This window comes from Dryobates pubescens, chromosome 18, assembly GCF_014839835.1.
Source record: "Dryobates pubescens isolate bDryPub1 chromosome 18, bDryPub1.pri, whole genome shotgun sequence".
NCBI classification, from domain to species: Eukaryota; Metazoa; Chordata; class Aves; order Piciformes; family Picidae; genus Dryobates; species Dryobates pubescens.
The window spans coordinates 7,859,425-8,003,603 of NC_071629.1; the positions used below are offsets into that span (position 1 = coordinate 7,859,425).

At 38.6% G+C, this 144,179-nt stretch overlaps 2 protein-coding genes across 5 annotated transcripts; both read left to right on the forward strand.

Moving 5' to 3' along the window:
* Positions 1–51,181: 51,181 nt before the first annotated feature.
* FMR1 (fragile X messenger ribonucleoprotein 1) lies at positions 51,182–80,480 on the forward strand. Of its 4 annotated transcripts, none has more exons than XM_054169359.1 (15): positions 51,182–51,615; positions 59,516–59,568; positions 60,549–60,642; positions 61,666–61,737; positions 61,999–62,147; positions 63,152–63,245; positions 63,333–63,449; positions 67,967–68,137; positions 68,317–68,395; positions 69,702–69,811; positions 73,018–73,104; positions 74,334–74,529; positions 76,120–76,299; positions 77,639–77,721; positions 79,502–80,480. In XM_054169359.1, the coding sequence occupies exons 1-15, from the start codon at positions 51,565–51,567 to the stop codon at positions 79,610–79,612; spliced, it is 1,647 nt and encodes a 548-aa protein (XP_054025334.1). In that variant the 5' UTR covers positions 51,182–51,564; the 3' UTR covers positions 79,613–80,480. The 4 variants fall into 4 exon arrangements, with proteins under 4 accessions (XP_054025334.1, XP_054025335.1, XP_054025333.1 ...); XM_054169360.1 differs by having other exon boundaries at positions 79,456–79,568; XM_054169358.1 differs by having other exon boundaries at positions 51,184–51,615; positions 79,451–80,480.
* A 4,467-nt stretch (positions 80,481–84,947) lies between these two features.
* On the forward strand, positions 84,948–95,351 carry FMR1NB (FMR1 neighbor). Its single transcript, XM_054169797.1, has 6 exons — positions 84,948–84,969; positions 85,836–85,907; positions 87,892–88,005; positions 90,557–90,694; positions 91,464–91,557; positions 95,249–95,351. The coding sequence occupies exons 1-6, from the start codon at positions 84,948–84,950 to the stop codon at positions 95,349–95,351; spliced, it is 543 nt and encodes a 180-aa protein (XP_054025772.1).
* Positions 95,352–144,179: the final 48,828 nt, after the last annotated feature.

A 144,179-nucleotide genomic window follows, 5' to 3' on the forward strand; every position in this document is an offset into this window, starting at 1 on the left:
TTTTTAATGTGATTAAAGGAAAGCCTTGCTTTTTCCAGGTGCTGTCAATCTTGGCCCTTTCTCTTACTCTAAAATAAAATTTTAAGACAAAACAAACACACACACACACAACAGCAAACCCCACATTTCTGTTTATGCCTTCAGGTGTTGAAACCCACACATTTATCTTTTCATGGACTGTCGCAGTAGTTAAATAATGACAATGTGAAAGAACACTGCCATATCAACTATGATTTAACTCTCTTTTCCCTCTTTTCCTCCTACCCAAAACAGCTTTTCAGGTCTAAAATCAATTCTCCTACAATGTGAAGGGAAAAAAAAAAAAAAAACCAAACCCAAAACCTGAACTGACAAGGAACTATTATTTAGTAGACAGCCACACTGAAAATCAATATATATATTTTGGGTAAATATTGCTCCATTGGAAGGACATTACCCATCTTCAAACTCAGGAAAATCTTTCTTGTAGTAGATAGTCTAATGAAAAGGAACTAGTTTAACCAAGGAAAGAGGAAAAGAGAACACAACAGTGCAGTTCCATAGTTAGCCCAAGATTTTGTGTGCTCCTTCCCTCTCTATGCATCAGTTTCCTCATCTACAGCTGGCAAACATTAATCCACATAAGCTATCACCAAATCCCCAGATCCAATGCCTTATCTTTTCAGTTTCCAAGCATCTCTTTCTTATCATTTAGTTAATTATATTTCATCATGCCTCAAATTAGTACATTTTTGGAGCAAGGAGATTACCTTTTAATCTTCAAAACATTTGCTCCATTTTCAGAAGTGTATATATAGTTTCATTAAGAATTCTACAGCAGAGAAACATCAAGAAATCAGTCACTCAACATTACAAAGTGTCAACCTAAAGGATTCACATTCCCTTAGCATACCCATATTTTTTTAATCAAGCCCAGCTTTTCTGGATCCTGTATCTGCATTTTTAACAAAGACTAGAAAGTGTGGTGTCTTCCTGAAATCCTTCATTGCTCATCCTGAAAGTCTATATAGTAGGTGTGCCACAAAAAAAGGAAAAGAAAAGAAAACAACAATCAAAACCAAACATAATAAGAGTAACTGAAGACTTCAGCACTATGCATAAAATAAGGGTGCAGCTTCAACAGTTTCTGAAACAATTTTCACATGAAAATTTGCCCTGTATTTCTGACCAACACAATTTCCAGTGAGGCACAATCAGAGGAAAATATGCTGCATAACCAGCGTACCAGCCCTTAGAATTGGAGCTACAGAATAGTTCAATGCATTTAAAATAAAAGATTGTGTTTGTTGTACTTTTGAGATTAATATATCTTACTGAATGTCCAGCAGAAATAATGCAATGAAAAGCAATGCACATGGATGCATTCTTGTGCAGACTACCCTAGGTGATCCTGCTTTTAAGCAGGGGGAATTGGACTCTATGATCTCTGGACACCGCTTCCAACTTCTAACATTCTGTGATTCTGTGAAACTGTCTCTTATCTACCATTTCAGCATGGTAATACAAAATAATCTGCAAATTTTAAATCTGACAGAAGACCCTGGGCTAATGTTATTAAAGGCACTCAAAGACTTCTGCTTTCTGGGAGGTGGGGAACAGAAAGCAGAAGATTCAGATGAACTTTAGCACAATGGGGTGCAGAGATGGATTTAATAGGTTTAAAAGGTCCATAGTTTTGTAGTGAATATTGACCTTGACTCTGGTGATACACTAACTGTGCACACATTCAAGTACAATGTGAAACAGCACTCAAGGAGGTGACAGATGAACAAACTTATGTCCCATCACAGTGCTCACAGCTCATGAAGTAGCCCTCCTTCATCTGAAAAGTAAAACAAAAGCATCAACTGGTTATGCTTTTTAATCTCAATAGTACTTGTCTCCAAAGGAAAGCTTTAGCCCATAAAGCTCAAGCAAGCTTCCACTCTGAGTAATCACATTCTGCCTACAGTAATTATGTTCCTATTGCAGTTTCACATGAAACTAATGTCCACCCACTTGCTACACTGAACTATTTTATTGCTGTACAATTGCTTTGAGTAGCTGAAGAGTTGCTGGAGTGGGAGAGGTAATCTGGGGCCAGAGGCAGCTGCTGAGCAGTGTCTGCATGGTGGCAAACCATTCCCTACCAACTGAGCCAGAATCTGTACCGTAGCTGAGAACACTGCTGAAGGAAAGGTTATAGTACCTAGGCCCACATTAAGTCTTCCTTGAAGTTAATTCAGCTTATTGATCTCAATAAGTGTTGTGGGATCTTACAGGAAGAAAGGCAGTAAGTACAAAGTATTATGAGATCAGCAGTTACTCATTAAATGTAGCAGCAGACTCCTTTGCTGTACTGAGCACTAAGACACACAACACTAAATACTCAGAAAGCTTGTAAATACACCAAAATGGCATTGCCTTCTCTTTCCTTAATGTGGGCTTCCACTGTCATTAGAGGCTTAGACCAGCAGCAATTCAAGTTAATAGAAGTTTTTCCATGCAGTTATCAGAGCAATCTTAACCACTGTCATTCTGCCTCATGAATTTAGTGTAGCCTGAAGAAGGCTCAGCTGAAGCATTACATCAACATAAAATCCAGAAAATGCATTAAACATAAGCCATAAAAGGATGTTACCATTCCCCTTAAGTTGTGGAAACTGAATGAATGGAGAGTGTAAGTATGGGTTAACAGATTCGTGTGCACAACAAGTAATGCTTCCGTATTCCACCAAGGAAAAATAACACCTGTTCTTCAGACATTTCCAGAGTGAGGAGGCTTTTAAATTTCATAAAGAAAGAGAATAAATCTTTCACTCAGAAAATCATCAGGTACCTGTGATAAGGACTCCCTAAATAACACTCTGTGAAATGCAGCAATGACTGGCCCGTTGCAAAACAATCTATAAGCTTTTTCCAGCGCTTTTCTGAACAGCATTTGGACACAAATAGAATAGAATAGAATTAACCAGGTTGGAAGAGACCTTCGAGATCATCATGTCCAACCTATCATCCGACACCACCTAATCAACTAAACCATACAACCAAGCATCCTGTCAAGCCTCACATGTAGAGGATCCATGTTTTAAGGACACACTGAATGCATTGGCTCACTCACTGTTACATCTCATGCAATAACTCTGTCCACCTCCTTCTCACGTTCCTCAATAGACTACGCCGATTCTGTCACAGATTTTTGTCTTGCTTTTACAACACTGATTGTTGCTGAGAGTCATGTCCACCCAGTAGCTACTCATAAAAAATGCTCTGTACACTTTCACTAAGCACCAGATTTTTTTGATTTGTCTTTGAAAAACACTATAGGACTTTGCCTACCATATGTAAATAAATGTATTTAGCCACCTTGAATTTAATCATCAAATGTCTGTCACTGATTTTCTGCAATTAAAATATTTTCCTTTCTCTGCTTTTCATGTCCAGTTAGCTATGTCTGAGCAATTGCAATATTCTGGTTTGGGCCTGTGGGTTTTTTTCAGTGCTTGCTGCAAGATGAGGATGTTTTGAGTATTCAGTAGGTGAATAGTCTGCTTAAATTCACTGGGGCCCAAGAGTTCAGACATAATACCATGGTTTAGCACCTTCTTGATCTGAGTGCTTTTCCTGTATGTTTCCAATACATCAACAAAGGTGTTTGTTAGCTTTTGTTCCAATATATATAATGAAAACAGGTCTATATCTGTTTATTGTGTAGATGTGATCCAAGAATAAAATCTAATTTTAGTAGTATAAGATAATAAGAAACAGAAATCAGCCAAAGCTGAATAAGCTGAGCAGTAGATGTGAGTTAAAAAAAGAGAGATACAGAGAGAAAAGAGAGAATAGGATGAATCAGATCTATTTGTTAATTCAGCAGCTGTTTCAAATTTACCATATGAATATTAAATCAATTGCCAAAACTAAAGAGTCATGAATTTTTATTACATACTATCTTTCACAAGTTACTGGATATTATTTTATTACAATTAATAGCCATTATAAGACATCATGAAGTCCCCCTGTAGACATTACCTATTGCCCAAATGTTGCCTATTTTGGCTATATAGAAGCAGAGAAATTGAAAGATAGCCTTTAAATAATGATATTACATTACCTCAATACAGAGGTGAATATAGCTAAATAAACCATGCCAAATCTTCTAGCAGAAGGAAATGTCTCCTCTTTTGGTGCACAGTAGGGTCCATCCTAGCAAGCTTCATATATGAAGCAATTCTATATTACCTCTAATCCTCAATGCAGGTTAACAACCTTCACTACCTCTTTCTCACCAGCTGCTCCTCAGCAGCTGGGACTGTCCACTCACTGGTCCTTAGTGCCCTCCATGCATGGCTGAACACATGCTGAGAATTTCATAAGTGAAATGATCTGATTGAAAACGGACAAGATAGTTGGGGAAACCATTGAAAAAACATTGCACAGATCCTCTTTAGCAAAGACACAGAGCCAGGTGAATCAGTTTGTTTGAGCAGATGGTAGGAATTAAGCAATAATTTCTTTAACCAGCTCTGCCCTAACTGATTCACAACATGGAAGTGCAGTCAGGACCTTTTCTAAATCTTCACAGATCCCCCCTTGCCCACTGTCAGCTCTGCTGCCTGTCCTGCACTTATCATGGGGCCACAACCTGATGATTATCAGTTGAAACTGGGAACTGAGAGCCAAACCATGTTAAAGGAGAGTGGCTATGATTTGACAAATTGTTTTCTTCCTGCAAAAAAGAAATGGTATTCTTTGAGAAATATGGTTCATAATAAATTAATACAAGCCCTCATTTGGTCTGCTTTTCAAATTGAGGGCTTTGACATGTAAACAAGTCTTTGCACAAGAACACCACAGCAAAAGCAAGCTGCAAAGGAGCAGCTCTCCATTTATTGTGAGGCAACGGACAGTCATTTATTCTTCCCTTATTTTTCTCCTTTTAAACTTTTTTTTATCTAATTCAGCATTTGGCTTCTTCCTCTTTTCCAGTTTCTGGTCCTCCTTCCTTTTCAAGTCTGTTAATATTCAGACTAGATGATCTGCTCTTCTGTTTTGCAGTGGGACTTAGCTGCTGGGACATGTTACTCCTGGCCTTTTAAACTACTCACTGCACTGGGACTGTGCTGCAAAACTTCACATCTCCCACAGTTAACTTCTACAGTAGTAAAGAGTCTGATTTTAACTGGCCCATTTGCTACTTCTAAGTTTTGCATATGCCTTTCGCTAGCACTGCTCACAGATTCTTGTGATGTGACAGCAGCAGGCAGGGAGGTGATCTGTTTTTCTGCTTCTTTAAATGGTTTTAAACAAAACATTTTGTCCACAGACACCAATGGTATGGGGTATATAGAAGCCACTTCATTTCCAACTCTGTTTCTCTCCAGGCTCCATGGCCTAAGCCATGAAGATGAGTCTCGGTGCCCATAAACTGATGGACACTCATCAGCTAATAGAATTTGAAGAGAGAATATACAAGTAGTCCTGAAATACATTGTGAACATAATCTCCATATAAGCCTCTTACAGCTTTCAACATCTGTTCTGTTGACTGACATTTTCCCCCATGCTGTATGTTTCACAAATAAATCCCTGAGTAGGTTATTAATGTTAGAAGTGTAAGTGAGGTCTTTTAATGCTGATTGTGTACTTTAAAAGGATACTTATGCAAATGTTACTCTGTATTTTAAGGCCATTTGTTGGCCAAGCTATTTTGCGGGTTTCTCTTACCTGAAAACACTAGCTCATCCATTTATAGTTCATTTCCTGGTAACAATCTTTTTTTACTACAGTAAAGTGCCTCTAAGAAAAGTGCTAAACTCACTGAGCACACAGAAAAATTATATTGACCCCAGCATGGCCAGGGTTTCAGCCTTGATTTCCAGATTATTTGTGACATAACTGCTTTGCACTCAGTAATTGGATAAAAATCCACAGTGGATAAGCTTTAGCCAAATTAGTTACACTCATAACCCATATTACCTCTAAGAAAAGAGACACAACATCAAAAAAGTAACCTTTTCACAAAAGAGAGATACCTACACAACTCAGAAAAACCTCTTCCCATTCCAAAATTTTTCTTTGCTGAACACTTAGCTTTAGGGAAAACCACCAATGCATACAGGCTTTCTTATAGGATATTTTTCTGCCTCACCATTTTTGACCAGTCCTTTAAATTCCATAACTTCCAGAGAAGAGAATTTTTTTTTCAAAGCAGCTATTTTGTAACTGGTTTCTTCTTCTCCATTTCTGCCAGCAGGTAGAATATTTCTTCCAGTGACTTTTCTTCCCCTTCCTACTTCTCAAAGGGATGGCATATTACCAAAATTGTCTTTCCATGTAGCTGCATATTAAGTACTTAGCACAAATTTCATGTTTAAAGTTATGAGATAAAAAGAAAGGAAAGAGTGTTTACTTCGTGTTTTCAACTTATAAATATTTCCACTGAAGGTTTGATTATAAGAAAGGTTTCCCAGCTGAAGTCCATCAGCTTTGGTAACAGAACAAGCAAGATGAAATAAGCACATTCAATAACAGATTTTGGTCTGTGCTGTTTCCCAAAGCCCTCTGGTTCAGTCACTGGACCTCTGTGTTTCACACTGTTTCAGCCATTTCCCAGCTCTGTGAAAGCTATGGCACATGTGCCTACAGTGCTTAACAAAATCTGTGTCTGCCATTTTTGAGCAGGAGCTGTTTGAAGAGATGTAAGATGATTTTATCCAAAGACATGGATCTAGGGTTTAATCGTCCACAAGTTTACAGCAAGAAACAACTGCAGCTCACATCACAGGGGACTGAATAACCATGGTCTAAGATAAATTTTGGCCTTTCCTGGGACTGAGGAGAGTCAGAGAGCGGTTGGTTTGAGCAGAGTATTCCTACCAGCAGGCTGGGACAGGCCAGCTGGCTGCCTCAGCTGTGCTCTCTCCTTCCCATGGAAACTGAATAATGGGCACAGAAGGGAACAGAGATTTGCCTCTCTCCCATAACAGTTCAAGCATTTTGATACACTGTCTCAGACTTTTACAACAAACATTACATTTTTTCCAGATATGTTTGGCCAAAGTACTGCTATTTTTATTTCCATCTCTATCATTGTCCCTTTATGACAGTAGGGGTTTAGGGTTGTGCCCAATTTCTTTTGAGCAACTTTATGAAGGATTGTGATACTTCAGAATTTTTCTACCAGCCCTTATGCATGACTCAGCATAGCACAAAACAACTCACACCCAGAGCTGCCATTGCTGTCCTTAGAGATATAACCAATCACTACCAAATCCCTCACAGCATCAGAAATGTATTTATGCAAGAAGTATATATAGGCTGCATCAAGTATTCACAAAACTGGAAATTATAACAGACTCTTTAGGTTCACAAACATGAGTGTTTGGGTTGGTTTTGTTTTTGCATCTGGCAAGCCACAAAATAACCTTTAAAAATAAGTACATAAATGTTAACAGTTTGACCATAATGCCATATTTTTGGATGCTGAAGCTTGGACTAGAACATCAAATATTATGAGCTTCATGACAAAAAAACACAAGACTTGGCAACCCTGGAATTGTGGCAGCCTGTTAAATTGCAGCATTTTATAACCAGGCATCTGGCATTCTTAAATATCCCACCCCAAGGCCCTGAACACTAAAACCCCGGGTGGCATTCTGCAGAAATGACAGGGACTATACCCAGGCAGGGTAGCCTGCCTGCATGGATCACCTTACATGAGCAGGGCAACGCTGAGGAAGGAGGGTAAATTAACAAGCTTGGACAGAGGCTGTGCCAGCACTGCCACTGTATGGACTAGCCAGCATATGTCAAATCAAGACAATATTGGTCACTGAGCCACAAGGCCAGCTGCTCTGCATTCAGCACTATTTTACAAGGATTAACAGCCCAGGATTACTCGAATGGCTATTTATAGGTACATACTCACTAAATTGCAGCTCAAATAAAATTGCTGTTAACATTTGGCTTCCTAGCGTGTATGTTTGTCAGAAAGCATTTTCATTAGATAACCTAAAAGCAAAAGCAGAATCTGCAGAAACAAAGAATTTGATGGGAAACCCAGACAAATCTTAAGAGATAAGGAGATGGACATTTAACAGGTTTTAATAATGGCAAGTTTCTTGATGTGTGCTTAAAAAGCTGTAAGTACTTATCTCAAGAAGCCTTTTCTTCTTTTTTTTTTTTTATTCTTCAAGTCATTTTCACAACAGAGAAATGCAAGATTTGAAACCATGGGTGCATGTGCATGTAGCAGATCGGATGCTCAGTTGGTGCAAATCCGTGACGTCAGTGGGGCTCTGCTGATACACTCCAGCTAAATGTCTGCTCTAATATGTCTCCAGACCATTCATGTGAGAAGGCTGCTTTTCACTAGTCAACCACAAATGCCTACAGTTGCCTAGCGATGGCCTCTCAGTGCAGGAGACTGTGCCACCAAGGTACCCTCTGTTCATCTGCTCAAGCCCCTTCTGTTAACCCTTTCTTTTGTATGATGGTGGTCACACTATTACAGTGTTCAAGGCAAGAATTCAGTGGGATTTAAAATGGTTTAAGCACCTAAACATACAAAAGAGGGATCAAATAATGTTGGATGCAGGATGTTGGCAACCACTTGGGGTTTAAGAAGAATCTTTTTCTCCAAAACCATAAAACATTTTATCCTGAGGCTTCCTGACAATACACAGTGGTGGCCACCTCTGAAGGAAGGATGACAAACTCACCAGTCCTTCAGTTATGATCTAATATGACAATTCTGATGTTCCTGTCAAGTACCGGGCAGTGCAGAGCATGAAATGTGTACAGTCACCTCTCGTCTGGTCATTTATTCTAATACATCCTTGGGCTAATGAATACTTTATCTCCTGTTTATAATAGATAAATGTTCTACAGTAATGCCTCTCACTAAGAAAACATAATTTTAACCATGTAAGAGGTTAAAAATAACTAGAGAAATATTGTGACAGATGGTGCCGCTCATGCTGCCGTAATATTTGGGCATGCTCTGTTTAACGTTTCTTTCATTCTCTTGATTCAGAACAGAAAATCCAATTAAATTAAGCATGTTGTAACATTTCTGACTTGTTTTCTTCTCCTTTCATTTCTTCTTTTTTTTCCTTTTCCCTTTTTCACTGATGGAACCAGTGTGAATTTAATGTCCTGTTTAGATGAGGAATAGGAAGCCAGGGAAGAAATGTTCTATGAGCAGACATAATGAAGGTTTTTCTGCCACACTGTGAATTACTGCAGAGGGGGAGCCTGTACTTCAAACTGTTTTTTCAGTCCTCTACCTCTTGAGGAAATGCAGTGAGTTGTGTTCAAATTGTACTGATTTTTCTTCAGAAATATGGTTAAGATTTCCTGGAGGGAAAAGAGCTACACAAGACAGAATTTATGTAATATTTTCTTGTGGTTTTCCCCATTTTGGAGGTCTTATGTCTGCTTCTTTGTAAAGTGCAGTGGAGATGATAGCCCAGTCCCAAATTCCTTTTCAATCCAATTTAATCACAAAGAGAGAGCCAGGTGTACCAGCTGTAGATATGTTTTGACCATATTTGTTCCAGGCTTCTAGTAGATGTGAAATTTAATTGCTTCCATCAGCCTTACAATACCACTTTTTCCTCTTTCCTCCTTTCAACCCAATTTTAAGGTTCTTGTGGAATAAGAACACAGCACAAAACTTTTTTCCTGCATGCTGTAGCTCTTGTTATTAATGGGTCTAGATGTAGCCTTAGCCTCTTGCAACTGTGTCTCTTGCAGGATTTAGGCTACATCAAAGAAGCATCAAAGGTCAGGAGGACACAGTGGCCACCGCCAGTCCAGCTTTTGTGGCTACTGCTCAGGTGTGATACAGGGGTCAGCAAACCAAAGTAGTTCTCATGACCCTTTGGAGAAACTCATCCTCTCAGACTTTTTACCAAATTAATTCCTATTTCAGGCTGTTAACTATTCTAGGAATGTACCAGAGTCATCCTCTGGCCCTATCAACACTTTAGATTACATTTGAGATCTACATACATGCTCAAGAAGGGCCAACCTGGCAGAATATTTAAGAAAACTGTGGTCCTGCTCTCTCATTATGCAGAATATTCTTTCCTAAACATTTCATGCAGGTTCTTTCCTATAAGTTTTGGAAAGGAGATGAATAGAAGGAATCCGAGTTCTTCCCACTCAAACTCAAAAGAGAGCACCAGACAAGTCTCACATTTGATTTCCCTAAGTCAGCTCTACCAATCTGACTGTTCCATGGACATCATCATGTAATTCTCTCATGCCACTGAACTCTCACTCCTTTGAACTAGTCCCACATGTGTCTAGAGAGCTACTAAAGGAAGTGAAGTTAATGCTTTCCCTATCTGGTGCTTTAATGCTTCTAAAGCTTTCTGCTGAAAAGAGCATTTCTCACTCTGATACAGTCTAGTTGTATCAAACAGTCCCTTGCTGCCTGCACCTTTTTCATAGGGAGAAATGAAGAAAAATCTATACATACAACACAGCAAGTGTCTACAATTACTGCCATTCCTGAGAGGCCCATCAACTGGCAACGCACCACTTCTCTCTCATATTCCAGGCCTCTAAGACCAGCCTTAGGAAACAGGCAATTAAAGATGCTATGACCCTGCTGTAGTTTTCCTTGTGTGACAATCAGAAGCTCACCCTGAGGCACAAGCTGCAATTTCCAGCAAAGTTTTCTACTGTAAAGTCACATCTGAAGACACTTTTGTCATTTCAGTAACTTTTAAATGTTTTGTCTTTACCATTCACAGAGGAGAGTGAAACTTCATTCTGTTGATTGAAGAGAAAACATACACAAAAGTCATTTCCACAGGGAAGAAATAATCCTACATGCATAACTTCAGCTTTGGTCCCTAAATGTGTCAAGCTTTCAAAAAATACATAGTATTCAGCTACTCAGCATAAGTGAGTCTTTTCTGATAGGTATTAAAACAAATGCAACAGAAGGCTTGGAAACCACAGGCAAACTAAATTCAAATTATGTTATACCTGAGCCATCTTCACTTCCTATGCTTTTGCTAGGTGCACTTGTATATTTATTCCTTCCCAGAATGAGAGCAGAAGACCTCAGAAAACTCCTTTCTTAAAACTTGCAACATCAACAGAAGAGGAGAGAAGGTAGGCTTTAAAACAATTCAGTTAAATGTCTTCTTTTGCTATTGCAGAAATTCTTTATTCTCCAGACATCCAAGATGTTTGTGTGACGTGTCCATGCAGCTGACTCTGTTTTATTCCATCAAATCAAATGAAAAGGAAATCTGCAGGAATCTAAAAATATATGGTCTCCCTCATACAAGTATCACATTTTCTGAAGTGGCTATGAGCTACTTTCATCCCTCAGTATCCTTATGCATTTTTAACGTTTGTATTTTGCTTCCCTGGATTGCTTTTGGAGGAAGAGGTAACTAAGATATATAGCAGATTTGCCTGTGGGTTTGTCTGCTTGTTGCCCGGGTGCCTTTTGTGGCAGTTTGGCAGGACTGGGTTTCTACAGCATGAGAGGCTAATGATTTGGTTTATATCATTTACAAGGAAGACTGGTACCTGAACAGAGAGTCATAAAAGACGAGACAGACACAAAAGATCATGGGCCTATTGGGTATCTCGTGGAAGTGTAGTGAAGTAAAAAATCCCATCTTCCTGATAGGAAACTGCATCAAATCATAGAATCACAAATTCTTTTGGCTCCCGGAACACAACGTTGACTCATATTCAAGTCTCCATTAACCCAAACCCTAGGAGTTTGCATGAGGAAGGCAGGAAATAATCTCTGCCCTGAAACAGGGAGACTGTCTCGCCACCCCACCTGCCAATATCCTACATTCTCTCCCACAGAGGCAGAGCCTCTGTAAGTAGAAGAGCTTCTACCACATCAGAAAGAATCCTTGGCTGGACTGCAAATCTGAAGCCCCAGCTTATCAAAGCTGTTTCTCTGAGCCCTGACTGTCCATCGGCTGCCACTATCTCCTTCCCACCCAGGGAGTAATCTCTGGGGCAAGGGCAGGCATTTTGTCCTGTGCTTCAGACAGCACCTGAGGCACAGACGATGGCAGCTGGCAAGTTCATCATCATAGCCTCTATTCTCCCAAAGGCTTCTCAGTTTGCTTTACTATTGATAATAGCTGAAAAAATTTTCTCACTACATGTGTGTGTTCTTTCCTTATCCTCTTCCATGGGTCTTGCTTCAGAAGCAACAATAGTGTGACTGGTATCTTAACAGCTCTTCTTTGGAGAATAACCTTTTCTTGGAAGTATGGGTTTAGTGGAACAACCATGTTTCACTCAACCATTCACATATTGTCCTGAATCAGGGCTTCAGCCTAGGAGAGCATTTTGCATAAGCAGAAGTAATCAGCCTGGGCCTGCACTTGCAGACATGGGGAGCTAAGCTCTTCACAGATTTCATGCAGTATGCAAAGTCTTCATTATGAAAAAACAGTAAGAGAGAGCAGATGGCTAAAACTTCTTTAAAGGGGCAAATGTCAGATAGCAAATCAGCAGCCATACTTTGCACTGACTCTTAATTCTGTCAATCATTATTTTCTCCAGGCAAAAAAAAAATTTAAAAAAAAAAATTAAAAATCTGACTGTTTCTTGTCTGAGTCTGTTTTGCTTTTAGGAAATCATTATATTTTTCAACCTGTTTCCCAGTTTTTATATGTGCCAAAGAGGGCAGCCTCAATGATGTCAATCCCTCCACTCACCCCACGCCCCTCAAGAATTCTGAAAATTCCAAAGATTTTCTGTCAACCAAAAGTAATCAGGTATCAGGGCTGGGAGGAAGTGGTATCTTCACTGAGGATCCAGTCAGGAGCATATTCTTCCTTCCTCGTAATACCTTTTATAGTTTGAGATGTTTTGAACAATAAAGCTTAATTACTACAGACACTTATGCATTGCACACCTTCATGACAAACAAGTGCCAAAACTGTCAGCTTCTGCTGCCAATTTATTTGAAATAAAATCTTCAGTTGAAATAGCCTTTCACATATCTGAATAATTGTCTCTTTGAAAAGGGTTCTTAAAAAATAGATGTCAGATTCTTAGTCAATTTCATTGTTTACTCCAGGCCACAACATCTGAAGTTAGATATATTTTTTTTCAGTCTGTCTGCTGTCACAGTGATTGAAGTCAAAACATTGTGTTCTACCTTTTGTTTATGTACTGCAATCAGCTCCACAAGCCTCTACAACTAGAAACACAGCTGAAAACTGCTTTATGTGCTCCCTGGCATATTTTTCTTTCTATAGGATGGACTATGCCAATAATCTTAACGGACCGAAACAAAACTAGCATTAGGGTTGCAAACAAATGCTCAAAAAAAAATACTTATTTAGAAAATAAAAACCTTAGAAAATTTAACACCTAGGTTTTAACCATTGTGATGGTGGTTCTGCAAGAAGGTATCTCTGATCACACTCATATGTTATGTTTGGAAAACAATCAGCATGCAGTTAGGGAGGAAAACTTCATTTCATTAGCAGCTCTGCTCTGAACGCCTTGTCATGCACAGTGAGAGCTTTTTGAGAGGGGAGTGAGGAAGCTCAGTCTCCACAGGTAACTGGAATAAGGCTTAGAGCTGAAGTGTGCTGCAGCATTCTGCACAGTGGTCCCTAAATGCACCCTAACACTTCTCATACATTCCCTGTGGGGGTGCTCAGGCATTTCCAAGTGGAACATTTCCCTGCAGACCTCATGCTTTCCTGTGACTGGTGCTGGCCTTTCCCTCTCCTTACTGGCAAGCTTGGAGCTACTCCTCAGTAGCTCTGTCTTACCATTGATTTGGTTTGGAAACCAAAGAGACATCTGGTATTCCAAAGTGACTACCCTTTAAATAAGTAGCCAATTGTAATTTCAGCTACTTCTGATGAATGAGAATACTGGGAGAGCAGTTTGCAGTTACAAAGCAGGAGGAAAACTATAAGTTGGAGCAGAGGCTTCTGTGCTGAAAACACATTTCTGCAAGCTGCACCTAGAGTACTCCCACTTGGAAGAGGCACTGAGAGGATTTGATCCTGCTAAGGGATGGATCAGCAGGGGAATGAGGAATACAGCTGGCCAGATTCCATCCTTGGACCCAAAAAAAAGTGCTGCTCATTCATCTGACTTTTCTCTCTCACTTTCTGTCTCACCTGCAGGTGACTGGTCTTCTCATTCTCACTTCAAGTAAGAGTGTTAGTAACATGATATCATCCTGCAGATAGGTTTCCAAGTGTATGGAATGTAAATGAAGGATTCATTTCAAAGGGACAGAAAACTACACATATTATTTTCCATCTGATTGCGCACTAGAACACTGTTTTCACAGTGGAGTTTACAGTGCCTCAGTAGCTATCAGCACACATAGCTGCCACATCTGCAGCTATGTACTAGATTGCTTACCCTTCTTTTTAAGTATCCAGGGTCTCAGACGTTATAGAGACTGGAATTCATGGCTGTTTATTTGACAACAGTTTATGGATGGGTGTCCAAACACGTGGCAGCCCTTTAGTAGTTACCTCTCTACCTTATTGTGACAGCAATAGACTCTGCACCATTTTATTAACCCCAGTTCCTGCATGTTACAAAGTCTTATTTATCTAATGCAAATTGAGTGGATAGGTGAGGGACAGGCAAGAGTTACATAGAGGCAGCTGAAATAAATGATGCCTTGAGAAAGTTATAAACCCATGCTAGTATGTAAAAAGAGTATTTGTCCTACTTTAAAGTGGCATGCAAACTGCTGACAATAATACTTGCCTGTAAAGTGTCCTTTGCAATGATATTAGAGGTCATGGTACCTAAGCAAGGACTACTTGCTGTTTTCCTTGAAAAGAACAAGATTACAACCAGGATTCTGTGATACGATTTCATCCTTGTTGGTGGCACAAGTTCCAGTGGGAAATGCTGTCTTTCATTACATTTGTAATTGAGGGATGGTGTAGGTCTTGACTATGCTGCAACATGCAAAACTTCAGAGAGCAGGGTGAAATTTGTATTTTACATTGGTTATCTAGATACTCCTCATCTTAGTCTTTGCTCCTGATTTAACATTCATACCAAAGCCCGCTGTTAACTCATTTAGCATTTTGACCTCATAAAGAATCCATGTAACTTATTAAAATGCTACCACATTTTCCTTCAAGGCTGATCATTCTCTGGTTTATTGTGCTCATCCTTTTGTGATGAGTCTGTCCTCCTTAGCACAATGTGCAAGCAGCAATTTTAATGTATAAAGCTCACTTCAGTTGACTTACCCTTTGAATGACTAAAAGCTTTGCTCTTGTGCCTGGGAACTTTTTTTAAAAGCATATGTCCATGTCTTAATGTTCCCACTATCATAGCATTTTGGGTTTATGTTCCATGCAACAATTTTAATTGGAGCAGATTTTATACTCAGCTTTAAAATTACAGTGTTGGAGAAAAATAACATTATCATTTCATTATCCAGCTGAACTTTGTAAAAATTATGAGTTCAAGTATTTGTAACAGGTGAGGTCTGAGGTCTCACACTGATCCTTACACTGAGTAGATGTTAGTCAGATTTAACAAAAGGGAAACTATTAAAAAAAAAACCTGAGGGGACACTGTGCTAAGCTAAAGCTACATCTAGATAGTACGTCTGATATTTTAAAAGCCACTTGCAGCACATTACTCAATTCCTGTTTCACAGAGTAGATAACTGATGATATTAACCAAAAAAAACAACACTATAAAGATGGCCCCTGGCTTGCCGAGCTGTTCATCCATTAGATGCTACTCATGGAAGAAGCAAAGAACAAGTCAAAATTTTCATCTGCTTCAAAGGAATCTGTGCTGCAAGTCTCCAGGAGTTCACAAAATGCCTCTGCAGCAAGATTGGTTTTATAATATAGGAAAGGGAGAAATCCATAATATAACTATGCCAGTATCATTTTCACAAACAAGCTTTGTTGTATTCTAGGCTTTAAAAATAAAATGTCTTCTCATCTCCACATGGCTCTTTGGTTCCTATTAACAAATAAAAATGTTCATTGCCTAGAGTGTCTAGGTATTGTGCTGCAAATCTAACACTATGAGACCAGCATATGTCAGATAAAATTGCTTTAGGTTTCACAGAAGGCTGTTGAGAGCTAGAAGATCCTCAGACACAGATGGTTGCAAAGAGGAAAGACCTCAATTTTATTCTTGCCCAATGTGGGTAGGACAAAAAATAATCAACTATTATAGAGAATATTTAAGTTGAACATAAGGAAAATGTTGTAATGGTAAGAATATTAAGAATGGGATTAGATTGTAAGGGTGTAGCCTTACCATCATTTCAGTTTTTTACAAACAGCTTGGAATGACAAATTATTCTTGACAATTCTTAAGGTATAGTTTACTCTGCCTGAGGGAGGAGAGATGTACTCAGTGACTTCTCAAGGTCCCTTCTAGAGTCATTTTGTGTGATCTTACAATATCATAGCTGCAGGTCTCCAGAGCTTTTTTTTTTTTCCAAATTTAAAAAAATACATTGGAAGTGTTCATCAGAAACAAGACCAGTGTGTAAGACTTATGGGGAAAAACCTTTACCAGCACTATAAAGTAACTAGAACCAGTACAAATTTTGATTCTATTATATTGAAAGCATAAATAATGACTTGAAATACAAAGAAACAAATGAGAGAACACCATTACATAAACTCCATTCCACTACAAACCTCACATGATTTTGGACTGGGTAGCAAATGCTCTGAAAATTATCTGGTCCTCAAGGAATAGCTGGCATGAGCCCAAGATGTCTGATAATGAGACATTCTTGCAAATATCTGACTAGACTCCAGCACCAAATCATTCAAGCTGATATTTGATTCTAGCTGAATGAATTTATTTCAGTTTAAGATTAATGTATTTAACCTTTCAGTTGTTAAACCACTATGGAAAATTTAAGAGACCCTATATATACACTTTCTTTTTCTCGTAACTGCCTGGCAATTTTTGCTTAGTTCCTGGCCTACAGTTTACAGGGTATAGTCAGCTATAAAAGTTCCTAAGTAAACACAATTTCAAGAAATGCCGTGGTTAAATCAAAAGCTTTTAAACAGGGAGTTTAAGAGTTTTCAGAGTATATCATTCAATTCTTCTTATTTCAGACACTGTGTTATCAATAGACTTAGCAATTTTTCAGAACCTGTGATATATCTAATTTCAACATTTCTAGTTCAGACCTATTTCAAATTTCCAATTTCCAAAGCATTTCCAAATGGATGTTTCTGAAGACAGGCCTCTACACTACCTTGGACAGCCAAACACTGTCTGGAGTAATGCCCAGATACTCCGATTTCTGTCACTGGAAAATACCCAAATACCATTCAGAACACTAAATTTTTAAAGCTTGTATGAAAACTCAAAAGTCATCACAAACAGCAACACACCTCATTCACAAATGTTGAGCTATTACCATTTGCCATGTGTAAATCTCTGCTGGACATTTCATAAAGGAAAAGAATGGGCACTCTCTCAGCTTCTACTGGGAACTTTACGGTGAGGGAACATGTTCTTATTTCCACTGAGTATAGAACTGTCACCCCACACTAGCTATCACTGCAGACAGGGCACTAGAATTTGGCAGAGCTCAGATCAGGCACAGAAAGTGCATTTCTGTGGAAGGCTTATTGCTGACAACTCAAGAACAATAAATTAAGAGTCAGGAATAAAAGAAGACATTAAGGCCCCCATGGCACCATCTTAAAAGAATTTAATGTGCTAAGATATTTCACTTTCTACTCTATGTGCCATTTATAATCTAGACAAGGCAATATCCAGAAAACAAATGAGGTGTAATATTCATGCTAATTATGCTAGATGCATTTATCCTTTTCTCATACTTATGTTTATATTGTGCCGTTAAAATGTAAAAAGACAGTAATATTAAAACACACAAATTAAATTTTAACATTCTTTTGCTATCTGCATTCCTTCTGTTTTCATAATAATTCCCAGCTGACATTTCATCCTGTCTTCTCACTTACAGTCTCAGATGACAGAGTGAGTCTCTTGGCCAAACCCTAGAGGTTTCTTTTCAATCCCTGCCCAGCGAAACCTTGAATGAAATGTGCAGGTGCTCTGAGCAAGGGCAAGAGAAATTGTAAGGGCTAATATCGTTTAGCTTGTGACTGTGTAAATCGGGGTCAATATAAATGAAGGTAAGGAACTCACCAGTTTTACAGTGATGTATGTGATGGTAAAGAATTCAATTGATGGATAACATTCATACAATGTCATGTGACATTAACCAATCCTTTTTCATCGCTGCTATGTTTTCCTTAAGCAAATCAAATTATAAATTAAATTAACCCACCAGTTCTTCAGTCAGAATACAGTTACAGCCACTTGAGTAACGTTTCTTAAGGAGAAACAAGTTGAAAATCTTGTAACATATTTATCAGTGTTATTTAATATAGCAGGCAGTTCAGACAATCAGTTTTATTTACTTATGTATTTGTGGATTTAAATGCGCCCATCCTCTTTTCTGGGTGAGTTCACAAAACTGACATCATGAGAAACTTAAGCTGACCTGATGCATCTCACTACCAAATCATCTTCCCAGGCTGGCCCCGTAATACACCCACCATTGAGTGCTCCTTTGCAGTCACGACACTCAGTTCCTCTCTGGCAGCTTGGAAAGCAAATTTCATACTGCAAAAAACTGCAAACTCTTGAATTTCATTTCCCAAAGGATCCACCTGGCAGTGGGCAACAGCAGGTTGGGGAAATTCTTATTTTAACTGGAATTTGCTATCATCTTGGGCCTAATAGACTAAAAAAAACACAGGAAATTGATCCATATCCACAATGATGCTACAAAATGCTGAGCCCCAGCCAGAGACTTCTCCTATATCCTGCCTACATCTAAGAATAATCCTTGGCTTCATCTCCTAAAGGACAAAGAATGAAAGAGTTTATGTCAGTATATTTGTTGTTTAGCCCATAATGTTTTTTCTCAAAAAGTGGTATCAAATCCTGAATCCATCAATTTTCCTGTTTAGATGGACTGGTGCTGCATCTGCCATCACAACTGCAAGTTTTGCTACCATTTTCCCAAATACGGTTCTTTAGAGTACATGCTGAAAAATCAGTAGTCATGGAAATTGGGCTAATTAGACTGGATTAAAATTACACTCCCAGAATTATTGCTGAGTCAAAGTTTGATGCAAATTTCTATTTCTGCTTTTTATATGCCCCATCTCAGCATCATGCCAATTTTCACATCTGCTCACGTTAAGACAGCGAGGCTATTCACACATTCTTTCATTGTTCTGAAAACAACCTACTTGAGACAGAGCAGAACCAGAGCAAGCCATGATGAGGAACCCCACACAATGTCAAAAGTTCAGAGGAGCAAAGCCAAATGAACATAGACCTTGACATGTCCCATATTATAGTTATCCTTACATTTCATAGCAGTTTGAAATCGTACATAAAGCAGCTGGCAGGGATGATATTGGGACTTACTCAGCTAACCAGTGAGATACAAACAGATGTTGTGCACAAAATAAGAGCCACTGCCATTGACACATCTCACATGCCAGACAGTGGGGCAAAGTGACTCAATCTGACATGAAGAGGAAATTGTGTGTGACACGTCCTTCATTTCAATGAGTAATGTGTCACTTCTGGCCAAACTTTTCATCTGAAACATCAAATGCTATTTGACAGGACACACATGTGATTTCTGGGGTGGTGAAAGTCTACTGATGTATATATACACACACACACCAAATATAATGAGGGACAGAGTGACTATGCAGCAGGAAAACGGGATTTCAGCACTTAATTATTGGACTGAAGATTCTAGGGGTTTTAATACACTATGTTGGACTAACATTTCTTGTAAATACTGTCCACAAGCATCAACAATCATTCTAGAGGGGTAATTGTCAATGTTTAATTCTTTCCTACAAATAATGGGTTTGCTTCCAACAGTGCTTTCTGACTGGACTGAAAACAACATTCCACATTGATGAGCACATAAGAGATGAGAAACTCAGAAGTGAGGAAAGACAGTGACTTGTGCAGATATGTGGCTGTGATAACACAGGATTTAGAAGTTTTCTCTGATCTTTGGTTAGATGCTTTTGAACAATGGTGCTTGCTCATGTATCTGCTTGCACAGCGACAACTTTCTTTTCCAAACTCAGGATTCCAAATCTGAGAGAAATTAACATTTTACAGTAATGACAAAATCACAGAATTCGTGGTCAGATCAAAATATTCCATAGGTTCCTTTCTCAACACAATTTCTCCAGGTAGACAAGTGCTCAGGTTGCCAAGGGCAAAGTTATAATGATGTGAATGAGAATAGATTCCTTGTGTAATCATGTAGAGTTACAGATGGGCCCATCCTTTCACTCCTGACTTATAAGCCTAGAAGATCCTTCAATATGTACAGCACTGTGAAACAGGCTGACAAACAGTGAGCAAAATAAGAGCTCAGTGCACCAGAATGTAGAAGCACCATTTCTTGTAGGCAGCACCTAGCTTAGGGTTAAATTTTTGGAGGAGATTCACCTGTGAACATTTCCAAGTGAAAATTAAGATTATTTTTCTTTAAATTGTAGGTAATGTTCTAACCTCACATGGAGAACTTAGTCCTGGCTTCTCAAATTCTAAGCTGTGAGCAAACAGGATGATTTCCGTGGGTAAGGATGAACATCTTGGCCAAGAGTAAGTTGTGAGATACCCACTCACTTCCTTGTTGCTCATTTATGGATACAAAAGGCCTGTAATAAACAGAAATCTGGGAAAGGAGGTCTCATGGCAGTATAGCACATCAAATGGTTGATACTCAGTAATTAACATGTTTCCTTCATGCTTTCAATTATCAGATATTCCCAAAGCATATGCAGTAGAGAGCAAAGCAGATTTATAATACTAACAGGAATTTTATTAATGGCAACTTTGGCAGTGCATGTAGGCAGAAAGCCAAAGGGTACAAAAAATTGGGTACGGGTTTTTTGTTGAATTAGACACGCTGCAATGTTCAGCAAGGTTTTATTTGTGATATTAAAGTTTCCAAGTACTGGTCCAGTTGCCAGGTTCAGGGCTTTAGCTCAGGTATCAAAGTGTTGATATTGACTGCAGTAAACCAGAGAACTGACTCTGAGAAAACCTCATAGCTCTACCAGCATGTACAGAGACTGCACTAACTCCTGAGGCTCAATGTTCTGCCTTCAGTAGTTTTTATATTCAGCCTCAGCTGTTGCATCTCTGCACAGCCAACTGCTCCCCAAGCTCCACAGTCACTCCACCCATGTTTTGTTGTAAGCTCCATCTGAGAGGTGTTGTGTGGGCCAACACTAGTGTTGGCTGCTATGATCTCTGCTACTGATGATTCCCAAATCAGACAGCTTTTGTGGTCACTAGCAGAAAATAGCAAGGAAAAGGGAAACAATGTAATTTTCAGTTGAAAAGTGCAAAACTCAAACTCTCCATCATTTTCAAATCACTGGGTGCTAGAGTTCTAGAAAAAAATTCTTTGATTCATGGGGAACTGAAAACAACAACATAGCAATCTGATATCATATCTAATCCTAAAAACTATAAATACCCAATGAATCAGAGATCAGACCATCAGACTACTCTCCAGTTTTAACTTGTTCAATTCCAGTTACAGAATTTGGACTTGCAAATAGTCATGTCACTGTCTCCATATAATTCAGAAATAAAGACATCATGACCATGCAGACAGGTCATTAAGGCAGACAACTCTCCTTTATTTTGTAAATAAATAAGAGACAGTAATTTTTAAGAAGTATTTTTAAATAATATTGAAGTGTGGAAATACATTTCCTCATATATTTCTTAGGCACTAACACCACAATTTGTTTTAAAACAGTTTTATGCAATAGGACCATGAACAGCTGTTTACATTGATTCTCCGGTGTCTAATAATAGTCATGCTACTGACTTAGTTTGGTCAATTCTGTGACCCACCTCAACAAAACTTGTGCCAATATCATTATACATATATATGTATATATATCTCCTTGCCAAGTTTAGCTGAAATCTGGTTTGGGGTTAAAAATATTACTGGGAGAGGAAACACAGATACACAGATGGCCCAATGGCTTAAATCTTATTTCCTCCTGAAGATAAGCTTTAGAACTGGTGATATACCAGACTAATGTGGACCAATGTGCCATGGGAATGCGTCTAAGTGCTTGAAGCATGATAATGTGTTCCTCTAAAATCTTACAAGTGGAGTCAATGTTCCAAAGCACTTTCCCAAATAGGCAAGTAGTTTGTGAAATATGTTAAGAACATGTGCCCCTTGAAATTCAACTGTAGCTTTTAAAAAGAGACAGTCTAAAAAAAAAGAAGGGTAAATACAGTGAGATGTACAGAGCTGGAACCATTTGCCAACTGGAAAAAGCACAAAGGGAGCATCAACCTACTCCACTCTGCCTGGGTCACTGCTTCCTGCAGCAAAATACAGCAGCTATTTACAGCTGTCACCGCTTTTAAGAACATATTAAACTATAATACGGTCTTGCTGTGATATATAATGACTTCCCTCCCCTGTTAAAATTGGTTTTGCACACCTGTCATACAGTTATTAAAACATTCTATAAGCAACAGATTAGAGGTCCCTTCCAATCCAGACCAGTCTGTGATTCCAGGAGTCTATGAAATGCTACAGACCTGGTAAAAAAAAAATATTGTTCCAAGTTAATTGTACTCCTGAGGAAAGCCCCAGAACAAAATGTGTTCACAGAGAGATTGGATTGCAGCTCTAGGTTTTGAGACATTTTTTTTTTCAGTCCAAAGGATTTGTTTGCAGCAGTTCTGGGCCACTCAATTTAAGAAGGATGTTGAGACACTTGAATGAGTCCAGAGAAGTGCAACGAGGCTGGGGAGAGGTCTAGAGCACAGCCCTGTGAGGAGAGGCTGAGAGACCTGGGGTTGCTTAGCCTGGAGAAGAGAAGGCTCAGGGGAGACCTTATTGCTCTCTACAACTACCTGAAGGGAGGTTGTAGCCAGGTGGGGGTTGTCTCTTCTCCCAGGCAACCAGCACCAGAACAAGAGGACACAGCCTCAGGCTGTGCCAGGGGAAGTTTAGGTTGGATGTGAGGAGAAAGTTCTTCCCAGAAAGAGAGATTTGCCATTGGAATGTGCTGCCCAGGGAGGTGGTGGAGTCACCATCCCTGGAGGTGTTCAAAAAAGGCTTGGATACATAGAATACATAGAAGAAGCTGGGCCGGAACACAGTTGTGACAGCTAACCAAACAGTTATTTCATACCGTTTGATGTCATGTTCAGCAATAAGAGCTGGGAGAAGAAGGGGGAACATTGGAAGTTAGTGTTTGTCTTCCTGCATTACACGTGATGGAGCCCTGCTTTCTGGGGGAATCACTGAATACTTGTCTGCTGATAGGAAGTAGTGAATGAGTTCATTATTTTGCTTGGTTTGCACATGCCCCTTTTCCTTTACCTGTTGAACTGGTTTCATCTTTACCCACACATTCTGAGTTTTGCCCTTCCAATTCTCTCTCCATCCCAGTTGCAGGGAGTGAGGCAGTGAGTGGCTGAGCTGCCTACTGTGTGGGTGAACACACACCAACCAGGTTATAGACCATTCATCTTGCTGAACTGACTGAACAGCACATTTCCATCTGTCTTAGAAGCAGTGTTTGATTATACAGACCAAATAAATCCAAGAGCTGGAATATATAATCAAGGAGTGCCATGAAGTAGTCCCTGAAAGAAAGTGGACTGTTTCACCTAGTTCCTGCTACATGTTAAGTCAGATCTATGGAAGACTCATAAACCATGCCTTAATGTTTTCAGTAACTGATGGCTGATGCTTCTACTAATGAAAAATCCCACAATGTTATTAACTGGATGCATTTATTAAAATACATAAAGAGATGTCTTCAAGACAGATAGATGAAAAGGCTCTCTGCCTGCATTTGATTGCCCAGCAGTAAGTACTGGTCCTTAGGGGAAGAGGTGCCTTATAAGATATTAAGAAAGCAATATATATGCTCTGATGAAAAAGATCAGAGACAGAGTTGATGAAAATCACTTTAAACAGACATAGGCTCATGTCATGCTGGGTTCACAAATCCTGCTGAGTGTTCTAGACATCAAACAAGAGCAAGGACATGAGTTGTCCTTTGAATTTTATTTCTTTTTTTTTAAATATGTCCTGCTTGAGGAAGTCTACATTGGACATGACTCCAATACTTTAGGTCACAGAAGTGGAAGAGTGTTTGGCTGATGAGTCCTGCAGCTGCTACATGTAGTTTGCTGCTGGTTTCAGGCTGAGTAGTAGAATTGGACACAGCTCAGGAAACAGGAGATTTATGAAATTAGGAGAAATCTTCACATAAACTTGAACAGAAAGATTTGGACTTCACTTCATCTGGGACATCTGCGTGTTAGGTCTTTTAAGAAATGGTTCCAGAGATACTTCCTGAACAGCAGGGAAGCTAGCTCTTTCTTGGCCTTTTTTCAGTAAGAAGGGAGACTTTCAACGAAAATATCACCTTGTGGCAAAGGCAGTGTCCTGCAAGTAGAATTTTCCATTGTAGACACCCTTAGCCCAAGGAATATGAGATAAGCTCTGCTGCAGCTCTAAATAGACATGGAACCTTTTCTGTACATCTCTCTGACACTTCTCATTGTCTGAAATTGACTCCATCTGCTCTGAAACTCTGTGGAGAACTCTGCACCCCCAGGTCTCCATTCAGCTAAATTAGCACTGTGAATTCCCTGGGAGAGGAGGGGACAATGTGGGGAGCGCAGTGCTAAGAGGGACAAATGCCAATTTGGGAGGACTCAGTACACAGAGAAATACTACAAACCCAGCAGTGAAACTGGGAAGAAGCCAGGACGCAATCTGGTCAGTGCTATTAGACTTCCTTCTAGATCTTGTTCAGTTCTCCAGGAACCCCCCTTGCTCTACTTCCAGGATGTGTTCATTTCATCACCATTTCTCATTTGCCATCTTTCATCCAGCTACAAGTACTTCCTACATAGAATAGAAAATAGTCAGATTGCACTTAGCAAGGGAAAAGAAGATGGAAATGAAACTGCTGGATTGTACCCAGACTCACTTCAGAAATACAGCATGAAGTCCTCAGTGACTCAATATCCTTCCTGTCAGAGTCTGAGGAAGCACTCAAGAGTAGCCCCTGTTAAAGTGGTTCATTGCATGCTTATTTTTGGAAAGATGCCTTCTTTCTAATCTTTGCCTTCCCTTTACTTGTACTTGCCAAACATGCCTGTGATACCGTTACCAAGATTTTATACTGCTCCCTAAGGGCAGGAGCTAATACAGCCAAAGTCATTTTATGCTGGGTGGATGGCCAATTGTTCATACTAGAGATATTTTTAACCCTCACTAATAACAGTCAAAAGCTTGTCCTTTTTCTGCCAAATACTTTACACAGGAAAATAGATTTTGTTAATACCAATTTTCCCAAGTGTCTCAATTACCTGGAAACATTGCATAGTTTACATACTACAAGTGAATGCAAGAGAAGAAATACAGTGAAAGGTGCCAAATATAAAATTGAGAAATCTTAGTTTATGGATGGCTCACCCAGTGCTATCAACATCTGAGCCTAGGGAAGAAACATCTGGATACCATAAGCACTTATGCTGCACTTGTTCATGATTGGTATCTGTTCCCAGCTTGATCACAGCCCTGAAAGCACTCACTGCAGGGACACCATTTGGTTAAGTAATGTTGGAAATGTATGGAAGAGTATGTGTAAACAAACAGAGGCTGGTGGTCAACAAGTGTTTTGTTAAGTAGTGGAAGACAGGAAGCCTTGCTTTTCCTTTGAGCATGGGTGATTCTCATCACACCTGGCCACCTGTTAGGATTATCCACCAATTTGGACCCGGTTCCTCTGGCACTTTTCTTGTAAAGGCTCAGGATCAAGGGTTGGACTCTATTTTCTTCCCAGCCAAGCCATAACAAAGCCATCATTGATCCTTGTGATGACAGCACACACTGCCACAATGAATCACTATCTCATTGAAGATTTCTTTAGCAGCTGCTCACAACAGCAAGGACAAAGTCTGCCAAAGGTCAATATGTTAAACCCTTGCAAGAGATCATTTTGAGTTTACTTCACAGATGAGGTCCAAGACAAAATGTCAATAACCAGAAATGAGACCGGCTTCTAACACAGGGAAGTACTCTAGCCAAAGGCACATTTCTGTAGTAGATTTCAGTCCCATATTTTAAGTGTAACAGCAGTGGACTATGACTCCCATAGGGAGCTCTCATGCAGGCAACAAGAATAACTTTCTTGTAATAGAGAAATCTGTCTTACCTTTTGTCTTGTGTAATTTCATTTAATTAATAAAGTATTAGTGCTTGGGTTTTACAAATCAAACATTGTTTTTCACTGACATGCCTGTGTACAGCAGCCACAAATCATCTGCCCATTATTAGGGATTCTTGTGGATCTCTCACCACAAAATTGGCAAGAGATGATGGCAAGCAGGATGAGGCTGATGATCAGCACCATACAGATTTATGAGAAATAGAACCTACTGCTTTCCAACCACAAAGGTATTTTTGTCATTCATTTTAAATGTTACACATTGAATAAGTTCACTTCTAGACAAAAATTCATCCTAACCCACAGTCCAATCAGGGTGGTTTTCTCAGGCTGATAAAAAACAGTGGAGCTCTGGAGACTTCTATGGGGAGTATTCCACAGTCTTTGAAGATCTAAAGTTTGTTGCTTAGACACAGGTTGTTAATCTAAGCCTTCAGGCTACAGGATGAAACAGCCTGGCAAACTAATTTTCTGTGTTTCTGTGATGGTTGTTTTAACTACTCTCATGCACAGTTCAGGGAGTGGCACAGGCCAAGCCACTTCCCAGATCTGAAGATCAAGAGCTCATTCACAGGTTAAGGGGGTAGAGTTTCAGCTCTTAGCACCCACACTTGAATTTACTCTTTGGGATTCACATCAATTCTGCATTTTCATTTGTTCAGATGAATTAATTTAATCTTAGTGTGCTTCATTAGTAGCTTTTATTACAATGAATTATTAATGAGCTGTGATAGCATAGGAGAGAAAAAGCTCATATTTTCGGCAAACAGTTTGTCCAGCACACTGAAATCTGCTTTCCCTCTCTTGGCTTGGACAAATGTATGTCAAGTATAGTCTCTGGATGGCTCTTGTACAGAGGGTCCTGTACTAGTTACATACTAATAGAGAACATGTAGTACATGCAGTACTCTGTATATGCTGTTACAAAATATAAAGCAAAAGCACCTACATATTTTTACTTTTACATGTAATATATCAGTCAGGCCACCTGAAGAATATTTAGAGATCCATCTGGGTCCCTAATAACAAGGTCAATCACTTCCCTAGGTATATTTGGCATAAAGAAAAAGCTCTCCCAAGAGGACCAACAATCCCTTGTGTGGGCTGTTCAAATCCTGTGTAAAATCTACTTTCAGAAACTGAGAATTAGGAGGAGTGGGTGGTAGATTGAACCTCTGCAAAGGGTTACTGCAGCTGTAGGGATTCCCGTGCAACACAGCACGTGTCACAGCCTGTGCAGGCATACTTGAGCCCCATCTCACACACTTACGACAATGAAGTCATGGAAACAGTGACTTCACTGCCAGCTACATGAGGCAGATGGGCACTGGCTACCTGTTCTGGCAGCTATCACACAATACTGAATTTTGGCTCCTCAGTTCAAACTAGCTGGATTGAAGCATGCATGGAAGCTGTAATGTTCTCTTTCATTGCAGTGTAATTTTTGGTGACTTGCCATGCCCTTTTTCTGGATATGGGATATTCTATGGTTCTATCCAGCCACAGGTGTAGGAATCAGCCTATTTCCCATGATGTGACAAGAAAGCAATAACTGAGGCACTGGCCCATATTCCACTTGCTCTTGAATCAGATCATCTACTCATGGGGGGAGCTTCAGTCAAATGGTCCTGCATAGTCTGTATAATAGTAAACCTTTTTCATAATCTAGTTACCATCTATGCAACTGTATTCTCTAAGACAGAGTGTATAAACAAAGTCACCGAGTTCTCACAAGCTTTTACACAGCAAAGGGCCAAGTGTTCTGCTTGTTCAGCTTGGATGTAAGGAGGAATGCAGAATGCTAGTATTTCAGTTTGGAACTGAAGATCCTTATGCAGTACTACACTATTTCATAGTGACAAATCATTTTTCAGATTTTTAGAGTATACATCAGTGAGTAATAGCCTCCTACGTCATACAAGTTTATTGCAGAGGAAGGAGTAGTGGTGGTCACCATCATCTCATTTCCCTCATGCCAAATACTATGGTTATGCAGAAATTTAGAACAGGTTAATTCTCCTCCCATCCCTTTTTTGACAACAAAGTTGTTGAGAATCACATCAGTTTATGACGGAATCATACATCAATTTCCAAAATGAATTATAGGATAGGCTCGCCCCCAGTAACATGGGACTGGATATGATAACCAAATGAGCCTTTTCCATTCTTTGCTTACTTTCCTGCTCAACGATTTAGCCCACGCACTGTCTGGTCTGAATTCCATGGGATTTCTCCACATCCTCAGTTTACGTGAGAAGCTGTATATAGTGAATGAAAGGTTCATTAAACATCGGAACTTCCTGGCCTTTTCTTTGCCTTCACTCTCCCCCTTTGATAGCTGAATGTACTGCTTTACTGACAAAAACCAAAGTGCCCTGGCAGGAGGGAGGCATAACACAAGCACGTGCCCTGAATACGGAGAGTTGAGAGCACAGCTCTGGCAGAGCTTCTTACTCCCAACCCACAGCACCTCTGCCACAAGCACGTCTGCAGGGCTTAACAGGGCAGACTCAGCATACATAGCAAACACTCTGCACAATGGTGTAACTATGCAAAAATTATCTACTGAGCAGTAAGTTCCTTCCCTGCTTAATTGGAATGTGAAGACATGGTGTTACAAAAGAAAATGCTAATAGTTTTTGTCACTCTGGTCTTTCCCAGTTCAGCCTCTTCCTGTCTCTTAAACCCGATAACCTGTTTATACACAGTGAGGAAATCCAGCAACATCACACATTCTGGTTCAATTCATTTCTTTTCTGAGGTAAGCAATGTGAATAAAGCTCTGTATGTAGATCTAGATCTGAAGGCTGATTTTAGTCTTGAAGCCAGGTTACAAGTATAGCATGACAACATAAAACCTCGTGATCTCTTTGCTTCAGAACAGAGCTGTCATTCATTGAAGAAGTTTACTTTTGTACTTTTAAATGAAGCAGATCTGAACCATGTATTAGCAATTTATGACTATGAACACACATACACCCCAACACAGTATTTCAACCAATAATAAAAGATTTATTGCTAAAAAAAGCTATCAGAATTCACAAACCTAAATGGAATACGTGGATCAGCATCAATTAAAGCTGCATTTTCCCAACACCTCTTCCACATTGTGCTTAACATGAAATTTTCATGCAAATTCTGCTATAGTTGTAATGGGGCTAGAAATATTATAAGTCAAAAAGCCCTTGGATCCTCATAATTCATTACAATACCATAATAGAATTTTTTTAGCATGCAATTCTTAATTGATTGTATTTTAGGATGGTTCCCTGATGCTGTTAAAACACCATTGTAAATGGAACGGAGTCACTGTGAATTATTAAGCTTGAACATTATAAAGATTTTATTTCAATAAAGATTGCTTCTCTTTGGTGCTTTAATAATTTTAAAACACAATGACAAATATAAAACTGAACTTAATATCTCATGTCACCTCTTCATAAAAGAGTAATTTTGCCTAAAAGCAATTTAGCTTTGCTACCCATGCATTATGTTCTGTTGCAGACATGTTGGGAGATATTTGCTACGTGGCTTGCTGTACCTCATGTGGAGTTTTGCTTCCAGGCTACCAAGCCGCAAACCCACAAGGCTCCTCACTGTCTAACAGTAGGACTGTATCACACCATCTTACTCAGCCTAAGCCCTGACACATTCTTAAAAGACATTTGTGCCCTCACTTGACTTGGTTTTCCTTTGCTGCAGTGAAAGACCAATGTTTGGCCTTTAGCCCCACGTTAATTTATGGACAGCCAAGTTTGCCGTCTTCACTTTGGAGTAATAGCAATTGCATCTTCTGTACCAATTTCAGTAGATTCCCAGCTTTTTTTTCTGCTCAAAGGGCACATCAGGAGTGCGTCTAAAACACTAGTTTGGGGATAAAAGAAGAAAACCAAAGTCATCTGCTTCTTAAACCCCTCTTTGAGGTAGTGAACTAACTGTAAGAAAAGAAAATATACTAATTTATCTGTGGCTCATAAAGCTGCCCTTTCCTGTCCTGCAGCAAGTTGGCTACAGCCATCCAGGCCTATGACAGCTTTCGCCTGGATTATTTTTATTTGTGCCAGAGTAAGACACTCAGTCATATCAGCTTTGAAGAGGATGAGAGATGTCAGACAGTTATGAGGTAGGACAAACCAAGGGGAGCCTATTATGGCAATACTCCACAGTTTCCTCTGATTACTTATAGTCAGCTCTATAATGGGGCTTTGATGCTATTCTTAATAGGGCAAATGTGTGGGGCAATTTAAAAATTGCCTTCTTATAGAAAAGATGTGAGCATGCTGCATCCCCAAGAGCTGTCCTGAGTCTAACATAACTGCAGCATTCCCAAGTTCTGAGACAGGCTCTCCTTATTTGGAAGGAAAACTAATATGTTTGTGTTGATTGAGGTAAGCTTGGTTATTCTTTCTCCTCTGAAAACAAATTACTTTTGCCAATTTTTCCCCAGTTATTTAAAACTCTTCCATGTATTTTCTTCCATTTCCTTTAGCAGTCAAAGCACATACTACAAAAAAATTTGTCAGAAATAAGGAGAAAATTGCTCTTGTCAGCTTCTTACCCCAGACATTGCTTTATGTTTTGCATTAAAGTTTACACCCCATTAAAAGCTATTTTCAAAGTTCTGATGTTCATACACTCTGTTCAGTGCTAAATTTCACAGTATCTCCTACTGTCTGCTTCACTGCCAAAGACTCTCCCTTTATGAAGGCTAAATACACAAACACAGAAATGCAGATTTCATGTAAGCAAGTTCTTCTCCAGAGATCAGGAGCTATTTGCATGAGCATGGACTGTTAGCTTAATTGTATCTTAATACTGAGCAGTCCTAAAATTGGTGGTTAAATAAAGCCAGACAAGATGCATATAGACTGATTTATATAGTGTGCATAATTAAGGTAATACAGGATCTGAAGGAGCTGTAAAAATACAAATCTATGCAAGTAACTGCCTTGGAGCAGTTTGAGTCTCAGAATAAATTAAATGAGCTGTTTGACCTGACAGACCTTGTTTTGGAAGTGTTTAATGCTTCCTGAAACTTTCATGTATGAATCAAGTTTTAAAGCAAAATGCAATCCCCAAAACTTTCAGGTCAACCTATGGTTGGATTAAAATCTTGGCAAACCAATAGCTTTAATTCTGCTTTTCCTCCTCCTTAGATACAGTTTATTTACTGGAACACCTAACAGGTTCACTGGAAAACAACTTGCTGCAGGTATCAGAGGTGGAATATTGTGAACTCAGTAGTTCTCACTGACCAAAAGGACTGAGGACATTCATATGAAGCAGAAGTCAACGTAAAAAGAGTAGCGCAGTGAAGACATAAATTAGTCCAAAACAGAAGTCTAGCTGATATGGACACACAGTTGCTGCAAAGGAGAAACACAAACCAGGAAGCTAACAGCCACTGATTTGTTACAATTAAACCTGCTCTCCTTTCACTGCAATAAAATTACAGGTTCAGATAACAGTAGGGAAAAATATTGTTGCACAACTAATTAAACTGCTAAACTATTTGGAGTGGTGAACCAAAACATGCACACATCTCACTCAGAAAAGGAAAATCTCCCACACATATCCATATATATAGATATATATATATGCATACTTGCCAGAGCAGAGCAGGGGGACTGGGATGTGAGATTCCTTAGGTTCCATTCTAAAGGGGAGAAGTTCTGAAACACAAAAGCTGCTTCCACAGAACAAGAACAAGCTCTTTGCCATAGCAAAACTCCTTTATATACCCCTTTCTGTTTGGCTGTGATCAATTGCTCAATTAGTTGGAGGGCTGGTTTCTCCAACCAAAGAAAAGAGCCCTACACTCATCAGAGACAACGAGAAGCTGAGCTTTATCAGCTGATCTTTATCAGCTTCTAGTAAGCTTCAACCCAACGGCTACCAGATCCTCATTTGGGGGGGGGGATGCATTTGAAGGAAGGCAAGTGTTCTCTTATTTGACCTTCAGTGATGGTTGAAGAACAGCCTTGTAATATTTTCCTGAGTCTAAAACCTGAACAAGTGCAGCTGATGTGTGCTGAGCAAAAAATAATTGTTTCCAAAGTGACACATCATGCTGCACACCGTGCTGGGGGTCTCAAAAATCTTCTGTTTGCTGAGCATCCAAGAGCAAGTATGTCACCTATTTAGTCAGTTACACGAAAACCTGAACTTTAGGGCTTAGTCTAGCAACGTCTACAATTGCTGAACTCTATTCCCACCGCTAATGGTCATGATCTGGGGGGGATTGGTCAAGGTTGTAAAGTCAAGGATGTGTTTGCAGACCTGAAGCTCAACAACAAACAAGTTGCATTGGAAGGAGAGGAAGAAACAAAGTCATTTAACCTATGGAACAACTCAGAAATCATGTATGCCTAACAGAAAATGGGGTATTTAAAAATGTAAGTCCTGTACTGAACTCTTTCTCTGGAGGAAAATAACTTCTCGGCCTGAGAGACTTGTCATATGAAGAGCTGCTACTTACAGAATCTATTCTCCTTTTCTTCATTTGTCTTTTTGCTTTAGTGGTGAGTTACAACAGAGGCAGACAACTGAAATCTCTTGATCTGAGAGTATTTCAATTTTGATATATCCAGGAATATGAGACTGTCATCATGGAGAAAGTTAAAAAAAAATTTATCAGTCCATCTTCTAGTAAGCCTTAAGGAATAGTTACTATGTGAAAGCCTGTCTGCTATGTCTGATTTAACAGATTATTATCCAATGTTTGGAAACATTGCATCAAGTTCTTGGTTTTCAATACCTTCAAAACCATAACTTCTGGTGTAATTACTTAGCTTGAGTTGGTCTCATAATAAGTAAAAGTGGTAATGACCACTAACCAATACAGACACCCCCAGCACTACACCTCTGCTGATGTCTGACTTTGCACTGTGCTACCAAGGTTGTGGAGCACAGTGCCTTGCCCTTAGGGGAAACTCAAACCAGAAAACTCAGCTAAACTTGCCACAGGAATTTTCTGTAGCGGTGCTGCTGTCCTTTAGAAACCTACATAACCATGCTAATAAAATCCAGTCTGACTACTAAATTTTTGATATGAAAATAGATTCTCATTCTGCACAAAGTCTCTTCCTGGTGCTCCATAAACAGGCTGGTCACATAAGGAGTCTCCCTCCACTGTGATAACTAGTTGGCTTGTGAGGTAGGGTTCTGCATCTGTCATTGCTGAAGGAACAGCAAGAGACTTATTAAATGCATTATGCATTAAATATATTTAAGTCTCTCTACATATCTTAGTATAAGTAACACTCTTCCTAAAAAGCATGTTGAAATGAAAAGATGCTGAAGAGCCCAATCCTATCTGCAACTGCACCCCCACCCCCCCTCCCGCATCGATCCCCCCTCCCCAGTCAAAATTTTCCACACACTAAGGAGGAGATGCCTACAAGCACATGGAGCAACTGAAAGAAATTGTGTGGTTTCTGTTAATGAAACCTGTCTTGGCCGAGAAAAAATGGTTGGAACACTAAATAATACAGTGCAAAATATTTCTCATTCTATGCAGGTGCTTCAAAAAAGGATGACAGAATTTTTTTGCAGTGAAAGAAGAGATGGTGGATTAAGAAAAAGAGTAGAAGATAAGGAATAAAAGAAGCAAATCACAAAATTCCAATGTTGACAGACAAGGATAAGCATCAAAAGATTCTTCAGCAATACTTATTTTCTACAGGGTGTTTTAAAAATACTAAATGCAGTCTTTTGTGTTTATACCAATGTTTGGAAGAAGCACAAGGTATTGTTTTACAATGAGTCATGATCAGAAAATAACTGAATTTGTGAGGCTTGTGAGCAAGTGCTGTTTGAGATATAAAGAAACACTTGTACATTTTCTCTAGACTTTATCAGCTCTATTGAAGTGTGATGAACTTGCAATGAAATAAAGGGATATTATTATTATTATTGTTGTTGTTGTTGAAAAAAATATTTAATGTACATCAGTGTTTCTCAAAAAGGTTGCAGATTTTTCCCAGGGCAAATTCCACATGCTTCCAAGGGAGCTCTTCTGTGGTCCTGTGAGCGACTGTTTATAATTACATCCACTCCTCTGTCTTTTTGAGAGACCAACAATCACTGATCTAGACTTTGTAATACTCACTTGCATTCATTCTGTTTCTGGATATCTTTTTCCCATTTCCACAGCCACCCCAATTGAATTCTGCTGTGCAACAATGTTTTTTGTTTTGGCAAGAGGATCACTGAGGCCAAAAATTAAATATCAGAATATTGGGTGATATGGATTCTTCTATCTTTGCTCCTATTCCAGCAGTGTTTTTTTCCTGTGCTATTTAATTGCTTCTCTGTGGTGTTCTAAACATATCAAACTTCCTATAGAACTAATTTCAAAGTAAATGAGGGCTGATCCCTGAACTGAGCTCCTGTTGCACCACTGACTCATGCACTACATTAATTAATACAACATAAATTAGCTGTCTTAAGGATTGGAGGAAGAAATAGCAAGCAAGTGATGTATCTCACCCCTGCTAGAAGCCTGAATCTAGATTGCTCCATTTGTGAGGGCTAATTCCATACAGTAACTTTATAAATATGCTCATTACAAGATTTTTCACATAAAGAGGAAGGATCATATCGTGATGATCATTAGCTCTTCTCAAAGTAAAATGCCTCTATGAAAGGCATTTGTGGAGGTGTTGCCATCTGTAGCTGAACAAATGCAGGTAGCTAGGGTTACAGGTAATGTGATAATGGTAAAATGCTGTAGTAGACTGAGGAAATTAATTTCAATCTAGAAACTAATAGTTGCTGTTCCAACAGTCTCTTATACATAACATTATAGTCCAAAACAATATGCACTTAAAACCATAAAGGAAATGTCACAGTAAAATCAGTGTCCAAGAAGATTGTTTGGAGAAAACAGGGATCAGCACCTGGTTAAAATGAGATATGTAGTATAAAGCCTTCATGAGTACCCAGGCTCAACAGAAGATAGACCATAGAAAAGTAAAATGCATTCCTGAAAGCCATGAGCTTGTCTTACAGGAAAGATACATTTTGCTGCTTTTGCAAGCTCTTTGCTATTCCAGTGGCATTTCTCTTAATAACACCTTTCAAGTAAATCCCCTGTTACATAGTAAAAGTAAAATCCATTATAAAAAAAAACAACCTAAACTAAACCAACAAACATATATATATGAAAAAAAACATATATTAAGGAGATCTTGCAGGATATTCAACTTCTGGAGCATTTAACAAAGAAAGGAAATTATTTTCTTCCACTGTAGTACATCACAGAGAGCTACAATAGGTGCTCAAAATCCAGAAAGTTTAAAGCCTAAGAAGGAGACAGGAGTTTGGGAGGGTACAGGTCACACCTTGCTTTTCAGCCTTAACGTTGAAACTTTGCATGTTCAATTTGCCCACGATTTGCAGGGTGTAAACATAATTTGTATTGTGCTGGCTACCTGGGATTCTGTTTGCAGATCAGACCTGCACATAGCAGAAATAATTAGAAAGCTCTTAGTGGAGTTGTAATCACTTTTTTGCTACTTACCAGTTCACAGACAAAGCACTACAGACAGTAAGACTTTCTCTTTGATACCCCAAGTTACACCCTACTTCCATGGCTTCTGCAGGAATGACCTGTACCATTGCAGCATAAGGACTAAGAGCAACCCAGAGATTAGCAGCCTGAAACCAGCACCTTTTCTCTCCCAGGATACTGCAGAAGAACGCAAAGGAAGCCTCTGAGACATGACAGAAGCAGCAAGATACTTTTTTCTGCTTAAAATCTTAGGAAGAGCTATTGATCATACTTTGAATGAAGCATAGACTTCAAAAAGCAGTTCTCAACTACATATCAACCCTGGAACTTTTTACCTCAGTCATTCTGAGGTCAGCAGCAAACAAACAAAGAGTGGCAGTTGCATAAAGCCTTGTACAACCTCATTTCCTTCTAACCACAAAGCTTGCCTTCTGTTTTGTTGTTCCAAAGTACCTAAATTACTTTGTTGAGACTTCCAATGAATTCACCCAGGGCATTGAAAGTTCAGCCTCAAATAGTAAAATTTTAACAAAGCTGGAAGGATTAAAATGACAGAATAGACCAAGCCTTTACTGCAGATTTTTGGAAGCAAAAGAATATAGTTCCAAATTCAGCTTTAAGCATGAGTACACTCATGAATTGCACATGTCTTAACAAGGATAAATATTGTCATTGGTGTATCTAACATTGGAGTTTGAAGTCCACAGGAGACATGCATCTGTTTCTTAATAATGGGAGGAAAACTTATAAGTTACACAAATGTTCTTAGAATCTTTTTGGTGCTTTGAAGATGTAAAGTTTCATAAGAATGGTTACTGCCTCTTATTGCTTATGAGTTATCACAAGAACAGAAGACTGTAAGCTACTTCAAAAACAGTGAGAAAATACTTCAGATGATGTCCTAATCAGGTACCATCAAAGCTAGCTTTTGGTTTCCTATCTTGTGAAGCTAGATACTAATCACACGAGCAGGTGTAAATCTTTAGTTCTCTGAAATCTGCTAAAACTATTTATCCTTGTATGATTTAGACAAGGCTGTTTCCTGAAGTCTGCATTTTTCTTTTCCCTGAGGAAGTTTTTCACCTACATATAGAAAGGTGCTACTTTATTCTGGAAAGAAAAATCTGGGGTTTATTTGAGGATTTCTTTGTTAGAAGAGAAACTCAGTTTTAGAGTTGCTCTTATGATCCTGTGGGGAATAAAGGAACAGAACATGCTGAAAGGGGCAAGGGGAGGAGAAGAAACAGACGTGTGTTCAAATATATGTCACTAGTATTCTGATCTATGGAGGCCTCTCAGTCCAAAGCAATGCCATTTATTTGAGGTGGGACAGCACCCCCTTGAGGCGCAGGTCCTGAACTGATGTCAGAACTGGAGAGGCATGAAGAGCACAGAAGGGAACTGCTGCTTGCTTCTGGCAAGTCTTTATATAAAAATCAATCTGCTGTGAATAACAGTGGCTTTGGAAGCAGAGCAGAGAAGTGTGTGCAATCAAAGATGAAACAGTGCAGTGATTTTGGGTGCTGTCTTCAGACATCTATGTGTGTAAGTCACATTAGGAGAAGATTACAATTCATGTAAATAACTGTTGCAATTAATGTAAGGATTAACGTTATTAAAACAAGAGTCTTTATGAATTCTAGGGGTGTCTGAACACTATTAGCATTAGGAAGGGAATTAGGAAGAAGTTCTTTTCAATGATCACCTGTCCCTATCAGTGAATAACTAGTAAGAAGCATTGCAGTGTTTAAAGTTAAAAGCTTTAGCTCTCCTTCCTTGGAGGTGAGTAAAACCCAGCAGGAAACTCAGCGTGATATGCAATTTGTATTCATAAAACCATGGATCTAAGAGCTGGATAAATGCCCCTAGCTTGGATCATCCTGAAGTCTACAATGCTCCTACCACCTTAGAAAAGAAAAAAGAGCTTCATGTTTGTTACACTTGATGTAGTAGTCAGTCAGCAAGACCTATTTAACTTTTGACTTCTGAGAACATTCATCTCTCCTGCCTTCGAGGACATGCTCAGCATTTCATGCAGGAGAAGATATTTTGGATTTGCAGCTAAGCAAGTTGTTTAGTGCCTGAAATGCCTGCATTATAGGTCAATAGGAACTCTTTAGTCAGCTTTTTCCCTTCTCTGTACAGAGAAAATTTCAAAACACGTCACTCAGCCCAAGAAACAAGCTGACGCTCTGCCTAGTTATTTTTAAATTTGGGTCTTCACAAACAGAATATCTAACAGACTTCTTGGTTTGTTATGCCACTCACTGGCCTCAACTCTATAGCACCATTTAGCAATGAGCTTCACTGTCACTCCTGTTACCTGCCATGTTGTACTACCTGCAACCTTCATGACAGGCTGTATGTATGCAGTTGAAGCAGCTTCAACTATAGGTTTAAGCAAAATCATTTTATTTTGGTATAATGAATTAGCAGGTTTACACTGCATGTGTTTTGCTACCTACCACATATGAGCTATGGAGTTCTAACTCTTTGTGTTGCTCTAATTTGATTCCAAATAAACATGAAGTCCTACGTCCCTAACACAATGAGGAAAGAAAGGTACTCAGTGAAATGGTAACAGTAACAGGAGCTGAATTCTAACTCTCACTTTCCACTACAATCCTTGAGTTGCATGTGCAAAAACCTGCCTTATGCTCAAAAGAGACTCCTTCAATCATGCTCAAATTAGCATGACTGTCCTATAGTATCTGAGATGCTGCCAATAATCATCTGAAGTTAGATCCCAAGGCATTGAGATCACCTTACAATTTTGACTCCATGTGCCTCAAACTTGGCTTCAGTATTGTTTATAAACTTCAAGGCATAGATATCAGCCTGCCAAAGTCTCTGTCAACCTATGTCCTTCTGTTGAGAAAGCACTCAATACTGTCTCAGGGAATGCTGACAGCTCCCTAGAAAGCATTAGTGTTTGGTAGCTTTTGTTCTCTTTCATTTGTCTTTGCTGATGAAGTATCCTGTTCTACTCATTGGTTTCCACAAGTACTATACTCAGCTGCAAGGTCTCTTAGCTACACTTTGTTCTGTGTAAAGTTCAACAAGTATGAAAAGTGACAATCTGATTCTCTATTTTTCACTCCCTTCACCAGCAACTTTTTCTTCCACCTTCTATTTGATTAACGGTCTTGCTCAGACTCGTAACTCCTTCTCATGTTCTGGCAGAAGTTTGTCAGATGTCAGAATCATATAGCTTCCATTGCTTATGCTTTATACTTTTTCTCTAAAACCATTTTGCCTACTCATATTGCAAACAGTTTGGAGCCAGCACAAGCCTGACTGTACCATGCCAACCAAGTAACCTCTCACTCTAGGCTCTATCCAATACAGTAATGCAGTAAATGTAGTAAGAGGAAACTGCAGTGAAAATCGCTGGGGAATCTGGTTGCTAGACAACTGAAAGAACAAAAGAGAAAATAAAAGTAATACATTTGCAGGTAAAGTTCAAAGAAATCTGAAACAGATTTCTTTAAAAGCAAAGTCAAAATGGAATAGTAGACCAAACAAAGCAGCAGAAATCAAGAACCTGGCAAAGAGTTCAAGAGAAGTCAGTATTTAAACTTGATACATTTGTTAAAATCTCATATTCTTGAAGATATTCTGAACTCTGTACTGACTACTTACATTTCTTTGATTCTTCCAATTACTTTATTTCTATGGCTCTTATATCCTTCTTACCTAGCAGGGCTTGTTGTTTTCTCATGAGTTCTCTTTTCTAAGCCACTACCTCAACCACACACTCAGAAAATCAAGTTTTCTGGTGTAATAAAAGAGATTTTGGTGTGACCAGCTCAGCAAAGGACCATCACCCATACCACAGAATTCTCTTATGTACTTCACAGGAATGATTGCACCTTCAGGAAGGATCAAAAAGATCAACCAACACTGTCCTTAAGACAAAAGAATCTCAGATATAGATGTAGTCTTTAAAGTGAAATCTCAAACTGCTAGAAAAACTTGGGATAGAGAGAAAGGAATCTTGATTACTACTTTTTAAATGGCAAAATCTAAACAGGAGTAGTCTAAAAGAGCTGGGCTTTACCAGTATGTGTTAAACCTGAACAATACAGGCTGGCTGCAACAGTGCTGTTAATATAACCATTCTTATTAGCACATTTTTACCACAGGAAACAAAACGTTACTGTTTCCAATCACTATCATATTGAATAGTATTTTCAATATGATAATTCCAAGCACATTTCCTCTTGCAGCTATTTTATTACATTTCATACAGAGAATGTTTATAAAATTATCACACTTACTGTTATTATTATAGCCTCTGGTTCAGGAACCAAACTCTAATAAAAAAAAAATAAATCTGTTTTATATTTCTTAGACCTGACAGGGATAAAACCTTCCTGTGTTTAGCCTCTGTTATCAAAGCTCACAGTGGAAAGTGACCAAAACCCCATAAATTAATCCATGTCCTAAAATAATCCCCAAACATCCATGGATCAATCACCCCTAGCCTATCAAAGGGGACAAAAATACCTTCAGCATTGCTTCTGAAGAAGCTCTAATTACTCTGTTTCATGTGAGTGAAAGATTAGAAGGCTCATGTCATATTTTAGGAAAAATAGAAAAACAAATGGAATAATCACTTGTTAATGACAGGCTTTCGCACCAAGATAGGAAAACTAACGTTTTTTGCACTATGGTGCATCTGAAAGTATGGTGTGATGAGAAGAAAATTAAAAAGGAACTACAGTAAGCTGTTCTGTTTTATTGTACTGACCAAAAAAAATATTTAATCCTGTTTTGCAGCTAAAAAAAATTCTCTTCTTTTTAGCTTTGCACAAGAATAGCTGATCAAGGAAGCAGTCCTAGTAGATAGCAAACAACTGTAATGGAATATAAATTTCCCAGAAAATCATTTGACAGTCTTCTTTATAGTAACTGGAGAGTTTAAAATGAGTTCCTATTATTCTTTCATTAAGACTGGCATTTGATAAGCACTCATATTTCAAGAGACAGAGAATACTGCTTAGGAAGCAAGGTTTCATGTTTTGACAGACATGCTGCTGTATTGGTCACCTTAGATAAAATCTTAATGATGATTGATTTAGCATAGATGAAGTAAAGGTTTCAGGGAGCTCAGGTTTTCATTAGCATATATATATATATCTAACAACAGCAATTGAAGAATGCTATTCTTATTTTCTTTATGGGTATAAATTCAGATCCTAAAAACAAAACAACACATTTTAAAACCCCAACAAACAAATGAAAATCCAACAGTTTAAGTTATGTTCTTTTATGTGATAAAGTTTGATATTTTGCTACCTGTTTTCTCAGAGTCTTTCTAGTTTCCATCAAAATAATTGGGAGATTTGCCTTCATTTCTGTGGTGACTGAATAGAAACTTCAATTGTCGAGAGCCTGGAATGGTACAGCATGTGCTTCAGCCTCTAAGATAGCTGGGAAATGTCTCTTACTGGTGACCAAGAAGGATACTTCTCCCCTCACTGTGTACTTAATTTAGACTGAAAATAGTATTGAAAAGAACCTCAGTTGTACTTCCTTATTTATGTTCTTAATGCCCTAAATCATTTTTATTTCCACATAGATGCTCACAGTTTTCCTTGGAACACTCTTGCTCTGTTCTGGTGTACAATTTTGTTATCCAGAGAGGCACGTAGAGCCTCTTAATCACTTTTTTCTCACAAATCACCTTTTTTCTGTGAATGACTTATTTTAATCATTCATGTTGGGAAGCTGTCAAAGCTAAATCAAATCAAGTGAACACATCACTACTTACTATATACACAAGCACTGCTAAGATTTGATAGATCTGTTTCACACACAAAGCACTGTTGGGTCTACCTTGTTATTCAGATAACAAATAAAACTGTTCTTGAATTTAACAGGAATCATTCTTACTTGATAGTCATTTTACTGGAGCACTTAATTAAGATTTCTGGCCTATTACAATAGACCTGAGCAATGAAGGAGAAAGATGCTACACCACACAGCCTGCCTGTGCACTTGCTGTTCTCCACAAGGCTCACACTTGGCTTTTCCTCCTGTCCTCCCCCATGTTCTTGCAGGACAGAGGGCAGGGAGAAAGTGGAAAAAGGCTTTATGCCATTGCCCTGTTCCGTGTGTATACTGACTTTTTCAGCTCATACAGCTTCACCATCAATATGCTGTTGGCTCATAAAGCAGCTTGCTCACCAGTAATTCTCTTCATATCCAGGATCATACTTTCATCTGCTTCAATGACAACTTCTCCTTGGCCTTTCACCCTCCTCTCAATTGCATCATCCCAAACAGAATTTCTTAATTCTTCTTCCTGTCTTCTCTACAAAACTCTTACTATTATTTTGATAATGAAGTCATCTTTCCTAGTGCTTTAGCCCAGAGGCTGAGATTTATTTATTTTTTTCGTCCAATCAATAAGAAATAGTTGAGAAATTATCTGATAACAATATTGTTTCATAACTTCTCATGTAACCACAGTCCTACTGTTCTTTCTTGGGCTGTTGTGAAAAGCATAATGGATTTCCAATGGACCTAAATCTTTGACTAGCTCTATTTTCTTCTCTTTCATAACTGACATATTGATAGCCTTTACAGTTTACTGTAGAGAATTTTGTGTTTATACCATTTGTAAGCTGCTTTACATGAAACTGCCACACTACTTCATTAAGACAAATTCCTTCAGGATTTAAGATGTCTATCACCATAATGTCATATAAGAAGAGTTGGTTTCTTGTGATTATGACTAATAATGTTTGTCTCTTTCTGGTGAGTGTTAGTCATTTCAGAGACATTTTCCTTCTATGTGGAGATGCTTTTTCTCAGCGGTTGATTAACTATGCCTTTTGTTATTTTATCTCTCTCTGTTCACCAGCTACCTTCTGGCAATACCCACCATCCCCATAAAGCCTATGTGGCAGAACCTGTTGCCACATTACAACCTTTCCATGGTATAGTTTCCAACTCAGAGATCTGCTGCAATGCACTCCATAGCAGGTGAGACTTAACAAGGAACTGAAATAGTCAATAAAGCAGAAAAATACTGTCTCCTAAGCTTTATTTTTAACCACAGATGTGGCATTTTAATATTTAATGAAAACTGGCCACATGGACATCACTTCTTGTTCCATCAAATAGCATGAATATCTGAACATGCTTGATGTGCAGAATTACTGCATCATTACAGAATCATAGAATAATTCAGGTCAGATGTTATATATGAAGGTCATACAGTGGCAATGGTGTTTGCAGCTGGGCAACTTAGGTCCTGAAGACTTAAGTGGTCAATGGCAGCAGGAATTTTGATGTCACTAAAACTAGTCACTAGTACTAGTGGAGTACTTCTGTTCAGCAGAGCACTTCACCACACCTCACTATCTGTGGTGTGCTTTATTTTGTTATACAGAGTGAGAAAATAACTTGTGATTCCTAGTGATGACATTATATGGCACCAGCCCAAGCTGTCATTTTACATACAGACTAGGTGATGCCAATTAGCCTATGCTCTCCAGCAACCAACAGAAAAACAGCCAACAGCAACTGGTGCAAAGGCACATCTCTACAAGAACAGCCATGTCTTTCACTCACTGAAATCTGTAACTTTCCTTCCACAGTTGAAACAGTTCTTCTACCAACTCCCAGATTCAGCAATGTCTGTTGCTCCAAGAGATTCAGAGAGTGCTCATTAAAAACAAAATTACACTTCTTTTTTCCATCTCTTCAGAAAAATGTTACATGTACAAAAGGAAAAATGATGCACTCACTGAATGATGCCTCTTTAAAATGTAAATCAATAATCCTGTCTGACATCAAAACACTAGAGTTCTGCCAAATCTTTCAGAGAGGTGTATTTTGCTAATCTAACTTGGTACAGGACTAAATGTTTTGACAATGACATTAACAAAAGCTGGAGAAGTATAAAGTGGAGAGACAAATGATTTTTTTTCCAAAACATATGATAGCAACAAGCAAAAAGGACCACCCAATCATCTATGTAGTCTCATGGGGCAGCTAGGGGACCAAACACCATGTTGTGCCCATGGCATTGAGCCCATCACACAAGTTGGGATGCAAGAGCCTTTCAAAATGTATTTTCAAAAACAGAACAAACAATCACAGGCTTTTGCCTGCAGTAGAATGTATAAATACGGGAATGAAATAGCAGTGAAGCTAATTTATACCTTATTGATGAACATACTATATAAGTTTGGGGCTGAACTCCCTTCAGGCACAATGCCATCATTTATAAAGGAAATACTTTTAATTACATTCAATTAAGCCCAGCAGTGCTTCTGCTTGCTGTGTGGCATTTTCCACAGTGACAGGGTAAAGACCAGTCGATGGAGTCAAATACTTTATTGATATTTACACATACAAGAACCCAGCTTCCTACTAACTTGATGATATATCTGCATGAGAACACTATCTTTCTACAGTAATGACCTAATCTTTTCTGTTGTTTTGCAAAGACAGACTTTTACAACTTGCCATTAAAATGAAGTTTTAAAGTTTTGAATAATTTTCCATTCATTGTTTGATACTCCTAGATCTTTATATGCTTTTTTATATTAAATTAGAGGGCATGTTCCTTTAGCAACCTTCCATTTAATATGATATTTTTGCTGAAAATTCCATTTGATTTGGCTCAGCAATACATTATTGGAGCTTTTTAAGGAGTAAAGAGCGTAGCACCTAAGTCCTTCCTTTAGAATAAAAACATTTAGCTGACTTTTCATAATAATCCAAGAGAGCACAACCTCACTCTCCACTTTCAGTACACATTATTTTCTTTGAAAGTCTGTGAAAATTAACTCAGCTGAAAGGCACAGAACCAGTGAAGCAGACTAGGTATAGTCTAGTTACAGGGTTCATAAGGGAACATCATGATTCAATGCATGTACCACATAAGTGTTTCACAGTCTTCTCAGTAAATGAAAGTAGTGGAAGAACAATCTAGATCATGGTATACAAGGCAGTTTTCAAAATTAGAATACATTTAGCAATAATAAAAAACGATCCCTTAAAAGTGTTTAAGTTTACTACTAACAAAATACAATAACAAAAGGCATGTCTCATTTGGTTCAAATATGGTGCCTGGGTTCATGTGGAAAGAAAAAAATTAGCCCTAACATAGTCTGTAGCCAGTATTTATGGAGCTGATAATACATCTTATTTCAAAATCACAGTGAAATGTGCAAGTTTTCTTAAAGCATAATTAAATACACGGCACACATCAGTACTCCGAAGACAAATCTTTATCATCGCGTTGGCCAAGCGACAAACAAATTATCCTTGGGCGCCCTCTTGTGGTAAAATCTGTTTATTGCATTTAAAATCTCCTTGGTGTTCAAGTAATCTTCAATGTAATCTGCCCGCAAACATTATCTGCAGTTTGTGAAGATACAAAAAAAAAAAAAAAAAAAAAAAAGCAAGTTACTATTTCATCATTTTTGAAGCCCACGGGGGGGGGGGGGGGGGAAAAAAGTAAAGCTAAAAGTATAGCTATGCCAAACATTCCCAGGACAGAAAGCTATAGATGTTATGTCAAAGACTCTTTTCAGAGTAATAAAGAATAAAATGTGAGCTATTGAGACAAAAATATCAGCTATGTTAGCTTAAAAACAAACAAACAAAAAAAACCCCAATAAACCAGAAATCAGGACTAAAAGATTATCATTACAGGCTGACTGATTCCTTTGTTTTCTTGTTTGTTTGGTTGGGTTTTTTCCCACACTATTTACTTGTTGCCACAGTATAAGATTCTAGCATTGATTTCTATAACAATTTAGTGGAAAAACGCAAATGTTTTAAGTTATATATGCTTGCAAGAGGAAGTTAAATATTACAAGATGTCCACATTTTATATAGTACTTCCATAGATCTCCCTATTAGGGTCAATAAAAATAACACTAACCTATATAAATATATCAGTGTGTATAGCATGCATGGTCTTTGAAAGAAATCTCTTGCTGCCCAACACTCTGGGAAGCTCTGCTATGGATTGGAAAGAGTCATGTGATCCTTTCAGTGAAAAGTGCCTTAAAAGAGGCAGTAATCAACTTGCATAAATTTCTGTATCCTGATTGTACAGAGTAAAAGCACTGATGATCTTCATCTGATTTACCATGGTTGCTTTCTGTGTTATAGAATCAGATGTGAAGTACTCTAGAAATGTCTGTCCACTGAACAAAGATGTTCAAGATTGACCCCTATAAGCTCATGAATTCCACCTTTGACATAGATATTGATGAATACTGCCCTTTAACAAATAACAGGAGCTGGCTGAAAACTCAGAAAAGACTCATAATGTAGAGTTCATCCAACCAAAAGTAGATGTCTACAGTGTAGCTGTCCTCAACTGAATTGTCATTTAAGGTTCTGCTTACGGCCACTGAAATGTAGGGCTCTACTTGCCTCACTCTCAAGATAGCTAAGTGAATCACAACCATTTTGATGCCAGTAACTTTTGGATATGATTCTCATTCTATGAACCAAAGACATCACTGCCAAGTTAACTCCTGATGCACCAATCTCTTCTCTTCTAAGTGGCAACATTAGTGCCTACACTCATGAAGATCACAAGGTTTATAGCTTCCAGGGTTATAAACTACCAAATGCTTTATGTTCATACTAAAACTCACTTAGCTGAAGCTAAGTGAATCTGTATGGATTACCATACAGATTCATACACAGCTGTGCAGCATGCATAGTGTAGGAGGGCATCTGCAGTTTCATGGTTATGAATGCTGTTTGACCACATGAGAAAAAAGAAAACATTTCTCTTGCATTGCACTCTGACCAGATGAACTCCCACATTTTCTGTCATTTTTACTGGCTTAATGAATTCATTTTCAAGTCCCACTTAATCCAGGTAATCCTTTCACTTTCATCTTAAATGTGATTTGGTTAATAATTAGAAATAACATAAAAACTGAATACGTTAACCTGCAGCCTTACACATAAATGTGAGTGTTGTCTATTACTGTGGACTGTTTACAATAGCAAGATACTTCTGCAGATGAAATAACATACACTCAGAATAGAATAGAATAGAATTTAAAAATACATCTTTTCAGAAGATTATAATTTTGTAACTTAAACAGTTTAATGATTTTCTGAAGTTTAGATTCCAGTGCTTACTTCTTTAACTCTTCTCTGTGAAACTGAGAAACTTCTGTACTGTAGGTGCAAAGTAGACTTAAATCCCTCAGGCTTCCTTCCATATTCAGGTCAGGAAGACACAGTATACTGTAGAAACTGAAAACCACTAGTGGAAACATATATCTACATTACAGCAGAATCTGTGACAAAATGAACCTTGGATGTCTATCTATTCCAAACTTAATATACAGAAAACTATACCCTTGGGGGAGGAGAAGGTGGAGTAATGACTTACAAAAGGAACAGTCAAGCTTAATCAAAAGTCAGTAATTATGATAAAAAATCAATAGAGATTAGTTGGCTTTTCTCCCTGATATATTTTACAGGATCAAAGATTACCCATCAGTCTAATACATATAATGAAGGATTTGGGGTTTAATGATTTTACAGTATTCAGTTTTGTCTTTTGGTAATGGTTACACTTTCATTGCCTTTCCATGTGAATGCTGCCTTTTGAAATATTTAATTGTGACTCCCAGATAAAGTCCACATTAGCTATTCAAAGAACTGAATGAACACGCATCACATAATCTGATTTCTTGTAAACATACAGTAAGACTTGCAAATCCTCCCTGGTTTAGTTCAGCTTCTCTTCACAAGTTCTGGGAATACCTGCTGTTCTACACCCTGATTTGGATATCTGTAATTTGTGGGCATCACTTTAATCAAGGCCAAGGTAACAAAACCACAATACTTTAGCTATATTCAACCTTCAGCCATTATTGATTAATCAGAAAGCAACATTGTCTATGAAGTGACTCGTGTTCATATCTCTATTGTTTGTAACTGCTTCTTCCAGTTTCTGACCTGATTATTAAAACATGACCATTGCACTTAAATTACTGAAAGGAACTTTATTGAGACTACATTGTAAACCAAGAAGAAAAGAGCATCTGACCACCTTTAAACTGGTGTGATAGTCTCCTGCTCTGAAACTTTAAGCTACAGTTATAAACTCACATCAGTTGGAACTATTCAGTCCAATTCAAGTAACTCAAAATCCTATGTATCTCAGATGAATGCAAAGTCTTTTGTTTTTTCAGTATTGAATACAGTGCCAGAAATACAACATACATACTGTGGCTACCAGGTTTAGATGGAAATACCTAAGTCTAAATATCATCTGTATGACGTGCTGAAAACCATAACGTAGAGGAAAAGAAGACTTCAAGGAGATGCTTCTGTCTGAAGAGATGTACAAAAAAAACCCAGTAGATACACATTTGAAAGGTTGAATTAAGAACTCTATGAACCTTGATAAGACTAAGACTGGTGCTGGGAAAGGCTGAGCTGCTGCTGTTGTGGAAGGCTGGTGTTGACAGCTACATTTTTAAATGTTTAAGTCCTTCAATGTAGTGAATCAAAGCTATTGGTGAAGATTAATCGACAATGAACTGGAACACCTAAGATACAAACCCTAGGAAAATAGTAGTTAAACTGGTGATCAAGGATACATGGTTCTGAGATGTCCTTTGCTTTCTGTCTGTCAGCTTTCCTAAGGAGGACATGATGGCAGGAGGCCTTTTTCTTACATTCTTTACAAATATCTAAGAAAGCATTTGAATAAATCCATTTGTGAATAAAAGTCAAAGTTGGTTGCTGGGTTTTATTTCACTATTTTGATGATGAAAACAGGTATCCCAAAGACCTCAGACTGCCTTCCAGTCAGCAGATTAATCTGCAAACACCAAGCAGTATAGATCTGAGCAAGAAACAGAAGCACCGAGCATCTGTAGGACCAAACCCAAGACCTGGCACATGTGGAGTTGAGATTGTTGGAGACTATGAAATAATTCAGAATTCCATAGCAACTGCATAATGTAGCTGAACACTAAAACAATATATAAGAAGTCTAACATTTAAGTGAAATAACATTTTACTTTTATAGTGTCATTGCATTTTAAATATACAAATATTTAAAAGGACCCAGTTTACTCTAAGCTTAAGAATTAGCTAATTCATGAACACACTTCAGAAAGGATAGACAGTTCAATCTAAGGACAGTTCAATCTGAAGACAGCTCAAAGTAAAATAGCAAAACCAATAAGTATTTTGAAAAATAAGAGGAAAGATTAAGGGTCAGTCAGCAGAAAAACTAGAGAATGTGCTCAAGAAATATGCAAATTCCCTTACTAAGTAAACAAGGATTAGAATATTCACTAGTCCAGACAAAATTGAGAGCATAATGTCAGGGAATACTTGGGGCAAACAATCAATGCAAAACAAAAATATTCAGCTACGTTTGTTTTGGAAATCACAGTATCACAGTATCACTAAGGTTGGAAGAGACCTCGAGGATCATCGAGTCCAACCTGTCTCCACAGACCTCATCTCTCCTGGTAGACAGCTGAAATTTTGAGTTGAATCATGTGTATGTTTTAAAAAATTTATTTCTAACATGAACAAGTGAAAATGAGAATATTATTATTATTATTATTATTATTATTATTATTATTATTATTATTATTATTATTATTATTATTATTATTATGTTTGTTGAGACTCTGCAATATCTGCATTCCAATGTGGTTTTATTATCACATAAACCTTGTATCTCTGCTCCTTGTCTTTACATTTTTCCTCCTTCAGTCCTCTCAGGCAAGTCAGTTCTCTACCTCTTTAATGAGCACAGTGAGGCTGTCAAACTGAATCAGTAGATTTAGCTTTCATCATACTGAAGAATAAGTACCCAAAGCTGATGCAAAGAGAATCAAACACCTTCCCTTAAAGGTACACTGCATACCAATCATACTATTAAAATTTACTTCAACGCTGTGAACGCATACAATAAAGATCACAATAAGTAGGTGACTGCATAGCATACAGGAATTATTGCAGGCAACTCAATCTCTCCTTGCTGGAGCGTGTCCAGAAAAGGGCAACAAGGTTGGTGAGGGGCTTGGAGCACAAGCCCTATGAGGAGAGATTGAGGGAGCTGGAGTTGCTTGGCCTGGAGAGGAGGAGACTCAGGGGTGACCTTATTGCTCTCTACAACTACTTGAAAGGGGGTTGTAGTGAGGCGGAGGTTGGTCTCTTCTCCCAGGCAACCAGTACCAGAACAAGAAGGCACAGTCTCAGGCTGCGTCAGGGGAGGTTTAAGCTGGAGGTTAGGAGGAAGTTTTACACAGAGAGTGATTGCCCACTGGAATGGGCTGCCTGAGGAGGTGGTGGGGTCGCCGTCGCTGGGGGTGTTCAGGGCAAGGCTTGACAGGATGATGGTTCCATGGTTTAGTTGATTGGGTAGTGTTGGATGATAGGTTGGACATGATGATCTCGAAGGTCTCTTCCAACCTGGTTTATTCTATTCTATTATTTAAAAAAAAAAAAAATTAAAAAAAAAAACCTGGTGGTTTATATGACATGCCAAACTACTTTAAAGGGAAGGATGACATCATAGGCTTACTAATTTCAGGAGTTTTGAGCAATAGGTGCAGAATTTCAGCCTACAATTTACATAAGGAAAGCACCACACATTTATAAGGAGAAATGACAGCCATGGTTAACACAGTGCAATTGTGATTTTTGAAGATAAAAGGTATAAATTTTTTCTTCCTCTTTTCTTTGTAGTTGTGGCGGGGAGAGAGATCAAGTAAGAAAATCATGTTAATGCTTGCGCACGTCTAATTGAAGGCTGAGCAGCATACTTCCAGTTGGAAGTCCTTCATCACTCTTTAAAACCATTCACCACCCGATTCTACAGTCAACTATATACACGGTGTAACACCTTGCGGCCAGAAAGCTTTAGGAGTTGAAACATGCCTGACTGTTCAAATGTCACTAAAACAATGTGTGTGTGCTACACGGAGAACTTGTTAGCTTGTTGAACAAAGCTCAACTCTCTCATGAAAAGTTAGAGGGACTAGCGCATCAGTCTTCCAGGCCAACAGGCCTGTTCATCTTGTATTCCTTCCTTACGAGATGCTCAGCTCTTCAGCATTGCCACCACCGCCCGTGCACCCCGGAGTACGGTCACTATCCGCGCCCGCCTCGCCCCTCTGCAGAGCTTGGCGGAGCAGGCCCCGAGCCCGACCCCTCCCCGCTCAGACAGCGCTGTGCAGCTCGATTGGTCAGCGGGGAAGTCATTCAGGCGCGCGCCAGCAGTGGAGGCGGGCCCTTATCCGCAACTTCCGGGTTCGATCGCCCCCTTGCTGCTGCGGCTGCGCGCGCGATCCGGCCGTTAGGCGGTGGGTGAGCGGCGCGTGCTGGCCGGGGCCAGCTCCTCGCCCCGCCTTCCCCGCCACGGTCCGTCACGTGACGCGGACTTAGCGTTGACATTCGAAACGGGCCCCCCACGGCCCCCCTGACCCGCGCGCGCCGCCCGGCGGTGACCGTTTCGGTTTCATTTCCGGGCGGCCGAGGGCGAGAGCGGCGGCGCGGAGCGGCCCTGCAGCGCCCCCCCCGCAGTGCCCCCTCCGCGGCCCCACCCCCTCGGGCTCGGAGTGAACCGAGGTTCCCCTTCCCCTCCCCCGCGCCGGCACACACACCCCTCCTCCTCCTCCTCCTCCTCTTCTTCTCCCCCCTTCTGCGCTGAGAGAGAGAAAGGAAAGGGAGGAGGCGCCGGGCCTGGGTCTCCCGCTCCGAGCCGCCGCGGCACAACATGGAGGAGCTGGTGGTGGAGGTGCGGGGCTCCAACGGGGCCTTCTACAAGGTACCGGGTGCTTGCGGCTGGGTCGGGCTGGGCCTCAGGGGAGGGAGTGGGGCCTGGGACGGGAGGAGGAGGAGGCGGCGGCGGTGGCGGCTCCTCCTCCCCGCTCTGAGGGAAAGCGGAGGCCTCGGGGCAGGAAGGAGGAGGAAGAGTGGGGCAGGGGTGGAGGCCTCGGCGGCTCCTTCTCGGTGTCTTGAGAGAGGCAGCTGGGTCTCTGGGGCAAGAAGAGCCAGGGGCCGTCACCGCCCCGGGGCTGAGCGAACTTGAGGCCTGATGAGGTGGGAGAGAGAGAAGATAAGAGAGGGCCCCGGCGACGAGGAGGCCTTGGGCCTTCCCCCTATTGTGGGAAGGTTTGGCCCTCGCGCTGCCGATGGTTGAGAAGGCGAGGAGAGCCCTGGGCCGCCTTCTCCTTGGCGCTGAGGCGAGGATCAGAGCTGGGGATGGGGCATTAATTACTAAATCCTCAGCTCTTGTCGCTACTTAAAGAAAGTCTTTCTTGCTCTCTAGGTTCCCAGGAGAGCTGCACTGCTAGTGCACGGCGTTTAAGGCGGGGGAGGGGGGACCCTTGATAAATACGCGTTCGTAATAAAACGCTGCCGTGGATTCCTGCTGTTAATGCCATGGCAGGGGACACTGCCTACTGATATTAAAGAGAACCTTGCTTGACCGAAAATATATGTGCTGAGTTGCTAAATACATTTAGTTATCAAATGTACTTCTTACTGCATCTAATTAATGGTATTCAGTGTCTGTTCCCAAGTCCTTCTGCTGGTGCTGAATAAAACCGTTATTGAGCTTTGAATACATATGCTGAGTGCTTAATATTTTTATTAATATGTGTAGTATTGCTGTGGCTTTGCATGTGTTTGGTTCTATTCTTCAGCATATTAATGGAGTATAATTTTTCGGTTCATCCTGTTCACTAAACCCCAAAATTCAGACATAGTGGGTTTGGGCCTACTATTATTGACTTACCAGCATACCAGAACCAGGTATGGATTATTTTCTGCAAGTCTACCTTCCGTTTAAATGTTTCTGCTGCTTTAAAAACTGGGCCTAGTTATTGTGCGACATCCAATATTTATGTTAACAATGAAGGAACAGGTAGAATTTCACACTCTGTTAGTGTGGTGGGGCAGGTTGATATCCCAGTGATACAGTTCCAACAGCTCTGAGTGTTTCTACAAAAAAAAAAAAAAAAAAGACACTTCATCTTTAAAATATATGTGATAATCTTACTGATTTTTTTTTTTTAAGCATGTATGAAATAAGTCTGTAAATACGTCAAATAAGCATCCCATGTGTTTGCAGTGTTGTAGTCAAAGTCCTAAATCTGTATGTTGCTTCCTGGAATAAAACTATTTAGCAGCTTCCAAAATCAGGTTTGCATTTTTAAAGATACAGTATTTGCTTAGAAAGAAACAGGAGGCACAATATGTTGCATAAGGGAACTTTCAATGAGTATTTTGTCAAGTTACATGAGAGTATTTACACAATCATGTCAGGTAGATGATAGAAATTATGTTGTTCATTCTTTAGTAGCAAATACTATAACAGAAACCTGGGAGAGCTGAAAACTTCTGGAACTTCTTTTGATTACAATTTTGGCATTGTAGGATCCTGTACCTATTGTATCCATAACACACCAACTTTTCAGGTTATACTTAAGTGAAATTTTAATTTCAGCATATGTTCGTGGGAACTTATCTATTGTAACTTAGATTAAATCATGATTAATTAATATTTCCTCCAAGTTGCATATTAAGTTTGCCTTTTAACATTTAGAAATTGACACACAGGATTTTGTTTTTCTCTTTTCTTAATCTCAAACCAAGAGGATATAGTTATATTATCTAAGTGAACAAATGGAGCACAGAGATTTATTGATCTTCACATTGCATGTTTAGATGGAGCATCACACTTAAATGCATCAACTTCTTCATTCAACTAAAAACCAACAAAATCTCATGCAGTAGTGTTCATTATAAATCAGCAGTTTTCCTCTGGCTTAAATTAGTTGAATTGCAAGTACAGTTTTTCCTTTCATCATAATGTCTGAATAGCACTCTCTTATGAAGTAATTTATCTAAATGATTTTGTGTGAGTTTTATGCCTGTCTTTCAGATGGGGAATTTGATTGTAAAATCAGTTGACCCAGGGTAACAAGTATGTGATGTTAAGTGCTGATTTGGTTGCAAGATTTTTTTTTTTTTTTTTTTTTAATTTAAGAACTTTTATTTAAGCAACCTCTTGAAATGTTTTGCAACCGTGATGCTGCAGACAAATCAAAAGCAAAATTATTGTGGTAGTTTCTTTGCCTTTGAATTATTCTGAAAATCATCAGAATTTGTAAATATTTTGGAAAAATACACCTCTCTTGTTATACTAAGTCACAGAAGGAAGGAATGTGGCGCTTGTAGAGTCTTGAAGGAACTAGGTGGCACAAGTAGGCACCTAAATGCCACTTTACATGTTTGTTCCTGCTGGTAGCTCTCTTTGAGAACCTTATAAATTCAAGTCCCTAAGCACATAGCTTGGGTTTTATTATTGTACCCAGCAGAATCTCGATAGTACAAAACTGGTACCTACTTATCATCTAAGCCTACCTGCTAGTATTACCTGTGAGATTTTATCCAAAACATGTTTTGAGATCTAAAAGGATTGTGTTCTACACACACAAAACATAGGAGGTGGTTTGAGGATGCGTTAACGCTCAAAGGATTTCAATTAAAATTTCATCCTGGTCAGGTGGGCTAAGTTTCACAGAGTACTGGAGTGTGTTGGTGGAGACTGCTTCTTCCGGAACTGAATTAAAATATCACTTGCTGGTGAACGCTTCATACCTTCACAGATCTTTTCTTGGCTAAGATGGATTATTCCATGGAAAGTGCAATGCAGCCAATGAGCATGATTCAGGGATACTTGACAATCTATTACCTAGAGATGCTTAGTCATGACCTGGTATGTTGCAGGCCCCTGAGTCCTTGGGGATGGGGAGGGGGAAGAAGAGCCCCATATTTACTTTAAGAACCCTAGTCCAACAAGCCACCAGGACTGTGAATCCTGAGGGGAGGGAACTGCCTAAATTGTAAAGATGTGTGCTGTGGAGGCATATCTTTTCACATCTTTTTTGTATAAGTGTAGTAAATTCAGACTTGAAGTTCTTTTACTCAGGGGACCAAGACAGTTAGTGGGATTGATTTTTACTTTTTTTTTTTCCCTTTCTAGTTTGGAAGTGATTCTCTCTTGTATCCTTTGCTAATGATAGCAAGTGTCCTGTTTACAGGACAAGTAGATTTGCAATGATGTTAACATCTGTGTTGTCTGTAACCAACTCTTGCCACTTCTTGCTCTATAACCTTGTAAAAAATCTTCCACTTTTTATCAGTAGTTCCAGCGCTTTGCTATTGTTTCCTTGGTTTTATAGATACTTTTTTTTCCCCTAGTTGAAGCTACATTTGACAAAATCATTCATCATTCTTAGTTCTTTATTAATTCAGTTCTCACTACTAACACGTGACCCTTTTGCCTCCTGTTGCATTTTGTATCATTTTTTCTTTTCTTTCACTGTTCCATGCAGACATACTCTTGGCAAATACCTTCAGTCTCTGTATCATCCTCTTTCTGAGGATGGTTGCATGTACCCTTTGCCCTCATTTGGTTACCATTTCTGTGACTGTTCTTTCCCTGTTGTTTCTTTGTATGGCCTGCCTTTCTCAGATTTGATTAGCCGTGTGTGTTCCCTTTTGACTTCCTCCTTCCAACAGGTATGAAATGTTACAGAACTGTCATGCAAACAGTATCAACGTAACATTTTTTTAATCTTAAAAAGCATACTTCCTCTGCTTTAATTCCTTACAGTTAATTATCCTCCTTTATTAAAATGGCTGACAATGCTCACAGCTGATGATGTGACCAGACTTCAGAAAAAGCAACAAAACTTCATAGCAGCTGGAGCCTTTATTTGTTCCTTCAAATTGTCTGTCATTCTCAAAAAATAACAAATATATTGATCTTTCACAGAGTTCTTACATTGCATGGAATAATTTTAAAATTCAGACTATTACCTTCAGAATGTAGCCCTTCTTAAAATGTGAATGCTCATGTATTTGAAAAATGTCATGACATGTCAGTGCTGGATTGTGAACTCTTACTTAATTATGTCAGAAGCATGGAGACAAACATGAATGGTTTATGTGACTTAAAGTCAAAATTGATGTAGAAAACTGATCACATTTATTTTTTTCCACATCAGAGAATAAGAATCAACTTTAGCCATTGTAAAATGTGCTTCTGTTCACAGAAGTAAAGCCAAACCTTTCTTACAGATTGCAATTTCTTTTTGGTTTATCTTCTATTAGTGATATTGCAGCTGCTGTAGTTTCTCACTGTCCTGTTCCCTCATTTTACTTCCATCTAATTTCACTATATTTCAGTGTTTTCATCTACATATTCTCATTTGTCCTAGACAGTGTTCTGTCCCTTCTTGGGTTTGTGCTTCAAACTCCCAAACTGCCTTTATGTTTCAATTTCCATGCCCAGCTTACATTCCTTATTTCAAAAAAAGAAGGATGAATGCTCATTGTCCTGTTCATGATACTTCACCTGAAATCAGTAGCTCTCCTCTGCCATTACTGGCATCTGGGCCTGGCTTGTCCTGTGTGTCTGAATTTGTTTTATGATGTTGAAGGACTCATCTCTTCTTAGCATTGTATATAATTTTACTTACCACAGAATTAAGAAAACCAAACTGATAAGCTTTATTTTAAAAAAAAAAAAAAAAAAACATTTTTAATGAAAACTCAGAAATGCTTCAAAATATTTGTACTTTGAAGTGTACAAATACATAGTGCTGTAGAGTCCAATTAGATTTCACTTGTTACAAATCTGTCTGGAGGAAAGCAGACACAGTGCTATGAAAAACTGATGTGATAAGTGTCTTTGGCATTTTTCTGTGCCACAAGAAACTGAAGAACAAGGAAAATCACCTTTCTATGGGTAGATGAGATCAGACAACCAAATATTTCAGCTGTTAATAATTAAAAACTCATTACAATGAACTTTTGTGATTTTGCAAGGCTAGAAATTAAGAGGCAAACAGTGTTAAATCATCAATTTTTTTTGTCCTGGCTGGATTGAAAAGTAGGTATTCTAAGTCTTTGTATTTGAGTCATCTGAACTTGGTATAAACTGAATAACTTATACCACTTTCATAATTTTAACTAGCAATGTCTCTATTGATGCTGGTTGTATATGGTCAACAGGTATCCTTAAGGTTCCTCATTCTCTTCAGGTTTCTGGGTTGTGATTAAAACAGTGCTCAAGACCTGTTTAAAGATAGCTTAAAGCGTAGATCAATAGTGTTTCAACTAGCTTTGTGTCCCAAGGTTTGCTTTTTTCCAAGATAACATTCAATGCTAGACTGTTTAAAGGTCTTAAGCTAGTCTTCGGCTTGATCGCTTACATTTAATTTGTGTCACCATCTGGTTTCCTTATTAATGTTAGGTTTTAGCATTATTACCACTAGTTATATATATTGCTGTAGTCATTAGGATTCTACTCAAGATGACTTGGTTGTTATGAGCTATCAGAGCTGAATGAGATGCAGTCTTGCTCTTCGCTGTGCTAGTGCATTTTTCTGTCATTTCCTGTAATATTTACAGAATGCTATATAGAGCATCTTTATTGTTCATCACCATAAGAGGGGATGACTTCTCCAAGTGTCTTTTGTAGCAGAAGTCTTTTTTGCCAACTTAAGGATGGAAGGAATTTGCACAACAACAAATTCTTTTAGGGTGTTGTCTTGTGTCACTCTTACCTGTAACTCAAGGCTATGTAGCTTTCTTGGAGTCATTTCTGTTGAATTTACTTCATAAAATAATTTCTGCTTTTGCATACTCAAGTGTTACTAATAATACAAAGTCCTATAGTCTTCCAGTCTGGGGGGTGAAGGAGCCATACCAAAAACTTGGTAGTGACTGCAGTATTTGTCAGGTATTAAAGTCATCCATTTCTGCTGCCTCTAGAAGTATAGGTGTTTCAGAGCTGCACATGACAAACATTGGAAGAAATGTGGATGGAGCCTTTGAAGGAAAAGTATGTAATGTGAAATAACTACCATGATATTTGTCACATGCATATCCCATTCTGCAATCTCCTTATAGAAGACACAGCAATATGAACCATTTATCTAATGCATAATAGCTGTAATGATCAACTGGGACTTCTGTTGATCTTTATGTAAATAGCATTTCTGTACTACTATCGATATGATCCTGAGATGTGGTCCTAAATCTGTTTGGTATCATGTTATAAAAACCTATCATCAACTGTACTTGTAATTCCCTTGGAAGGAATACCTTGGAATTTTGAAATAGGTAATTATGTAAATACTATAGGACACTGTTTTAAATCCTTGGGGTGCTAGCAATAATAAACTTCCCAGTAACCTTGAGCTGAGAGGTAAGCAAGGTATAAAGCCATTTTTTGCTGTCGTCATTGTGGCTTTTTTTTGACTTCTATTCAAGGTGACATTAGTTATTTTCAGATTAACTGCCTTGTTGTACTGAATGTCTCTGAGTACATACATTTGTGTGTGTGTGTACTGCTTAGTTTTGGTATTTCCAGTCCTTGAAGCTTTTTATCAATCATCAGGTAGAGGTGGTCTTTGACACTGAGGTGCTGCAATACTGCTGCAACTCAGGAAATACTTTGGAATGCTTTATAAAGGAAAAATATTAGAACTTTTTTAGACCTTTTGCATTTAATATGAGGAAAAACTCTTACTTTCTTGCAAGACGTAAGAACTGTTCTTGGCTTGGAAACTTGAAATTCAAGGAGAATAGAATGTTTGACGCTTCATTAAGTTGTCTTCAGAAGCAGTAGTTATGCTAAATTATTTTCAATTTCCTGGGTAGTTTTTCATATCCTAAGGTGGGTCTGTATTGGTTGAACAGACTTCCATGCTCAGTCTTGCTTATCTTTTATCTACGTACCTTTTAAGAATATGCCATTTGTGAAATAATCACTAATGTTTATCAATTTCAGAAGTTCATTCAAATGTTTCTGAATGGAAAGGGTGGGAAAAAAGCCACAGCCTTTTAATCCTTGGTTGCCCTGTCACCTCCATCATTTGAGGCTACAAAAATGTTTTTATTGGTAATCCCAAAGTTCTTTGAGTTTGATCTTGCCGTTTGTTCTGTAAGTAGGGGAGGCTGTTTAGGCTTAATGCTGAAAATTGATCAAACCTCATTTGAGTAGTACATAAGGCAGGAAAGCACTCCCAGTGCTGATTCTTAATTCTGTACTTTGCTTTGTGGTTGCATTGGAGGTTTTGGACAATCGCTGTCAATCCCTAGAAGGAAAGTGAAGGAAGGCTGCAGGGCATTTGTCTTGACTTGCCTAGTACATGGACATGAGTGTGCTGAAGTAAATAAAGGGAAAGCTGTGCTGGAATGGCTATAGATGAGTTTTGCTAATCCAGTGTTCAAACTTGCCTTGAGGTTAAAGACAGGATTTATTTTTTAAGGAATACTGATGTTTAATTTCTCCTCCTGTGAAAATACTTAAAATACTATTAGAAAATCCAATATTTTAACCTTTTGTTTTTAAACTATTCGTAATGATGTCATCTGTTAGTAAACCTTCTCCTATTCTAAAAAACAGTAAGAATGGGTATATAGCTCAGTTGTTCTACCAGCATATTAGTATGCTGGCAGTCATGAACCCAGTAAGGATATCAGCTTTCAGTATGCATTTTGTATAAGTCTTGCAAAATTAAAAAGGCTGACTTGAAAACATAGTTAAATTTTGCATTTCATCAAGAGGAGGACATTGTGTGGGTTTCATACTATTTTTTAAATACCTATAAGCTTTCTCTAATTATACCTTTTTTCCTACACAGGCTTTCGTAAAGGATGTGCATGAAGATTCTATTACAGTCGCATTTGAAAACAAGTACGTATGTTGCCGAGGTTATACCTATAAACCTTGCCTTTGAATAAATACAATATAGAGTAACATCTTTTAGATATTCTGCTAGCATATTTTAGACTTGTTTGAGATTTTCTGCAGTATGGTGTTTCTTTATAATTGCTTTTTAACTGTTTAAATGTTTTTAAAGTACAAAACTATAGTAACAGGATTTGTTGGGAAGATAAGCATGTTCTTGAATGTACACAATGACAATCGATGTTTGAGTAAGTCAGCAGTGGTAGCATGACTGCCTCTGTCTTGCGTGAATGTCTTTAGATTTAGTAGAATGCATTATTACAAAATTTGGTTTATAGTGAGTGATAAATACCAGTTTTCTAGGCTATAAATTAAATTATGTTCATTTCCTATCATTTAAGGACAGAAAAAGTTAACTTTCCATTATACCATTTAAGTTTCATTTCCTTTAGGAAAGGAATAACATGCTGCTATATACTTTTTCTTGTGAATCTTTGTTATGGCATCACCTCTCAAATTTTGGAAATTGTTTTCTAGTTTATTTTTTTAAATCATCTTTTCCAGATGATTTTAGCCATTCTGTGTTAAATAACTGAAAATTAAAACTGTATTCAGACTGAATCGTGATAAAGTTTTCATGACCTATAGTAGATCCAGAGAAAATAATATATAGGCTTGTTTTGAAGGAAGTGTCACTATGTGTTATGGAGGGCTTTTTTAAACTGTGTTTCTAATGTTGGGGGTTATAACCTAGAACTGTAAATAAAGACTGCAGGTAGAGTCAGGCATTGTTTTAAGATGTTAGTTGGTCACTTAGGTGTGTTTCTTACTATTATTTATACATTAGATCCTGTTATTTAATACATATGTGCAGAGAAACCCCATAAAATTTAAAATTGTAGAATTAATGGAATGAAAATATTTCTGATTTCTATTTACAAAGCAAGTGAAAATGTTTAGACCATTCACTGTATTTTTATTTGTAGCTGGCAACCAGAGAGACAAATACCATTCCATGATGTGAGGTTTCCACCACCTGCAGGCTATAATAAAGATATAAATGAAAGCGATGAAGTAGAGGTATTTATGCTCCATTAACATTTGTTTTGAGAAGTGAGAGAAATCCGGGTGAAAACTGTCAGCCAAGCCAGTGGAACGTTTACTTCCATGTTATGTGCTGTCACCTTTTTCATTTCAAGTACTACATAAAGCACAATGTCTCATCAGAAAACATTTTGACAGTTGTGAGCTATACAGCTATTTTAGAATTCCAATCACCATATCCTCCATGCTGATTTACAAACATCAGCACTGTTTCTTTGATTAGATCAGTTTGTTATCAGAACAGAGTTAATCTAGAATTAATCTAGAATGCTGAACTATAGTTATTCAGCTGTAAGTTAATAATGTCTGTATTACCAAAACTTCAAGCTGAATGAGATAATTTGCATTATGCTTATGCATGTAAAATACAATAATGTCTATATGTAAATGCTGCTGTATATGGAGAGACTGGCTTTAGTATAGAGCATTTCTAAAATGTCTTTATTTTATGGACTTATAAAAATTGATTTTTCTAACTCTAAAAAAGAGACGTTTCAACATTTATATTATGCTTACATTCTATTTAAGTTTATTTTTATTTGAAAGATGAAAGTGCCAAAACTTGTTTGGAGTGGATATGGCTTATCTGATACACACACTAAAGAAGTGTAGATACCTGTCCTCTTCCACACAGCAGTAGGAACTCATTGGACCTGCAAATAATTAGAATGTTGTTGATTAAACAGTAACAGATATAAAAGGTTCAATTGTCTCTCTCCTGACCGTATACAAAACTGAAGCAACTAATGCCAGTATGCTGGGTACAATTTATCTAAATCTTCTATACATAATCTACCTGTACATAATTCTACCTGTATTTGCAATAGATGTTTCATCTGTTGCATGTTCTCTGTAGTGCTTAGATTAGAGACTTTATGCACCTGTATTTTTTGCTGGATTTTGTTCCTCTAACTGAGTTCTGGTCATATTAGTTAACTTTTGTGATGTCTTTAACAATGCTACAGATATGTAACACGTGATTTTTATTTTTTTTTTTAGGTTTATTCTAGGGCAAATGAAAAAGAACCCTGCTGTTGGTGGTTGGCTAAAGTGAGAATGATAAAGGGTGAGGTAGGAGTATGCATATATACATATATATTTTTTAAATATTTATTTGTATTTTTGGTTTTTATGTTGATGTGCACAATGCTTCCTAAGTCGTCCCTCTTGATTTTCAGTTTCTTGATTAGAACTGTTGCAATCGCCTTTAACCTCAACCTGAAAAATTCTAATTTGACTTAGTTACCAAAAGTGTCTTTTGCTTAGTAATGTAATAACTTGCTCTTGTCATAAAATACGTGGCTTGGATGATTTTATTATTTTTTATATCAGTTCTACGTAATAGAATATGCAGCCTGTGATGCTACGTACAATGAAATTGTCACCATTGAGCGCTTGAGATCTGTGAACCCCAACAAACCTGCAACAAAAGATACTTTTCATAAAATCAAACTGGCAGTTCCAGAAGATTTAAGGCAAATGTAAGTACAAACATTTCTTTACAGCCAACTTCAAAATACGGGTAACTTCCTGAGCTTGATTCAAGAAGAAATAAAAACATTTTTTACTGCTCTAAATTAACTTCAGAATTTGCAGGTACAATACAAATGCAGACTTGCTCATACTTTAGAAAGAGAAAAGTGATTTTTGGAAAGACAGTTTAGTTCTGGATGACGAAATAGTTTCTTCAAGGCTTGTATGTGGTACAGATTAAGAATTTGGTTCTTACAGATGCTGAGTGATGTGCAGACTAATCTGAACCCATTTTTTGGCAACTCTCTTGGTAATTTTAAAGAGGCCGCTCTTTCAAGCTGCTTTGATGATGGCTGTGGGAATAGTTGTGCAGCAATCAAACCTCCTGTAGTACGATACAAAACCAGGTAGTTTTCTCCCAGAACATGGGTATGTCAGTCTCATGTAAATATAGCTCTAAAACTGACTCCCCCTTTTTTGCTTCAGATCACTTCCTGCTTTTTTGAGATGCACATTATTGCCTCAATGTGGAATAATCCATAAATCCAGAAATTCTTCTTTTAACCTGACGTTAACGCTATAGTGCACAAGTTCACTAAGTAGCAAGTGGACAGAAGAAGCCTGGAGAAGCAAATACATCATGGAATGACTTTAAGGTCATTAGAATGCTGCAGCAGTTACAGTGAAGTTGCATATACTGGTGCATGGTGTGTTTGAAATTTGGGACTTGCTGATTGCAACAATTACAGCTTTTCAAGGCAGTTTTGCTTAACCAGTTTACATTTCATAGATGTACATGCAGAAAATTTTTGAGATCTTTCTAATCATACTTACATGTAAAGAGATAAAAGAAAAATTAGTTAAGTAAATTATAACAACAGAATAATAACAACACCTGCATTAAAAGGGAGAATTCAGATATATTTAAGTTCTTTGTATTAAGAAACTAAATTTTTTTGGCTCTGAACCATAAATGCAGCAGTTACAACTTTGCAGGTTTTTGTATTCCTAGGTGTGCCAAAGAATCAGCACATAAGGACTTCAAAAAGGCAGTTGGAGCTTTTTCTGTAACATACGATTCTGAAAACCACCAGCTTATTATATTGGTAAGTACAGACATCCAAGCATACCATTGCCAGTGGTTTGTTGTAAATGTTTGTATGTAAAGTGCTGTGTTTTCTTTGTTAATTTAGTCAATCAATGACGTAACCACAAAGCGGGCGAATATGCTGATTGATATGCACTTTCGAAGTCTTCGTACCAAGTTATCCCTGATACTGAGAAATGAAGAAGCCAGCAAACAGCTAGAGGTACGTTGTTCAATTTTCCCTGAAACGGTTTGAGTTACAAAAAATCAATGCATAGAATATTTGTGCATTTCGTAGCTGGTGAGACTTGCATTGGAGTGTAGTAGTTATGTATTGTTGGTGTTAAAAAGAGGTGGATGGAGATGTAACCAAGCAATGAAGTTTGCAGGTAAAGGGCCTGTTCTGCAAAGGCTCGTTTTCATGCAATCTCATTTTATTCAGCAGGATTTTTTTGTGGGATAAATAAACATATATATATGCATCTATATACATTTCATTCTTTCATATTTTGAAGCATAAAATTATTAGTCATTGTTGCAGGGATAATGCTGCATTCAATAGCTTTGGGTTACCTTTTTAAAAAATAGATGGGGATGAATATGGCATGATACTGAGATTGCAAATCCAGCTCTAGGCCAAACACCACAGTGAAAATGAGGAGTGGAGGGGGTGCAGCTAATGTTGGTAGGATGTACAAAGGGATGGGTTTGTCTATAGATGAAATGTTAAGAAATCATCTTAGAGCAGATACAGCTTCTGATATTCCTGTGACTGGAGCGTGGGTGTTGACTGGTAAGAAGCTTGACTCATACTTGCCCATAGAAGGGGAAGGAAAAAAAAAAAAAAAAAAAAAAGAGTAGGCTAGGAAATTAGGGGATGCTTATAAAGTAGAATTAACATGTCATGTGTTTTTCCTGTCTACAAATTAGAAAAAATAGCAACATCTGAAAACTTCATTTTAGTATGCCACTGTAACTACTGTAATTAATTTTACATGTTGGTTTGCCCCAGCCTTGTTACTTCAAAGCCAGGTTTCATTCCCTCCCTCATCCTAAGGGTTACATGTATTTTGTTTTACCTTGAACTGAGTTGTCTAGTTGACACCTCTTTTATCTAGTAGGTGTACTAGTTGTTTGTAGAAGTTCTCTCTTCTCATTTCTGTATTTCAGAGCTGTAATTCAAGTTTGTTTGGGTCTTGATTTTCCTCAAGACCAAGAAAAGATCAGTTTCTTCTCATTCATGTTCCTTCTTGAGCACACCACTGTAGCTCTTCAGTAATCCATTCTTCTGTCTTCCTCCAGAACTGACAATTGTGTGGGCAGTTTACCTCTTGAAGTGCAAAGTATTATTTTAGAGGTGGGAAGAAAAACAGCCTCTATAGAGCTAATTCTCTTTATGTGCCTCCACAAATGCATGCACCAACAGCTGTTGTCATTGATTCCTTTTCCAAACTAATCTTAATTGTTCAAGTTTTGAAGTCCTTACAATGACCGGATTTTGTTCTCGCTAGAAAACTGTTGTTGGACTTGAGCTTTTACCTGAGCAGTATTTAAGTGAAGGCTGTGAGATAAACACATACTGTTGCAATTTGCATGACAAAAGTTGGCTGGTGTTTTGCATGTTGACGTTTGCTTTTTCTGAAAATAATAAATACAAGATCCCTTTCAACCAAACCCGAAAAGAAAAATCCCGTGTTACGAAAACTGTACTTGTTTATAGTGAAATGCTGACATACAAACAGACTGTACATGTCTGTCTGCAGCAGAAATACTTAGTGAATGCTTTGGATTTTAGTACATTATTATTAATAGCTCATTGTTTCCATCAGTGTTCTGTGTCGTACTCTCTGAATTGAAATATCTGCTACTATTTTTTTCTTGTAGCAGTTTTACCCTTTCCTGCTTTCTGAGCCATTATCAGCACACCAGCTCCTTTTTTCTATTTGGTTGGGGTTTTTCTTGCTTTTTTTTTTTTTTTTTTTTGTCTTGTACCCTTTTTGTATGTTAGCTTCTTGACTTCTTTGGCTCTGCTTTTCAAACATGACTTTTGGAGCATCAAGTAAAATAACCACTTTGTTTGCATTTTTTCCCACTAGACGTGGTTTAATTGTTTTGACATACTGAAAAGCTTTAATTTACAAGTGTAGTTTCGCATTCTAGTTCAGACTTTATTTTGTCTAAGTACAATTTGGTCATGGCCTCCAAGTAAGTATTATTTTCATAGTTGTTTCATACTAATCTACTGGAGGGAAGTAGAGTACAGAATTTCCTATGCTTGAATAAAATACATTTTGTAATATGTAATTTACAGAAAAGCTAATCTTATTTTAGTACAAACAGTATAACTGCAGCCAAGGCCCCCAGTGATGATGTTGGTCCTGTCTTTTCTACATATCATAGATAGTTGTGTTAGTAACTGATTGTTGACTTGAGAGTAGAGAACAGGGTGGCCATGTGGCAGTCTGTAACAGATGTCAACTAATAAATCGACATTTGAATTATCTGTTAAAATGTAGATCTGTGAGCATTTTAAAATTGTTTGCTTTGCGTTGTCTGTAATCTAGTTCATGAAGTGCTTGATAAAGCGGTCTTGAGTATATGAAGTATTTAATGATAGTTGGATATTTATACCATTGTGTACTTTAGCCAGTTCTCTGCGATAGTGATTTAGCACAGGATCTCAACAGCATTAGGCTGGAGCAGGTCAGCTAACAGCAGCAGCTTAGCTGGCACAGAGTAGGGCTTACTGTGAGTACTTTCCTGATGTTTTTTCAGCCTGTGTAGAACCTCACGCTTCTGAGGTTAAACTGCTAATTTGAACTCTGCTTAAGTGTGTCTTTATGGTAGTTACAGCTTTGATTATGTATCTTGGCTCTGGAAAGATAATATACAGCTTTAGCCCTTTTCTTCCTTGCAAAACTCTTTCCATTTTACTTGATAGACTATCACAATTGGAAATTCTCTATTTTCCCTTACTGTATTAAAATACTGCTACTTTCCTCAGATGTTTGTTGATAGCGTCCACACTTTTTATGTAGGAATTTTACTCACTGTGGCAAATAATGACTTTTACCCACTTTATATTTGCTCTTCTTTGTGGATTTAGGTACTATAACTTCCTTTAAATATATGACAATGTTATTTCAAATTTTAGAATATAAAGAGTACCTTTCCCTGTATGTTTATATCTTACTGATTTCTCTTTACATGTTTATTTTAGTTCTCAGGGTGACTAAACTTTGCAATTTTCCTGCTTCATGTAGCACAAGCATCCTATAAGAAAACTGGTTTTGAAACTGAAGAGGCTGTATAGGAGAAACTTAACAGTCATTGTTTTGATCTTTTTAAACTTGTGTTGTTTTGTTTTTTTGTTTTTTTAAAAAGTCTGCTTATCTTCAACAGTTACCCTACTCACTTAACAGGTTCTGCACTATATGCAGTTCAGCATTTCCTAAGTGTTTTTCCTTGCACTCATACGGTCTGTTCATGCTACTAATCTGAGCCACCTGGGATTGACTGAGGGTGTTTATACCAATGCAGGATTGTATGGATGTTGACAAAATCTGGGTTTCCTGCATGTTCGAGTATTCTCAGCACCATCCTACTCCAGTGTGCTACAAAATATTTCTTGAACGCTTTCCTCTGTTCCCATCTCTCTTCTGTGATCTTACTGTGTGGTAGAAGCTTTATATAATTAAGAAAATACTAAAACTATGTATGAGCATTTATATGTGTGCTTGTGCATCAAGTCAGAGCACACTAACAGTTCTCTTGGAAGTTCAGGACTGTTTTGGGGGTTTCTGCAAATTTTGTCAAGGTTTCTAGTGATACTTTTTCAGTTATTTAGAAAATCTTCCAAATGCAAAAGTTTGTTAGTTCTTGTTGTTTCTTTTTCTTTTCCGGTATCTCATTTAATGCAGAAGATCCTCATTAAAGCATTGTTAGCCATTTTGTGTTAGGTTACACCATAGCAGTTGCATGCAAGGGTGATGAGATTTGCAAAACAGTAACCTGGTTTTTAATTCAAAAGTGGTTGAGCCTCAAGCATATGAATGAATGTCTTTTTAATAGTATAGTCCTTAGTCATTGTTACTGCCCTGCTGAAGCAAGGAATTTTGTCTTGTTAGCACATGACAATCTTAAGTTCTCAGATTGATCCTTCTGTCTTGATAGAAATGCGATTGAAACAGATTAAATTCTTCACATAATTGTTCTCTGAATCCAAGCAGTGTATTCCAATTATCCCTTTATTTTGCGTGGTCTTTCATAGACACAAATTCTTCTTTTTTATGGATAAGTGCAATAGATGTCCATGGTTGCTGTTTTCTATATGACTTCCATGCCCAGTGACTGAGTTACTGCTGTTTCCACCTACCTGTTGAAATGGGTGTAGTTCTTCCCTCAGGTCATAGGGTTTGCTTTAATAGTCAGTGCAGGGCTGGTGGCTTTATTACTAATGCAAATGCTGCCTTAACTAGTTACGTATGACAGCTGTAGATACTCTGTGGTAATTGAAATGTAGAGGTGTCAATACAGCTAGAGGCTAGCCTTACTAATATTGAGAAGGCAGTATCAGGAGTTCTGAAGAAGACTCCAGTGTATTCCAAGTGAAAATAAGTGCATTATAAGGATAAATTAAAAAGTAGGCCAAGTACCCAATTAAAGAATTGGCTGTAAATTTATGTTGATTTCTCTCTGGTATACCGAAAAATCCAAGTAAGCTAATGTGTTTTTCTTCAGAGTTCTAGACAACTTGCATCACGATTTCATGAACAGTTTGTTGTACGTGAAGATTTAATGGGTTTGGCCATTGGCACTCATGGTGCTAATATCCAGCAAGCCAGAAAGGTCCCTGGAGTGACTGCTATTGATCTTGATGAAGATACTTGCACATTCCATATTTACGGAGAGGTAAGTTCCCTTCTTTAGCCTTTAACAAAATAAAATAAAATCCTAACAACCCAAACAAACAAGAACAAAAACAACAACAAAAAAAACCCAACACAGCAACAAACAAACTAAACTCACAAAACCGAAAATCAAAACAAACAGTTTGGGAAAATAGAGCTCATTTCTTTCATCTATTTTAGGATCAAGATGCAGTGAAAAAGGCCAGAAGTTACCTTGAATTTGCTGAAGATGTCATACAAGTCCCAAGAAATTTAGTAGGTATGTCAATTCCGGAGGCTGTGTGATAGTAAGGAAAAATGGTTTCTGGGAACTGTGTTTTTAGTTTTAGAACGGTGGCAAGGTTAAAAGCTTGAAAAATATGAAAGGGTTCAAATGTTGGGGTCTGGGGCGTGTTTGGTTTTCAGCTTCACGAAGAACTTGTGTATACAGGTTTACCTTCAGTACATTGTAAGAAATTATCTCCTGCTTTTTAGTTTAGGAATTTCTTAAACTAGGAGCAATGTGCTGATGTTAAATAAGTAGTAGAGTACGTTCTGGATTGAGCCAAATAATTCAATTACTTCCTCCAAAGATTTCTAGAGATTAGTTCAACTGTACAATAGATTTATCTGCAGTCTTCTAGTTTCCTACTGTATTTTTAATCTTTTTTTCTGTTTTTTACTTGTATTTGCCTTTTTCCCCTTCTCCTTTGACATCTGAAATAGTTTTAGCAGCAGCACAGTGTGATCAACTTAATATCTAGTTAAGGTCCCCCAGAAACTACTTCAAAAGACAATCTAATAGATTTCCTTTATTAGACACCTTAAAAAGTCCTCAAGAATGCCTGCAACCCTTGTGTGTGAGGAGAAATCTGTAGCTTCATTTGCTGTTCTTATCTGCCAATGCTAGATGGTATAACATACCTCTACAAGCAGATACTTAATAGGTTGTCAAGCACTCTATTAAAGCCAGTGTTGAAGCAGTATGAAATTCTGCAAAATAAAACTTGTAAAAGAACCGAGAGTTTCTCTATCCAGACGGTGGTTACAGCAAATGTTAGGGTATTGTAAAAGGAATTTTCTGTTTCAGTTTTTTTTTCCTTGTTTTTTTGGGGCGGGTTTTGTTCTTGTTGGTTTTTTGGATGTAACCAACAATGTTTAGTTGTAAATCACTGAAGTTATTTTAAGCCTACCAACGAAAAATCAAATAAGCATGAAAGATAAGTGAATATGTCTGTAATTGCATAATGTTCAACAATTTTATAAAAAGGTAAGGCATTTGATTGAATTTCCTTTGATCTTTTATAAAGCTTTGAAAAAGAAGGAAATTGTTTTCAGTAACAACCTTTAATAATAAAGTCATTCTCTTTCTGTATGCTGCAGTGGTTGCTTTGGACCATTACCAAAGTTAACACCCCAAGCTTTCTTGGACATCTTAATTCAGGGCTTGTTAATGAAGTCTTTGTTGCGGTGTATGAAGTCACTTTTCACAAATTCTTGCACTTAACTCCTGTTTAATTGTAGTAATACTCTTGGGTTTAGGGGAAATCCCTACGAGTGGTATATTCTGTGTGTTCTCTTTCTAGGAAAAGTAATAGGAAAAAATGGAAAACTGATTCAGGAGATTGTGGACAAATCTGGTGTTGTAAGAGTGAGAATTGAGGCTGAAAATGACAAAAATATTCCACAAGAGGAGGTATGTTTTTCACTTAATGTGATTTCCCTAGGAGTTATATTCTGCCTATTGATAAAACAAATTCTTCCTTTCTCTTAATGTGGGGTTTTCTGATGGAATCTGTATTTCCCTCTTAATGCTGAGGGATAATTTTATGTAAATTTGACTTGTTTGAAAAATTTGCTGGTGATGTACTTTAGAAATTGTATTTTATTCCTGTTAAAAGCACTGATACTGTTTCCCAGCAGTAGCTAAGCTATAAATCACTGTGCATAAAATTCTCTATTCATTAATTTGCTTTGAGTTTCATCTCTTAGGGCTTTACCTGGTTTAAAGTTCTGTTAGTAATTTCTGAAATTATAATGAAAAGCCTGTACTTAATGTAGAAAAACTTTTGGTTGGTTGGGTTTTGGCGCTTTTTTGGTAAAAAAATTAACCTAAATTCAGTATAGCTTGTAAATTGTAACTTAAAGGGGAAAAAAAGTACACACAACATATGTACAGGAAAGCTGTCAAGCTTTTGCAAAGCCTTAATGAGGTCTTAAACTTTGTAATTTGAGGTGCTTTTACGTGGGGTTGTGTTGAGGAGAAAGTTTTCAGACTTGTAAGTAATGCTTTGGGCATGAAACTTTTTTCACATCTCGATGCAAAAAGATTGCCTGCAATTTCAAAAGTGAATTGTGCTCAAGAAAAGCTGAACTGTCTGTAATTTACCTGGAAATCTAAATATATACCAAGTAAGGAACCTTTGCTCCTGTGAATAAGGTATGAAATACATTTTCAGAACTCACAAGTTCTTGCTTAAGGAGCTATTTCATCTTTCTTATTACCACTGTAAAACTATTATTGAAGACTCCAAATGCAGTTCCATTTTTCTGTAAATAGTGGCTGAGCAGTTAAGTATGTTTGGGGTTTTTACATCTGTCTGAAAAGGTAGCGATCAATGTTTAGATAAAAAGGATGCTCTGTCATATTTAACTTCTAATGATAAAGTCTTGAAAAAATTTCACCTAACTTAAGCAAGAGAGTGCTATTATTGCTGCAGACTAAAACTTTAAACATTGTTAATGTCAGTCCAGGGAATAATAAAAGAGTAAAAGAGAATCACTTAACTGTTGTGGCTGCACATTATATGTCTGGGTTTTTTGATTGGTTGGGGTTTTTTGGCTTGAAAAAGCTTACTTGTTGATGTTCTTTAATCTGAAATGCAGCTTTTAAAGATTAACTTGAAAGCTTTTACCTGCCAAGCTCTGAATTCATATTTCTCTTTTACCTGTTAATGATACTGCTAACACTTGGCATTGCTTAACACTGCTTCATATGTTAATGGTGTCATACCAGGAGCAACACAGAAACATGAGATCAAACCTTGGCATGTAATAGTTAGTTCTTGTAACTTTATCTGTATTTCCTATTTGAAATGTGCATTGGTCTTCACATGTGTGAGCTTGGGTGTTGCAGGCCTTATTTTTGTAAAGAGCAGTTCAGTTTTAACTTTTAGTAAATTCTATTTCCAGTGAGTAAGATGTTAGAATGCTGCCCATGAATTTCAAGTGCAATTTTCTAAAGGTCCCATTGTGAAATTATTCTTTTCATCTTTGTCAAATGAAATAGATACTGCTTGTGACAATAGTATATATTATTTTCCTCTCTAGATTTCTTACACATGTAAGCTCTGCTCAGTATTCACCACTGAAGCTAAGCTGAAGATTGGTACTTTTGCTTTGAAGACAGAAATGGTGTTTAATAAATAAGCACTTTGATGTCTCTGTATGGCTAAAAGCATTGGACACTGTTACCAGCTCATATTTTTAATAGTTGGTGTTGCTGTATGTAGAATCCACTGTTAAAAAACCAGCAAGCTGTTTCCTTAAGTGTTTTAAGTTGACTGTCTTTTGATCTTTTAATAATTGATGTACTATGCGCTAGTTAAAGCCAGGTTAGTAGAAATTTCATTGCCCTTTATCAGATTAAATATTAATGAAACTTAAAATACCCCAGAAAAAGCATTTCAATCAGTGATGCCTTTGACTAATGGATTTCTAATGCTCATGAATAGTAGTGCTAGTGTTGAAGTTTAAGATAAGATTGCATAATTTAAAAAATTTATTTCATGCAAATATAAGATCTACCAAAAGTTGTTTAGATGTAACAAAAAAAGGCAAAGACAAGACAAATTACGGACTTGCCACTTGAAACTTCACCATGTTGTGCCTGTATCTTATTTTTGAAGATATTTGTGTCTCAAATTGCTTTACTTCTGTAACCAAAAAAAAAAATAATAAATTAAGATACCAAAATTTTAGTTCAGTAGGCATAGTCAAGATGTCAGTCTACAGTGGCACAGGTTAAGCAGCTAAGTGTTTATGAGGCTTTTGGGTTGACTTTTGCAGTCCACAGTGAAGTTTACACTGCCATGGTGAGGCTGCAGCTGGTCAAGTAGTTTAAGGTTAGACCATTGGGTCTGCGTGGGCTGCAGTCACACCTCAGAAATGCTGCATAGATCTTTTTTAGTGTCAGGAAGTTTGGTGTGGAAGTTATCCTTGTATCTGCTGAAGTTCAGTTTTCAGCACTCAAGGGGACCCTTTTAGGTTGATCTCTTAGTCTGCTTTGGCCACTGAAGTTAGTCTTCAGGTATTTTATTTCTGAGTGTCATAACTTCAGGCATTAGAATATCTAGCTTTACATTTTTCAGGTGTTTGCTGAATTGCTTAAACAAAATGCTTGAAAGGTAGATGTAGGTTAACAATCATTAATGAAGTACTAACTTTAATTTTTCCCTTTTTACAGACTGGGAGATTCTCAAAAAGGGTCAAGTTTTATTTTATGGCATGGTGTTAATTTGATTTACATTTTATAGATCAAAGGTTGCTTTACCGATCTGTAGCTTAAAAGAACCTGGTGTGAGAGTAGACATGATCAGCAAAAATGATGTTAATTTTGAAGGGAGGAAGCATGAAGTGTTTTGAATGGACTCTTTTCTGCTTTGTCAGAAAAATGCTGGCATTGTGATACATACAATCTAAATGTCACTACTAAAACTTTCTGCATGAAGGGAATTGGTCTACATGATCTAAGTAGCAGTAAAATGTACATGTGACAATGGTATATTTAAAACATGCAGAAGTTTAAAAAAATATTTTTTAATTTGATTTTTAGTATGTTTGGTTCTCTTCAGTATTTGATTCCTAATGAGTAACTGTCAGACTACTGTTACTGTGTTTTAGGGAATGGTACCATTTGTGTTTGTGGGAACCAAGGACAGCATCACTAATGCAACTGTTCTTCTGGATTATCATCTTAATTATTTAAAGGTGAGGAAAATTATGCTGCTTTGCCAATGGAATTTTTCTATCAATATTTAAGATAATATGTTTACGATCCAACTCTTCAGGTCCCAAAAGGTGTTGAAAAAATTGGTGTTATAAAAGTTTTTTTCTATAAGGCATGTTGCGTTGTCATAGAATCATTTAACTGAAGGATGGGCTGGAAACCAGGTTTTTTCTCAGATTCAAAATAATAAAATCTAAAAGACTGTTTCAGGGGCAGGTGCTCACAGTATCAGGGATCACTTAGAGCTTCTGGCAAAATTCAGGTATAAAAAGGAAGTATACGAGGGGTGGAAGTGAGGACAGGTGAGCCAGGAGGGATGAGTTCAGGAAAGCTGAAGTCGATCTGGATTTGTGGAGGGCAAGGAATGTGAAGGGAAGAAAGAAGAGTTTTGACAGTTACATTGACAGCAACAGAATCCTACATCACATGCAGGCCTGCTGCCTAATGGGGGTAGGGAACTTGGTAACAAAGGAAAAGGATGAGGTATTGAATGGCTTATTCACTGTGGTGGTTGGTTTGGTTTGGTTTTTTGTGTTGTGTTTTCTTTTTTTCTTACTTTATTGATGAGATTTGTCCTGAGGAGTACCAGCCCCTGAAACCAGTAGGAGGATCTAAAACTACAAAGACTTAGCAGTCTTAAAAGGAAGACTAAGTTAGGGAGCAGGACCTGATGGGATGCATCTCTGAGTGCTGAGGCAACTTGTCACAGACCTAGCTGGACTGGGTGACCTGTCTAGCTAGCAGCATCTCAGACTAGGAAAAGTATTCTTATGTTGCTGTAGAGTATTGTTTATCTCTTTTTAGCATGTTAAGAATTCTGTGTGCTGGCTGTCTTTCTGTGCCTTAGTTACAGCACTATGCTTTTATGCTTCCTCACTGGTATTATTCATTACAATTAAGTGGAATTTAACAGCAATATAGTTAATTGTATCTGCTAAAAAACATTCATTAGATGACTTTCACCTGATATATCAGTTTTAAACAAACCTAAACTTGCCAACTGTGCCACCAGGAGAATTATGTTGGTAAGAAAGAGATTTGAATGGAAGGGGTTTTTTGGTAAACAAACTACTCTGAAAGCTAGCTATATAAATACTAAAGAGATTATTAGTCGCAATACTCAAGCACTCTTTCTTTGAGAACTGCGTGCCTGTACATTCAGACAACTTGAGGAGTGAGTGGTTACGTATGACTTGCTGTGTTTGTGTAGGAAGTGGACCAGCTGCGTTTGGAAAGATTGCAAATCGATGAACAGCTTCGGCAGATTGGAGCTACTTCTAGGCCACCACCAAATCGTACAGATAAAGACAAAGGGTACATGACCGATGATGGTCCAGGACTTGGACGCGGAAGTCGACCTTACAGAAACAGAGGGCATAGCAGACGTGGTCCAGGCTATGCTTCAGGTAGGTAACTAGAAGTACATTTAGTATTTAGAGAGTGGCCTAGTGGTCTTCCATTTCATAAAAAAGACTGGACTTGGAAGGAGAGCTGCTAAAACAAAATTTCAGTTAATACTGAATATTAATATTTTAAAATTATATAGAGCTTTAAGCTGCAAAAACAGTCTGAGGTAAAATGCAGAGCTTATAAGTATTCTAAACTTAGTTCTATGCAATGCAGTTCCTGACTGACAGTATGCTTACAGAATTGTAGAATAGTTCAGGCAGGAAGGGACCTCCAAAGGTCTGACCTCCCTGCAGTCAGCAAGGACATCCTCAACTAGACCAAGTTTCCCAGGGCACTGTTGAGTCTCACCTTCATTATCTCCAGGAAATGGGCGTCAGCCACCTCCCTGGGCAACCTGTTCCAGTGATCCAGCACCCTCATAGTAAAGAATACGTTCCTAATATCCACTCTAAATCTTCTCTAGTTTGAAGCCATTACCCTTCTTCCTGTCACTGCAGGCCTTGTGTCTTCTACATCATCAACTCTTTTGGGCAATGGTTGTTATTTTATCCATATCTTGAACAGTTCCTAATAATAATGCCTCATTTTTTATTTGACCGTATAAATAGCAATCATCATACCAATATTCTTATGTTAAACTATGTAGCTCAATTTGCAGAAAAGCTGTTTTCCTTGTATTATGTTGAACTTTGTTTCTACTACCAGAGCCTAGTCACTAAAATGCAGTGTACCATTTGTAAAACCTTGTGTAATTCATTAATGAATAGTTTTCAGGACTGTGCTGCTTCACAGCAATCTCTTAGTTCATTATCACTAATATAAGTCAGCTGCTGTTTGTCCTGGCTGAAAGGCCTGTGTTGAAGTTTCTCTTCTACATCATATAAAATGAATGTTTTTGTGCTGAAGCTTATTTTACTATTTTTAGAAGATCTTAGCTCACCTGCCTGATAACAGGGTTCTACAGGAAAAGATTAGGGAAAAGAACCAGTTCTTAATCAGTGAAGGTGATCTGTTAAGTACAAAAATTATAATGGCCAGTTAGTTTGGATTTGATACATTTCTAGCATTCTGACTTGGTTTTCTGCTTTTGTAGTGTCTGTTACAGGCTGTTTCATGATAGATTTTATTTTTCTTTTCATAGAGGTGTTGTGATGGTGAGGAAAGACAGAACAGATTTTATTCAGGATTTTTGGGTTTAGAAATACAAAAGAATATTCTATCAGACTTACTACATTTTACCAGACTTGCTTCATTTGCATAGTAGATTCAATAATACATTGCTAGGCTGATGACACCAATAAATTTTCTGGTGCACTTAATTAACTTTAAATACACTTCTAACTTGTCTGTCTTTAATTTTTGAAGGGGCAATGCATATCATACAGTTTTATGTATTACATATACTGCGTGGGTTGGGAGGCAAAAAAACGCAGAACTGTTGAACAACACCTGAAAAAAAAAACACCACCATTTTTCTAAGGGCTGGTGGTTTGTTGTATTTTGTTGGGGTTTTTTTGCTGCCTTAGTGTTTTCATGGTAAGCTACACTGGCATGTTTGGAAATTATTTTTTTTATCATCTCGATAGGAACTAATTCTGAAGCATCAAATGCTTCTGAAACAGAATCTGATCACAGAGACGAACTTAGTGATTGGTCAGCAGCCCCAGCAGAAGAGGAGCGCGACAACTACCTGCGTAGAGGAGATGGGCGAAGACGTGGAGGTGGTGGAAGAGGGCAAGGAGGGAGGGGTCGTGGAGGATTCAAAGGTAAATGTAGATTTGATTTAGAAACAGGTTAGTGTTAGAATCCTTAAGCAAACTCCTTTCTATAAGCTTCATGTTTGTCATCTGCTCCAGCCTTCTAGTCATCCTGGTAGCCCTCTCCTGAATTCTCTCCACTTTATTAGTGGCTTAAATTGACTGTTTTGATTCAGATGTGTTAAATGTTGAGGGGATAAATTCCTTCTACTCTGCTGGCCACATTCCCCAGGAAACAACCTATTATTCAGTCAGTTGTCTCTGTTGCAAAGTACAGTCATGTCTTATTCAAGTTGCTGTCCACGGGACAGCTCCTTTCATGTGGAGCTGCTGCATACGTAGTCATTTCACAGCATGTACTGTTGCATGAGGTAATCCTGTTGAAGCTCTGGAACTTGAGCTTCATCCTTAAAGCTAATGAGTTTTTGTTGGCCCATTCTTTCAGCCTGTTGAAGTCCTTGTGATTATCAACCTTAACCTTGAGTGTATCAAACCACTTCACGTATTTTGGTGTAGTCTGCAGAATTGTTAAGGGGGAATTCCATCTCTGGCTCTTCATATGTTATGTAAAGCCTATATGAATAAATTGGGGTGGCATTTTGAATAATTTGCTTTCCTGATATGCATCTTAAGTCTGTGGGCTGTGCCATCACTCATGGGGGTCAAGGCTTCAGGTTCTAGTTCATCAGTGGATAGTGAAAAATCTTCTATTCTGTTTTACTCATCCCACTCTCTGTATTCCCATCTTGTATTTTATTTTCTTGCAACAGGATTGTTTTGGGTTGTAATTAGAATAGAATTACTCTGTGTTTAATGGAAATGACTAGACAAAAGTAAGATGGAAGAACTTAATTATGTGTATTTCTTGTGGTATTTCATTATTTAATTTTTTTTTTTGTCTACAACTCTCCTTAATTCTTGATTTTTTTTTTTAATTTATTTTTTTTCCCCAAAGTGTAGGTATGGCTGAACTAATAAGATTCTTTGTAGAGGGTAATGTGGAACTTAGTTTATAAACCATTAGAAAAATTGTGAACATGTTAAGCAGTACTAAAATTAAAGTGTACTTCTGAGGTTAAATATTTTGAGAGGTGTCTTTCTTCAGTAGACAGTCTCTTTTTAAACTTTAGTGGGTTTAGACACTGTGGTTTTGTCTACTTTGATTAACACTTGAGAACAGTTTCTTCAGTGATTCTTGGCCCATAGTTTAAGAACTGTTACGTTATTAAGAATATCTTTAAAATTTTTATCTGAAAACATTAATTCTCTATTATGCTTACATACCATTGAAGTAAGTGAAGATCATAGTTCTTTGCTGAACAACTCAGTTGATAAATTCTTCTTATAGGAAATGATGAACAGTCACGAACAGATAACCGTCAACGTAACTCAAGAGATGCAAAAGGGAGAACAGCAGATGGATCTCTTGAGGTAATTTTTCTCTTATTAAAAGTCTGCACTGCTTAAGGTTGAGTGTCATACTGACTTTAGAGTCTTAGTTGCAATTGACACAGTGGCCTTGTGCTTCCTGATTCTCTAATGGGATGTGGAAGAGTTCTGTGTCATTTTGTAGCATGCACACAGGAATCTCAATATATCAAGTTGTGTAAAGATGCGACACTGTAATGTTAGCTTAGCTCTCAGTTTAGTTAGAACTCTAATTGCCAGTACCAAGGATTTATTAACCAGATTGGCTTTTTGGCTTTAGCTTTTTGTTTCTTGCTGCATTTTGTGGTGGTGTTTGTTGCCTATATACCTGAGGGAGGAGAATCCCACTTCATATAAAAGGAGTGTGTTGTAGCCTGAATCTTCAGAGTAAGAAAGATTAAACTTCAGAAACTACCTTCACTACTAAACAAAATGTTAGCAATTGAAGGCTATGAAATCTAGAAAGTAAGTTAAAAATGCATGCCAAGACACTTTCCAAAGACATGTATTGAAATACTTTATAACCTTAAATATTTTATAGCCTTTAATAAGGATATTTCTACAACTTTTTCAAATATGTGGTGTTGGGTAAAGTTTTCAGGCTATTTCATGTAGGTTAAGTTTCCCCATATGGAAGCTGTTGCTTGAAATAACATGCAAACCTTCTACCATTTCTTACTGCATAGGATGAGTTATGTTGGGAAGAACTAATGAGCAGCTACAAGCTGCTGCCTTCTGCGTGGTGCTTCCAGGAGTCACACTTCCAGTGGGAGATTGAGATGACTCTTGGTTTGGTTTTAGAGAGCCTGCTTAAGAAATTACAGGGGGTGGAAATGGAACAATTGATTTTCCAAGTGGGCATACTAAACTTGAAGGTGTAGTACCTGAATACATATCTGAAATACAAATATGTCACAATTTTTTTTATGTCCATGGAACTTCTATAGCTAAAGACTGATTAACTTGCAAAATTTGTAGTAGTCAGTAGTGAATTGTGGTGCTGAAAAAGAAACTAAAGCACTTCTCAACAGGCTATGATCTTTTTTTTTTCTGTTGCTCTGAGATCTGGATCAGATTATATTCTGTATGGGAATTAGTACTTGGATATTGTTGAAACTTGACTCGTCAAGTTGAAAGCCTTTTTAAATACTTCAAGGAAGGACTTATTTCCTTTATCAGCATTCAGATTTGGCTTTTGAAATGCATTTTGTGAAATTTTTTGTGACCATTTAAAAAGGACATAGAAGTCTTTTTGGTGGATTGAATGAACTTTTTTTTCCCATCCCCCAGATTCAACAGGTGGCTGAGTAGACTTTTATGGGTGTTAGTATCATTTTATGGCAACTTTTCTGTAATTAAAAAAATTGTATATGATAAGTAATAACTTGAATTATTGAAAGTGAAATGATTTTTCAGACTTCAGTCTGCTGTTAGTTCTTCAACTTCCTTTTGCACCGACACACTGGGAAGAAATTGTTTTACTTCTCAGGCTAGGTAGAATGTACATAGGAATTTTTTTTAGTTGGTTGGGGTTTTTTTTGTCTGAAGTATGTGGCATTTTTGAGCAGAAACACACACTCTGTCTGGATACAGTTAACAAAGCCATGAGTGTGTTGTATTATCCGTGCCTTCTGTTCAATAAATAATGCTTCTCCCAGGCAGCTAAGGTAATGAATGTGTGAGGGGTGAATGAAAGGAAGAGAATGCTTTATATAACTCTGACTTGTTCCAGATCAGAATTGACTGCAATAATGAAAGGAGTGTCCACACTAAAACATTACAGAATACCTCCAATGAAGGTAGTCGGCTGCGCACGGGTAAAGAACGTAACCAGAAGAAAGAGAAAACGGACAGCGCAGATGGTCAACAGCCACTGGTGAACGGAGTACCCTAAACTGCATAATTCTGAAGTCATATTTCCTATACTGTTTCAGTAATTCCTATTCTATGTTAGAGAAACTTGTTAGGCCAAAGACAAATAGTAGGCAAGATGGCGCAGGGCATGAAATGAACATATGTTCTCTGTTAGCCTTTTTTAACATCGACAGTATGCAGTTGTTTTCAGAATAAGAAGTTATTCAAATATTTGCATAAAACTATCTGAATTTCTCAAAATTGCTTTCAAGTACATATTGCAGTTCAAACAAGGAAAGATTCTTTTTTGTTTTAAAAATACTGAGCTGTGCATTGGTAAACTTTCTGTTCAGTTGTACCATTTTAACACACCGGGTCAAATTCACTGCTCAATTTCAATTTTCAGAATAAATAGTGTTTGCAGTAATCAAATTGGCTTCTGTTTTCAATCTGACTTACAAGTTCTTCATGAAATGCTATGTCGTTTTATGTCCTGTGTCAGTTCACATTCTGGTCCACCTTTTTCAATATTTTAGTGGACCCTGAAATATGTGTGATGTAACAATTGTCATTTTCATTAGCAAAAAAGTTGTATGATCTGTGCCTTTTTTATATCTTGGCAGGTAGGAATATTATATTTGGATGCAGAAATCAGGGAAGATGAGTTGGTAACACTAAATGTAAAATATATGTAGCAATCCTTGTCAGGCGTTAGTACTTTATAGACAAGTGCATGCTTTCCATAATTTTTTCCTTACATAAACATTGAGTTAGGCAGTTACAAGAATAGGAGATTTATTTTGCACTGAAGATTTGGCAAATAGTGTTATTGAAAACGGGGTGTAATTTTTCCTTTGTAGGCAGTACAGAAGCTTTTTTTTTAAAAAAAAAAAACTAAAAAATTAAAAAAAAACAACAACAACAAAAAATCACACACTCAAAAAACAAAAGCTGAAAAAAAAACACCACACCACCTTTCCATTGTGGAAAAACTAAAGTACTCCATTGTTACTGAGGGAACAAGTGTAACGTGTTCACAAGCTAGTAATGTGTGCCTGCTCTTTGGCCAGATGACCAGTTTAAACTGCTGATGTTTTTCATCCTCCCAAAATTCTTTAATTATTTTAATTTGGGGGCTATCTCATCAGAGTGAGGAAGAAAATCACCAAGTGTAATGCCATGACATGTACAGAAACAGTAGTTGGAGATATTGAAGGTTAAATAAAAATGGATCATCTTTTGAGGTACAAGGTCTGAATTACCCAGCCAGCTTGAAGGTGTCACAGAATTTGATCCAAAGTACAGTTGTACAGCAGGAAAGGATGGGAAGTGGTAGGAAGAGCTGTCCTTTTTATTTCTGATCACACATTAGACTTACTGGGCAAAACTGTATAAGGACTTTCATTTAAATCCATTTTTACTCAGATTACTCCAGGAGAGCCACTGTTTTATGTACGGAAGTGTACAAACTTGACCTTGCCTCTGTATTTTGTGAGTTTTATTTCTTTGCTTTTTTCATTCTTTTTTTTTTTTCCTTGCATACAGGTGAGCATACTAAAAATGGCAACAAACTGCACATGATTTAACAAATATAAAAATGTCTTAAAAAGTATTGCCAAACATTAATGTTGGTTTCTAGTTATTTATTTTGGGAATGTATAGTATTTGAAAACAGAAATTGGTACCTTGCACACATCATCTGTAAGCTGTTTGGTTTAAAATACTGTAGATAATTAACCAAGGTAGACTGACCTTGTAATGTAACTGCTCTTGGGCAATATTCTCTGTACATATTAGCTACAACAGATTGGATTTTATGTTGACATTTGTTTGGTTATAGTGCAATATATTTTGTATGCAAGCAGTTTCAATAAAGTTTGATCTTCCTCTGCTAACTGATGTTGATGCAATCCTTATGAATGATTGCTTTTAAAAATCTCAACTCATAAAAAGTAGGAAGTATCACTTTGTTTAGACTAACTGTAGTCATTGTTCATTTACACATTTTAAGACGACATCTAAAATATTACCAGTTTGCAAAAATATGGCACATAATGCTCAAGAAAACTCAGTCTCATTATGAAATGATACAGTACCTGTTGTCACACTACATGCACTATATTTCTCACGTTCAGTGGTTGAGTTCACTAAGGTGCTAACTAGGTTAAATGTGAAATTACTAAACTACAGTCTGACTAACTAGCTGCATTCCATTTTCAAGTGCATTTTGGGGTTATGACCTTTTCCAGTATTTGTGCGCTTCACATGTATCCCTTTCAATTCAGACTCCAATGTTTTTAAATGTTATTAAATTTCAACCAATTAAACTGTGAATCTAAATGTACAATTTCCTTTTGAAAAGTCACGTTGTTACGAAACTTGAAAGTGCGACAAATGTCTGATGCTTGAGTTCAGGTCCGTCCTATTGGTAACTTATAAAGTATGGTCTAATGAATTAAAATTATTTTTAAAATAAAGTTCTTTAAAAAGAGTGAGAGGTATTGTTGAGTGGTGCCAAAGTCTACGTTCAGTAGGGCTAAGCACAAAGCTTAAGTGGTTGTGAAAATAGGAAGTTTGCGTTTCCTTCCTTTGCTAAATGCGTTTTTTTGTTAATGGCGGTGGGAAGTGAAGATTTCAGAGTTGGTATAGAATGCTAATCAAGGAAAAAAATCTTTTACACAGATTTGTTTTGTTTGCTTTTTAAATACTGCTTCATGAGTTAAGAAGCAGAAACTGCTTGAATCACTTAGCAGCTTTTTCAGCCTTGTCTGTTTTACTATCAAATATTATGTATCATCCCTTCTTTCAACAATCCAGAAATGAAATTAAGTACTGTGAATAGGATAGTGAGTGTAGACTCCGCATTCTTTGTAGAACTGCTTATTGTGAAACTCATTTTCCTGAATTGTAGTTTGTTTCTCTGCAATACCCTTCAGTATTGAATATTAAAAGAGAATAAATTAATTAGCTTCCAGTGAATATTCCTCAGTCACTGCAGTAACCTCCCTGCACGGTTCTGGTAAGTGACATTCTGAATTGATCTGCAAGATTTATTTACAAGGTGGATCTCAATTTATTTTCTTTCTTAGCCTGTGTATTGTGAAAGATTTTTCTATTTTCAGAAACAGTTAAGACTTGTAGTGAAATACCTGTATTGAGGGGAGATGTAGATACTGAGTCTGGGGGCTACTTTATAAAGAATTTTTTTGACAAGTGACAAGGCTTAGATTGATGTAGCTTCCACAGTAGCGTACAGTAATCTGCTTCATCATCCCCTTGAACTTAACAGTACTTAGATTTTCATTTTATAAGATGCTAGTCAGTCTTTTTTCCAGCCATATTCACATCCATGAAAATTGGTGTGACTAAGAACTTTTAATACCTTAACAGTAAAACATCTTTTAATACCTTAACAGTAAGACAGCTTTATATATGTTATGAAAAGTGAGATTAGTTCTTCTGAGTTAAGTGTACTGAATAGATTTCTGTTTGATTTACAAGGTTTTCCTTGCCAGAGATTCCCTAGGCTTAAGTGCAGTATAGCTTTCACATCATATTTTTATGCTGTTTTTACCAGGGTTAAATTTACTACAACAGCTCTCTACTCCTCAGCAGTATCAGTTTCTCACAGCAGCCTATGGATCTTTTGCCTGCATCAGGGTATGAATATTTTACTCGTGTTTTTCAGATGCTTCCCACATCTGTCACTGTTGCTTTCGTGGTTATGAAGTTGATCCGTCTTGAGCAATTAATGATGGAGATACCTAATTGCTGCTAAACCATGAATACAAACTAGTCCCCACTGATACTTCAGTTGTTTAAAAGTTTCTTTACAATAGGCTTCGAAGTAGTAATTCTGTGTATTTTTGAGTGCTGTACAGAAGTGGATAATAAAAAAGCCACAATCATAGATGTTTGTTGTGTCTTTCTGCTGAGGGTTCAGTAGGAGACCTTTTGCATTGAATATAAGACACTAAGTTTCAATAATTCAAAGCACACAAAAAAACCCCATGGATGGAGTCTATTAATGACTAGAAACATGGCTGTCACAGAACTGGTGTAACGATTGTTTTGGGTGGTTTGGGGTTCATGGACTTCAGGCGACTCCTAGATACAGACTGCAGAGACAGCAAGGGTAGTCAACAATCCTAAATGTAATTAAAAGAAATAAATACTCAACGTAAAAAAGATGCCATTTTTGTGTATTAGTCTGAAAAGTCCCATATTTGTGCATCAGAAATGCATTGTGCTATGTGCAGTGTTCTGTAAAAGACGACAATGTGGAAGATCTTACTTGCCTGTGAAGTCGTGCTACAGAAGCAGCATTCTTCATTTTCTGAATTATGCATTTCTAAATATCATTGATACTACTGAGAGTGGCTGTGTCTAGTCTATAGAATGAAAATGAAATTCAGGATATTGTAGCTTATATTGGCAAGCTAATGCTGCATACAGATCAGGTTAAAAAGTCACCCTTTGAACTAATTAGTTAAATGAAGAAAACCAGCATTTGCATGTGAATATAACTTTTTCAAGATCACTTACCTGTTCAAAGGGCTGTTAACAGCATGTTTTTTCTAAAAGGTGACAAGCTGCTTGGATCTGCAGATCTGGGGACATTTGCATTTACTTTAGGCTCCAGTATTTCTTAAAGCACTGCCGCTAGTCTTTCATAGAGCCTCTCCTTAATAAAAGGAATGGAAATGTCTAAGAAGTACTTGTTTCAGACTTTGCTTTTACTTCAGGTGTGCAGATACTTGGTGAAGCTAGGGGATGATCCTGTTACCTAATTAATTCACATTTAATGGATTATTGGGAAGCTTTAACTAGCCTGAACAAACTTTATTTTGCGTGCCTTTTGATGTCCTAAGGTATCTATTACCTGGTTGGTACAATTAGATGGTTTTGCTGTGTTTCACACTGGCGTGGGATTAGTGATAGCATAAACTTGGTTTTAATTTACTGTAATGGGTTGGGGCAGATCCCCTCCCCACCACAGACTTAGCAGACTAAGTCTTTGTAACAGTTGTGGGGATGTTGGCTGGTATTTTCTTCATAAACTCTCTGCACAGCTTTTTTTCTGGCCCCTGATGCACTTAGCACATCTGTGTGCTTCATTCTGAGCTGTATCATAGCAACAGGGAACCCATTGTTACAAGCTTTGATTCCATGTCATGCATAACCAGTCTGTCGTTGCTGTACTCGAGATAGCTGTAGTCTTCCTGTTCCAGCAGTAGCAGAGAAGACGGCAAGAGAAGTATGTAATGGGGAAAATGGGAGTTCTCTCTTCTTAGCTCACTTGCTTTCCTTGTCCCAGGAATTGTTTTCCCAGTTTATCCTAGATAGCAGAGGTTTAAGTAAGTGTCTTCGAAAACATGATTCCTGTTCTCTTAAGAAGTAATTTCACCTTTTACTACCAAAACAAAGTTTATCTGTGGGACAGAGTGTGTTTGTGTATTGCTCTACAAAACACATAGGTTCTGTCTGCAGGAAAGCTCCCATCATTTAGCCACAGCAGCACAGAGAGGACAGGCCCTTCAAAAGCCAATACTTCCATAAAATACAATCTTTGTTTTACTTGTATAGCACTTCAGAAAATGGAGTAGTTCTGCCTTACCAGTAGCCACTTTAACCACTGACATAGCTGCCTAATAATTGAAAAATGCTTCTTTAGAGTAACAACAGAAGCAGCAGGCAAAGTGAAATGCAGCATCTGGCAAAACAATCTCTGGGGTTTGGGGGGGAGTGGGGGAAAGCTTAAACCTCCTGTTAATTTACTATGAATGACAGATAGGGGTTTCTAAAAGTATTGTTATCTATAATACTTTGAAACACCTTTTTAAAATGTTTATCCAAAGCACCTCATATGCTCTGACTTTTATTTAAAAAATAAAATTAAAAAAATTAAAAAATTAAGACTTCAACAAGCTAAACCAGAATTCCATTGTGAGCTTTCAACAATTTTTAGTTCTTCAGCCCAGATCCTTTTCATCCAACTTAGATTACAATTTTTAGCTAAAAGTGATCTTTTTTTAGAAGTGTCAAGTTTCCTGCTCTGGGATACTTCAGAGATCCTCTGTTCTGGCTAATCTCTGTTAACATGATGTCTCTAAGCTCTGTGTTTGGCCTCCTCACTGCAAAACAAAAGGGCAGTCCTGTTTCGTGCAGCAATCTGCTGTCACATTTGTTCTAATCCATATATGTGAAGTTAAGACCAATATTTTTAATGCATAACCACATTCTTGCTGTTGGTTTTATTTCAGTAATGCTGCTAATTCGCACCTGTCTAGCATGGAGCTATGTGGTACCAATACTGGTTTATAGCATCAATTCAAGTGAGTATTGCAAGGAGTAAAGCATTTTCAAACCAAGAAGTTAAGCTGACAATTTTGTTGTCTTGGCAATGATCAACAAATAGTATTACCAACAGTTAATTATTTCAGATAGGATTGATCAATCCTGACACTTAAATACAGCAAAATATAAGGTTTGTTCTTCTCCCAGCTGTAGTTCACATTTCGCTCTGTATTTGTATGATAAATGCATGCTACTTGTTTCATCCTTGGCAGTGTCTTGCTTTTATTTTACCTTGATTATAGATTCTTATGTGTTTTTTTTCCCCCATTTTGACTTCTTTTTCCCTATTTACTATCAAAACTCTTCTTACCTGTTGAGTCTTGATGTATTTGCTTACTACAGCAGGTGGCTCAAAGTAACGTATACACGATCAGCCCACACGTTGTTAATCTTGCATTTGATTTTTATGCATTGAGAAACCAAACTTCAGAGACTACCCTTACAGATCTTAGTGAAAGGCCATTAGTTGCTGCAAGTGTCATCATAAAATGTTTCTGCATTATCTAGTTCAGGTAGTTCTGTTAGAGCAAGGAAACACAAATAGAAAGCAAGCAACCAAAAAAAAACACACCAAGGCAGATTCCAAAACAAATCAAGGAGGCAAAAACCAAGCAAATGTGTATTTCTTGGGTGCCTCTGTGAGCTTTACATATGCAGCTTAAACTGCTCAGTACTTCTCATTTAGTGTACATGTGTGGCTTGAGTCTCTTAAAACTTACCTGAGAGTGTTATGTAGGAAAGCCATAGTCATATTTTTAGATAATTCTGAACAAAGTGATTGCCAGTTATATCATCTCATGAAATTCCTGTGAAATCGTTCCAGAATCCCTGTAATTCTCGGTTCTTCTGTCTTGATTACTGGTGAGGAAGGGGGCCATGACGTAACTGTTAGTGTGAACTTTGGCCACACTTCTGCTACCCTTTCAGTTTGAGTCTCTATCTTCACATGCATTCAATTCTCCTTACTCTGGAGTTTCTCTTTCACAACAGAGTTTATGGTACAAGACAGACCAGTTATTCCCAGGGCAAACAGCTTATACACCTGGGGCTTCACATGCTGCTGCCAAAAAGACTAAATTTGTTCAATACCTTAGTTTTGGGTTACTCCACAATCTCACTCCTGCTCACAAGGAACTACAAGACCATGAAATGGCATTCAATGTGCCTCATTACTGAAAGCTATTGAAGTTCTGAAGTTTCTTACACAAAGGCAAGTAAATAGAAATTTGGGGGTTCTAGGTTGTTCTTTCATTGTGGAGTGGTTACCAGTGGAGTCCCCCTGTGAGTTGCACTTTAGGCTTAATGAGAAAGATGTAGTTAAGCAAGAAGGTTTACTGATGCGACAATTTTTTTGAGTAGTGTGTATGAGAGGTGTGTGAGAAGTCCCAGAGCAACAAAACATTAGGGGAGAATACTCCACATTACCTCTACACTCAGGAACGTTTTGCTCTTTTCTACACTGCTGCCATAGGTCACTCTCTGAAACAAGATGTTGGGATAGATGCATGTTAGGTTGTATCTGATAGTGCTGCCTTTCCTTTCACTACATTGCTGTGTTTCAGTTGGGGTCTTATCTTTATCTAAAACAAAGGATGCAAGTTCTGCTTGCATCCATAAGAGAAATACATCTATAGCTACAATGCAGACTTTTCATGTAACCTGCATCTTCTAAGGTTAGCAGGAGGGCTTTTTGTCTTGACAGTTTCCACCTGAATGGCTTCTTTAATTTAAATTCCACAGCTTTAGTTCTTCATTCATTGTGGTTCATGAGGCAACTTGGAAGTAATATAATTGAATACAACAGGAAGACATCTATGCTTAACCTTGCTGGCCATCAGTAGTCACTATTCATAATGACTATAAATGCCTTCATAATGAAAGATAATCACTATGAAAATGTCATTGCATTTAATTAATTATGGATATTTTGATGGTAATGAGGTAATCATTATGAGCTTTCAGGTTTTGCATCACCAACTCAGCATATTTTAGAAAAAAGAGAAGTGGCACCCAGCAACCTTAGCATGGAAGCACAAGATGCATATGAACATGTCATAAGCTTCTTCAGGCCAGTGAGTATGTGTCACTTCATCACTGCAGCATTGTTTTCTTTTCTGTCTTCTCTCTCTTCTGCCTCACTTCCAGTTCACCTTCCCAGCCCTTATATCAAAGTATTTAAAACTCTGAATCTCATACCCTAAAACCTACTGGATCTCTTCAAAATATATCAAAGGGGCATTTACCAATACCAATCATAAATTTGCTTCCACTGCATTATTACCCTCCTATGGAATCATTAAGGCTGAAAAAGACCTTTGAGATTGAGTACAACAATAACCCAACACCAATCATTATCCACACCACATCCACACACATCTTGAACACCTCCAAGGACAGCAACTCTACTGCCTCCATGGGCAGCCTGTTCCTCATCCTCAACAGCAGTGTTTGCTCTGCATGCACAAAAGTGTGGATGTTTTCTTGGGCTTTCTTATTGTTGTTAATATATTTATAAAAACATTTTCTGTTATCCTTCATGGCTGTGGCCAGGTTGAGTTGTAGCCAAGCTTTTGCCTTTCTGGTATTCTCTTGTATGACCTAAATAGATCCCTGTAAGACATCTTGAGTTGTATGCCCCTCTTTCCAAAGGGAGTAAATTCTACCTATTTTCATCTGAGCCCCTGCAAGAGCTCCCTCTTCAGCCAGGCCAGTCATCTTCCCTTCCAGTTTCTCTTGTTTACTGCCCATGCTGTGTGCATTGGTATAGATGCCCTTGAGCTGGCCTATCAGTTTCATCCCTGACATGGGCATGCCACCCCTAGGTGAGCTTGGATTTTATCCCCTTCCTCCTTCAAACTTAAAAGATCTATCAGCTTTGCCAACTCACATGTGAGAATCCTTTACCCCTTTTGGGACAGCTGAACTCTCCCTTTCCCCAGTAGTCTTCTTGGTGCCTCAAGCTCCCATGATCAGAGAAACCAAAATTCAGCATGTGGCATGAGCCCCTGAGCCACATGTTCATCCTCTTCCTTTCAGTGTCCAGTGCAGTCTTCCCTGCCACTGAAGGTACTGAAAAAACTACCACCTGTGCTCCTGATACTGCAACCAGTCACTCCAGGGCCTTCAGGTCCTTTTTAATTGTTTTTGAATGTGTGTACTCAACCTCATGGATTCCAACCTGTATGATCAGTAATGGATAACCATCAGAGGGACCAACCAGACTAGGGAGTTTCCTAGTAACATCTCTGACCAGGGCCTCAGGGAGGCAGCAGATTTCCCTGTGGGATGGATCTGACTAGCATATGGAGCCCGCTGTTGCCCTCAGAAATGTTACTTGCAACAATTATTCTCCTTTTTTTTTTTCTAATACAAGTAGTTCTAGTGCTTGGGGCTGGCTGAGTCACCCCAGGAAAAAAAATTCAAATAGGCCTTCATCTACTTCCTCTACAGCCTGGGTCTCCAGTTCCAGAGCCCCATACCCGTTGTGTAAGGGCAACTGGGAAGGCAAGAGAGGCCAGGAGGACATTCGGCTGCGTCACCAAGCAGGGACCTCCCTTACACATTTGAGCCTTTCTCACAGATGATCTCATGATTGTCAATAAATCTGTTACTAAATAGCACATTTTAGAACTTGGTTAAATATTTTGTTCAATAATTAGATTGCATATCTTGGAGACTTGTTGCCATCAGCTGATTTTTAGTTGCTTGTAGGAACATGCAATTAGTGCTAATGAGAGAGCTGGGTAGTTGCATCCAGCTCTGGAGCCCTTAACACAGGAAGGACATGGGCCTGATGGATGTGGTCCAGAAGAGGTGAGCAAGAGGCTGGAACACCTTTCCTACAAGGACAGGATCAGGGAGCTGAGATTGTTCAACCTGGAGAAGCAAAAGCTCTGTGGAAACCTAATAGCAGCCTTCCTATACATGAAAGCCTACAACGAGGCTGTAGAGGGCCTGTTTACAGAGGCTTGCAGTGACAGGATGAGGGGCACTGGCTTGAAGTTAGAGAAGAGTAGATTTAGATTGGATGTTAGGAGCAAGTTCTTTACCATGAGTATGGTGGAACACTGCAACAGATTGCCCAGGGAGGTGGTTGGGGCCCCATCCCTGGAGATATTCGAGGTCACGCTCAATAAGGCTCTGAGCAACCTGATAGGCTCATTGCAGGGGGATTAGACTAGACAACCTTTGGAGGTCTCTTGCAAACCAGACCAGTCTGTGGCTGTCTAAGAATTTGTGCTGGACCCCAAAAAAAATAAAAATTCTTACATGTATGCTTTCTGAATGGAGCATTTTCAATTAAAAAAAGGAAATGTTAGCTTGCTTTCCCCACTTGCTTTGCAAGCCTAAGTACAAGGAAGTGGCACAATGGTGTTTGGATTTGCTTTTGCAAAGGTTTCTTACTGAAAGCAAGTTACTGAAGAATTTATATTACATGATTTTAACTTTTCTGTTAGGCTGATCAGTTTTGGGGCAAGAACACGAATAAAAGTCAATTACACTCTTTTCTGTCAGACTTACCCTATCAAAACATACTAAGGAGAAAAAATGCTAACTTCCTCTACTTAAGCATTGCTCTAGAATAAAGACCTTACATATTTTTCTCTCCTTTTCTTTTTTCTTTTAGCGTGCCGTCACAAAGATGAACAGATCTTAATTCCTTGTCATGTGGGAGAGGACCTCAACACTAATGAATGCTTGGAAAATAAATGTTGTCCTGCCAAAACCAGCCTTGAACTGCAATGTTACATGCCATTTAAAGACAGTAAGTGTAGTTCTGTAGATAACTTGTAGTAGAAACAATGAACAAGTGTGTGACAGAAAAAAGAAGTCGTCACATACATTAGTACAAAGAATAGAGTGGAAGCTTTATTCATGGAAAGGGAGGGGGGTTAATCCAAAGTAACAGTGACTGTGCTGTGAAGGAACTGAGGTGAAGTGGTTATGCAATAGCTACTTGAATGCTTCTGGATGCATAACATGTCCAAAGAAAATACAAACACTGCCCTGGAAGCGTGTGCTGTTTGCCTTCTAGCAATCTGTTGACAAAATAAAAGGACTTAGCAGATATTGGACTCATGACACTTGTGTTTCTGTGAGATGGTTACAGGCTACACACTTCAATAGTCCTTATTTGGGAATTTTGGCTTAGGAAGAAAGTGAAGCTTTAAGAGAATGCTGCAAAAGTTATGAACAGAAATAATTACATAACATTCATTTGAATGAACCTGTCCCCATCCTTAAAGAAGATTCTGAAAGATTTTGATTTTTACTTTTTTTTGCTTTCATGGCCTGAGCTCATTCAAACCCCATTTCTTTCTGAAGCTAACCAAACACTTGGGCTATTCAAACTCAGCTCAAATCTGAGACTTGATCTTTCTCATCTGAGCCTGTTTCTAACACCTACTTTTCCCCATCATTCTGCTGGCTGAGATTCAAGCATGTCTGTCTTAGAGGCTAATCTTTGTCATCTATACCTCAACGTACATCTCAGAATGATTCATGGCTAATGCAAAATTCTGCTCACTCTGCAGATGTGCAACTGGCATTTCGACTGATTTTGCTTGTGGCAGGAGGACTTTTTATTTTGGGGTGTCTGCCATTCTGTTGTGCCTGTTTGCAGAGAAGGTAAGCATTAGAGCGTAACCGGACCAAATTTATGATGTGCTGCTTCCAAAGATAGAAAATATGGAGAATTGACATGTTTGTAGTCAGTGAGGGAAGAAAAGACTTGGAAAAAGGCAAGAAACTACTGTGCAAAGATGAAAAATGGGACCTTCTATTTTGAAGCTACATAAAACAGTCAATTTAGCTTAAAGAAAGTCAGTTTGTTTATGCCCCACTGCTCTGTCTAAAGACCCAGTTACAAAGGACATGGACTTAGTCTTCTCTTGCTTGGGAAATTGCATGCAAAATATGAAGGCACATTGCCTGCAAGTTAGAAGAGAAATCTGCACAATAAAGCCCTGAATGGGGCTTGAGCAGTGGTGAGCTTGTTTTCAGCTGTGTTGGAAGTGGGTCTTGGTTTTGGGCTTATAAAATGAAATATCTAAGACCATACCTTTATCCCCTTGATCCTCCAGTTATCTTCACCCACTTTCTGTCCCTGCTCCCCACCAAAGGCCAGCATATCCATATGTGTTAAATGAACTTGGTTTCCATTGTTCTTTCATTCTTCATTGCTAGTGGTGAGGGAAAAATAAAGGTGGCAACCAGACTTAAAAGCAAATCACACTCTTGGGCAAGATGTGGCACTGCACACAGCTCACAGTGTTCAACCCAGAAGAGGCTTTTGCAGTGCAGTGTCCCCAGTGCAAAGAAAACCCAGAAAAGCAAAGGAAAGTTATGAGCAAAAGTCAGTTTCACTGTTTAACCTAGGTTTAAACAGAAACAACTTAGAAAACTTCTGATCAATTGTCTTAGCTTTCAAAAATCACAGGGTGAAGGGAGACAAAAATGGTTCTTTTATCACTGCCTTCAAAAGGCACTTCTGCAAGAGAGTGATGTTGCATATGGGAAATGATTGACTGCTTCAGAGGAAATGATGTGCAAGCAGGAATTAATTGTTTTAATGATAATAGAGAAGAAATGAATGAGGAAAAGCAGTTTGTAAAGAACAAGTAAAAACGTGTAGGATAGATATAGAGTTGCACAATAAGATACAAAAGGAAAGAGCAAAGTTCTAGGTCTGAATAAAGTAAGAAAGATGGGCAGGAAGTTTGCTTGGGAGAAAAGTGGAGTGGTTATCTGTAGTGCTTCTAGTATGTGGGGAGTGGGGGGGTTGTAATGTGTAGGGCATATTACAGCCTGTGAGTGCTGTGCAAGTAGTTTAGCATTTGATATTGTGAAGAGTTTTGGTATGTGTACGTGTTCTTGTGATAATGGGAAAGGTTAAGCTCCACAACTTCAAAAGTCATTAAACTAAGATTGAATGTATTGACATAACTGTGCTTTATTTTTCTGAGGTGGGAATTCATATAAGGTGGTTAATGCTAGATTAATATCACAGATTTGTCTTTTCTGTGAAGATATTTTTTCCCCAAGTGATAAATTTCTCCTTTCCTAAGATACTAGCAGTTTGTATGGGATCATATATATACACATACACAGACTCCACTAATGTGGCGGCTTAGCAGATGGCTATTTGCTGTGGAATTCCACATTTAGACAAAACCTGCTGTGAAAATCTCCACATTACATCTTACACTGTGCTCAACAGCTGATGTTCAGCATACAGATAGCTGCACTGAGTCATCAGTGACTCTGAAACAGGAGGCAAAGAATTAACATGAAATTATCATAAATTTTCTGGAAAATGAATTAATATGTGTTCGTTTGAAGAGAATTCACATTAATGTTTAAATGATCGGTTTGGGTTTTTTCATAGCCACTGAAACTAGGAATATTGCTGTTCTGCTATGACTTGGGCTTTGCTTTGTTTTTTAATGCAGTGATTAACCAGATGCTAAATGCATTTAGTTTCCAGCATCATATATTTGAATCATAGAATCAGAGAAACAATAAGGTTGGAAAAGACCTCAAAGATCATCAAGTTCAACCTGTCACCCAAGACCTCATGACTACTAAAACATGGCTTCAAGTGCCACATCCAATCCCTTTTTGAACATCTCCAGGGATGGTGACTCCGCCACCTCCCTGGGCAGCGCATTCCAATGGCTAACAACTCCCTCTGTGAAGACCTTTCTTCTCACCTCGAGCCTACACTTCCCCTGGTGCAGTTTGAGACTGTGTCCTCTTCTTCTGGTGCTGGTTGCCTGGGAGAAGAGACCAACCTCCTCCTGGCTACAACCTCCCTTCAGGTAGTTGTAGAGAGCAAGAAGGTCTCCCCTGAGCCTCTTCTTATCCAGGCTAAACAATCCCAGCTACCTCAGCCTCTCCTCATAGGGCTTGTGCTTGAGGCCTCTCACCAGCCTAATGAGTTCTAGGAAAGGAGCAATCCTGTAACACAGTAACTAGTTTTGCCAGGTTTAGACATGGTTGATAGAGGATATGGCTTTGAAAAGCATTCATTTAGCAAGCCTCAAACTTTCTTTCTGGATGAAAATTGTTTTCAACTTTGTGTGGTCATTTTGGAGTGTCCTACATACAGTGCCAAAACTGTACTGCAAGGGGCATGTACAAAAGCAAAATTGTTCTCTAAAGCTATAAAAAAAATATACAAGGGCTTGTGCTGATGGAATTTGGATAATTGATCTGTTCCACTGTGACTCTTCTAGAGCAAATTTCGACGTTTCCCATAGGAGTCTGTATTTACCTTTTTACCTCAGTAAAAAAAAAAAAAGGAAGAAAAGAAAGAAAAAAAAAAAAAAAGGGAGGGGGCAAAAAGAGGGAGACATTACACCTGGATGACTGGCCTTGGAATGCTTTTGTAGGCACTTTTACTATGTAAGTAGGGTTGGCTGTTTGTCAAGAGATACCCAGGACTAGGACAGCAGAGGTAATTCCATAATGTAGCCAGTCTAAGAATACAAAGGAGCGTGGAATTCCTGGAAAACTGATAAAGGGAGACAAGTACTCCTCCCCTTGCCACACTTGGTCAGTGCTAGCAATTTCCCAAGTCAGTGAGGCTTTGTTACTTCTACATCCCCACTCATGAACTTTGCATTTGCTTCCTTCCAATGGTATTTTTCATGCTGGAACCATAATCTACAGGTACCTGTCCCCTGGTTATTACCAGTTTCTCTTGTGTGCTATCAACAGAGTTTCTTTTCTCTTGACCTGTGTTCCCTGGTGCTTTTGTTATGTCTATAACTGTGCTATGCTACCTTACTCCTCTCTGTTTTTTTCAGTCATCTTTAACAGCCACACACAATGATGTTAAGACACTAAAGGTTAGGAAAACGCAGGTGTAATTAACTAGTACTCTATTGAGTATTGCCTTGAATATTGTTGTATTGAATAATAATATTAGATTGCATATATTGTGTAGATTGAAAAAGTAGAGTTCAGAATTATAAAAGGCTTTATTTTGTTCTGATGAATTCCTAGTATGGCTCTTGGAAGCAGGTCATAAAATACAATTGACTAGTTACTGGGGATCTTTCTGGTCATGATTGCATTATATGAATCAGAAGGTGAGTTGAAATTAATGAATTGATGAAAGCTTACTGAAATACTTTTCCTAGCCTTTATCTTTCTATGTTCTAGTCATGAATCTTGTGATGGCCCCTGAAATCAATGGTAGCTTTGGGGTTTTTTCCACTAGATATAGGATTTCATGGGTAAAGTCTCAGTGATCTTCTCTCAGTTCCCTTTTTTTGGAATTCAACCAGCTTCATTTGCTTTTAATATGTTGCAGCCGATGTGCTAATCCTTTACGAAAAGCCAACAACAAAGTGAAGCAAATTGTGTTGAAGAAAAGAGCACATAATGAAGACATCTATATCCCTTTATTGGAGTGACTTAAGGATTCTGAGGACCAGAAGAACAAAAGAAAGGTTAAGTAACCTTGGAGTATTCTTCCATTCTTTCAGTTTAGGATTGGTATCTTCTCTCCATTCTATATAGAATGTTAAACATAGGCAGTACTAAATGCCTGTTGCTTTCCAGTCTAATAGACTTAGTCAAAACACAGTGTTCATCAGGCATGACCTTCAGATTCTGTTGTGGGAGAAGTAATGAATCTGCCAGAATTTGATTGCTGTACTGGGATGCTAAATGAGAGCAGAGCAAGCCATGGACTATAATACAGTCCTAAATTTAAGTCCTCTGCCATTTCAGTGTTCCTTGTCCCATGTGTGTTGTGTAGAAAAGTGGAAAAGCAAAGTAAGGTTTTGATGTTTTCAGGAGATGCAGATCCATTTACAGGTATTGGGAAATCTGTCCTTCTGTATGCATGGAGGTGTTTTACAGCTGACATGTTTACATAGCTTCACATTTTGGTGTTCTTCCTCAATGCTGAGGAGCAGTTGACTGCTGAAATAAATGTAATCTAAGGGTGAAATGCTATTCACTCCACGTAAGCATGTGAAACTATAGCCTAGTAAAAGTGACAATGAAATAAAAAAGTGTCAATGAGGTCATTAGACAATAAAGAAATATTTCAGGGAGAGTACTGATTTGGCAAAAATCTAAAGATGTCCCTAAATCTAATTGTACTGATGGTTAGGGTTTGTTGTTGTTTTTTTCTTTAGTGTAGAGGATCATCCACCTCATCTTGAAGACCTCAAGCTGAAGGACGTGAGGATTACTTGCATATGGTCTAGAAAATTAGAAGTGGGGGTTTTTTAGTACAAGAGTAATACAATATTGTCAGCTTCTGATAATGCTGTTGATTTTGCAATAGAAGGTCCTCATTTCATGTTTCCTATGCTCATTCCATATTTTCTGTATAGAAATTCTAATAACAATGAGAGGTAAAACTGCTCATGGCAACCCTTCAATAATAAAGCCAGTTTTCTCTTGCTAATCCTGCATCCCTGTGGAGGGATATAAAGATACCAGTTAGCTGTCCATCACAATTTAGAGGTCAGTCTCAGTTTATCATCTGGATTAAGAGGAAAGTGCTGTCATTCATTAAACTGGTAGTTCATTAAACTTAAACTTATTCTAAGTATTGGATGGCACCATATCTACTGAGGAGAATGGCTTAATATCTTACCAAGCTGCAGAGGATGTGGGAAATCTGTTGTTGTGGTGGTAAGGTTCTCTCTGGCATTATTCCTTCTATGGTATATCACTGCACCACAGAACTTTCTTTGGATGACCTGTCTCCCAGGGTAGATGGTTTCATAATGCAGTTACTTTCCATTTCCCTGTAGTGTAACAAAAAATAAAAGAAACAAACATGAATTTAGGGGCACTGCCACAGCTGAAACGTGTATGTGACAAACCATATACATCCTCATGGCTGATGGTGGTTTTGGAGAGAGAGGGGCTTTCATTTGGTGCTTCGTGGTTATGATTTGAAGGGTAATAAATTCCTTCTGTTTCAATGTCATTGACAGCCCAGCTGCTTTCAACATCACATAACATTCTGACAAAGGGACTCACACTGATAAAACAATTCTATTTAACAGCAAGCAAATGATGCATCTGCAGGAACTGCATCTGGCCGCACCAGAACAAGATCCACATGAGCAAAATACATGCACTGTAAGGGGCGAGATAAAAAGACACAGCAAGATTAGTATTTCCCCTGGTGGGACAGTAGTCAAGAGCAAAGTGCATGGATTTGGGCCCTGTCCTTTTTCCATGTAACAGCTTAATTGTAAAGATGTTCTAAAAAGCTGTTAAGTTTTGCTTTTCAGTTGAAGAAGATACAAGCTCTGATTTTAAATGTTTATTTCTATAGTAGCATGACAGTTCCTTGAATCAATAGCTGTCAAGCATGGGTATTGCATAAATAACTTTTATCTCTGCCTTGTGTGGTTGGTTTTATATTCTTAAACCAAATTTCAGTATGGGGTGACCCCAGATCTAACTGGAACATGTGTTTTCTACAGTGCCTAAAGTGCTGGTATCTTTTGTACAAAGCTGCCTGTTGCTGAGACAAACCCAGTTTTCTTTTGTTCTTTCTGTCCCTTGAATTGATCTCGATTAGGGCTCAAGTCAGCTAGAAGGCGACACAAGCACTCTTACAGGGCTCTTTTGTAGCTAGCAAAAGAAGCTGCTTAGTGCTGGGTGCGGCTCCCAAGTCTGCAGAGCCAACCTTCCAGGCCCAGGGAGAGACACCCTCAGTACTAAAATCTGGGACCACAAGATGGTGCTGCAGGAAAACGTTTTTTCCCTCGGTGATTTGGATTTCTAGAGAACTTTATTGATTTCCAGCTTATACAATGTGGTTCATCAAGTCACAAAAAAGGCAGATAGTGTACAATAGAGCAATGGTCACTCAGTAAAAAAAGACAACATAATACAGCATATGATGACAAGGCTTTAGAAGACTTACAAGATATACAGACTGTTGCTTGCGGCTTTAGATCTGCTTTCTCTCCTATTGAACAAATAGAGTGAAACAAAAGAGCTCTCAGTGGAACATCCCTCTTTATCCTCACAAAGATTAAATAAATACAAGGCTAAACAACCCGCTGCAAAGCACAACAGCCGTGTCCAAGAGTGGATGCTACCAGCCTAGAGGCAGGAGCTATGATGGGCCTTCAACAGTAGCACAGCTCTTTCACATCACCCAGAGCCTGTATCATGTTTAATGGCAAAGGGTTTGTCTCACTTTCTGTTTCCCCTGAAACCTAACCCACACCTTCAATCACATTCTGTAAGAAGAAGAGAAAGAGTTGAGATGATTTTTGGAAAGCTTTAAAGCAATATAAGACGACTGCATTACACCGCAGGCAGTTGTGGCAATATCTGGTACCTCTCTCCATCTGACCTTTAGAAAGCTTTCAAAGTCATGAGAATTAAAATTAAAAAATAAATACAATAGAATGAAACCCAAGCTTCTCAGAGTCATAGTGAGAGAACAGATTCAAACTGTAAAGCTCAAAGATCCAAAACCAAATACAAATTTGTATTTAAGCAAAATCCCTGTGACTTAGGAACTTGTCTCATATTTTTCAAGGCTTGAGGTTCAGTTCTGAAGCCTATCTTACCCAGCTGAGATTCATGTAGATTCATGTAGTGCAGATACATAGGAGGCAAATGTACTTTGTTGCTCAACAAATATTTTCCCAGCTTGTCTCCATGTAAGGGATGCAATTTTGAAATGTTATGGTTCTTCTGATCCTTTGCCAACCTAGTCTTGGATGCACAGGTACAATGAAGTACAAAGGTCTCCCTGGAAAAAGTGGTTTGTGTTCTCCTATAGGGTACCAGTGGAGGAACCGGCTCTGTCCAACTCAGTTTTGCTTCTGATCTTTATGCTCCAAAATGTTTTTGTTCTCACAAAATACTGGGGGAGGGGGGTAAGAAATTCTGCCAGATGAAAGTGAAAAACCATTCACAGCTGTACTATTCTAGCCTTCTAAGTTTCATTGTACTCCTGCCAAGTCCCTTCACAAGAGGCATGTTTCTTACTGCATTGTTTCCTTGCAGGATCTACTATCTTACATATATCTCCAATCCAAATCTTTGACCATATGCATGTGTTCTATTCTGTGTATGGGCAAGTAGAATAGAGCTTCACGCTGCAACAGATGTTTCTCTGTAATATCAACCACCATCACTGTCCAGGTAGGTTTGGTGGTCAGCTGACATTCAGGCCCTGTGGGAAGGGTGATGGCAATTCTACAAAGAACTGCCCTCTGAAGGGGAGCATGGCTACAGATGTTTCAGGCATGCTGCATCTCATCTCCCTGACTTTCACCTCTGTGAAGCTAAAGCTTTTCAATATTCCACCTAACTGTAGATCACTGGCTCAGCTGAAGTGAAATAATTAAAACTCCTTCCTTTACAGAAGGAGTTTTCTGATACATCTGCTTGCCCTGCCATTTAGCACTGCACACGTGCCCATTTAGCACTGCACACGTGCCCAGGCTCCTGTTAAGGTTTTTACTGACTCTCTAAGCTTTTACCATTTTCTTATTCAAGATACCTGATCTAGCCCTAACATTCATGGACTAAATGTGAGATGGAGGAACTAAGGCAACAAAAAGGGCAGGTAATCCTGTGCTTAGGAGTTACTACACAGGCGGGAGATGTGAGGAGATAATGCATACATAAAATAGTCTTGCATGCACTTCCTAACAGGAAATCCTTGCTTCAGTTAAATGCTCCAGGTAAGTATCAGCATTATTGAAAAGCAAGTTCTTTAGTTAAACTTGGCCTTCTAGGTTGCAGTAGCTAAACATTTAAGAATTGTGACTGGCTCTGTGATGCATCTTTTCCCATCACGTTCAAGGAAAGGGAGGAAAAAAATTCATTCCCATTCCTAATTTTGAGTTCATTGTTGCTGATATCTCAGTTTTTATTTCTTGGATACCGAACTGCTAACTTTAAAGAATGATGGAGTTCAGTTTGAAGGAGGAGGAGCCCTTTGGGACAGCTATCAGAAGCAAGGAAACCTGAGAGCCTGGGGAAAACCTGTTATTGGGATAGTGTTGACCAGGCATTTTGATGACACAGTAGGTGACCAAGATCTAGTTTTGAATAGTGAATAAGCATGGCAAATTACTGTTACGGTCTTGCTCACTCATAGCAGTCCTAGAATGCTATAAAATTACTATAGTTAAACCATGAAAAATCTGGAGTTGGGGCACATCAACTAAAGACCAGGCTGTACAAGCTGGAAAGCAAGAGAAGGGAGATCATGGGAAAAATAACCTTGTGAAACATGACGTGGAACATTTTACCAGAAGGCAGCAGACTCTTATTCTCATTTGGCTTTTGAAGTTTATTTTAGTTAGTGTGGTCACATGCCTGTAATGGCAATAAGCATTTATTTTTGTGAGTGGGTTTGTTTGTTCTTATTAATAAGCTTGTGTGTGTGTGTGTTTAAAAAAGCATAACTACAATTAATTAGAACTCACCAGTGCAGCTAGCTTGGAAACAAAAGGTTAACAGAAAATTCTATTTTACTGGTTAAAGATGCTACTATTGCAGCATTTGCTCAAATGGTTGTTTTACACATGCAGTGGCATCATCCAGTTTAAATCCTGCTGTGTTTCTTTGCCAACAACTGCTAGTGAACATTTGCCCACCTTCCCTGCTGCTGAGTAGTATCAGGATTAGATGCAGGGAGGCGAGCAGGCTTACAACTTCATCTGTTGGCACCACAGGAATGCAGGAGCAGAACAGCATGGCAATAGGAAAAACTTTCAAAATCATCAATTTAAGGTCTTACCTCAAAATGGCTATTTCCTGGCTGGGAGGAAGGGTATCTTTCCTCAAATATACAAGGAAAAAGAAAAAAAAAATCAGGAAGAAAATCTTTCTCAAATAAAGACATAATGGGCATTTATTTATGATCCAACCTAGCAGGCAGGTGGACATCTGCAAAACTGTACTGGGAAGCAGATTTTGACATGGGAGAAGTGCCTGTCAAGAAAACACTGGTCTATCTGGCTCTGTTGGAAATAAAAATTTAGGGAGCTTTAGTACATCTTGGACTTTTTTAAGATGATGGATAGCTTGCAGCAACAGGCATTTTCCTCCCCTCACCAAAGGAAGCCACTTTCCCCTCAGTACTTAGCAAAAGTCTCTTTGAATGACATGATTATAGAGAATCATATTCTGAGCAAAGAGACTGGTAGAGACAGACAACTGGGATTGCTGAGCATCTGTGTTAGCTTTTGCCTGCACTTAAGAGCAGCTGAAATCTACTTGCTGAATTCCATTTGTAACCTGCAAAATTAGGTGCCTGTATCTGACCTTCTCAACCACTTGTCTATGCTTATGGGGCAGAGGAGAGGCGATGTAATGTGCCAAAGGGCCTAAAGACACACAAAGGAAAAGGTGGCATTACTCTTTCCAGAGTTCCTATGCTGGAAGTTTTGGGTGCACTGGCTAGGTCCAAACTTGTTGCTGCAATGGATGAGCTGAGCTGCACCAACTTTCCCAGCAGAGCTTTCTTAGCTGACTGGCACTGGACAATTGAGTTACAAAAGGGTGGGCAGCAAGCAGCTATTGCTTTTTAACTCTAAATGTAGCATTAATATTTCCTCATCATTTTTTCAAGTAGCTGAGTAGAGTTAAACAGAGGAATAATCTGTCTTCCATCGCATCTTTTCTCATTGTTTGTCCTCTGTAAACATATGGCAGGCATCTCCATGATTAACTTTGAATTTGAGTCCCCTGTGATTTGGCTGACGCTAGTGATGCCTGTTTTTCATAGTTACTGTAGTATTTCACCTTCCATGATTACACCGTGCTCAGCTATGGCACCAAACAATCAGCTTAAATTGCATGTTGGCAACTACAAAGTAATTGAGATTTTTTTTTTTTTTTCAGATTAAAATAGATTGTGACAAACTCAGATGACAGCTCCAAAGCAGCTGTTACGGTCTGCAGTTAGTGGTGTGCACTGAAGTGCTCTTGACCACATATTTATGCAAGGAACCTAATAGCTCCAAATTAGCTATTATGATCTATGAATTAAGTAATATATACTGTTAAGAATGCAAAGATAAACCCAAAGGAGTTGTTGTGATCTACTGTAGCAATGTTCATGTTCTTCAACCAACTTTTTTCTTAGAATAATTGCTGTTCTGTTTGCTTAATGCTGTTAATAAGAAACACACAGCCAGTACTGAATGACATGCTCAGAATTTGCAAAGTCTGCACAAAATACTGTAGTCGGTTTAAAATATCATCTGTAGATCATCTTGACAGGTTTGAGTTGTTACAGCATGAATCTCACATTTATGCAATTATTTGGAACAGCAGCAAGAGGCATAACAAGTGACTGAATTTTCCTTCTTTTGTGGTCATCTTTACCAGCCAGAGCATTGTTTGCTTTACAGGGATCTCCACGTGGGCTGACGTTCAGGGCAGGAAGTTCAGGTCCTAGCACTAATTGTATGAGTAGAATAATGACTCTAACACTTACCTGTTCCAGCTATTTTGCTGTTTCAGGACTACTTCTAGTGATAAGGCTGATCTGGAGCTACCAGTCCATTGAGTTTGTGGTCTTTTTGATCACATGTCCCTGTGAGTCAAATATTTTTGAGCATGTACCCTTACTCTACTCTACTAATATGTACCATATAAAATATACACAAAGATAGTACTTGAAAAATGATGCAATAAAGATGGAATAAGCACTGGTTAAAATTCTTTTAGAATTTTTTGATGGTATGAAAAATACTTGCTTCCTTCTAATGTGTCCCCTTGAGGGCATACACTCCACTTATGAGACCCCTGCTTTAGTGTGGTACAAGAACAGACCTCACTCCCTTCCTTCTTTAAATATAATCTTCTGTGTTTTAATGCTCTTTACATTACTCAGTTTTCCCCACACAGACATCCTAAACATACAGGAAATGATAACCAATGAGACAGGTATATGGGTTTTTCTTTTCTGTCCACCCTTCACCTTGTAATGGCAAACCTGTTACAGATATGGCAAGTTATTGACTACTATGAAAATGAAGAGTAGAACATAATTATTCTTAGGATGTGATGTGATTGAACTGCTTTAGAAAACCCCTATAAACTGTAATAAAATTTGGGTTTGCTTATCATTACAGGTTAGGAAGGTATTCTCTAGTCCTGCCCTGACATTATATATGCCATCAGTTGCAGAGTCCTGTCATTTGCTCCTCTGCTTCTTTATTTGAAGAAAAATGTGCTCATGCTTTCCAGTGACTGGAAATGACACTTGACTGAACCAGGTAGCACACTGGAAGGCATCATGCATCCCTCCAACCAATGCTTTTCACATCCACATTTAGCTCTTATTTGTCTCCTAGTGCATGAACTAGATCATCCACACATTAGCCTCCTCCTGGCTGTCACCTTCCTGAGCTCTGTGACTCCAGTTAAATAAAAGTACTCAGGCACTTAAGAGACCAGTGGTTTATGTCACAGGCTAAAGTGAAAAGAGCTAGAGCTTTCTCTGCAGCCAAGCCTCCCAAAGTTGTAAAGCTGCTCAAACCTGTTTTACTCATACTTACTTCTGCTGAGCAAGGGGAGAATTCTGCCAATCTGAGTAGGGAAGCCTCAGAGAAAAGAATAATTATTTCTTGATTCATTCAGACAACCAGCTGAAAAGGGTTTTGTCTCCTTTCAGATTTGATTGTCTTCTTACAAAAGCTGTGGACTTGTTGACAGCAGTGTAGGCAAACCTACGATTAATGCATTTCTTTGGGTTTGTGATAGCCTCCTCCTTCTATTCTAGTCATGGTTTGATGTATTGGAAGAATACAGTTTGAAACTGACCGATGCTTTGGAGGATAAGAAACCACATACCAGATCCAGAAAAGTCCAGTATTGAATTAAGGTTTTATGGAATTCTGTGGGAGTTCTGGATACTATGTATAGTCTTAGGTTGCTTAATCATTTTTGCATTCTGTTTTAATATACCATCCTTTGGGGGTTCTATATTAATCCTTGATACTTTGTCTTTGAAAGCATGTTGATTATGTAAAAGTCTTCTTGAAAGAAGAGATTTTTAAGAAGTATCTTGTAGGAGGAGATTAAGATTGCTGCATGGAAAACACTTGCCACTAGCCCTTTACCTTTTAGTGGCTGATCCAGGTGAAGATGATGAACCTGATGATTAGGCCACCACACCTCAGTGAAAAGGAAGTAAAGAGTGAGATGAGAGAGCAGAAATGTTATGGATTGTCTGAAGCTGGGAAGGAAGACAAGTATCCTGCGTTCACACAGCCCCACGACACTGCTCCAGTCAGCACTTTCATTTTGAAGCTCGCATGATGGCAGCAGATTCAACTGAACCCATGGCAACAAGTGTCATTGATGGCGAAGAGGTAAAAAAGAGATTGATCTAGGTAGTTGATAGCAATATGTTCTTTTGTATCTCCTGAAGTTTGAACAGCAGTGGATATAGCAGAGCTGATGAAGAGAGAAAATAGAGATGTTTAATCTACTCGGTGATTAGCCTGTGAGAAGAAGAGTAAACTGCATGAGCTTCTTTTGCCTTGTTTAGCCATATACTTCCCTACAGTCTCTTTGTTCTTTGTGGTGTAGCTTGTTACTTGTTTTATCCCCTTCACCATTTTGCAAGGAGGGAAGGGCAACCTGGTTAATGATAGCTAGTATGTGTGGCTGGGCTCCTTGACAGAGCAAGTTAACAGTGGGAAGAAAATTAACCCTTGGTGGGAAGAATGAGAGAACCTCCTCTTGCTGGAAGTTATAGCCAGGGAAGAGGTATACTGGGGAAAGAAGAGGACGGGTTGTTGTGGTGATGGCTTACATGCAGAGTGGATTTCTGGGAGCAGAAACTTCTTGGCTCACTTGTGTGGAAAGGTGGAGTATTAGGTCTATGTTTCAGATAGGTAAAAGAAGAGTGTATCTGGAGCACAGTGAGCAGATCTGAAGGTGCTTAAAGTCTTGCTCTTGGCTCCCTTGTGTCAGTTAGTGAGCTCTATGGTGTAACTCAAACCGATTTGTGACTACAGCAAACAGGAATTGGGAAAGTCAGCTCTTATTTATTGCCTGTGATTCAGAATTTTTTACCATTTGCATAAGTGGCCTTCCAAGATATCTATGTGATACTTTCTGGATTATGACATGTAATTCTGAGATAAAAATCAATTAAAAGGAAATATGAGAAGGTATGATAGGGGAAGGAAAGAAGTAATTGCGTTCCCATCGTAATACAAGCAAAACCAGTAGACTGTGAATAAAGGTTTGTGAATACCTATTTCTGCTGTTAGTCATTGCCATTGGTCCCTTTGTTTAAAAAGACAGGGCCTGGACTCTGAGGTTGCGACAGTCTGTGTTCAAAACATGCAAACAGCTTGACCAGTACCATTTGGAGGTATTAATTCTGCAACAACATATGTCATTCATCTAATGGTAATTGGTTTTGTAAAGACTATTTTTACATATGATTTCACAGGAAAAAAAATTTAAAATTTAAAAGAAAAAATAGACCATCAAAGTTGTTGCAATTAGGGTTTGGCTCTGGATCCAAAATATTTATGAATTGATGCTGATGTAAATTTCTTAGGAAACATTCATTCACAAGTTTGATTGCTTTAAAAAAAAATGCCATTTACTGAAGAAATAAGTTATGAAAGAATCAAATTTCATACAAGGAGCCCTGGAAAACAAGCCTACAAATGACAAAACACACTATTTGGAGCCCAGATGGCTGCATAAAATAAATAGCCATTTCCTCAGTGGAAGCATAGGCAATTTGGCTGTGTGAAGCTACAATTCCAGCAGAGATCCCTGAAACAGATGTGAATATTGCTTGTGCATGAAAACTTTAGTAAAAAGCAAGATGCTCAGGTACCATGAATGTAATGACTGACAACCTCAGATTTCTTTGTCTGTAGGAGAGAGATGTGCTTAAAACCCTAAGATGACTGCTGTAGAGCCTGGAACATAAATGCACACGTTATAATGAGCTAACACATGTGACTGCCTAAGATGCTGGGGACATTTTACTAATTTTTCTTTAGCTGTAGCTGGTAGCCCAGTGAAATATTTTTAAAACAAGAAGAAAAATTGAAGCTGAACTGAAATACCAATAGAAATATATAGATAAATATAAAGGTATGTCTTTATGTAGAGAAGAAAGAATGCATGAATCACTTTTTCTTTATGTCAGGTAACCTTAAAAACTGTCCTGTGTCTATGTTTATCAAGAGTATGTGATTTGCCTGATTAGAGGCAAGCCCTACTTGTCTTTTCCTCAGATGGTTATACTCTTGACTCATGTGGTACAGAGCAGCAGACACTTGAGTGTGCTTACTGACATCAAGATACCCTTAGTAATCTCCCACATCGAACTAAGTTAACTTATAAAAAGGAAAAAGATAAAATACTTAAGTGTGAGAGGACCTTGATACTTGAAAGAGATTAACAGACTATGTAAAACATTGCAGGAGATCTGATAAACATGTGGCAGAGAGCTACTGCTGTCTCTGCTGGACAATGTTGGAACTACTTAGCTTGAAACCGTATTCTTGAGTGTGTTGACTACCCTCCCTCTGAACAAGCAGTAGATATATGCTCTCTTGATAAAGGTTCTGGGATCTCACCCCAGCCTTTATAACCTGATTCTGAGTCATCTTGTTGCTCGGCTTAGTGACAACTTCTGAAAGGGTACTGCTTATTGCAACAGTATAAAGCCTCTGTCTTCTAAGGCTTAGTGTTTCTTTATTAGAGCCAGGGAACAAGAGTAGAGCATCATAATTAAGACTCCTAAATCATTCACTTGGCTGATCTCCTTCAGAATAGCTCTGTCTCTGCTACATTTTCCCCATCTGCAATAACAGACATATGCCTGTGCAGGAAACTGATATCTTCAGCTAAAAGTCTAGTACCAAATACACATTTTTTAAAAAAGAAAGCATCAGAAATCTTTCCAAAAAGAAATAGCTTTGCTCTATGCTAAATTGCAGAATCTCTGCTGTCATATGATACTGCTTCTCTAAACACACCTAAGTCAGCTGGCTCAACAAGCTAAACACCACACATCCCAGTATTAATTTCAGCAATCTTGACACCTCTGTACCATAGTGTTACACTTCTTAACTCAGCTGTCAGCATGCAGTAAATGTAATGGTACTGTCAGCCCACACAGACTAAGGCTTAGTATCACAAGGAGAGAGTTTTCTATGCTCACTCTGAGAAATTCCATTTTTATATGCTTTCCATATTCACAATAACAATGGACTGTTTGCCACCCAGTTAATGTCTAGTGCTAATATTGTAATAAACATTTATTTGCTGAATCTTCCTCTCTAAAGAATCACTTTCTTTGCTATAGAACCAAAAAAGTGTCTGAAGTCATTCTTTCAGTTTCAGAGGAAACACACATCTACTGGAAACTCTTACATCTGGGACACCTGTTAGCCTGACCAATGAGACAATAAAATCAGACTCAAATTGCTTTATTCAGTAAAGATAAGTAGATAAAATCACAGAAAATAAAGTCACAGTAAAGTAAATTCTTGCTCCATTCACAGCTGTTAGTTTAATGGAATTGCCTTTCTCATGAAAAGCACAGCTGCTCCAGCCCTGCCTGCAGTATGGTGCATGGGCTGGGAGGGGACTCTGGTGCTCCAGCAACACTTGTCCTAAGCAGCCAGGGCTGCCTTTAAAAATCACTCCAATTAGAGCAAACATCTAGAACTAGAGCAAGCTACTGAGTATTTTGACCAAATCATACTGGTGCCCATTTGGTTGGAAGCTCATCTGGGAGCTTGATTTATAAATTGCTCAGCATGTTTGCTGGCAGACCACTGTCCATCAGGCTGTAGCAGATCTTGTGCAGCTTCTTCCATTCTGCCTCTTAATACCATCAATACATTTCCTTGTTGCAAGTGCGCATTTGTCCTCACGAACTGGCAGAACTTTGCAAACCACACTGTTAGCCTTGGTGCAGAAGAGTTATTGGCATCTTGTGTTTGCGGATATTGGGGCCCACACCTTTTCAGGTTCAATTAGCTGTGTGTAGAAATGCAGTGTTAGACATGGATTCAATTTGTGAGTCTGCTCAGTAGTTAAACCTATAGTGCTTTTTTCCTCTACTTTACTCCATCATCTGTCAGACACACAATAGTACTCTAAGCCTTAGTCTGCCATTTCTAAATGAGAATAATAAACCCCCTTATCTCACAGGAAAATGGTGAAAATAAGTCAGTTGGTGTATTGGAAATGGTCTGATACTGCACTGGCAAGCACAGAAACAATGCTGCTTTTAGAACTTGGTCTAAACAGTATGTAAAAAACCAAGGCTCTAGACCAGTAATGAACAGTGACAGAAGGAGAAATTATTGAATCGTTGCTCATTTAGTGAATGTGATTCCTGCTGTGCACTGGATGAAATTTGCCCTGTGGGGAAAATAGAAAGAACAGGATAATTCTTACAAAAACAAGAATGACTTATGCTTGCTGAGACAAGCTTCAGTTTAGCATTTCCTCCCTTTTGAGTGGTAAGTGTGGCCATCCAAAGACGTTTCAGAAAATACTGTGTGGGTGTTTGATTTGGGTGGTTTTCCAGCATTTGAAAAGAGAACTTAATTTGTAGCAGTTCTGTCCTGATGCATTGTTCTAGTATCTACTGGAGGTAACAGTTGATTGAAAGTGCTGAAATGCATAAATCCACAGATATCTCCTTCACTTCAGCTAAGAGAAGCTGCTTAGATGGTATTCTATCACCTTCTGCACAGGGAGATGTTGTGGAGAAATACGAGCTTTGTCACAAACAAATGGAGCTTCTAACATGGTGGGAGAGGGAACCAATACTGAAAGTCATAGTACTTGGGCAAGCAGTCAAAAGTATCCTCAGAGTAACAGAACCACAGAATATATTTGATTGGAAGAGACCTTCAAGGTCATCTAATTCAACTTGCAACCCAGCACTGCAGGGTCAATGCACCATTTAAGAACCTCCAGGGATGGTGATTCCAACACTGCCCTGGGCAGACTATTTAATGTTTGTTCTTTCTCGCTTTTAGCTTGGTCCAATCAAGGAATGAAACTGAAAGACTTAGTCCACCTTAGATGAATAAACTGGTTTGTGAAAAACAGGATGGATTTTAACTTTCTAAATGCCAATGGATTTTCATGGGGATGGCATGAAATAGCCTTCTCTTAGTTCTCAAACCTTTTCCTAAATGTGTTTTCTGAGATGGATTCATTTGGGTTTTTAATGTTGAAGAAGCAGTTGCTAGAATTTTATGACACAGATAAAATATCTTATTTTCCTTTATATCATCCTTGAAAAATGCAGAAATGCTTTGGGTGGTTTTCTCCACGATGCCCACTGTGAAAACTTCACCCCAAATAGTTATAATAGAGATAAATTGTAAACAATTGAACACAGGAACTTCTAATGAGAGGTGTCAAGAAATATTAATAATAGACATTACTTCAGCCATGCCTGTAATAATGCATGATAGGATATTTAAGGTAAATAGATGCAAGTGCAAAGTGAGGCAAATGTATGTATTCATCTCTTACATTTTAATGGGACTAATTAATGAGGCTGGCATGCTTTTGAAAATGCTTTAATTTATTCTTTGATTAAAAAGTAGGAGTCTCATTAGTACAAAAATATCCTTTCTGAGTTATACTTCTGGAGTGTATAAAACAGATCAGTGCTGATATAAACTGGGAATTTCAAAATTATTGTTTACATTGCATACTATTTCTGCATCATTCATTGTGGATTCACATCATAATTAGTTTGCTCTGTTTTCCCTGCAGTGAGCTTGACTTGAAATGGGAAAGTCTCCTGGCTTTAACTGTTGCACCTGGTTGCTTTTTTACTTTCAGACATTGACCGTAAGGCATTTATTATTTTTATCTATTTATTTCTATGAGAAGGAGAGAGGAGGGAAAAAAAAAATCTGCTTCTGTATTTGATTTATCAAATGACTTCTTTTCAGTTTGGGCCAGTTTTATGTGAGGTGACCTTTGCATTTGTGGAATGGTGTTTTGATTATAAAACGCTGCTTTGGCTAGCTCAGAACTGTGGGCACATACCTTAATTTACATTATTCCCCTGCAGACCTCATTTGGGGGAAAAGGATCTAGTGCAGCCATTCCTCTTTAATGCCAGGTTCTGTAATTAGTATCTGCCTTCTATTTTCTCACTATTTGGATAAAATATTTATTGATATTAAATACTTGGGGGGGGGATACTGTTCCCACTGCAGATATGCATGGTGTGACATCATTCATGGAAGTAACAGGGTATGGCTCCAGAAGGAGAAATGTAGATGCACCTTTGGATAAATGCATGATTCTGATATTTCTGTGCCTTACTTTGGTGGATAAAATTCTCCCTAGGCTAGAGGGTTTATGAGGTCTTTACATTACTAAAACATCCTTGAGCTAAAGCTAAAATCCTGCCAGCTTTCAAGAATTCCATCTAGATAGAAAAGAATTTGAATGTGTTGCCTTGCCAGGGAATAGTCCTGTAATTCCTACATCAGTCCCCTGCATTTCTGCAGGTTGTCAGCCAGAGCAGGGCTGTCCTCAATCATGTTGTGCCGTTCTAGCCTTTCTACTCACCAGCCTTCACCTTTCCTTTGTGCCTGACATTTGCAAAGCAGTGGAGGAGGGAAATTGTTGTTTAGACTGAAGGGTTCCTGGTTTCTGCCAGCCTGCTAATGTTCTGCATGTTGTCCTTTCTTGTATCCCTTGAAATTGTCAGAGAAGCAAGGAAGATAATGGTGTGGTCACCTGCTGTAGAGCTCAACCTTAAAGCAGCTGAAAATGCTGTGAATTGAACAGTGGCTTATTGCTTTTAAGCAGACATTTATTTTTTTTTTTCTTTTGGTCTTTCTGCTGCACAATATTCAGTCTCTGAAGTGAAGTTTCAATCTTCCCTGCTCTTTGCTTACCCCTGTTGTGTGGCCAGGAAGATGGTTGTGAAAATCTATAAGGATTTTCCTTATAGAAAGGCAGGATAAGATCCAGAGCATCGTCTTGGCTAAGTAGAACAGATGGGAAGCATACAGCTTTGCCCTCCTCAGCAGGTTAGAATCTGGTGGCTTGTGCATGAGATTTAATGTGGATATGAATAAATAATAGAGAGAAGAGAAAGAAATATTTGCTGAAAAGAGAGTTTACAGAGTGATATGACTGATAAATCAATCCAAAAATACTTCCTTGTCGAGAGTAATTTTTCAGCTCCTTTGACAGCAGCTAGTGTCCCAATTTGAAGGGCTCTCTGTAGCTTTCACTCCCACTATTCCTCCACATCCCAGCAATGTTACATCTCCCAATTTTGCAAACACAGAGCTCTTCCTTGTGTAAGGAAAATAAATTAGCAATTTAGAAAGGTTGAGCAGAGACAACTCATCAAAGAGGAGTCCAGAGCTGTGTGAGTGGCAGCACTATCTTACAAGTTCTATAAATACTTGATGTCACTCCATGCACATCTTCCTTGGATTTTGCATTTATTTCTCCCTGCATTATACACCAACATGGGTAGCAAAATATGAAAAAGAGGAGACAGCAGAGATTAGGGGCTGGAAACATTTTCACAGCAGTATCTTGTCAGCTTTCCAGCACACTCTGACTTATCGAGATCCAAACACTCACAGCTGGTGCATATTTTAATGCCAAATGACTGGCATGGCTGAAATTGGAATTCACAGTCTCTCAATGCACTGTACTAGCGCATTTAGTCAGCACATTGCTTTTGTGTGACTCTTTTAAAGTTAAGTTACATTTCAATGAGGGTATTTTTATGGAGGCACTGTGAACTTGCACGGAAGAGTGTGTGGCTTGGTGTGCCAAGTGGCTGTATGTCTGATTAAAATTAGAAGTAAAACAACATGAAAAACCCTGCTAATTTACTACCCTAAAATTGTCAATTAGAGCAGTGCCAAGCAGTCTGGCAAGAGCTTCAGTTCTTCCAAAAGGCAAAAGAACAGTGCCAACTTTGAAGCAAAGGAAAGCTGAGGAAATATTTGTCAACTCTATCTAATAACTGGTCACGTAATAATTGGGCAGTAAATTCTCCAACCTGAGCTGTTTGGAGGTGGGATTTTAAATATTTTTAGTTTGCTATCAGTGTGTTCTTTTTCATTGGTATTGCAATGGGTAGTTGTGCAACTCGGTGCTGAGCTGCATGTTCTACATTGCCATGTTTCCTGGACATCTCAGTGTGTAATGTTGTATGATCTTTGAAAATCGAAGTAATCATCAGTTCCTTACAATGACCCTAGAGGAAAGAAATTATTTAGGACAAACTGCTTCAACAAGGTGATAGTTGGTGTGTATCAATCCTCTGAAATTCAGAGGCCAGAAAGATGAAGGCCATTTCTGGTTTTCAGAAGTACAGTTCAATTCTGTAGTAAGGTGTTGCCATGACTTTGATTACCTGAGCACACCTCAAAGTACCACCGTGGAGTAAGGGTCCACCCAAGAACAGGTCCTCTAGCAGAGCTATTGAGGTTGTCATCCTCCTAATGATACTGCTGGAAAGGGTTGTGTCATGCAATGTGGGTTATTTGGGAGTAGGTTTTTACAGCTTAGGAAGATCCTAAACACTGTCTAAACTATTCTAGAATCATTGAGCAACTCAGATTTAGTTCATTAAAATTCTTGCTAGACTGTGAACTGAATCTAACTCAATTCAATGGAAGCAAGATCTCACGATGAGAGATGCTTTTGAACTCTCCAGACTTACAAGAGTTTTCAGTTTTTTTCATGTGATCCATATGTTTGCAAGCAATTATCACACTGGATTAATTTGACACAGAGGGAGGCAACAAATCAACCAGTACTTCTGTTATAACCCAGATTTTGTGGGATTTTGTTACCTGCTTTCTCTGGGTTTGTTTTGCTTGTTTGTTTCATAATCCTAAATTTTAGTTTATTTTAATGACTGCATTAGATTCAAACGTTAAGGATGAACAAAACACAGCATATGCACCAGTGTTAAAAAATGGTTAAATATACCCTTTAGTAAAAAAGCTGGGGAAGAAACAATAGAGAAGGTAAGTGAAGACACTGTCAAGAAGTAGAGCCAGTTATTGAAGAACATGTGGAAAACAAAATGAGCAACAGGTGGTATAGGATACTAAGTGGAACAGAGGAGTTCGGGCCAACACTCTCACACACTGAACTGGACAAGCTCAATAATCCTTCATTAACTTCTTTCCCTCATCATGCAAATCTGTCCCAGGACAGAAAGAGATGTTTCAATGAGTGATGGGAAAATACAGTCAAATATTGAAGTAAGTAGGAAAGGGTGGTAAAGGGAAAGAACTTTGACTTGTTTCACAAGAGTGGTTTGGTTTGGTTTTAGTTTGCCTTTTTTTGTTTCTTTTTTTCTGTTGTTTTGCTTTTTTTTTCCCCTTGGAGGCTGGTCTGGGACAAATGAGAACCAGATTGGCTAGCTTTTGTGTCTGCTCTGTGTCAAGAGCTTATGTCTCAAACTAGTGAGGTTCAAATCTGGGATCTCAGCAAGGCCTGACTCTCTGTAATCTGAAAGAAAAGAAAAGAAAAAACCAGAACACAAGAACAAAACCACAGTGTCTATTTTTTTTTTTTTTTTTTTTCTTCTAAGGTTCAAAACATGTACCACTCTCAGTGATGTTTCACTACCACCTTCAGTGGAAACAAAACCAGGCCACGAACAGTGTATTTTACTGCTATTTTTGAATGTACTATGTATATGCAAGGGGGAAAAGAAAAATGCCAGTGCTGTAGGAACAAGTCTGACTTCTTTCACAAAGACCTTTCCGGTCATCAAGAAAAGCTGAGGTAGTGCAAGGACCAAATTGTCTGTGTTCTCCACTTGCAGACAGCATGTTTAGGGTTTGGAAGTTCCATCCTAGTGGAGTGCAGAAACAATTATTTATGTTCAAAAAACCAGACCCCTACCAAATAATCTAGAACAGCTGCTGCTTTTGATATTAAATTCCGTGGGAACAGGAATAGGGCCATGATGAGTCCATATAAAAGTGCAATGAGCTTTGGCATAAGCATTTACATTTTACTCTCAGTTTCCAATTCATGTTCCCTTCTTAAGGCTTCCATTCCTGTACTGATTCGAGTCAGGGTATATGCCAACTGCAGTTCTTCACATGTCTCTTATATTGCAGATATTTAATGAGCTTTAACATAATTTATTACCAGTAGAGAGCAGTCTGAGATTAGAATTAATATTGGGCCTTGCATGAGGAAAATATCATGGCTGAGCCATGCGTGAATACACAGTACAGAATTAAACTGATTAATTTCTAAGCATATGTCATATGTAATTGTAAAAGTAGCTTATTTTTGTTAGTTGGGCCCTTAAAAAGCAAAGAGTTGAAACTTTTGAATATAGCCTAAAATGAAAGAAAACACAGTAGTGTTCTTAAACAGCGTAAATTTTAAAGGTGTGACTGCTAGAGGTCATATTACTTTGTTTCCCTTCCCTTGTTTAAAACCAGATCTGTTGTAAATAGTACTTACAGTCATGGTTTTCCTTAGTTTCTAAGCTTAAAACTTGCCTTGATGAACACCGAGTAGAGCATTACATTGTTGTCTTCATTTCAGCTTCCTGAAATTATTTTTATTCATTTTCAAATTACAGACATAAAGCCTGTTTTTCATCAGTAACTTTAGACAGTGTTTCATTCATCCTCTTGAAAGATGCAAGAAATAAAAATCATTGCCAAAATCAATAAACGAAAAGTATCGACTTTCAATCTTGTCCTGTTTAGAAGACATTAATCTACATACTAGATCATGTCATCGTTACAGTTCTGTCCATCTTGCAGTTTTCATCATTTTTTGTACCTTGTCTTCTAGTTATATTGGTCTTTGTGTACTTGAAGGGCTTGGTTTTAAATGATGCTTTGGTTTGTTGCTTCACCATATAGCAGTCGGTGCTCTAATGTTGCTGCATGACCCAGCAGACAGATGGTGCTGTTAAGGGTGGATCGCCAAAATCTTTAACTCCTGAGTTTAATTTTTCTGGCAGTATGAGCAGCAGCGTACCTAGCCATAAAGAAAGATAGATATGTTTATACTGTACAGTAAGCTTCAGCGCCTGGAGCTGCATCTAAACAGATTTATTTTCTTTTTCTTAGGCTTCTGCTCTCTTATGACTGCACCTCACCTTTTGTGCATTTTTCTTGTGGTTTCTTCTTTCTTTTGTGCATCTTTCTGTGTGGTTTTCTTGGGGTTTCCTGTGTTAGGATACTCTGTCATCCTCTCCACTGGGGCAAGAACTCTCATATTCTGCAATGAAATGGTGGGCAAAAAACTGCTTGACCTACCTCTTCCTGGCATAGGGCAGAGATACCAAGTGAAGTTAAAGCACAGCTGAGATTTACTCCAATACCAGATACCATAGGTTCAAAACAGAAATAAGGGCATGGATGACAGGTTTGTATATGGATGGTCAGGTGGCTCAGGCAAAAGAAAGCAAGTAGGAACAGAGCTGAATCAAGAGTGTAATCACCTGTCTCTGGAGACATGAAACAGTAGGTGTGTATTGTGTATATATTCATTAGTGTTGCAACAAATAAATGTGTGACCCATCCCTCCAAATGTCTAATCCAAGTTGATTCCTTTCATCACTGAAGAGCCTTTTAAGACTTCTCCAAAAAAGTTCAGCTTACTTTCAACTCCACAAGGCATCAACAGACTGATGTGGGCCTACAGGAATCTTTATAAGCATAAAAACTCACTGATACTGACAACTTCATTAAAATGGCATCGTATAGTCCTTAAAGCTGAGGAATGTGTGCATGGCCTGCCAAGAACTAATGCACAGTTGTCTTTACAAGATTCTGGTGGGGAAAAGGGAGATTGGGGTGTTTGCATACTTGGTGAAATGGGAGAGGAAATCAATACTAAATGAGAATTTGATTTGTGCTGTGATTGTTTATAGAACCCCAGTGTGTCAGTTAGTGGAAGAGCATAGATTAGTCAAATGTTGAATTGTAGTCTTTTATTCTAGTTTTTGTGTATGTTTTTAGGAAAACCAGATGAGAAGCAGCTTCATTTTAAGGAAACAATGATGTGATACTCCAATTGAGCACAGTTACAATGAAACAAAACCCCAAACCTTAAGGAAACTGAGGAGGCTGAGAAGAGACCTTACCACTCTCTCAATCACTCTGCAATAGGACAAGAGGAAACAGCCTCAAATTGCACCAGGGAAGGTTTACACTGCACATCAGGGGGGAAAAAAATCTTCACCAAAAGGGTTGTCAAGCTGTGAAACAGTTTACCCAGGGAAGTGATGGAGTTGTCATCTGTGGAGGTATTTAAAAGATGTGCAGATGTGGTGCTGAGGGACATGGTTTAATGGTGGACTTGGCAGTGCTAGGTAATGGTTGGGCTCAATCATCTTAATAGTTTTTTTGAACCTAAAGGATTCTATAATTCTAAGACTTTGGTTTCAGTCTGAATCACAATTGTTCATTTGGCCCTTTTGTACTTGATGTGCATTAATGATGTACTGTGCTTGATATTTCCCAATGTGTTGCATTGATACATATAAAAACACAAACCTGAGACAGCAAGACCTTTTTGCCTTACCAAAAATACTGGCAGGGCAGAGACACCAGGACTGAAAATTGTACACGTTAATTGTGTCCACAGTCCTGCACTAGTACGCTTATTAGCCTTTAGACAGAAACTGATTTCATCACAGCTTAAACTTTCTTTACGGAATCTGCTTGGTATGCTATTTGTTACATCTGTACAGAGGATTAAGTAGTTAATTGCCAACCACTTTTGATTCCAGACTTCTTGTTTATATATTCGTAGGTTTTCCTATTTGAATGACATAAATAACCGAGGCAGAGACCTAGCTTGCAGGAGCCTATCTTGGTCTTTATCGTTGAACAGAAGCTGTCACTTCATGGGTGCGGTTCACTTGTTTCTTTCATGTATTTCTTGCTCTAGCGTCAGCCAAGCCTCATCCCATGAGAACTCGTGGTTGCTGTTTTTCTCAGTGCTTCCTTATCTCAGGTTCCAGGGTTGTCTTTTTTTAGCTCTCTTGTTGTGTTGCAATCTCTCCATAGACTCCCTGAAATACAGTGCAATAGGGCAGCTGAGGGGCATTGTTTGACTCTGTGTCTTGGCTTGGATATGTTTAACCTCTCTGGTGGTGTGGGGAAATTGATAATTAAAGATGAGAGGCTTGTTGCTGTAGCATAATGTAGGGATACTTTAGAATCAGAAAGCAAGCATCACAATGCTCAGGAGGAAATTAAAGTTCAAGAATGTCCTCATTATTAATCACTTGCATTGTTTATTTCTTTGACAAAAATTATCTGTATTTTCTGACTCTGCATGAATATTTACAGCTAAAAAACCAAACCAATGTATTCTTTTAACACAGTTTTCTCTTAATGGCACTGCTGTGCTGTAGATGCCCACAGGAATCACACTTGGGGAGGAGCGGGGGGAAAGATTTATATCTAAATTCTCCAGCAATAAAATAAGAACATTTGTTTGAAAAGATTTGCCTAAATTTTATGTGTAATCTGTAGATTATAAATTCTTGGAGATAGAGAATGCCTTTTATTCTGTGCAAGTAGGATACCTAGAACAATAGTGTCATTGTAAGTGACTGTAGCTGAATAGGTATTGAAACCTAATATTTCAACAGCAACAGTACTCCAAATGTGTTTTGAAAGATGATATATAAAGGCTCTTGCAAGTCTGTAGTTTGTAAACAATATAAAAATAAAAAATATGACACTTCCTTTGCCTTTCCCTGTGTCCAAATACTCAAAGCAAACATAAAATCCTGAGCCTAGGGAAAGTAGCATTACAAAATACTCTGCTAACACGAAAGGGCTTGTAGTAACCGCTTTATCCTTGTGTTTGTGCATCTTAATACAGCTTCAGTTACACCTGAATATGGTATTTCCTCACTTGTAAAGCACTGAGGTGTGTTTAGCATAGTTTTGTTTCAAATATGGAATATAAATAGTGCTGTTCAGAGAGCTGTTCAGCTGGCAGCAGAGGTTACCAGGTTGAGCGTATTACCTTCTGTTCAGAGGGTAGCAGAAATGGTTTTGGAGATGGAGTAGCGGGGTTGGTTCTCAGGCTTGTGCTGAGACAAATGCTGCACAAAGTGGCTGAACACTGCCTACTCCTCTGCTGCTTTGGAGTCAGCACCTCATCTGCAGATCACCAACACAAGCTTGCAGGACAGCAGAGGAAGAAGGGGAAGCAGGTTACAAAGTTGCTTCATGGCAAAAGCTCCTTTGCCCCTGTGTTTCCACCTGACAGCACAAGCAGAAGCACTGGCTAGCTGAGGAGATCGTGTCAGGTCTGAACTGAAGAGCAAATGCTACATGCAGCCTGCTGCTCTGGCAGCATGGAGAAAATCCAGGAAGAAACAAATGCAGGATTTATTGTAGCAGTTCTGCCACTTTCCTTCTGTGGTATCTGTCCTTGTCAAAGATGGCCAACCCCCTTCACGGTCAATTGGCCTCAAGGGAACTACTTGTCTCCAGAGAAATGCATCTGTCTCCTTCATCCCTCTCCAACTCAAGCTCATCTACTAGCATGACAATGTTTTTTCTCTTTAAGGGATATTATCTTTATGGACTGCCTTTTTGTGTATGGCCCTTCCCCCTTCTTCTGGCCATACGGCCTTCCCCCCACGCATACTTTCTCCTTCCTTCCTAAGGTTTCCCTAAACAATGAATAGAAACAGGAAGCCACTTATGTCCTGTTGCCTTCCCTTTCACTGAAAAGCATTGGGGCTTTTTACACAGTGACCTTGACGTAGCCTTCCTTTCCCAACTCAGACCGGTAGTAGAGATCGATGTACCTTCGGGGGGGGGGGGGGAGGGGGCAAAGACAAAGAGGAATTGAAACAATAAAAATGAAATTAAACAAAGAAAAAGAAAAAATATTGATCCTGACTGAGGAATTCAGAGATGGGAAGGGGGGGTGGGGAATAGACAAAAAGAAAAAGGGCAAAAATCCCACCCAAGCCAAAAAGGCAAGGACCCCAGTTCACCTGTATAGGCTCCAATGTCTCTGAATAGCTACCTCATGGAGGTGTGATTGCTCTGTAGGTCACAGTCATTGGGTGACTGAGAGCTTGCAGTCAGATGCCTGGGGCTTCCTCTTCCCACAAAAGCAGTAGGGAAAGAAACAAGGGGTTAAAAAAAAATAAATAACTAAAAACAACCAGAAAATTACTGTTTTTTTCTACAGGCTTATCTTAAAATGTTACTCCTATCAGTATCAATGGAAGAGGCTTTGGTAAATTATGGCCATTTTCAGGAGTGCACACTTATCCAAAGGTGTTCAGCGTCACTTTTTCCTTGAGTTCCTGCTGACAAAACTGCACTGTGAAATGGCTGAGTGTCAATCACCAGCAGACGCTGTCGTGCTCAGTGGAAAGTACTGAGCAGCTCTAAGAGGGAGTGTTTAAAACATGAGCAGCCTCAAGGAATAACCACTGTGTATTGCTTCACTGTGGTTTTGGCTTTGCTTTTCTACTTTATTTTCTTGTTAATTCCACCTTCTAAATGGCAATATTTTAAGTCATGCTTAATAAAATACCTGTAAAAAGGTTGTGGTAATGAGCAAATTATAGAGTTTCAGAGCATGTCAGGTATCAACATATAAGTCAGGTAGTTCACTGTGTCTTTGAGACACTAAAAGATTATTTCCCTTAGACAGCTGAGGACAATGCTGACTAAATGACTTGCCAAAGTCCTCAGGTGTGTCTGTCAGAACTGCCTTGTGAGTTTGCCTCATAATCAGTTCGTCACCCTGGCATGAATATCAATTAAATATAGTCTTTTCCATTTGCTACAAACAATGTCATTTGAACTTTCCAAATTTCATGGAGCTGAGCCTGTTTATCTGTTTTCAATTCCACAATAATGTGCTTTGCTAGGTCTGTGATGGCTTCCATCTCCTTTTGTGCAAACAGCTGCATTCTGGGAGCAAGCAGGGAAGGCATAGTCCTTTTTCCCCTCAAAAAACCTTGTTACAAAATCAACTGCCCCAGAGTTTTCAAGTAAAGTGAAATACTTTCAATTCCTCCTGTTGCTTTTACTGTTCTTGACCTGACTCCATCTTGGTTATTATCATTTACTCTGGATTCTTGACTCACCTATTCGAAGTCCTAGCTCTTCTGTAAAGGAACTATGACTGACACTGCTGTTATCGCTGGACATGTCTGCAAGTCTCAGGCTAGCACCCTGGATTTAAAAGCTTGCAGGACAAGAGCTCTGATTATCTTTCTGATCTTAAGTACAGTCTGAGCTGTTCACATGCCTTTTACCAGGGTGAAGAATTTGAGTTACTGAAACTGGCTCCTTTTGAAATGCAAGGAACATTCATGTTTGCCATGAGGCACTCTCTTCCCACCAAAGCTTACATTCCTGAAACCTGTTTCATTATGTGTGCTCTATGGAGAACCCTTTAGAGAACAATTATGTTATCTAAGGTATCATGACAAATGCTAGATATAGTAACTCCTAACTCATAAAAAGCATGAATGCCTCCTTTCTTGTTGCCTTGTATTTCTTGCAGCTTTACATCCAGATGGATTTCCTCATTGTCACTGCACATTAAGTTCAAACCCACAGGGATTTTTCCATTCGACTCTTAACTCTTTCTGGGTCATTTCAGCAGGTATTTCCCTCCTGCAGCTTTCCCAGTTCCACTAGAGGTGTCTATCTTTCATCAGTTCTGTTAATTCAGATTCCTTATGTGCGATCCAACCAAAACAATTTTCATTCTTTCCATTCTAGCCACTCTACTCTCATGGTGATATTTTTTAGAAACTGGGGGTGAGCAGAGCAGACCTCTCAGCATTTTACAGAGATTAATGACTTCGCCTTCTTAATGTCCCCCACAGGCAAGAAAGTCTTACACACACAAAGGCAAAACATAACAACGAAAAACCTCACCAACCAAACAAAAAGAAAACACCACCAAAAAAACCCAACCAAAAAACCCAAACAAACAGGGAATCCAGAGAGATTAATGGATTTGGTGACAATTACAAGTCAGGTAGTGGCACAGAGATGACAAGCTCTGACATAGCTCACAGTCCTTACATTAGGAGTTATCTTGACAGGAGAAACTGCTGTTTCTATACTGAGTAGTTTGTTATTTAATAAAGAATATAGTCCATGTGACTTCTTATAGAGGAAAATAACAAACTATCTATCCATTCCCAAATAAATGGATAATTCAAGGCAGTAGCAAATACAGAACACAGGTGTCCAGGGAGAGAAGATAGAGCCAAAAAGCCCAAATCCATGAGTTTGTCTTGCAAGCTGAGTCATAATAATGAACCGAAAGTCAGGTGTCCAGACAGTGTGGAACACTGACAATATGAAAGTCACTGAATATTTCCTTATTCAGTATTATATATGTTAGACAAAATGTTACATGCAAGTGTAAGAGATCCACCATGATAATTTTTTGTTGATGATAAGGCCAAAGTCTGCTGTACACTGTCTTTTATCAGTCCTCAGCTTCTACTGGGTTGAATACAATTTACCACCCTGTGTAGGAAAGGAATGTGGAGGTGAAATCTCTGAATGATCTGTTCTGACCTGTCAGTACATGTTGTGACCCTCCTTATTTATATAACTTTTTTTTTTTTTCTTTTTGAGGGCTGAAGCATCTTAGGGAACACCATTGCTTACCACAAATGCAAGCTTAGGCTCAAGCCATGCAGTGTACTTCGCAGTGATATTTAAATGACCTTTTCAAATACATCCAATTAATGAAATTTATTTCAGCTTATCCTGTATCACCGATTGAAGTGAAGAACTTCATTTTTGCCTTAAAGGTGGAATACGTACTGAACAGTCTTTGCTGAATACTTTAATCAAATTTGGGTGGGATTGCTGGATTGCTTTCCTTCTGTACTGATTTTGGGTTTGTTTTTTTTTTTTAACCTTCCAAATGCCCTTAGCTTTTAATTTTTCATGATTGTCCATTTTCTGGGGCCTCCTGGAAATTCTTGATAATAGAGTGGCAGGTTTCTATGCTGTATGCTGGGCCATCTTTGCAAAGACAGAAGTCTGTCAAACAAATTGAAGACCTCACTGAATTTAAATACAGAATTTAGAAATCAGTTAGGTAATGTTCAGATCCTCCTTGGCAACTGAACAGTAGAAAAGGAGTAGAATTTCTCTCTGTTTGGACTATAAAATAAGTGACATTTCCTCTGTAGTCTCTGTGAGTGACTACTAGTAGTAATATTTTCTTACATCTTGTTTTATATAGTAGTAAATGTTGTCTGATAACTTCTGAACTATAGATATGGATGTGGGTATCTTTGAAAATACCATTAAGTTCCCCTGGTTTGTACTTCTTATTAAGAGAAGACCTGTGTTTGAAGGGAATTGCTTTATTTCCTATGCCAGAGGCACCCTCTCTGATGTTAGATGAGGTCACTTACAATGTTGATCACATCATCATCCCACACAGTTTTGCATGAGTGACTTCTACAATATTAATCTCCTTTGGAATTCTGTCAATATTTAGGTTGCAAGTACTTTCATGCACAATGATTTCTTGCTCCATTTATGCATGCCTATGCAGCTTCTTACACCAGGGATGCAAACCACCACCATACCCCACAGTCTACATATTCCTCAAGTTTTCTAATTCTTCTTCTGCTTTGTTTTTCTCCATTTTTGCTGTTGTTGTTGGGAGCTTTGCGTAGCATAGTCAACTTGCCAGACTTTATTGCAGCTTGTTTTGGTGTCAGCCTGATCCAGATGGAGCTTTCATTTACTAGCTCTGCTGTCCAGAACAGTTAATTTCTCAAACACAGTCTACCCTGTTTTCAAATGAGATTATAGATTTATTTCTTTTTCTCCAGCAAATGCATCTCACCATGGAGTACTACTGTACTTTCTCTCCAGCTGTCTTGTGCTTAGTCTCCATGCCCTATTGTTGCTCCCTCCAACAACAAAAAACCCCAAACAAAAAAAAAGGCACAAGTAAACTGTGTTGTGGTTCTTTGTGCCAGAGTAAGAAGGGGGAAAAAAAAGCAAGTATTAACTTCCATTTTATGTTTTTCTTCAGTTTTGTCTCCCTGACGTTTCTTTCTTTGTTGTTCATTTCTCATCTGTGTTTTTCAGTATTTTCGTTTTTCAAATGTGTCTCATGACAGGAATGAAAAATGTGTTTTCTGAACAAGGCCACAGTTGAAACCAACTGTGCAGATACTACCTAAACCACTGAACACACATGAGCGAGGCAAAAGCATTTCCTGTCCTTCTCCCACTGCTCCTAATTGATTCCCTGCAAGGGGCATGAAGGTTGGAGGGGTGGAAAGCTTGATAACACACAACATGTAGTCATGGTCATAGCATGGCTTTTGGCTAGCTCCTGGCAGTGTGCCAGGCTGGTCCTTGGCGCACAGCCCTGCACACACAGTCCAGTAGACCCGGAACCGTAGGGACCCACAATACCCAAAGCCCCGCACGCCCGCGCCAGCGCCCCCCGAGGCCGCGCCGGGAGCTGTCCGCGGTGCTGAAGCCGAGCGCACGGCCCCTCCGCCCTGCTTGGGGCAGCCGCGGGGCCACGCTCAGCCTGCGCGCAAGTTGTGGCACCGCCGCTGTACTCCTGGTACCAGTATGAGTTTCTTGCCGTACCGCAGTGCCCCATGTCATAGAAAATATACGTCTGAAATGCTAGAGGAATCAATGTATTGGCACTTTTTAATCATATTTTCTTAACATGTTTAGTGTGACCCTTTATGCAGAATTGGAATGGGTGAGGTAGTCGAGATTGTTCTTGAAAATATTTCTCGTAACTACTTTTCAGACTTAGCAGAATGACAGATTTATTTTATTTTTCAAAATGTATAAATCTTAAGTTCTAAGCATATAAGTATATTCAAAACTGTGGGATGGATCTAAGCATTTAGTGCTCTCTTTTTTTCCAAGTATTAGGAGACTATTACTACTAATATAAATCTACCTATACTAAGCAGGAACTTAATAGTAAAAAGTACTAATCTGGATCTTTTAACTGAAAAAGCAGAATACTGTGATCTGGTAAATGCTTAAGGTCACAAAATAATTCCATAATATTTTGGAACAAGAGCTTAGCATACTAAAGTAGGTTGACTATTCAAGGGAATGTTGATATATCATTCCTGTGTGCACTGTATAACTGTACTTTTCAATACAAGAAGTTAAATATCAACTTGTCACCATTCCATTTATACATCTCTCAGTCAACCTGGGAGATACTTATTTACTGTGCTGATCTTGCATGGTGTTGTGATAGTGACAGAAGGGTGATGCTTGACAAGTAGTGGGGCTAGTGGAGTTAGAACACCTCTATTTCAACCTCATCTTAGTTAATATTACCTAATTACTTTAAAATGCATCACCTATGGCCATGGTGCATCAGCAGCTAAGTAGGAAGTAGAAGCCTGACAGAGATTCTTCAGCTTTACTAATTGCATTTTCACTTCATAATAAAGAAGGTACATGAGGGAGCTGTAAGTTCCCCAATCTACTCAACTTTTTTTTTTTTTTGAGTTTGTTTTGATGAGTGTATTTATTCAGCTATGCTTCTGTCCTGAGCTTTTGTAATTTTATTTATTGCTATGCTTATTTGTAAAAATGAGAAAATCAATAGAGTATTTGGGAAAGGGAGGGAAAGAAAAAGTTAAAAAAAAAATCACTTGGAAGCACTGCAATAATTTTACTACAGGATAGAAAACTCCAGAGACAAAAAGTAGATAAATGCTTGATGATAAAGACTGAAGGCAAAATCTGAATCGCTCATTGATTCATCATGTCTTTTCTTCAGTATCTACAGAGAGTCAAACAAATAAGATAAAAGGAAGAAATAATCCCAGTAGCCTAATGAGAGTTTTACAGTCACCATAAAGACCTACATTCTGAGGACTGAACACAGTGACATGCTCTATAGATTTGTATTTAATAATGGACAAAAGGGTGTTGTGAACTCACCTGGGCATTAGATTAGCTTAGCTGTCTTGGGAAAACTCATTAGTTTTAGCCTGAGATAACTTCACCATCTTGGGTTTTTCTATGATTATTAAGCCTTGTTTGTTCTAGAAATGAGGGGATAAGACCATGTTATAGAACTCCCTTCTATCCCTCTCCTATTAGCTGGGTGCATTGATGATTTTAATGGAACAGAATAAAGAAAGGATAGACCTCCATGAGGTATTGTTACAAGTTTCATGACAGTACATGGTGAAAACAACCATGCTGATTATCCCACTTAAAATGAGATCTGGATTCTGAGTTTAAGTGACACATTTTCCAAGGGAGGTGGAGTGGGGGGGAAGGAGGAATCTGAATGCCTTGTTACTTAATGAACTACTGTTAGTTAAAACCTACATCTGTCTAAGGATGACAAATCCACAGGAAGTCAGTCTTTGTTAGTTCTGCTAAACCAGCAGTTACAGTACTATCTGGGAAGATTGTGTGTGTGTGATTTTTGTTTATTATGTTAAGAGAAAAACTTATGTATTTTATTTTTCAAGGCTAGTTTGTCATTTAGGGAACCATACTTTTCAAGAAGGCCAAAAGTCAATATTTATTTGTAGACATAGCTTTGCATTCCTTTTCACTGAGAAGGCATATGTGGTCATCAAAGTAGCAGACAATCCTTGGCCTGAATAGCTTCCAGACTGCAGAGACAGACAGCCAAAGTGGTAAGGAAAGGATAGGTTCCAAGATGTATAACCGCTATGGTAACTGGCAAAGTTCTGCTGGTGTTTATTGTTTGCAATGGACAGCTGCCAAGTTACAGATTTTGCTTGTGAACAAAACAAGAAATGAAATTTTTTTTCCTGGCTGGTGCAGAAGTGGGGCTTTCCAAGATGAAAAAGACTGAGAATACTTGACTGGAGTCCTCCATACTGTAAATCTTTTCTTAGCTCTTGTATTGCTGCTCTGCTAGTTTTACTCCCTTGCAGTTCATTCATTCTCTTTTTCCCAAGTCCTCACAGACTATATCTTAGGTGCTTAAAAAAAGTTATGGTAGGCACAGCTTAGCAACACCAGTAAGCAGAAATGTCTTCTGATGTTATCATGCTGGTTTCACTGTGAACTGCTGTCTCCTTCAGAGGCTCAGGCCCAAAGGGTTGTAAGAGGAAGGCGTATCGGTTTCTCTAGAAAGGCTACTGTTTTGCATGGAATAGTTGGTAACACTGAGCAAAGCTCTTGGTCTCCCAAGGATTTCTTTTTTCTTTATTCTTAACACATCCTTTTTCTCATTTTCTGTGCGTGGCTTTTATATAATAAACTGTTACTGGTGTAGGGACTGGATCTAAAAGACTGCTTTTTCTCCTTGCTTATGCACCCTGATTCTACAGATGAACCAAAGCTCTTACTTTCCACAAGATTTAAATTGGATTTTTATTCAACAGCCAAATCATTTAGAGGGTTTTTCTAATCTCTGCTACTCTGGTTCATTAAGTGCAAAAGAATTGTCACTTCCACTCACTCTCATTGAAAAAAACAGCCTGTAGTAACTTTGCATATAGCTTGAAGGCTGCTTTTGTTCCCCAAAATTAGTTTACGTTTAGCCTATATTAGTTATTCCCCTAGATACCGTGTCCCAGACAGCCCAGTATTCAAGAGTCCTTGCAAATATAGAAGAATAACACCAAAGACTCTCTACAAAGACCTCATTGTAAGACTAAAAGGATTTCCTGTGAATAAGAGCTACACATGGAGTTAACACTGCTGGGAGCAAGAACATACAAGGAGAAACCAACTAAATAGCGAAGCCAAGACATTACTGTTTTTTAATGATTTCTTTGTAGATAGGGAGAAGAGGTCTTTTCCCAAGGAGCTCATGATAATACAGCATAGCCAAGAACACAAGGGAGAATGTTGTATGGAAGGAAAAAAGGGAGCCTTGAAGGAAGTGAGGAAGCTCTGAGCTTTCTCTGTCTTTCTGTTCTTTTCTACTCATTTACATGAGGTGTGAACGTAACTGATAGGCAACGCACAGTGCCAGGCAATGCACACTGCCTCTTCTGCAGAGATTCCAGTGGGATATAATGATTTCTTAGTCCTACACTATGGTGACAGTTCAAAGAGGTGGCAGAGCACAACTTAAAGTAACATCATTCTTAAGGCATACGCTATAGGACTGCTCACCAGAGCAGAAAAAAGATGCCTTTAAGAAAGCTCTATTAACCATTTCCAGAAATGCATGTGAGATGGTATGCATTTTACACAAAAATTTTCTTAAGAAATAAAAAATAGCAGCGTGCAATGGGAATGGAAACAATAGTGGAAAACAGTAGAAACTCTGGAGTAGATGTTGGTTTTGGTAAGTTAAACTTCAAAATGTCTTTCAAAAATAAGAACAAACCCAGAAGCATTTTTTTCTTCATATGAATCTTCTTCTACTTTGGATAGCTTTAAATAAACTCACATTTATATCAATAGGGAAATTTGTTGTTTCCAATGCTAGATAGGAGTAACTTCAGCCTGAAAATACTAAGGGACAGGAGCCTTTGTATGCTCTGTGCACAATAGGCTCAATCGCTCAGTTCCCTGAGTAAAGCTGGCCAAGGAATGGTTTGTTAGGCAGCTGAGTATCTAGGGGTAGTCTATTGGTCCTAGCGTATGGCAGGATCTGATACTCATTTTGCTAAATAAAGAGCAGTGGGCTTGTTTACACTATCCTCACCTCTTCTCTTTGTAACAAAATAGTCCATTCATTTGCCTCATCCCAAAGACCAGCTTACATTTTATCCCATCTCTGACCAAAAGCAGTAGGGGATGCTTAGGAAGATGAGAACAACTGCAGTCTACTTTCTCATCTTTACCAGTGGGCAGCTCAGAAACTCCATGAAAGAGAGGGTAGTGTCTCCTAGCCTGGATTTTGACCATCTCTCCATAGCTGATCCATAGGATCATCAGCTCAGCTTTATCTCTAAAATGCAGTTGGCTGGAGCTAGCTCTGGAGTTGGCATTAAAGTGTTTCTGCAGTTTAGAAAAACAAGCTTTGTTACATGTGTCTGCACAAGATATTTATTCTGGTCTGCACTTCACCATTTGTTGGAGAAACTTCCATGGTATTTAAAAAGGAAGAGAAGCTCTGAGGATGCAAACTTCTCTGTCAAATTGAGAGTAGAACTGTCAGGCCTTTTCATACCTTTTTGTTCCTTTCTGTTTTATCTAATGACACCTTGTTCATTTTTTTCTCTTCCCTAAAGCCTCGGTAATGAATCTTGTAGCTGTTGGACCAACCCGATTACATGCTGAACCACACTGATGTAATCTTGCTCTTTCTCTTTCCTCGACCTTTTCACCTCTTTCCTCCATGTATTCAGCCTCTCATTTTTATAAGAAAAACGAAAAGCTACTCATAGTCTAATCACAGTGACCTTGGAGTCTCAGTTGGTGAGAAGCTACCTCATTTTGCATTCTAAGCCATAATTAGTGTCAGTCAATGTCAATGGCATGAGAAAGGGTTACACGCAAGAAAGGTTAGAGACTGACTGTTCCTTAGGCTGAGTGCACAGTGGGATAGGTGGGTGTCCCCTAACTGAAATTTGTGTGTATGAGTAATCTAACAGGATACTCGACCTCGCCATGTAGTTGCCAGGTACAATTTCAGATCATAGTTTTTTTCACATTACAGTATTAGTTTTGATAACCATGCAGAGACAGATGGCACTTTGTCGGCTTTCCAAAGCAGAGGAATAATTTGCCGAGCTGTAGCTAGTGTAATGAGAAGCCAAGTAAGTTGAAGATGAGGTAAAACCAAAGCATCTGTCGGTCCTCGTTTGCCAACTTTCAGATGCTGCAGACAAACTAATATTTCCACACACACACACACAAAAAAAAAAGTAGTGACTGTTATGCATTTGGGTAAAAAAGATGGCATTTGATAACAATGCCACAACAGATGTCGTTGAGTCCATGCTTGATTTTTACTACTGCTCTGTGCATGTTTGGAAGAGATACTTGCTCTGCACAGCTTGTATGGAGTATGTTCATTATAACATTTTATTTTTCAGGAAACAATGGGATAGAAAATTTGTAGCTAATCTGATATTGTCCTTCTTTATCATGCTTCCTTAGTGGTTAGGGAGGAAGAGTTTGTTCTTGTTTGATTCCTTTTCAATCTTTTTTTATGGGACAGAAGTGTCTATACGTATAACTATATACTGTATATAATATAAAAAATCTTAAAAGAGAGCTCTCTATTAAAATACAATGAAAAATTTGAGGTTACTTGCATTATCCAATATTACATTTTCCAGCATGTGTCATGGAAAATGTGTAATTATATCTTCCCTATTCAAAGAAATCCTTCTCTTCACCTTAATCCTATTCTTTCTCATCTTCTTTGATGAGAGAGAACAATGTTTCAAAAGTTCGCCTTTAAGAGCAAAGCTTGCAAAAAGAAACCCATAGAATACTATAGCCTACTTGACTCTTTCTCCTCGGTAATAGATGTGGCAACTTAATAAAAGCAGTTTCTATCTAGGTCAAAATTATTTGAGGCATGCATACCTCACCTAATATATATATATATTATATTTTTTTTTCTCCCAAATGCCTACTATGATGTGGTATCTTCCACACAGCCTGCATTGTGTGTGCAGAGTGTGAGGGGGCCAGTGGGAGTAGATGAAGGTGAGCAGTTACTCTTCAAACTGTGGTCCTAACCAAACCTAAACATTTATGCACAAGCCCTTCTCAGAATTAGAAACAGTAGGTCCATGGGTCAGTGAAAGCAAGGCTGAGGAGAGAAAAACAGCACTTGGGAGAGAGTAGAGAAGGGAAGCAGGCTTCCCCAGGCACCAGAGCATCTCACTGCAGGCCTGTGTGTGGCTGAGTGTAAACTTCAAACAAAGAGACCCAAGGCTAAGCAGCTGCTTGTTTTTATTGTGCTTCTACTGTTTTTTTGTTGGTTGTGAACAGTGGTGCAAATGTTGCTTTGCTGGGTGCAGGGGTGTGGAGGAGGAACGCAGGTGTAGCTTTGTGTTTAGCAGTCAATGTCTTGCTCCCAGGGAGCAGCCCTGGCTCACTCTTGCCAAAGTCTATCAGTAGGACTGAACTGTAGCCAAGAGTTACAAGTCCAGTTTGGGGCAAAAATGACAACATGTCAACTGTGCAGAGGCTGAATTTGAGGGGCAAAGATAGAACCTTTGATAAGAAAAACATACAGGAGTGTTTGGTTGATACTTTTTGATACCTGAAGCCCAGAGGGAAGGGTGAAAACCCTGAAATTATAAAGTGCTTTCACCATGGGTTAGCAGATGCTCTCAGCCAAGGGAGTACTCTTAGACCTTGCCAATTCTTCAAAACACTTTTGTCTGCCAACCAGCATTACCTCTGCCTTATCCATGTTGAACTGAAGTCTAACATGCTTTCATCCTGTACCAGATTTTTGCCAAGTGTTATAAGAACAGACATTTTTCTTGCAGTAGATTTAATTCACTGACATCTTCCCCATTTCATAGCATTCAAAGGGTGCTTAAGACATTCAGTTAGAGGCTAAAATTAGCATATTTTGTACAATTACCATTGAGCTTTAATCGACTATCCAAAATAAGTTCTGCTGTTTTCAAACTGCTGATGCCTTGTAGCTCTTATATATCCTGCTTTCATTGTATATGTTTCCTTATAAGTGTGAAATACTCTCATTGTTTGGGGTATTTAAATGAAACCTTTCTACAGACTGTGTTCAGTAGCAAGTATTAGTGCACAGGAAGTCCACTAGTGTGCAAGAATGGAGTAAATACACTTGAGCTAGAGAAAGAAAGAAAAATAGCATTTAGCTTTTTACTTCTGCACCTGCACAGGAAAATCTGGCTCATTCAATGTTTTTCATTGTGCTTGAATGTTCATTTACTCAATATACCATCTACGAGAACCTTGCTTCCTCTCAGATACTCCACACAAAAAATATCATTTGATAAAACCGATGCTGATAACATCTTTGGACATTATCTTTGGAGACAGTTTGAGTTTCTTTATATGAAATACTTATAAATGTCTGAATAAGGCTAGACATCACAACAGCTTGTAATTTTTGTGTCTTTGCAATGTGAAAACTGAAATTACTGGGAAGATGAGTAGGGGTGTTCATGATGGTCCACAAGAAGAAACGATGATGCATGTTAAGACACAACAAACTTGGGTTCAGTTCCCAACCTGTCCAAGGATGACCTGCTGAATCATAGAATTGTTAAGGTTGGAAGGGACTTCAAGGATCATCTAGTTCCAAACTCCCTGCCATGGGCAGGGACACCTCATGCTACATCAGGTTGCTCAGAGCCACATCCAGCCTGGCCTTAAAAACTTCCAGTGATGGGGCCTCCACCACCTCCCTGGGCAACCTGTTCCAGCGCCTCACCACCCTCATGGTGAATAATTTCTTCCTAGCATCCAATCTGAATCTACCAATTTCTATTTTTGTTCTATTCCCCCTAGCCCTATCATTAACTGACACGCTAAAAAGTCCCCCACCAGCTTTCTTGTAGGCCCCCTTAAGATACTGGAAGGCCACAATGGGATCTCCTCGGAGCCTTCTCTTCTCCAGTCTGTCCTCATAGGAGAGGTGCTCCAGCCCTCTGATCATCCTTAAGGCCCTTCTCTGGACACGTTCCAGCGTGTCCAGATCCTTCTTGTAATAGGGGCTCCAGAACTGGATGCAGTACTCCAGGTGGGGTCTCACCAGAGCTGAGTAGATGGGGAGAATCAGTGGAGGTAATAATTGGAATCTCAAATATGAAAACTCTAGCAAATCAAAATACAGATTTAAAATTTGCAAGTTTAATCACTATAAGAATAGTTTTAGTAGATAAGAAGATGAGCACATAAATATGAGACTTTAAATTTGGTATCATTAAAGATGATCCAAGAAGCTAATGTAATTTTGTTCTGCATCACTTTCCTTAAGTACTATTTTGCTTTAATACTGAGCATAATAGTTGTTCTGATGAGCCACTTATACAGTGCCAGCTTGAAGTGCATTTAATCCTTTTTCTTGAACTATCGGTTATTCTTCTGCATGTTCTCTCTGCTGTGGTTTCCACTGACCCCTGTTTGCTAATAACACATTTTATTAGTGCCAGTTAGAATAAATTGGTCTGTTAGGTTTAGAGCAAAGATGTTAATAATGTTTCCAACCTTAGCACAATGAATATCATGCAAATCACCATGCACACACTTCAAAATACAGGGTCACTTCCATCTACGCAGTTTCTGTGATTTGTGAATTTGGTGTGCCGGTTATTAGAACACCATTCATAACCCATTTTCTCATCCAGGATACATTACTTAATCTTTCAGGTAATGAATTTCAATCATAGGAGTGTCCTTTGCACCAAGGACCACTTACCAAAAAAAAAACCAACCCCAAACCCACAAACACAAAAAACTAATACTTATAAGCTCCAGTGGTTTTCAGCAGGTGCTTGCACTCAGACCAAAGCAAATACTGGTGCAACTAAAATCTAGTGTGGTCTACTCAAATGTTCATGAAGTTAAACAGTAATATTTAGAACACAAGTCCTATGAGGAGAGACTGAGGGAGCTGGGGTTGCTTAGCCTGGAGGAGACTCAGGGGTGACCTTATTGCTCTCTACAACTACCTGAAGGGAGGTTGTAGACAGGCAGAGGTCGGTCTCTTCTCCCAGGCAACCAGCACCAGAACAAGAGGACACAGTCTCAGGCTGCACCAGGGGAGGTTTAGGCTGGATGTTAGGAAGAAGTTCTACACAGAGAGAATGATTGCCCATTGGAATGGGCTGCCTGAGGAGGTGGTGGAGTCACCATCACTGGAGGTGTCCAGGAGGAGACTTGATAGGGTGCTTGATTGCATGGTTTAGTTGATTAGGTGGTGTTGGATGATAGGTTGGACACGATGATCTTGAAGGTCTCTTCCAACGTGGTCTATTCTATTCTATTCGAGGATGACGACTAGGTTCGTATCTTGCATCAGTCTCAGTACCACAGTGAATCTGTTGCCAGTTGCATACATAGCAAGAAAATTCTGCCCATCAATTCAGAGGCTAAAAATAAAATAAGTAGTCTGTTTTTACTGGGGAAAAAAATAGTAAATCAACTCTAAAATATTAATTCACTTGTTAATTCTTCCCAACAGAACATGATTTTGCTCATATCTGGTGTTTCTTTTCCCAGTGGACAAAATTGCTTGTAGAGGCACTACAAGGAGGTGCCATTTTACCTGACAGCTAATCACTTAATGGTCTGCAGGGCCAATGGAAAGCACTGGGCTATTTCAGAGTTCTGGGCCTAGTTGTCAGCTGTAGTAAATTGACGTTAGTTGAGTTATTTTTGTTCAGTGATGTCTAATCCATAGGTTGCAGTTCTACTGTTCAGAAATGTTCCATGTGGTGTTTTTTTCCAGTTTGAGGTGTAGTTCATGGCTTTCACATTCGATGTTTTCAGTCAGGAAGCAGGTTAAGTTCTGTCACATCCTCTCACCCCTTGTTATATCCTTCTCTGTGCTGTGCTAGGTGTACTGTCTCTTTGACTTACCCTCCTTTCCCTGATCATCTTCCCTTGTGGTAGGACTATGATCTTCCAAGCACAAAGGATATTTTCAGAGATATTTTAGGCCTAAAAATTGTGTGGGTGTCCACTTTGTGTTCATTCCTCAAGAATGACCCAGAGACATGCCCTTGTGACAAAGGCAGCCACGGTCTTCTGGACTGCACAAGGAAGAGCAATGCCAGCAGCTCAAGGGAAGTGATTGTCCCACCTACCCAGTACCGGTAAGGCCACATCTGACATGCTGTGTCCAGATCTGGGCTCCACAGCACGAGAAAAGGGCTTAAGGGAGGACGTACAGCAAAAGACCATGGAGACAATTAAGTGACTGGAGCATCTGTCACAGTAGAAGAGTCCACAAAAGTGGAGACTGCAGCTTGGATAAGACGAAGCTCAGGAGGAGCTTATCAGGCAGTATGAATACCTGATGGAGAAGTAAAGAAGACATAGCCAGGCTCTTCTCAGTGGTGCTCAGTGACAGAACAAGAGGCAGTGGACACAAAGAGAAGGTATTCAAGCATAAGAAAAAACTTGATTGTGAGGGTGGTCAGACACAGAACAGATTGCTCAGAGAAGCTTTGGAATCTCCATCCTTGGAGATACTCAAAACATAACTGCATGCAGCCTGCTCTAGCTGATCCTTGCTCTGAACAGGGGGTGGACCTGGCTGATCTCCAGAGGTGTCTTCCTACATCAGCTTTTCTGTGATGAGACCTCAGAACCTGCTACTTTAAGTTCTTGCAAATGCAATACTAGATCTCTGGCATCCTATCTGCTCTCATGCCCATCTGCTAGAATGGCATTATGCCCACTCAGAAGGTGCTATGCCAGTTTCAACAAGGCACAGGTGCCAACCAAACATAGATTTATAAAGATACCCTGCATAAGATCCTCCTGGTAGTAAGTAATGCCAAATTAGGCCCACATGCTTTATTATGAGAGATCACATCTGTTGAGGCTTGTGGGCATTGTACCATCAATTACAGCCTTTATCCTCTCTTTCTCTTCCCTGAAAGCTTTAGTGAATGGAAACCAACATTTATGAGCCAATCAAGTGCTTTGAGAAAATCTGGATTTTTTCCTCAGTGATCTCTCTCTTTAAATCTCAAATTTAAAGCTGCTTGTGTTTATTTCCCTCTGTTAGACATACTTCAGTATATACTAGATTTGTTTATGGCGGTAATGAAAGAAGACACTGAGAAATATATTCTCTCTTGTCATTTAATACCATGAGAGAAGGATTGTCTGCAACTTGTTAGATCCTCAAACATTATTTGGACTGGTACCTTCATTTAGTAGAAGAAAACACACTATTTGGTTGTTATGTGTTCTCATTTCACATAAGCATCTAAGAGATCACAAACTTCAATCTGCTGACCACTGTGATGCCTGTTTTATGTTGTCTATTATTGTGTCTGAGACCTGAAGATACTAGATTGCTCAACATATACTATAAGAAGGACCAGTGACCCAGGAAGAATGAATAAGCCCTCTTGCTCCAAGAAAATCTGGCCTGGGTAGGTAAGATGAGTGGCTTAGTGCTGCCAGGCTCACTTGGAGCAATTATCTGTGTTAGTTTATAGGACATTTGTCCTTCATCACATAGGCTAACTTGGGAGTTTATGATGCCCAGAATACATCTTCTGAGTCTTTTCACTGTTGGTCCTGAGTTATCCTGACCTTTGGTCAGTGAGTTTCCTTCAGGATGTCCCTAAACTAGAGACTGTGACTTGAGATGAACAAAATAACTTAAGAAGGACTGAGTAATGCTAGAGTGAGGGTGAAGAACGCAGTGAAAGAAACTGTCTTGAGCAGAGCTGTCTAGATAACATGATTGAGAGTGACAGCCTGGGCTCTCCATAGTGTTTCATGATTTACCTCAGGGTGTAGCTGAGGGAAGGAGGGGTACTGCTTTGTACCTGTCTACACCTCATATTTACCCTGATGGGAATTGGCTTGAATTAATTGGCAGTCAGCTTAATTTGAGTTACACCAGCCGTAAAAGCACAAGCCCAGACAAAGCCCTGTGATGTGCCAGAGTGTGCTTTCTCCTGGTTGGGCTGGGAAGCTTGCAGGGAAAGGCAGAGCTAGCTCCCACCCGCTGCCTGTGCAGACAGCGTGGGGGGCCTGCCGGGCTGGAGGGTCGGGCACTGAGCTCTGTGCAGCAGTGTGTGGTTCAAAGTGTGCCTCCTGCCGCTGGGCTGATGGGCAAACCAGCTGCAGCACACACCAGTAACAGAAAGCATCATAATTTTGATGATGTTTATTTCACACTTAGATCATTAAGAGAAATATGTTTCAAAATATTGGTGACTCCTACAGACTGAATTTTACTCTCCTAATGATACAAGTATTGATATCCGAACAGTCCATTATTTATGCACCATTAGGTATTCTGCTCCTGGCCTTTTCCCATATCCTTCCATCTGAACCTGGAGAACATGTGCTGTCATATGGTTTGTCTATTCTTTAAGAGTTAAAACAATAAAAAGAGCACAGCAGGGTCTTGTCCATAAACAATGGAAACATTGCTCTAAATTCAGTAGTATTTCTGTTTTTATTATGTGATCACTTCTTTGTTGTTAATCACTTGCCCTACTTAATTCATTCATTATACTCGAAAGCTTTGAGATTAAACCCCCAGGCAGGATAGCTTCATATGAATCCTTTCTTTTTTATCTGTTCCAAGTTAGATTAAGTCTAGGTCCTGTTTAATGAGGTGCCACTTGCTGGCTTTTCATGTAGAAAGAATTCCTCATACTCAGCGGTATGTATATACCATATAAATTATAAAATATTTTACATTTTTTTCTGAATTTCTAACTAATATGTCCTGCAGAAAGCACTGTTATTACAACTTCCCTGGGATATGGGTGGTTAGCCACCTGTGATTTGATTTCCTTTTTTATTCCCTTTAGTGATGAACATTACTGTTATTTCTTTTATTATTTTATTTGGGTGGGGGTTTTTTCATTTACATTATGTCCTTTCATTACAATTTTGGTGTTTATGGCAATGATAAGACTTCCTATTTGTCTATGCCTACAACTGAGTAAGACAATTATTGGAATGACTTCACCTGCTGTACAATGATGACAGCCTGACCATGCCCGGTCCTGCTTCAGTGTTCATAGCCTAGCAGGGCAAACATGGCTTAGGTATGGCTGGTTCATGGTCAGCAGTAGCACAGGGAGTGTGATGGGGCTCTCACTTTACAGTCTGAGTGATGAAGTACTTCATATGACCACGCTGACTGGGGTTAGGCTTCAGCATGGATCCATTGTTGGAATTTGTACCTCTGCATCCTTACTGAAATGTCTGTAGGGATCTTTTGCAGCCTTTGTTGTGTGGTTAACAAATCTGCTCCATATCAGCAGATTCCTCATACTTATAGCACTTTCTCTGCTTGTACTGATACAGCCTGGGCTCTTGATTTAATGCTGGACCTATATCTATAGGTTTGGCTTTTGCACATTCCCTCCATTACCTAAAAAGTGGTTGAAAATGCCATGCGTAAAGTTTCCCAATGTTTCTACCCATTTATAGGGAAGATACACTCAACCTGGGTTTCTGTAGACTCTTGAACAGTTCATCTGGACTAATGTAGTCAGTCAGATAAGGTCTTGTCTTTAGGCTCTTCTTCAGTACTGTTCTGAAATGTTAACTGCTCTGTTGTGAAGATCTTGCAAGAATTCTTCCCTTTTGTGTAAATGAAAATTGTGGTTTTGTGTGCCTATTGGGTTCCTCCATCTTTTCATGCTCCTTGATGCAAAGGTTTTTGTTATTTCACCTCAAGGACAGTTGAGAGTCTAATGCAAAGGAATTTGTATACAATAAATATAACAACAAATGACCGGTAGTGTTTTCTTTTAACCGTGATCCTGATTAGTTCTGCAGCAAGGAAAAGTTTTATTGTTATTTGTACCACTAACTGCAAAGTTAAAAACCACATAAAGCTTCATATTGAAGATTAATAGTCAGGAGAAAGAGGACAGGGACATCAAATGTTTGGGGTTTTGTTTTTTTTCACTTTTTAGCCATAGATGACCAATTTTGAGAACCGTGATGGGAGAGAATGGAAGTCTAAAGTTAACTACATGTAAATATTTGGTGTAAGCAATGGCTTACAATTTATTCTTTTTTTTCTGAAGGAGTGAGCAGTCAAAAAAGAGTCAGTACTAATAAGAAAAGATATTTGACTTGGGCAGAATAGTAGATTTAATTCTGGTTTCAATAATGCTTTAGGGAACCTACAATCACAAACTCCTTAATACCTTTTTTTTATATGTATGAAGAATATGCAGAGGCAGCAGATGGCTCAACAAGTAAAAATGGAAGAATTTTACTTTTCTGAAATACCTCTGCATATTCAAATGTCATGAATGCAATACTGGTATATAGATATCATCAATCAATAAGGAAACCCATCTATGTTCCTGTCTTTAAAAAGTTCAAAGTGAAAAACCAAATTAACCACTTGTTTTACTTCTGTCTGCCCTCCACTGCTAGATTGTGCCACTTACAACCTGTGAGACATCCAGACCTGGAACAGAAATAACAAAGGGAATTGCAATGCTTTCAATTCAAGGGACTGGTGGTGTTTCACAGTAGGCTTGCCCCCCACAGCCAGCTTTAGAGAAGAGATCGGCAGTTTTTCAACTGCATAGTGTGATGTTATCAAATATTTTGAACTGTAATCTTGCAATTACTATTAATGTTGCATTAAAAGATTATTTAATGAAGGAGATCATGCAGAGAACAAGCAATATAATGGCTCCAAGCAGCTTGCCTCCCACATACCTGGAAAACCTCCCTACTGCTACAGAGGGAGGAAGAACAGTTAGTGCCAGTTCTAAACAATAGGTTTCACACTGTATCTGTTAAGACCTGTTGCTTTTGGCAACAAAAAACTGACTCAAAGGCATGAATTTAAATTTTAAAAAGTGGTGTTCGGTGATTAAAGACAAACACAGAATATTCTAGTTTCTGCTGTGCATTGTTTAGTATTCAAAGGCAGTTGTGGAGTTGTTGGCTGCCTGGGCGTTCCTTTCCACCGCATATTGTTTAACCTCTCTATGCATTTCGGGGCCAGATCGTGTTCTGACAAAAGTGTGGGTAATTCAGAAGCAGATGCAGTTGCACTGGCTGTAGTTCTGCTTTAGAACTGAAATGTATTTCGTGTTGTAAATCTATGTGTCTGTTGCTTTAGTGCTCAGCTGGCAGGACCCTAATATAGCATATCTCACTTTGGTATCTATGACGATGGCTGCCTGGTGCTTCCTTAAGCCTTCACTTCATGTATCTGTTTTTCTCTTTGCAACACACTGAAAGCTGAGTAAAGTGTGATGATAATGCGTGGCTAAATCCAGACAAGACAGTAGTTGCACTAAGAGTTCTAGACTACAGATACTTTCAGAAATTTTTCCACATTAAAGAACGTGTAAAACGTGGGCACATTATATACAAAGTAACACTAATTAAGAAAGAAATACATTCAAAAGAAAAGGTTACTAGAGGTGCTAAAATTATAGCTCTGGTGGTCTAAAGATACAGACATGGCAAGCTTTCTAGGAAGAAAATTTTTTTTTCTTTTTTCTCTCTTCTCCCCTCTTCTCTCTTCTCCCCTCTTCTCTCTTCTCCCCTCTTCTCTCTTCTCCCCTCTTCTCTCTTCTCCCCTCTTCTCTCTTCTCCCCTCTTCTCTCTTCTCCCCTCTTCTCTCTTCTCCCCTCTTCTCTCTTCTCCCCTCTTCTCTCTTCTCCCCTCTTCTCTCTTCTCCCCTCTTCTCTCTTCTCCCTCTTCTCTCTTCTCCCCTCTTCTCTCTTCTCCCCTCTTCTCTCTTCTCCCCTCTTCTCTCTTCTCCCCTCTTCTCTCTTCTCCCCTCTTCTTTCTCTCTTAGGAAGAGACTGGATGGGACACTTGTGTTATGGTTTAGTTGATTAGATAGTGTTGGATAATAGATTGGACTCGATGATCTCAAAGGTCTTTTCCAGCCTGGTTAATTCTATTCTATTCTATTCATTCATCCTGTACAGAGTTAATAGGAAAAGTCAATAAAAGAACCTTCACCTCTGCCCTTCACAACTTTTATATTTTATTCTACTCACTGTGACACTGTATGTAAAGCTATTTACACAAATTTGTCACCAAGCAAAAGAAAATCCTACCTCTGACAAAATCTAATTGTTAGGCTGGAGATATGAGTGTTCATATCCATTTCTTTACATGTTTAATGTTCAGTGTTTCCATCCAATTCATTACAGAATAAGCCTCCTTTCCTCTCATCTTTATTTGCGATTTCATTTAGAATCCATGAATAATTAGAAATAATATTTGAAACAAAGGCCTTTGGGGCTATATTAATCAAGGAGAAAAGTGTTACTCATGAAATTTTATGGCATAAGCACAACCATCAATAGAAGGTTATTCCTGCTGCACTTTTTTTTTTTTTCCTTAGTCACATTAGAAATACAATATTTTGCAGGAAAAGTACAATATTTTCTCAATGCATGATGTACTTTTGAAATGAAAATAATATTGTGTTTAACCTCACTATGCCTTTGGGGAAAAGATTGGTTTAATTCAACCCCTTTTACATATGAGAAAATTGCCTAAGTGATTTTCAGGGCATATGGCCTAGAAATGGAACTGTATGTCTTGAACGAGTTCCAGTAGATTTCATGTGCTCTTCTTTCACTGCATCTTTGTTGACACAGAGGACAAATTACTTCAGTCTTCCAAGTTAGTAACCCTGAGTAGATTGACAGACTGCCTGTCGCTTCCTCTACAGCCATAATTTTCCATGGTATTTGTATTCCATTGGGCATTGAAATCTTCAAAATTAGCCATAAATTCATGAGCACATGAGGGAGTTTTCCTGATAACTGGCCAAATCTTTGGAATACTTGCTAAAAGGGAGAAAACATGATCCTGGATTTCAATATATTGAAAACTATAACCCAATTAGTTTTAGATTATTCTTTTCTATGATATCTTTATCTCAATGAACCACTGCTGGCCATGTGCTCTCCTCATCCCTTCCTTTACCTCTGTAGATTAAGCAAATGAAACAGAAGAAATAAATGGAAGAAATCAGCATACTACAGGAAAAAAACCCAACAAAACAAAACACCAAACCCAAACACTTATAGATAGAACTACATAGCAAAAGAGAATATTGCAGAAGAAATCTGTAACAGAACAATAGTTTTCACCATCTGTTTATCAATTCTCAAACTGAAGCAGAGCACATAAAGTACATTCCAAAGTGCAGAGTAGTCCATTGTGGGTGGTGTGGTGCTAATGAACTTCCTCAACATCAGCCTTTTGAGTACAATCCTCTTTCTTGTCTTTATGAGCTTTGAAACCAAAGTTTTATGAGTCTACGATACCACAATATTTCTTCCTCTTATCAGCGGGCTTTTAAAATGACTGTCTACACTGCATTCACCTCTCAGACACTGACAAATTTTGCCTCTGTTTCTAAGCACCATCCAGTCCCTTAAATGCTTTTACAAATTAAGCTTGAATGCTGGCTTTCACCACTACCTGAAGTGCAACTTATTTTTTCTAATGATCCTTCCTCCTTTTTGAAATGCCACTCAACTACTCTTTAGTGTAACCATTAAATATAGCCAAACAAAACATAAACGAGAATGCCATTGCTAGCATGCAAGCCTTGACAAATGTATCAGTTACATTTCAACAAATTTTCAGTTGATAATGAAATACTCATCTCTGATTTTTTTGCACGCTGCTGTGCTGTATCTCATGATGAAACTTCATGGAGTTTCTTTTAACGCTGGTGGTGGTAGTGTTACTGGGAATTTGTGTTAACTTATGAATGTTATATTTATAATTTATTCTAAACTGTTGTTGGAAAATGGTGTCTGCTGGAGTTTTATCACAGTATAACTAAGGTTGGAAGAGACCCCAAGGATCATCAAGTCCAACCTGTCTCCACAGACCTCGTAACTAGGCCATGGCACCAAGTGCCACGTCCAATCTCCTCTTGAACACCTCCAGGGATGGTGACTCCCCCACTTCCTTGGCAGCCCATTCCAATGAAGAACAACTCACTCAGTGAAGAACTTTCTCCTCACTTCGAGTCTAAAGCTCCCCTGGTGAAGCTTGAGACTGTGTCCCCTTGTTCTGGTGCTGGTTGCCTGGGAGAAGAGACCAACCCCTTCCTGGCTACAACCACACTTCAGGTAGTTGTAGAGCGCAATAAGGTCACCCCTGATCCTTCTCTTCTCCAGGCTAAACAATCCCAGCTCCCTCAGCCTCTCCTCATAGGACTTGTGCTCAAGGCCTCTCCCCAGCCTTGTTGCCCTTCTCTGGACACATTCAAGTGTCTCAATGTCCTTCTTAAACTGAGGGGCCCAGAACTGGACACAGTACTCAGGTGCGAATATGAATATGTTTCCAGGTGTAGGAATAATTTGTAGCTAAATATTCACTTATTAGACAAAAGTAATGAAAGTCTTGAGACTAGTTCTTACTTGAGTGACACCTGTTAAAAACATCACTTCCTCTTTGAACCACTTGTGACATAGACAGGATTTTTCTGTGAGAGTTCAACAGAAATTCTGTTTCATAGTGAAGTGTCGTTCCTCCAAATTCAAGACAAGCAAAATATAACCTTTCTTCCACTCCTTAAATAAAAATATGCTAATGATATGTTAATTAATTGCATTAAAATGTAGGAGGAAACCTGTACTTGTATTTGTACTTGTTCAAAATTAATAGCCAAATTTTTAGTGTTATATACAACTTGAAAACTGAACCACTCATCATTATTTATTATTGGCAACCATGCAACACTTGGCTGCTTACACCTTGCATAATGTAGCAATGAATAAGGAACAGCTTTATGTTCTTTTGCTGTTTTAATCACTTATTTTAATCTGTGATCTGACTATGTCCTCTGTTTTACACAGAGGCTTTGTTCTCGGTTTTTATTCTCAAGAGCTGTGGAGCTGAGGTGCATAACTTCTAGCTATTACTGAGAAGCATAGCTTGGAAAGCGAGTTTCTCAAAGTTCAGTATCGACAACGGTTTTGTTATGTCAAGAGAAAGTATTTAGCACTGTTTAATTTCAGGCACATTGAATCATGTGCGTGTTTACATGTACGGGTTGAATGGATGTGCTTTCACTTCTACACCAAGGCTAAACACAATAATCACAAATACTGTACTCAGGTCATCAGACTATTAGTCAGTGAGATGACATGGATTAGGAAAGTTTTATGAATGATGTAAAACTGAGAACCACTGAACTTTAGGTACACGTCATCACTTTTGCTATGCCCTATGTCAGTAGAAGTTTAGAGCAAGTAAGAGGACATGAATGGCATAGAAACCTGTGTTGTTTTGTCACCTGCTACTAGCATTCTTTGAAATCCACAGATAGAGTTCTTTTTCAAACAGTTGCAACTAATTCAGTTATAGTCATTAACAATAATGACGGTAAAACAGGTTTGCTTCAGAAACTATGTCTATCTGGTCTCAGACTGATCTTGCCATAGCATAACTCTGAGGTGATGCTATTTATTCAGGTTCTAAGGATTTTGTACTTGTGCAGCAGAGTGGAGAATCAAAGGCAAGCTTATTTTTCTGGGCTTAGCATGTCTTGCACCTTTCTGTTAAAAAGTGAGAATCTGGAAAATCACTGGTTGTAAGTGTGGGCAAGTTTCCAAATGTGCATATTTAAACAGAAACCTAAAACTTTAATTTCTTCCAGTCTGACTTTTGGGAAGATTTACATACTTCTAAGTGGAGTTTATTGCAGTCTTTGCTTTGGGGCAGTCAGTAAATGGAATGTTTTGGTTTGTTTTTGCCTTTGTGAATGGATAGATACCTGGAAGAGTCAGGCATTGCTGCTCAGACAGTTCTGCTTTCCACTGACATGCTCTGTGCCGCTTTTGTTTTCTATGGACTCTTGCAACTTTTCCTGTCAGTCTTTTAGACTTACATGAGAGAGTAGAGACCTGAGTGGCGTCCAGCTGGAATCTCCTTCTAAACAGCCTTTCAGTGTGAAACATCTATTTTTCCTTTGAAAATCAGTCAAATTTTGCATGAGATTGGTTGCTACAATATCAGACTAAACCTGGGCGTTGGCCTTTTCTCAGTAGTCCTGGAAGAAGTTGTGACAGCGCAGTTTATAGTTTCAGAAATTATGACCAGTCTGTTTGCTGGTGTTTAACTTATTGCATTACTCTTCCAGAGCCTGATGTGACACTTGGTGGCATGGTTTAGCTGATATTGTGGTGTTAGGTCATAGCCTGGACTTAATGATCACAGAGGTCTTTTCCAGCCTCAATAATTCTGTGATTCTGTGAGGTCTGCAATGTGTCTGTGTTTTCTGATCCACCTTGTTATGTCTGCCACAAAAATTAAAAGCTGCTTTTTTTGCTCCTCTTCCAGCTCACTTTTAATATTCATTTTATGTTTCTGCTACTATTTCTTCATCACTTCAATAGCCTAAGGTGTATTTAATTGCAACCTAAGCAGCTTGCATTCCCCTTTCACGCATTAAAGAATAAATTCTGAATGATTGGACATAACTAGCACTTATCATAGTAAATAACATATTAATCTCTTCCACAGTCAGACAATTTTGTACTGTGCAACTTTTCTGCTTTCTGAAATGTCACCACTTAAACTTGTGGCATGTTTTTCCCATGAGGACACATTGGCAAGGCCTTTACTGAAACACATATTGGAAATGTAACCTGCACA

Coding starts and splice junctions, on each gene's coding strand:
- FMR1 (XM_054169358.1), top strand. CDS start 51,565: ATGGAGGAGCTGGTGGTGGAGGTGCGGGGCTCCAACGGGGCCTTCTAC. Junction 74,530..76,119: donor TGGTCCAGGCTATGCTTCAG/GTAGGTAACTAG, acceptor TCATCTCGATAG/GAACTAATTCTGAAGCATCA. Junction 77,722..79,450: donor CAGCAGATGGATCTCTTGAG/GTAATTTTTCTC, acceptor GACTTGTTCCAG/ATCAGAATTGACTGCAATAA.
- FMR1NB (XM_054169797.1), top strand. CDS start 84,948: ATGATTCCTGTTCTCTTAAGAA. Junction 84,970..85,835: donor GATTCCTGTTCTCTTAAGAA/GTAATTTCACCT, acceptor GTTTTATTTCAG/TAATGCTGCTAATTCGCACC. Junction 85,908..87,891: donor GGTTTATAGCATCAATTCAA/GTGAGTATTGCA, acceptor ATGAGCTTTCAG/GTTTTGCATCACCAACTCAG.